At 47.8% G+C, this 142,378-nt stretch overlaps 8 protein-coding genes across 19 annotated transcripts in view; 4 read left to right on the top strand and 4 right to left on the bottom strand.

Moving 5' to 3' along the window:
• Positions 1-35,493, top strand: part of LOC121592898 — a 42,092-nt gene extending 6,599 nt beyond the window's left edge. The window contains exons 7-12 of one of the 2 annotated variants that reach the window (XM_041914797.1): positions 7,049-7,098; positions 8,667-8,760; positions 12,147-12,395; positions 13,062-13,734; positions 34,491-34,806; positions 34,896-35,493. In XM_041914797.1, the coding sequence (XP_041770731.1) occupies positions 7,049-7,098; positions 8,667-8,760; positions 12,147-12,395; positions 13,062-13,734; positions 34,491-34,705 (1,281 nt within the window). In that variant the 3' untranslated portion in view covers positions 34,706-34,806; positions 34,896-35,493. The remainder of the gene's footprint in view (positions 1-7,048; positions 7,099-8,666; positions 8,761-12,146; positions 12,396-13,061; positions 13,735-34,490; positions 34,807-34,895) is intronic. The other variant, XM_041914799.1, reaches the window with a different exon arrangement.
• Positions 1-67,524, bottom strand: part of LOC121592895 (glucose transporter type 1) — a 172,973-nt gene extending 105,449 nt beyond the window's left edge. Inside the window, exons 1-2 of one of the 9 annotated variants that reach the window (XM_041914767.1) lie at positions 67,138-67,524; positions 63,926-64,064 (exon numbers count right to left, since the gene is read on the bottom strand). The gene's annotated coding sequence lies outside the window, so the exon portion shown is untranslated. Of the gene's footprint in view, positions 1-63,846; positions 64,065-64,444; positions 64,529-64,551; positions 64,742-67,137 lie in introns of those variants that run through there. The other 8 variants (XM_041914769.1, XM_041914770.1, XM_041914772.1 and 5 more) reach the window with 8 other exon arrangements.
• Positions 67,525-77,196: 9,672 nt separating this feature from the next.
• Positions 77,197-82,832, top strand: LOC121591360 (troponin C). Its single transcript, XM_041911754.1, has 5 exons — positions 77,197-77,556; positions 78,290-78,317; positions 80,200-80,343; positions 80,431-80,682; positions 82,126-82,832. The coding sequence occupies exons 1-5, from the start codon at positions 77,554-77,556 to the stop codon at positions 82,149-82,151; spliced, it is 453 nt and encodes a 150-aa protein (XP_041767688.1). The 5' UTR covers positions 77,197-77,553; the 3' UTR covers positions 82,152-82,832.
• A 79-nt stretch (positions 82,833-82,911) lies between these two features.
• Positions 82,912-85,235, bottom strand: LOC121591359 (mitochondrial sodium/calcium exchanger protein-like). Its single transcript, XM_041911753.1, has 8 exons — positions 85,145-85,235; positions 84,947-85,061; positions 84,654-84,874; positions 84,173-84,588; positions 83,812-84,096; positions 83,392-83,745; positions 83,210-83,277; positions 82,912-83,136 (listed from the first exon to the last, which is right to left on the bottom strand). Exons 2-8 carry the CDS (start codon positions 85,019-85,021, stop codon positions 82,912-82,914), a joined length of 1,644 nt encoding a protein of 547 aa, XP_041767687.1. The 5' UTR covers positions 85,022-85,061; positions 85,145-85,235.
• LOC121591358 (mitochondrial sodium/calcium exchanger protein-like) lies at positions 85,165-87,138 on the top strand. The gene is made up of 4 exons (XM_041911752.1): positions 85,165-85,422; positions 85,485-86,268; positions 86,334-86,690; positions 86,750-87,138. The coding sequence occupies exons 1-4, from the start codon at positions 85,165-85,167 to the stop codon at positions 87,067-87,069; spliced, it is 1,719 nt and encodes a 572-aa protein (XP_041767686.1). The 3' UTR covers positions 87,070-87,138.
• A 382-nt stretch (positions 87,139-87,520) lies between these two features.
• Positions 87,521-131,106, bottom strand: LOC121591357 (myosin-4). 2 transcript variants are annotated; one of them, XM_041911751.1, is made up of 11 exons: positions 130,630-131,106; positions 130,330-130,502; positions 107,994-108,068; positions 93,673-96,214; positions 93,426-93,609; positions 91,507-91,852; positions 90,804-91,434; positions 90,573-90,744; positions 90,340-90,510; positions 90,111-90,269; positions 87,521-90,034 (listed from the first exon to the last, which is right to left on the bottom strand). In XM_041911751.1, exons 4-11 carry the CDS (start codon positions 96,027-96,029, stop codon positions 89,756-89,758), a joined length of 4,299 nt encoding a protein of 1,432 aa, XP_041767685.1. In that variant the 5' UTR covers positions 96,030-96,214; positions 107,994-108,068; positions 130,330-130,502; positions 130,630-131,106; the 3' UTR covers positions 87,521-89,755. The 2 variants fall into 2 exon arrangements, with proteins under 2 accessions (XP_041767685.1, XP_041767684.1); XM_041911750.1 differs by lacking the exon at positions 107,994-108,068 and having other exon boundaries at positions 130,330-131,106.
• An 878-nt stretch (positions 131,107-131,984) lies between these two features.
• Positions 131,985-138,868, top strand: LOC121594824 (E3 ubiquitin-protein ligase Bre1). The gene is made up of 5 exons (XM_041918525.1): positions 131,985-132,184; positions 132,550-133,032; positions 133,209-135,256; positions 135,416-135,607; positions 135,738-138,868. The coding sequence occupies exons 2-5, from the start codon at positions 132,630-132,632 to the stop codon at positions 136,308-136,310; spliced, it is 3,216 nt and encodes a 1,071-aa protein (XP_041774459.1). The 5' UTR covers positions 131,985-132,184; positions 132,550-132,629; the 3' UTR covers positions 136,311-138,868.
• A 383-nt stretch (positions 138,869-139,251) lies between these two features.
• Positions 139,252-142,086, bottom strand: LOC121594825 (tektin-1). 2 transcript variants are annotated; one of them, XM_041918527.1, is made up of 4 exons: positions 141,987-142,086; positions 140,534-140,694; positions 139,948-140,463; positions 139,252-139,877 (listed from the first exon to the last, which is right to left on the bottom strand). In XM_041918527.1, the coding sequence occupies exons 2-4, from the start codon at positions 140,677-140,679 to the stop codon at positions 139,298-139,300; spliced, it is 1,242 nt and encodes a 413-aa protein (XP_041774461.1). In that variant the 5' UTR covers positions 140,680-140,694; positions 141,987-142,086; the 3' UTR covers positions 139,252-139,297. The 2 variants fall into 2 exon arrangements, with proteins under 2 accessions (XP_041774461.1, XP_041774460.1); XM_041918526.1 differs by lacking the exon at positions 141,987-142,086 and having other exon boundaries at positions 140,534-140,856.
• Between the last annotated feature and the right edge of the window lie 292 nt (positions 142,087-142,378).

Raw genomic sequence — 142,378 nt, 5'->3', positions numbered from 1 at the left:
GTAGCTTGGCCTCGTTTTGCAGTATTCGGGATGACTGTGTATAGGTAACAGTTTAATAGCAAATCTCAGTGCCAGTGTGTGTGTGTGTGGCTTCATGCTAACCGGGGGCATGGTGATGCGTGTGCTTCCTCCCATTAAGTGGTGCCCGGGTTTTATCACCTTCATGTAATACGGTTACGAAAGTCATCAGGAGCAGTAGTAACAGGCAGCGCCATCTGGTTGAGTAGTTACTTTTAGCAGTACTTCGCTGTGGCGCTTGTTTTAGATGGTTTATGTACCGGATTCCTTTATTTTCTCATTTTGCCATCATTCTGCAATTGATTTCCCTTTTTGCTTGCTTTCGAAAACTTCATACAAACTATGGAAAAATATAATTACCCTTCCTGTTCTTTTTGCGCTCGCTAACGCGTTCCCTTTGGCGATTTAAAAGTATTTCCCTTTGCAATATCATTAAAAGAAGTAAAAAACACAAACCAACCCAGAACAAAAGAAAGAAACTATAAATTAAATGAGCAAAACTTATGCTCTGCTTTCTGTCTGTCTCTCTGTCTCTCTCTGTCTCTCACACGCAAACAAATAATGATGCAAAACGTAAACTCCGCCCTTGTGCGGTGAAGCGGCGCGTGACTCTAACGTTAAAGAAAGCGCCAAAGTCCAAAGCAAAAATACAATGAAATATTAATTATGTAAAGTAGCTTTCACAAGAATAAATTATTTGTACTTAATCAACGGCGGTACGGGACCGTTCCCAGTGGCAGGCGAGAAAAAGAAAGAAACTGACTGGCCAGTGGTCGTCGTTCCGGGAACAACACAAACGGAAAAGGAAACAACAGCGCGCGCACACACGCACAGAAAAAGCCAAACACCACATCCTGTCCTTTACGGACGTCCGACAGAAAAGAAAACGCCCACCACCCGACCAGCCGACCCATCGGGTGGGCGACCACTGACAAAAATGTATGACCGGTGAATCCCGATGGCACAAAAACGGACGAAGCGGAGGACGCGAAGGAAGCGATTTTTGTTTTTCAGCTGCCATTTTTCTGTATCTATTTCTTTTGGCCCCTTCCCCTCCCTTGCCAACCCATCCCGGGGCCCAGCGTGACCAAACACCGGTGCGATGATAATGAGTGAATGAATTATTAGCAGTTGATGCGCCCGCTGCTCGCATGTTTTTGTTATTTTTAAAGTCTCGCGTTTTACGCTCTTATTTTGCTCGATCGGGAAAGGGCGTGAGGCTCCATTAAACACAGGCCCTCGAATTTAAAGCTTGGAGGTTTCATTTGGCCTCCCCTTCCCCTTCTTCTGGCCCGTCCGGCCGTCCGGATGTCCGTGTCTTTTCCGCCGTCCGCCTGACCGATCTGACCTCGCGCACCGGACAGGCGGACAGTGTGCTGACGTTTGCGGCTATTAACGTGTCAGCGTAAAAATATGGCTCAGGGGCGTATCCGCACTCTTTCGCTCGTTGCCAGGGCCGCAATTGTGCACGGCGCACGAAGGCGTACTAAGGGCTCCCCCATGTTAAGGGGGCCAGAGCGCGAAGAGGACGCGACCGTTTCAAGTGGGCGGCATGGAACTTGATTTGGTAGTTAAAATATTTAAAAATAATTGATTTATCGATTTATCGGTTCACTGACGGTTCGACCCGGGTAGCATCATAATGCGTAGGAGAGAGAGATAGAGAGAGGGAGAGAGAGCGAGGCGCACCAAATGGGTGGAATCGCTTCAATAGGTTCGCTCAATGCTCAACCGTCCTGTGAAATGTCGGAAAAATGTAAAACTCTTTTTTTTTGTTATGTTTTGCAAACAACATAGCTCGTTGCGTTCATTTCACGTAAACTTCTACCGGAGCGGAACGATGCAACTTCATTCGGGAAGTGTGCGTTGGACAGCCAGTGGCCTTTGGCTGGTTGGAATACCATATATATTGGTCGTTACGGACAAGCTTTCCCCATCGGGCCCAAGTACCTGGGATAATATATTTGTAAAGTTTCACGTCAATGGGTAGAACACTCGTTGCTATTTATTGGAGCTTTCAGGCGTTTTACAAGAGCGTGAAATCTGTATGTAAACGCCTAGCATTATGCATTCCGCGTTACAGTAACTGCCGCTTAACGTCGTATGGGAGCGTTTTTTAAACCCAATCGAACGATCGAGTTCTTTTGCATACCCGATTGTTTATTTCCGGAATGGCGCAATCTCTGCGCCAATAGATTGTTTAGGCTTGCTCCCAGTGCAGTGCCAAGCGTACGGTTACTTTCACTTTAATGCAGCACCCATTGCTGTGCTGCCGAGGGGCTCAAGTGTATCCGGCATGCTCAACAGTCGATCGATCGATCGAAAACACGAGCCTACAAAAGAAAGGAGCGATTCTCCGCACTCACACACACACACACACAAACACGCACCCCGGGGGACGTTGTTTCATGTTGGTGCAGTTTTCACGGACCAATCGCCGTTATAGGAGCTGCTGTGTGTATACGTGTGTGTGTGTGTATGTACACCCTAGAGGTGTCCTACTGCGCAGAGCCTTGCGAAACTCCCCTGCACCATACATACCCCGGGGTACTAAATTATGTAAACGACTTCAGGAAAACTATTATCATTCCAAAATATGAAACATCCTACTTTTCGGGCGCCGGTTTCGTAGGCAAAGTAATGGGGCAAAAGCTCTCCCTTGAACCACACACACACGCACACACGCAAGGTTCGAGCGAAAATCCGGACCACGGCAAATGCCGAACTTGAAACACACCGTTGCCACACAAACCGAGCACTAAACGGGGGCTAAACATAGCCCTAAACCCGGGCAGCTAAGTTTGCTTTTGTACGGCCGGCAATCGATAAACATTTATCATCCCTTCGACCGGTGTTCCGGTGGCAAAGTTCGGTTGCTCCGGGACGGCACAACTTCGATACACGCACCCCAGTGCTGGGTGCCTGGTGAAACCGTACCGTACCGAACCCGCAAGGCCAGCCGGTGCCCGTGAGCTCTAAATCAGGCGCTGCTCTTCCGCACCGCTCCAAACCGGAAGCAAGCATCAGGCAGAGAGTGCCGCCAACGCCGCGCACCACACGCTTACTTGCTCCCGAGAGCACATCACTAGAAACGGATCAGCTCTGCTCGGATGGGACAGCATTCCGAAGCAGGGGGTATGGGGTCCCGTCGCCCCCCAAGGTCCCAAGATCTGTTGAGTTGTTTTCTGCGAAAAAGTTATCACTTTGTGTCAATACGGCGCTCGATCCCGTACCAGAACCGAAGGGATAAGAAGGCACACTACATACAGGAGAGGATGCGGCCGTGCACTGGCTACTACTCGTGATTGCACGTGTGTCTCGTGATGGCACTCGAGTAAGGAACTCCTTCTTCCACTTTGCCCTGCTAGCCTAATCTTCGTCGTTAGAGAGGACTCCTCGGAGAGCAAGCGCAGGCTGAGCATGTTTGAACAAAAACACACGACCTGGCTCACTCCCGGAAAGGGGTTGGGAGTCCTCTTCAAAACACGCCACGCCGTGTTGTAGCAGCGGGCAAGTAAAGTCTCCTGACAAGGTTGTTTACCAGCAAGGGCGCGCACCACCGCCAATGGGGCGTTGGAGTGCGGCACATCTTCACACACAGCGCGTGTAGAACAAGGGGGGCGCTAGTCGCGCAACGGATAATGGCATCGAGGGCGATTGGTGAAGTTAACAGCCTAAATAATGGCAGTAACAGCAAACACCATTTCGCAGCTACAAAACAATTGATCGATACAAACGTGTGTGTGTGTTTGCAGGAACTTTTATGTGTGTGCTCACCGGAGGGGGCATGCTTCAAGGACCCGTTCAGTACTCGAGCCGGTCTTTTTATAAGCCGTCGGATTGTTTGGTAAAGAGCTGCCACTGCTGCTGCTGCTGCTGCTGCGATGGAAAGCTGGTCCGTACTTGAGCAAGTACCGCCGACGTACATTCAACATGTCTCCATGGCTCGGTACAAAACCTGTAAAGTTTCGTAGAAGCACTTTCCACTGTCGAGCGACTCGAACCTATGCGATACAAGAGCCGTTCGTTTTACCAAGTTCTACCAAGTCATTTGCAACAAAATGTCCCCGTAACTTGGGGGTTTGCAAGGTGGGGAACCGTCGGATCGAACGGAATAGATTTTTGTGTGAACGTGGTACCGACGTGGTAGAGTTTTCAGCAAGTTTTCTGCAGGTAAATCGCTACCGCAAACCGCGTCGAACGGTAGCGCTTCCGAAAGTTGTTCCGAATGGTGCGCGGAACTTACGGCTTGAGAAGCGAACGAGTGGCTGTGTACGCATTGTAAGCGAAACTACGCGCGGAAGGCATCTGCCGGTGTGGGTTAGCTTCGAGTGGACTTGAAGCGCCCAACATCGATAGAGCGATGGCAAGTAATCGGTAAGCTGCGGGAGCTTTATAGTTCAACGTGTGTATGTAAAGGGGCCTCACTCTCTACAGCAAATCCTTCGTGGTGCCCTGGGGGAAAGAGGCACAGCGGTGTACTTCACGTGTATGGCTCCCGAGAGGATTCCGAACCCGAAACCGGGTGGTGAGCACGGTCGTCAATATATTAACGGAGGCATATTTTATCCTTTCCAAAGACGGAGCGAGAGCAAGAGGAAGGCGGAGTACATGTTCGTCGGCTTTGGCCTGCCACTGTACAAGTAGTATTACCATTCTTCACCCGGGACAGGGGCAAATGTGTCCATTTGAACTTTGAAGAAGCTGTGTACACTCGGGGTCTTAAACGATGCGGCACGAAAGGGACGCATAAATTCAATGCATGCCTTTTTTTTCACCGTTGTTAGTGTGCGTTAGTAGCAGAAAAGGGTCGACTCCTGGAGGGATATTCATGAGCATGTGAGAATATTCCATAATCTCTGCCAAACTACCCTTTTTTTTACACGACCATCGCCCGAACAGTGAGCGTCCGGAAGGGAACCCAGCTTCGATGATGAGTTTTTATTTTCAAAAGTAAAGTATGGCAGAGAGAGAGAGAGAGAGATAAGAAGAGTGTATTTCCAGTAAAATGGGGGAATCAGCGAGCTACAAAATGGTATTTACAGTCCGCCTTTTTGAAGTGCTAGACCACTTACGGCCTTATTTGCCGCGCCCCTCAAGTGATTTTCCAACAGCGCTTCGATAAGGATTCGAAAGCGGTACCCACAGCAAAACCATCCACCGCCGCTTTGCCGTGATGGATTTGGATCAACACATGGCACACCCAACCATTGGCACTCCTGTGCGCTAAGCATTGGATCCGGTCGATGCACGGATTAGGTCGTTCCTAACGAGCGCATGCCAGCTCGGTAACTGTACTTGAGTGGCCTGGGCGAGAGAAATATCTACTGCCATAAATCTTTCACTCATTTTGGCATCAATTTCCGACCAGTTTTGGGAGGGGGGGCAGTGCTTGGAGTTTGGCAGGCACCACACCTTCAGACTACGAATGCGACTTTGATACCGCAGCGCCCTCTACGTAAGAAAGCGCCCTCTACATGCAAACACACCCTCAACAGCAAACGGTAAGCCTCATTACCCTGTCATCCGGACACATCAATCAAACGTGAAATTGTTTGGAAATCAACTGTCGAACGAATTTTGATGTTCGTTCCCGTTGACTTCCCACGCCGAAAACACACACACACACACACACTGCTTTCTCCATACTCTGACGTCTTTGGTTGCGAGCAACAGCAGCCAGGGACGCCGTGTACCTGTGCTGTAATGCTTAAGCTCCGGAGACATATGAACCACATCCAGCGGGTGGCATTTTGCACACGGCACAAAGGGAGCAGGCCAAACCGCAACCAGAACCATCCGACCGGGGGGGTTGCGCTGTGTGTTCCAGAAGTTTTGTAGATTTATGGGCCTCGCACCGCTTGCGCTACTGCAGCACTCCTCGTATTTCCTGGCCGTTCCCAAAAGGGACTCATTATTTTCGGGCATAACAAAACAGCTCACTCTTTCGGGGCAGCCGGAACAGTTGAACAGGGATATTCGGTACTCCCCGCCCGGAACACGATGGGAAGAGGGAGCTCGTGAAGGACGCCCCAAAACACCGAAACCGATACCTGTCGTACTGCTCACCCCCTTGAACCGCTCGCACGTGTGTTTTCGTGAACGTGAGATATGAAAAGCTCCAACGCGCTCGTGCGTCCATCTGCACCGGGATATATTTCAAAGACGTGCCCCAATCTTTACTGCCATTCGGGCAGCCTCCTCTGACCCAGCTGCACGTGGTTCGTAAATGGTTAAAAATGGTACTGAAGCCTGGGCCTGGGCCTGGGCACAATGAAACCCCAAGAACCAACTCCCGAGCATCAAGAATCAAGATCTTCTTACAACGGCAGCAGCATCCCGGGCAAAAAAGGCATATATTATCGTATATATTTTGTCACGGGAATGATCGATGGGAATCCCTTTGCCTCTCACGAACAAGAGCGGTACACACACACACACACGCACTGAGAGGGAAAGGCAATCAAGTCGTTTTGCCGCGTAACGCCCAAACAGCAACCACGGAGCAACATTGGCTGCTTTTTCTCGAGCGCGCCCGTGCGTGTGTGTGTGTGTGTGTGGGGTGTGATTGTACAATAAATCATGCCAATCCTGGGGCGCCACCACCTGGGCGAGAAGAAGCTGTACACCTGCACACAAGGATCAAAGTGTGTGTAATGCCGGGGTGGCGGGTTGCCGTTGGAAATAAAGCCCTCATGCGATCGTTTCATCCGCAAAAAAGTCGCTTCGCGGGCCTACCTTTTTACGTTATTACCTGTTTTTGCAAGGCTGGGATAGGCTGACGAGAGAGAGAGAGAGCCTTTTCATGGCTGAGGGGTTTTTTTTCCTGTTTCGAAAAGCCTTTAACGTTTCGCACGAATAGAACGACACCCATCCCAAACTAGGATGGGGAAGCTTTTAATTGCCTACATTCAGGCGCCGCGCTCAAATCGACACCAGATTGTTTTCGACTGATCCAATCTATTCGTGCTAAATAAATAATTTACGCTTTCTTTTCTCTTCCTCTTTTTTTTCTTTTTGCAATGCTCGGACACACCCACAGGATGGCACGGACCGGACGCAAGACAAACCCGAATGCCCGTAAGTATAATTACCATCAGTTTTCCTTCGATTCTCTACCCACCACCATCGGGGGTCTTTCTTTTCGTTCCAGTTGTGCTACACCGTTGTAGTTTTTGTTCAGTTCATCCGCAAATGTACTTTTTTGTTATACTTTCTGGGTGGGCTACGCTGCCCCACCGCCGCTATGGCTCATTAGAGAAGGAGCGCACGGGGCCGGGCGCCATTATTATCTCGCAACCATATCGTCCTCCTTTCGCGCCGGCTCCCAACCGCCAGCGAGAAAGCGAAATTGTACCGATTGGTTCCGCCTTTGCCTTTGCCGAACAAAGCTGCTGGTTGCTCTCTCTATGTGTGTGTGTGTTTGTCTGATGGGGTGAAACAAATCGTGAAACACGAGAAAGAAGAAAGAAGCGCGCCGGACAGCCGGGACGAATATTAGCAACAATCCAGTGTCCATCGTTATTGTTCGAAACAGCAATGGTGGTGGTGGTTCGTTCCCTGGGATATTTCATCCGATCATTAAACGGTTCTGTTTGCCACCCACCCATCCCCTTCCCCCCGCACCACAATCCAGTGCGAAGCCATCGTTTAGATGATAGAATGAAAAATCTTTTCCTACGTCTTTTTTCCCTTTTCTTGCGAGCACAAATAAGACCGACTCTGGTCCGCTCGTTCTTGATGCTCGTTCCTTGCCCCGTTGTTTACTCCCCTCCCCTTTTCACCTTCACCCATCCGATGCCTTGCTCGCTCGGTGGAAGGACGCGTGAATGTGAAGGTTTCAAATTAATCGCCAGCATTAAATCATCGTCCATCGTTTTCGTTCGGCGAAGCGCGCAGCTAAATGAATCCTCATTAGATACATCGAAATATCTTATTTACGTTTGCCATTTTCTTTGCAAACCGTTTCCCTTCTACCCTTCAGGGGGTTCTTTTTTTTCTCTATCTCTTTCTCCCTTTTTGTCTCTGTGCTGCGTTTAACGATAACGGGGTGTATTTATAATATTCCCGCACCCGCGAGGGTCCACCAAGCACAACGAGAATGTGTATGTGGGGTTTTCGGACAGAAAGGATCAGGCAGACAGACAGACAGACAGAGCAGACCGTATTTGCCTTCTCCGCTTCCTCACCCAAACACACACACACTGGGAGCGCTGGCACTGGTCCCTCAGGTCCCATTTTGTCGTTTTTGCAATTCCCGCAATGGAGTTCCGCTTTCGTCGGCTGCTGACTTGACTGTGTTTGTACTATTTGTCAAAACTCGGCGCCTCCCCCCTCCCCCGGTCCCGCTGGAACCCCCGGGGCTGGCAGTATTTTGTCCATCCGTTCTGAGCCGCTGTCATACTTACCGGAGGACTAATTCTTAGTAGGAACTGGCGGCAGCCCGCCCGCCCTTCCCAGCTTAGGGTTTGTGGCGTTTCGGGGCGAGCGATTGTGCGGCGGGGTGTGGGATAAAACTTTTTCGTCACAATCATAATAATTATTTCTTCCGTACCGTTTCTGCCCGCTCTCCCCATCATTCTCATGCTTCATGCTTCTTCTACTGTCTGTTTTTTTCTCTCTCTCTTTTTCTCTCTCTCTGCCTTTAGGAACTGTCAGCTGCTGCAGCGAAACTGGCAGGACGATCGGGACCGGCACGCCCAGGAAAGCGCCCAGTTAACGGAGCAGATTAATTATCTGCAGGTAATTAGTTTCTTTTAAGGCTCATCGTTTCGCTGCTCTAGTTGCTCTCCCCCCTGTCCAACGGTTCGCTGTCCACGGAGCGACGGTATTTTTGTCCTGTGTTTATAGAACAGAAGACTTCTTTTTTGCTTCTACGTGTGTGTGTGTGTGGCTTTATCGTTGCCACCCAAGAGAGTACTGCCCGGTACGATTTTAGGTCGGGAAAATTTATCATTTTTCTTTCTTCGTCCAACACTGTTGACCACCGTGAGCTGCAGGATGACTCACCGTGAGCTGCGATAGCGCGCGCGTATGTGTGTGTGTGTTAAGCTGTGTGTTAGAAAGCGAAACGAAAGCGCTTAACCCCGGGATATGGAATCTTCGGGCGCTCTTTTCCCGAAGCTTTAGCAAGTCGCATGGAATGAACACGCTTTTCGGTACGCTTCACGATACTATAAAATTTTATTTCCCCATCCCCTGCTTGCGAAGCTGCTCTCCTCAGCTCTCGCACATAGCGGCAAAAGGTCAGGAACGACTTTCGCACCTTTTTTTTTGTTTGCTCACAGAGCGCCGCCAGATCGGGAAGGGCCGCCAACGAGCAAGGCGATACGCTTAAGTTAGCACAATTTATTCATTGTCCGATTATCTGCAACGGGGGGCGCGCGATGGCTTATCTAAAGCCGGCGTTGAACCGTGAGCATAGTTGCCCCCCTGGGTTGTTGCAAAAACCCGTGTACCGTGTAGATGCAATCACTGTCTCGCGGGCTCGCGCTCGGGGCAATCGTTATTGTACGAGGGAGATGGGGGCGGAGTATAGAGGGAGACGGTGCAAAACTATGGGCGCAACTTTCAGGCTCGATTTGTGGGTGCACGGGAGAGCGGGGATCGGCGCGGGGGAGGATCGGATGTTGCATTAAAATGGGGCACGGGGCTATAAATTAAACTAGCGGCCATTAATGAAGTTTTGTGCCGCGCTTTACCTTTTACACCTTTTTTTTTTGCCTGCTTGCTTGCTTGGTTGGTGTGCATCGTTATTGCGTTTACAGTGGAGTAAGTTCTAGCAGCAAGGATGAAGATGCATTCCTTTGCGAGGAGGTGGTAAAATGTTGATGCTTACCTGTAACGATACAAATTGCAAACAGGTAAAACCGCGTTAGTCTTTCGATCTATAAGATATTACATTTTTTGTAGACGTGTTTGGATTACAAGATGCTCAATTCTTTTACTTTGTTTATACGTTTAAGCAAAAATCATTTGAAATCATTCCAATGTATCGTTGTTTGAACTTTACCTAAAAGATAATCATAATATTATGCCGCCGAGTAGCGAAATTGTTTTAAAATGTAATTTTGTGCTGAAAATTGCATACATTTAGGCGTATTATTTGAACGAAACTTGATGCTCGTGGCATTCATTCAAATTGAAAGGTTTTTTTTTAATTATTTTCTATCTACATAGAATACACACATATTTTCAATTGAAGTATGATTTTTAACCCCCTTCCCAGCCATTTCCTGTAAACCGCAGCCATGCTACTTTACACGGAAGCAAGTTCATCATCCGGCGCGAGGAGCAGCACAACTTCACACACAACTTCGCCGTCAGAAACTCGCGAAGAAGGAAATTAATTAATCAATGTTTCAATGTTGTTGCCAAGCCGGGGCAGTTAGTCCCCGGGCAGAATAACCTTCCCGGGCGACGACCCTTTTCATGGCCCCGCTCGACACGGCGGCCCCGTGATGAATATGTGTTTTCATGGTGTGTTGTTGTTGTTGGGGGTTGCTTTTTTTGTACACTCTGTGTGAAAGAGTTGAGTGTTGATTTTTTCCCTCCCCATTGGCTCGCGGTGGGTACTTTTTATCGCGCCTTTCATAAGGAAATTGGAAAAGTTTTATCGAACGCGCTCCGGCCACCCCAGTGCGGTGCGCGGTTGATGAAATCGGGAACAAGGAACAAGCCCCACAAGGTGGTGGAGAGGGAGGAGGAGGAAAAAATATCCAAACATTTACGGTGTATTTTTAAAGGGGTGTTTGTGCTGTAATGGTTTTGTGAAAATACGGTCCTTTGCGCACTGTGATGTAGCACAACACCGAGAATGCTTTATGCAAAACCAATTGATGATTGTAGTCATTACACAGGGACAATAGAACCGCATAGAATACGCTGACCTCTCTGTTACCACGAGCGTCTGCACGCCTCCCATTGCCACCTCCTCTAAACAAAACCCCCATTTAAAGTACGGTGATCATTTGCAGTTGTGCAGCAATTGTCTTTGCGGTATGTTCTCTTCCGGACCATTTCTTCTCCCGTACTGGGGGGAAGGTGAAAGGTGTGGGTGGTCGTAACACACAATGGTCGTAAGAAAACAACAGCCCACAGACATCGTCCCATATGGCGCTTGTTAGGCGGCACCGCTCGTTGACATCGACCACATTTGCTACGGTAATGCGCACCGGCAACCGCAGGACACGTTCGACTGATAAAACACACATTGATTGATTGTAGTAATTACTCAGCCACACACACATACACACACGCGCACTCCTTCCCCGGTATGGACCATACAACCGAGGGACACGTGCCGAAAGGCCGACGGTCACGCAATTACGTTGTCAAATAAGAAAGATCAGCAACTGGACCGACCACCGATCTGAACATCCAAAACATTCCAGCACTCATCCAGCGCCCTCTAGCGCTCCCATTCTTCTGTGAGGCGAAAGGTGTGTTTGTGTGGATACATTTCCCACCGAGCCGTTCATCACGGACACTGGACTGGCTTGCTGGAGCCTTATCCAGGGTTCCAGGACCCGGGGTGCGACTGCTGAGATGCTGCGTCAGTAACGCACTACTCTACCCAGGGCGGTTCCTTCCCGATGCTGTGTTGTCAATAAGACGCCAGATGGCGATAAATTCCTTGTACACGATAGGCGTCTAGGCGCACTAATCTCCTTTTCGCTGCTGTCGTATGGGTGGGTGTCTGTGTGTATGTGGGTCTGGTAATGCGTACGTGCGAAATGAGCCTTCCCGGAACTGTTTCATTTCCACACGTTAATCACCCTATCAGACGCATGTCTCAAATCCCTTTTGGCACAGCAAAGCCTTATTTCAATTCCCCTCCCCTGCCCTGGGGGCCAACCAGCAGCAACCATGGCCCGGCTTCGTTATCGCCTTTTCGCTGTGGGTTTGTGTTTGTGTGGCCTGTGTGTCGATAAACAGGGCAAACGGAAACGCGCAGAATAATTATCACTTCCTTTTAATTACTAACCTATCGCTCGGTTGTCAAAGCTTGACGTTTCCCTTTCTCTCTTGGTGTGGCCTTGTGTGTGTATGTATATATTTTTATTTCTCACTGCTCCATGAAGCCGCACACGGTCTGAAATCGATTTTTTGTTCGCTTTTTTCCGCAGACACAGCTACGCACGGTCCCGCGGCCGCAGGACGTGGGCGAGCTGGTGCGCGAGCAGTACCGCCGCATGGAGAGCGATATTACGAAATTAAAGCTCGCGGTCGACGAGAAAAACGTCGAGCTGGTGTTGATTAACGATCTGAAACGGAACCTCAAGGAGGCGCTTGCGAGGGCGAAGCGGACCGAGCAGGAGCGGGCGGAGCTGGAAAAGCGCTTGCTGGAAGCGCAGATGGAAAACAAGCGGCTGGAGGTAGGTAGGAAGTAGGTTGCGAGCGAACCGTGCTTTATGTTAATTTTTAATAAGGTTTCCACATGACCAGGAATTGAGATGCTTTTGTTGTACAGATTGCGTACCTCTTGGCGCGTAGCGCTGAGAGACGAAGAAATACGCCTTAAAGTATGCAATTGGTCGACACAAAATCTCCTTTCAATCAGCTTTTCTTTTAAAAGCTCCTACAAAACATTGCACCCGAGGAGCAGGTGTACCGCATCATCATCAGCGTCATCAGAAGAGTAATGATGGATAGAACTTCCACGAAAGCTCGAGATTTTCATCCCCACCATTAAGTTGAGGGATCAAACTTTCCCAGAATGAGCCGAATATTTCAAGTGTCACGAGCTTCTCAGAAACGGTGACAATCAATTCTGTAAAAAAGCAGCGACTGTTGAACCTTTGCGAGCTCTACGCTGCTCAAGTGTCGTCGTGGAGTGTAGCTTTACACAGTGATGGTACACAGACAGCATCCGCGCCCGGTACACCTGAGACGATTAAAAGCAGCGATGAATAATGTGTTGTTGCGGTTGGGGTACCATCATTCTTTCCTTCACAGTACATTAACTCTCAGCCAACACATACACTCTCTCTCTTCCTCTCTCCCATTGTAACTTACCGATCGTTGCTCTTTTCCTTCCGCAGCTCTTCCTGGACACGCAGGCCATTAACTTTCGCAAGGTGAAAAGTGAGCTCAGCCACATCCACCAGCTCTCCAGCCGGCAGATCCAGTATCTGGACGAGCCGATCGATTCGCTGGTGCAGCTGGCGGTCAGTCCACGTCGGCACCATCGCGACCGTCAGCCATCAACGTTGCGTAATTATGCATCGACACAGTCGTCGGAGTGTGATACGACTTCCTCCCGTGCGCTTCAATCACCTCGCCCGGAGGAGGAGAAGGAGGAGAAGGAGCACAATCAGGCAGCGAAATCTTCACCAAACCGACCCGAGATGGACGTGGCACAGCGAAAAGCTCATTCCAATTGCCGGACCGCCACCACCAGCACGTCGGGCCTCACGCCCGGCGAATCAATGCCTTCGTTAGCGGCGTCGCAATCGGATCGGGATAATGCGACCGGGAGTACGCAGTCGTCTACGCCGAGCTGGATTGACCGACCGCGACGACCGGGCGATGACAATGGCAAAGATAACGAACGCCACCGCCAAGTACCGGGCATCAATCGTGGTGCCGATCACGATGACAACCGCATCCGTCACCGGGCGAGCGATTCGGATTACAGCGCCGGGAAGCTGACCGGACGCCCTCGACCGGACGATGGTGACGCCCAATGGCAGCAATTCGTCGTCGAGCTGGCCGGTGAGTAGTGTGTGCTTGTCTTTGTGTGCGATGCACATCGAAACGTTTTTGTGTTAACCCGGTGTGCCTTCAGTTTGTAAGCTTACTTCCGTGGCGATGCACACGGAAGTGGTTTTTAAGGAGTGATTTTTTTGCGTCGCTGCGTGCCCGTTTCATCGTGTCCATCAAAATTGCTCGCTGCTGTGGAAGAAGCTCACGCGGTAGCTCTCCGTTTTGTTGTTGTTGGTGCCATTCAGCAATGAATCATTCAGTAACGTCATCTGCTTTCGACGAGCGCTGCAATTGTATGCTTTCGCGTTTTGGTTTAGCCGTCTTTGTTGGATTGCGACTTTTTTCGTTTCTTTTCTTCAGTATTGATGTGCACGTCGGCGTGCAATCCCGTGATAGTTGCACAAATTAATGAACAGGATGGGGCCCGGGACAAATGATGAAATTATTTTTTTATGCACGAGAGAGCGCCACCGTTGCCGCATGGGCGTCGAGGTGAGAAAAGTAATTGGAACATGTTGATTTTAATAGTACAACGAGCTTACTATAATGAAGCGCTCGATGTTTGGCATTCACACCTACAGTGCAGTGCTCATTAAAACCAGCAGCTTCCACTCCCCACTCGCCACTGCAGGCACTTGCTTACACATTCCATGGGTGAACCCATGGGCGTCAGCTGCAACAAATCGTTTCCAACTACATACGGCAGCCACGCTGCAAGAGGTTTGTGTCAAACGAATTTATACTACATGTCGCCCGGCCTGTTGACGCATACGTCACCCCAGACTGACACGGTCTGCCCCACCCTCTGCTGCTCCTCAACATCAACAACAGCAGCAACATAAACAAAACCAATGCACATCAACCCATCAGCGACAACCGAACACTCGCGCGCGCCCTCAAAAACTCATCAAACAATTTACTTTATTTATGAAATTAGCTGCCAAACTCGTGCCGTCGCTACATCGGTGCAACAATTTGAACTCGCCTGTCTCCTGCCTTCCCTCTTTACCGCTCAGCCCTGGACTATGGAGGGCAGCTTCGGCTCGGATTCGCCAACAGCCGCCGCTCTAATGCGTGGGATCGTGAATAATTCCTTCGCTGTATCGAGGTCGATCGATTGCAGTCGTGTGTGTGTGTGTGCTTGAGCACGATAACAGCAATAACAGCAAACCGCCAGCAACCAGCAGTGGTGGGGAACAGGGTTTCAGCGGGTGATAGCGAGCAGCAGCAGTAACAGCAATGCAACTTTGTAGTTTGCAACCGGGCGCTTTTAATGGCATCAATAAATAATAGCACAAACGCACCCATGACATTCCATGGCAAGTTTTGTTTGGCTTTTAGTTAGGGTTCCCCGCCGGCCGCAGTTCCCTGACCCCCGGGGCGCTGCTGCTCGCATACATGCGCTCAGTGGAACGCCCTTTTGTGTTTGTACGTGCCTGGAAGGAATCATGACACACTCTGACCGCGGGACACAGACTGGTTGGCTGGTGCTCGCCCGCGTATAAATCATTGAACGTACACATACACACGCGTGCGTATGCACACAAATTTATCGTTTTTGAAACACTAATGTTTCATTAATTATGCTACTTTGGGCAGCTTTTCAGTGGTTTTGTTTGGTTTTGCATTTTGTACTGTTCGGTGCCTGTGCGCTTCACACGCATGTGCCGCGAGTGTTGTTGTTTGGGTGGGGCGGGGGGGGGTGGGGGCCTGTAAAATGAGTGCCGTGATTGAATGTATTTGTTTTACGGTGGCACGTGTGCTATCATCCTGGTCACGGCACCAAAACTGTGTTTCACTAAAACATGTTTTTGTTAATTAAATTTTTCTCAAAAATACAACATTCTTTCCGGGTAACGGAGTCACTTCCCCCAAACTGCGTAAACAATGTTCGCCTTCGCGTCTGGTACCGGTTTGATTTTTTTTCCGGAAAATGCTCTCACAAATTATGAAGCACCATGCGCCTCCATCGACGTCGACGAAACTTTGCGAAACACGAATAATTGAGCCACCTCATTTTCTGCCGCGCCTTCTTGCCGCAGTCAAAAGCCAGCTTGCCGGCAGCTTACAAGACATAGATGGATTATTTAATTTGCACACGAGCTGCTCTTGCCCTACGGCAACGATCTCAACGGGCTCGCTTTGCATCGCTGATCCCTCGGTCCCATCCGCGTTCGGCTTTCGCCTGTGGCTTATTATACGTGGAACAATGAACACCCAATGGGTGTGTGTGTGTCTATGTAGGGGAGTTTTTTTTTTTTGCTGCTACTCATAGCCCCGTTTCATCCCCTTGTGCATGTGAGCGTGCTTAATCGAAATGCTTCGCTAACCTTTTCAACGATCTACCACCGCCGCCGGGATATAGTTTCTTATTTATGCCAGTCGCTTTTTTCCCTCCTGCGTACACCATGTATGTGTGAGCTACAAGCTACACACGCGCCCACAGACACACAGAATAGCAACTTTGTACGTGCGAACATATTGTGTACGGAGTGAAGCAGAGAAAGCTTTCCATAGAGAGTTTTCGCCCGAGCGGAAGAACTTCAAAAAACCCCGGCCATTCGATTTGCCTCAAGGTGAACACAGCCACACACACACACACGCGCGTACGCCTCACAGTTTGTGCAAAAACCCATCGGCGCTTTGTTTGGTGCAAGTTTGACTACAACATAGTCTTCACACACACACAGACACAGGCACACACACATTTACACTTGGTCGGCAACGCACTGGAAAGCGACGGCGAAACAATGATCGATCAAATAATCTCCGTTCCGAATCGCTCATGAATATTCAGTACCGTCGCTTCCGATATGATTTCCTCCCATTTGCCCGCCGTACGCCCTACCTCTTTCCCTTTCCCTCTTGCCACAAGCAAGCAAAAAATGTAAGGATGAAGAAGGCAGGCCGGCACGGAGCCCACACAGCAACGCATCGATGAAATCGTCATCGATCGAAGAATGGCTTCCCGCGTCCGCTACATTACGAGCTTTTAACTTTGTTCGAGTCTTCCCTCTCGCTCTCTCTCTCTCTCTCTCTCTCTCTCTCTCTCTCTCTCTCTCTCTCTCTCTCTCTCTCTCTCTCTCTCTCTCTCTCTCTCTCTATTGTGCATTAAAGAGACACGAATCACGTGGTTTTGGGACCCCGCAAGGTACTCGCAAGCGATCCCAGCGGGTAATCGGAAATGACATGACATGGTCATGGATTCGTTTGCCTGCCGCCTAATTACCTGCTGCCGTACCAGGGCAATCGGGAGGAATGGACCAGCTGAATGTAAGAATGTGTTTGAAAAAAAAAAAGATTCCAAGAAACAAGCAACACATTAAAGGAATGGCTCGATTAGCTCGCCAAGCGCGTCCAACCCCTTCAATCGTACACACTTTCCCAGTGAAACACGCTTCGCAAGAGCGGACTCCTTTGTTGCGAATCGATTGTGCATTCGGACGGTTCTTTGTCCGACGTTTGAGAGTTTGTGCCGTTGTCTGTGTGTGTGTGTGTTGGCGCTTTTTTGTCCGTTTCTTTTTTTTGCCATTCTCTCGACTGCGAATTGTGCGAACCTTTGGTGAACAATGATGCGATGAAACTGCAAGCACAGAGCGCCCGGTCAAACCAGTGGAGGGGGGGGGGGCGAAGTGGGCGAATATTCGATAAATGGGTGGGTGGGGCGGTTTCGGATCGTTTGGAACCAGCATTTTGTTTTGGTGTACCGGGTTGGCAAGTTCAAACACTCCGAAGATACTCCATTCCGAGCATGTGTGTGTGTGTGTGTGTACGGCCATGCGAAACCTCCGATAATGGAGGTAATGTGCATCGGCCGGTTCGCTTTGCCGGGTTCGCAAAATGGCAAAAGCAACGATATCTACGTTTGAGCAACTCGAGGACAGCGTATACATTCCGACTTGGAGCGGTGAAGAAGTGGGGCGGACAGCGAGGGTGGAGCGGAACCGTTTGTTGGAAATTTTCTACCCAATGATAGATCCCGGTTTTTCTCGGAATATTTAACTTTCTATGAGTTGGGGAGGGGGGCGGTGCAGTGGCACACAAACACACACACACAAAGAGCCATAACTCGGCCTCGGTCTTTGTGTGTGCTGTTTGAGTATGTATGAAGCTATCGCGTTTATGCTTGCTTTCGCTCGCTTTTCATGCGTGTGCAAGTGTTACAGTGAGTGGCAAGAAAATGAGCTTGCTTATATGTTTTTGTACATTTATTATATTTTTAACACTTTTTAAACATTTTCTAACGAAGCCACTTTTCAACTTTAGCAGAGATTTTTGTATGTTTCTTTGTTTTAGAACATTATATTGTTATTTTTATTCAATATTTATATACATTTATTGCCCATTTGTCTTTTGCTAGTCCTTCCAATGCAATCAATTAGATGTAAACCAATTTAGCTATAATAATATCAGAGTGGAAATAGATTTCCCAATGTGAGCCTTTTCTGCCGAGACGCACTGTGTACGGATTCCTCGTGCAGCAAAGCGCACCAGTCCATTTTGCACAAAACTCGAATGCACACACACACACACCGCCCCGTCCGATTCAATGCATTCTTTGTCGGCAAACCGTGCGTGCAATTGCGCTTGTGAGTTGTGCCCGCTCGCCTATTTATGTGCTGGCGTATTTTTGTACAGCCCCCCAAAACAGGCTTGAAATATTTTCCATCCATCTGCTGGCAGCGCGCTGCTTTCTAGCTTTGTTTTCACCCGACCGAGCAATGTGATTACATTTTCCACCGTTGATTAGAAACGCCCGTTTCCCTTTGCCATCGTTATATGTGTGTGTGTATATGGGGGAAGAATTTAGCTTCCCAGCAAATACACCTATTGATTACAGGCATTCGATTTTGGTGGAGATTTTGAGCAAAGCGTCGGTTCACTTTTCGACCGATGTAACTGAGCCGCATGCGAATACCATTCCACCCGAGCCAATCTCTCGCTTTGAGGTCATCAAATTGGGCATTCTTTGGCTCGGTTTCGGAGCCACGGCAATTATGGACATTCCACACAGGCACACACGCGTCCGACCTGAAGGCTCGAACGTTAATCTCGCCCAGAAGCGCCAATCCTTCTCACGAAAATGCCTCAATCACTGCGAGCTTCCCGGGCCCGATGGCTATCGCACGCTCTAATCACCTGTCCTCTGGCGGTGATGGAAACACGATTTGGGAAAGGCCCATTTCCCGTGCCAACAGCGATGACGACGGTGACGGCCCCGTCCGATCGTATCAGTCGGCCCAGCGGAATCAAATTCCAATCCACGGAGGCGGCAATTTCTCTACGGCCGAGGCACACCCACACAAACACACACCCACATCCCGTTGTTCAGTCCTGTTTTTCCGGCCAGCGCGGAAACAGCGCCGAGAAGCACCGGGGGGAAAAGGCCGCAATAACCTCGGGGAACTTGGGAGAGACCACTCCACACACTAACCGAGTACGTCTTGGCAAGCCTTCAAACCGATAATAAAGCAATCTTGCCACCGAGTCGACAATCAGCGCCCGCCACCAACCCGACGGAAGAAGGTGAACACGACACTTTGACGGTGGCCAAGAGTAAGAGAGAGATCCGATCGGACACGCGCAACCAAACCAAACGGCGGCTGGGATGCCGAGGTGCCTTTTAATGGCCACATGCCGCTGGAGGTGCAGAGGTACGGTGTGTGTCGCGATGCTCTCTGATTGTGGTCGGGCTCCGGCGAAACTGCAACACGGGGCTCGGGGTTTATATGAGCGCGCGGGTTCATGATTTGCATACGAAACCCATTTGCCCCAGCCCAGGTCGTTTTTCGATGGACGATAATCATCCTTTCCAGCCGTACATCATGGGATGGGAAGGAGTAGAAGAAGAGGGCTTAGGATGGTTTGCAACGGTGTGAGTGAAACGACAAAATGATAGTGATAAAGATAAAGCGTACAGCGTTGAGAGTTGAAGACGGACACAAATGAGCCGGTGGGTGGAAAACACTCGATTTTGGGCTGGAAAATATGGGGCCTGGCAATGATTTTTCTGTCTCCAAACTCGTCCTCTCTTGCAATGGTTGAATCTGTTTTCAATTGCTTTATGTCAGATAAATGCATATATTTTGATATCTTATGTATCACTGCACAAATTGTGCTAAATCGTCGGCCTTCCTACGCTGAATGAGTTCAGTATCAGTTACAGGAATGGTATAGGTTCAGCATCAGATCCAGGACCAGCATGAGGTCATGGTCAGTTTCTGAACCAGTGTGGGTAGTACTGGCACACACGGGTTGGTTTTGGTTTTAGGTCTCTTCAGGGGTTGTCATCAACTCCTCAGTTAAATTTCATTTCGGCGTACACTTCAGAGCTCGATAAACCACATACTTAACGAAGATCCTTGAAATTTCGTTAAGTAGCCCTGAAGCTTGTCTCTATTCTGCAACGTGTTTGAAGGACTCACTTCATGCAAGATTTGATTCCACGGCGGGTGTGTTTTAAGCTGTGTTTTTAACAACCTTATCAATGGATTATCTCTGTTAAATACACTGAAATTAAGGGAAGTTCTTTTCCCATTTGGAGGCGATAAAAACTTTATGCAAAACCATAGCAATAGCTTAAGTTTCTGCGTGGGTTTGTGGTGCTTTTCAATTGAACTCAGAACAATAAATTATTTCTTTGTCGATCTTCTATTTAACTGTTGAAAAATGCTGAGCAATCGCTGATTCTTTTTACTGTTTCTGTTATTTTTGATCTTTCATAAATCTTAAACTTTTCCCCTTCTATCAATCCATCCAGCTTCCATTTGAATTCAATGGCCAACAACAGCAAAATAGATACAGATAACACTGCCGCTTACCGGAGAGAAGATAGAAAAATGCGTCCATCCCAACCCATCCAAACCTCAAAAAAACCACCAACAAAGAGAAGAAACAATTTGCACATTTTTACTATGAAACAACTTCCGGGCGGGGAGCGGGGGGGGGACCTTCTCATCCCCTTCCACTTCGATAAGCCACAGGAAACACACATACAGCGGTCTCATCCCGCCTAACCCCATCACATCCTCTTCACAAGGGCCCGCCCGGGCCGGCTATAAAAACGATCTTCCGCTTTCCACGTTTTGCCCCACTTTCCAGCGGCATTCATCCTGTTCGGCCCGGGCCAACCCTTCCCGGGGTAAACTTCGTGCCCGGGAAGATTTCGATTCGCCGAAAAGGTAATTTCCTCGATTGATGCCCGAAAGCTTCAAATCTTCATTTTTCAACACAAAGACACACACAACTCGGCCAACCCATCTGGAGCTCGCCGCCGTGCTGCGAAATAAACACAAGCACACACACACACACGCGCGCCCACGGAGAGGTAGTCCCACAACTCACCAGCATTCATCCGGCATCATTATCATTATCATCGGCGCGGGCAGGGCGAGGATGATGCTGCTTTGCGTCTCCTTTCTCCTAGCCGAAAACCTCTTTTTTCCGGTGGATGGGGCCAAATATCATCTGCATAAAATATGCTCAGTAATATCAGGTGGAGATGACTGGAGAGGCTGGAGCAGGGACGAGCACGGGCAGGGGAATCGTAAAGTAATGCTGAAAAATCCTACTTGTCGATGTAAAGCCACCGGCTTTCCCCGGGGTTTGTGGTGGAAGGAAGCTATTTTTCTTGCAAGTAAAACCCCGGCCCCGGCCCTTTTTTTTTTTTTGAAGGTGGTGGTGCTGCTGGTGAGGTGGCACAGGGGGCCGCGCACCAGCGGAAATGACGAACCAGTTTCCGTTTTTCAGTAACCCGCGCAGCATGGAAAGGGGTGAAAACTCCTCCGTGGGTTGGGTGGGCAGGGAGACAAGATATTCGTTACTCTAATTTATTCATCCGAACGTGTACTACACAGACAGTTTACAACGAGCTACTTTTTGCGGCAATTTACCTCTCGCACTCCCTTGCTGCGACACCCTGCCCCCGTCAAGAGTGCACGTGTGTGGGAGGAAAACGGTCCCTCCCCATCCATCGCATTCTCTGCCCCGTTAGTCTCTTTTCGATTTTGGAAAAACGTTCATTTGGAAAATGAAAGCAAAATGTGTGCGAAACGCTTCGTTTCGTCCTTATCACGCACCACTCTCGTGCGCGATCTGTCAATGAGGGATGGGATTTTCTCCCTGCAGTAAAGGATGGTCGCGGGGAAGGTTCTTCTTGTTCCTTTCAAAGATCGTAAAACGGCAGCATGGAGAAGAAAGCAAAAAAAAGCGCTCTTACATGTATAACACAGCGTAAGCGCACGAATCGGAACAAAGTTACAATCGAGTGATACAGCACTTTGAAACATACACGGCATGCGAGAGGGAAAGCAAGGGGAGGTTGGATGATGAGGAGGCCAATTCGTGCGTTTCGGGAGGAAAAGTGTATGCGCTTTCCACACACACATACCCACTGCTATGACGGGTTTTTGTTGCTGCCTTTTGCAGGCTGCTTCTCATTTGCCTGGGCCCGCAGATCGAAAGCGCCCACGGGGAAAACGCCAAAAGAAATAGCTTGCGACGGACTGCGGGCCGTCGATTGTGGGTGAACTTTTTCTTCAACATTTTATTGTCCCAGCGTTCCGTTCCAAAAGCAGGGCAAACGGTGTGGAATGAGTTTAATTTCACTTCACTTAAAGGTAATTGAGATAAATGGGTGCCATGTCGCGGACTTTCTTACTACGCGTGTGCAGTGGTGTGCAGGGGAGAGGCAGGAAATGGGAAATGCAGTTTGAGTGATAAAATGACGGCTGAGATTTTAAGATTGTGTTTGTAAGTGTGTGTGTGTGTGTTGCCATTGGTGGAATTTGGGGTCGTAAAACTGAAACTAACGCCATATTGACTGGCTTCAATTAACCGCAAAGTCGTTCGTTCCGCAAGCCGCGTTGTGTGAATGATGTAACGAGGCAGAAAGAGAGAGAGAGACATATATATAGACAGAAAGAATGTATTTTATTGAGTTTGCAACTACAGTGCGGGTCGTATCACTGTAACAATTTGTGTAATGAAGAAAATTCTGCTCACTAAGCGAGCGCAGAAACACCAAATTGGAAGTTATGCAACACGTTGAACAAAACGCCTAAAGGTATGCAAACTGTTTATTTGTATTTCGTTAGTGTTTTTTTTTGCTTTTTAGGCTTTTTTGTGTCACAGCATGCGTTCATACAACGAAAAAACACAATCATCCAATTTATTCTTCAAAGAAAAAAAACCTTCCCCCACCGACACGTTCTTTTGCCGACCTTCCCTCAGCCCTCAAGGTCGGGCCAAATTTTAATTTAAACCATAAACTTATGCAAACCAATACTAACACGAATGGGTGGGTGGGTGAAGGCGGCCTTATCTCGGGTCGTTCAGTGTTTTTCCTGCCGGCCCTCGAGCCGCCGCAGCCGAAAGGCGACCGGGGTAAGAGCATTGGACGAGAGCATTAACTAATCTTTTCCACTGGGCGGTACGGGTGTGTGTGTGTGTGTGTGGGCGTGTGCAAGCGGAAACCAAGATAACCGGATTCGACGGGGTGTGTGTGTGTGTGGGGTGTGTAGGGAAGTAATTGTGGTTTAATTTCGCTGCAACGATCAATTTTGGCGCTGCTTGTTGCCGGTGTGGGTGGTGGAGCTACTGTTGAATAATATTCAAACCTTCACTCGGTCTCGGTCAGACGATTGGAAATATTTAACCTCCACGGATATGGTGGAGATGGAAAGTGGGCGCAGGAGGGAAAATTCGTTTGAAATTATTTGTATGCCACTCGTTCTCTTTCGCTTTTGCCACAAATTTGCAGCCGGAAGAAATCGTTCTTTTGTGAAAAGCGCTGACTAGGTCCATGGAAATTTATTCTAACTCACACCCACTCACACACACAAGGACGAGTTAACGATTGGAGAACGGAGGTTGAAGGGAGGCGGCCCGGACAACAACAAAAAATCGACCCAGACTCGCTCTAAGCGGGCAACAGATGAAAATAAAACGTGCCGCGTAAAATACGCCCTCGCGGTGGAAAATCAATGTATCCCACAGGGTGTGCGGGACGGGAGGAGAACAGGGAAGGAGGGAAACGAGACAATGTCGAACGATGGTCGTTGGCGTCTTCGTCATCGTTGCCGTCGCCGTCATGGTTGGTCGTAGTGTGTGTGTGTGTGTGTGTGCGCGCTAGCACAAATTGAATTTTAAATATTCAATTGAAGGAACATTAATCGTAGCGTAGTGATGCGGATCCCCCCTTTTGCTTAGGAAAGGATGGATGAAGGTGGAGGTGTGGCGGGGTGAGGGGCTGATGATGATGATGGTACAACAATGGGATGGAATCGACTCACCCCGAAAGCTCCTCACGGCTACCGGAAGTGAGTTTTTGACTCTCCAGGAGTGTGTGTGTGTGTACCTGGTGAAAAACACGATCCCTTGCCCTTCTTACAGGGTTATGGTAGTGATGGGAGGTGGTGAAATTTACCTTTTCATGCAGTGCTGGAGCAGGGTAAAAGCAACAGGGGGACAGCGGGGATTACATTCAGCAAACGAGAAAATCACATTCACGTGCGCACACACCACCACCACTCCGCGGGGAGAAATTTGTATGCTTTTGTATGCAAAGTGTGGACAAAAAAAAATTCAGCTGGAAAGAATTGTTCCGCGCGATACACAGCGAGTCCACGGCGAGTTGGCAACTGTGTTGTGCGGGGGAAAGCGTGAATTTAAATCCACCGCTACGATATGAGCACAAAACACACACACACACACACACAAAAGAAATGTGAGGCTGTACAGTGAGCGGCATAAGTCTCGGTCGAATAATATAAATTTCAATAAATGAACCAAAACCAAACGCGGAAACGGCAAAAGCAAGCAGTGAAATTGAAAGAGCAAAGTGGTTTTGTGGAGCGGAGGAGTGAGTTTTTCCGCCTTTCAGGATGAAGGGAGAAGCACAGTGCGGCCACGATAACGCTCCTAGTCTTTCTACTACTCTTCTCATCTGACTGTCCTGCGGAATGGCAACAATTCTCGTCGGATCCTAACAAAACAAAACTGCCAAAGCAAAAATGTCCCATCCCCAAGGCAAAGCGTTCAGAAAGCAAACAGCAGAAATGGAATGACTGGTGTGGGAGGAGGGGAGGCTAAAGTCCTTTGTAGTGGTTTGATGCGCAAGGGAAAAATTCGATACGACGCTGCATGGAAAATGAGTGCGCATCTTGGCGTTTTCCACCACCTTTTGTGGGCATGGGATCAGATTTCCCTTTGCTGTTGCTTGCCCATTGAGTGATGCTATTAATAAGTATACTGCAGAAAGGCGAAGGAATGTGAAGGTGGGAGATTGAAAGAGAAAAAGGAAATAAAATGGGTAAATAAGCGAGGGGTCAATGGCTGAATTCTAGGGTGTTTCGTTTATCTCTTTAAGAAGATGGCAATGAACTTCTTTTTTATTGGCGAAGGTTTCTTGCTTTGAATCTCTTTGCTTTGCTAAGCGCCTGAAGGTATGCAAAGGGATGCTTGTATTTGCGATATGTTAGGAAATTTGGTAGTTTTAAGGTAAATTTCATTAAATAGTGTACGAATAAGAACTAAATGAACAGCTTTAGTTGACCTGATGTGATGAATTAATCCAAAAGTCCGCAAAATCTAGAATTTTCCTGATACTTAGGGTATGAAAAATAGTGCCCACTTTCGTATCATCTCATAAAGCAAATCCAATAAGCATTATAGCTCGACCGTTTCAATTCAACAGCAAACATTACAAAATAAGCAAAACTGACAACTGCCAAAAGGGGTTTTGGGGCTTATTAGAATTATGATTTTGTCACCAAACAAAAGAAATCGTGAAAGCAGTGTTTTACCTTCCCCCTTTTCGGGCAATCTGCTACCGGTCATACAACAAAGCGGTACACAGCGCGCACAGCTTAGGAAAATAAACTCACGATAATGCCGCGCGATAAGCAAAACCACACCCCTCTCTCTCTCTCTCTCTCTCTCTCTCTCTCTCTCTCTCTCTCTCTCTCTCTCTCTCTCTCTCTCTCTCTCTCTCTCTCTCTCTCTCTCTCTCTCTCTCTCTCCGCCACAGTTGCGAACCTTTTGTTTAAAAACTACGCTCCATGCGAGATGTGTGGGTGGGTGGGTAGGCCGGGGGGAGAGAAAAATTGAATCTGGCAGAAAAATTCCGTTCCTTCGTTCGGCGGATTAACCGTGTGTGTACAGTTTTAAAAACTGTGCTTTTTTTGCTGCCGATTCCAACCCACGGGTTCTTTCTTTCGCAAATTTTATCGCACAAAAGCGTTACCGGCGTGCGCGGTGCAAACGACGAACCCGTTTCGTCTCACCTTGTTCGGACCGCTGCGCTGTGGTGGTACTCCGTTCCGTACTTTGCACGGTACCAGCTCCAGTTCAGCGGCATTCGTTGGCTATAAATTAAATAATAAATCCTTTCGTTTCGTTCGTGTAATCCGCTGCTAGCGAAGAGGGGGGTGAATCTCTATGCTGAATTCTATAGATGCAACCAATTCGTGTGAGTTTTTTTTTGCTTTCTTTGTCCTGCGCTTCCAAACCGTTCCCCGTTTCGATAGTTAAAGCATCCTCGGGAGATTGAGAAAGAAGCGCTGTTTTTTGGCTCATTGCTACGCTTTTTTACTGCACAACAGGGTAAAAGGTGAAACAGTCTAACGGTATGAAACGGACAAAGAATGGAAAACGCTGGAGGAGCAGACCCAAAGACCACAAATAAATACTATCGCATACAAATACTTGCCAGCCGTTTGAGGTTGAGGGTAAAAATGCGACGAGAAAAAAAGGGGGGAGGGGGTGAACGGTCCCGAGCTTCATCGGTATTAAAGGATAAGAGGGATGCGAATTTATTGGTACAAAAAAAGTTCTCTCACGTTCTCCCGTCGTCTGATACTGACGGTTGAAAAATATGGAAAACGCGAGGTGCACTGTTGATTAATTTCTTTTGTTTCCATCCCCCCCAGCCCAATGTTTGCCGAACATTTTCCATCACCTGTCGATGGCATTGAGCGGTCGATGGAATGGAACGATCTCCATCGTGGCAGCAGAGCGTCATTTGCCCGGGCCAGTGCAATTCGTCATCAAAGAGCACAGGTGGCTTTGGCTTTGATTCCCTCCTGTCTTTTTTGCTTTTTTTTTGTTTTCCTCTGATAATCCCTGGAAGGCTGGAAATGATTTAAATACACCGAGCGAAAACGGTGCAAAACAAAACTGTAATTACCTTATTTTGTTTCGAGCATGATGATGATGGTGGTGGCCCGGTTACATTGAATGATTTCGATTTATCGCCTCGGGTGTGCCAAAAGCAGCAACAGTACAGAACTGGGTGGATCAAGCGTAAGCCTTTGAATGGGCTGTAAAGACAAAGAGAGAGAGAGAGAGTTAGTTGGAATGGTTTAATATTCGGTCTAAAGCATACATTTAAAGCAATCTAATAGGATTTTTAGCCTTACAAATCATCGATTGCATAAATTTAGGCGCATTGGTGCTTGATTCGAATTCTGCAAAAACGCACCATCGCTCTCTTATTTGTATCATAACAAAGCAAACTTATTCGGACGGTATCTTGGGTCGTTTGCTTATATCTTCCTCACACTTACATTGGTAGTGGCAAACTTCAATCGAATGAAAATTTAATCATGTGTTTTTTCCTTCTTCCAAAGAACGGTCACAAAATTAATCTTCTGCTTGGTAAACATGATTCGGCGTCTAGTTTTTGGCTCATTATTGCGTTCGCCAAATGGGACTTTTCTCCCGGCGCAGCACAAAAAGGTCCCGAAGCATTCCCCCCCCCCTCTTTTCCGAAAAGGATTCTTGAGAAATCCGTACCCTTAGCTGGGGGTGGGGTTCCTGTCCCCGGGAGTTAGTGAAGTCGAGGAGGCCTTTACCCGAAAATTGAGAGCCCCGGGAAGGTTAAAGCCTCGGCGCACAATTTGCTCGAGGCAGTGGAGTGGGCGAGCTTTTCGCCCTGAGTCAATCACGTTACGTCGGGAACAGTTTTTCACATACCCAGGCACCTACCTACCAAGCACACACACACACACACACATGCACACATATGCACAAGAGGTTGGGAGAAGATTTTAATTAAATTTACAACCATTATCACGATACTCTCGGGTCTGCCTGCTCGAGAATGCTCACCGGCGTTGGGGCTGTTTCGGAGGTCACCCTCGGGCGGTGTACGAACATACGAACACAAGGCCTCTGATGTGTTGTGGAGCGATGTAGTAGCATATCCGTTACAGCCGTGCCCCTCCAGCAGCTCTCCAGGAATGTTTTGCTCATTACAAGATGGGTGCAGAAAATTATGATGAAAATAATAACGCACCTTTTTTTTTTTTTTGGTTGAAACGGTAGACGGAAAGGTGACGTATCTTCATTACTCACACACACACACATGAAGCACAGATGTAATGAGCTCTTCCCTCCCGCTGTGCACGAGCCACAAGGGTATGGGAGTTATCTGCACGCGTACAGGATTGCCAAAAAGGTTCCACGATGGTTTTACGAAAAGATAAAATTCGATAGCAAAATATTGTCTCATCGAAGAATTTTAATTAAGTTTAAATTTGATGCTCTCGAGCGTGCGTGTGTGAAAACAAAGCACGTACGTGTGCGTTTCATGTTGTGCTTCCCCCATTTTTACCAAAACCTTAAATTCGCTCTAGAATCTCGCGCGCACGTTTGTACGTTTTACCACCGGCGGAGGAAGCTTAGCCCCAGCCAGTATTGCAACGGGCGAACACGATGTAACACGGTGCTGTCATTCGCTTCCGCATTGTAGACTGCGAGCGTTGCGATCTTGGTACAAACATCCCGGGACTGTGGATGGAAGTTTGTGTTACCGTACCCTCCCGCCAGCGTTGTAATGCTGCCGAGACGACCCAAGCACGAAACTGAAGCACCATCCTCCGTGCTTAATTCTAACCGGAAAAGTTTCATCCAACAGCAGCATCAGCAGCAGCAGCAGCAGAAAGCAAGGATTTACCTTCTCTACGAAAATTCAGGTAGCGCCAAGAGAGGATGCCCCCACACACACACACACTCTTATCGTAGCTTTCGCGGAAAGGGTTTTGCAACCCGGCGGTGGCTCATGGCAATCGCTCCTAATTACCTGCCTTCTCTTGTGGCTGAAACCCGAAAGACCCGAAATCCGCGTGCGAGAACGGCGGAAAGGTGTTGACGATACAGGAATTTTCTCGCAGAAACTATGTTTCGTCCCTGGCGCCGAGGGCATGGTTGTGTGGAACGTTACGGGACGCGACACTTCTTCATTCGCGACAAAACTATTTTCGGAACGCTCGGGCAGACTGGTTTGCTAGGGGAAGGCGGAGGTTCCGGTAGTGTGCTAAAATAAATACATTCGAGTTGAGTCAGCGTCTTCCAGAACCTGGCCAGGGTTCGAGAAAAGCTAATGTTCGATATGAATGCAAACAAGAAGCAAGATAGAATTGTACGCGGAAGCGCCCAAAACTATGCAATCTGTACTACCGAACTGCTCTATTTACATTCCTTCCTCTATTTACCAATTTCCCAGTTCTTATAAAGCTTATTAAGTGTTCGGGAAAGTTTACGAAAGACCCCCTTATTGCCAAACCCTGCCCTACGGAAGAGCGGCGTTCCATCATGTGTCCGCCTGACTCGCAGGATCGCGATTCGCCAAATTGGGTTCGCACGTTTGACGTGGTTTAAAAGTTTGCCCGCGAATCGTCGTTTTGTCACCACGCGCAAGACTTTCGGCGGAGATTCTTCTTCGCGCGGTGAAAAGTTGTGAGTGATTGCAGCGAGATAAAGTTGTGCGCAGGGATCGACCACAAAAAACAACAGGCGGGGAGCGGAATCCCTTGTGCATAGTGTGGCTTGTGTGGCACTGGGTGCGTCATTCTTCCCGGGACGAATGACAGTTGATTGTTAGCAAAGCTCATCCAACCACACACACACAAACACACATGTACACTGTATGGAGTTAGAAAGCGAATCTTAAACACGCTTGCACATGCACTTGTGGGCGCTGGAGTGCAAATGTTCCGCGGCAAACGGTGCCGCTGATAGGTTGATTATCGATTTTGGGTGCGAAAATATGTTTGCCAAAGGCATGCGAGAACACCGCAAGCCGCCGGAAGGCACTGGTATAAACTTTAAAATATTCCATTTCCACACACCAGTGTGAAGGGAATATTGAAATGCCTCACGTTGAATGCAATACACGACTGCTTGTTTTCGATCCTAGCAACGCTTTTGGGGAATTGGAAAATAAGCTCTTTTCCCCCCGCCGTAAAACCATTCCATTGCAATGCCAATCAAATTCACACCCCCACGACGTTACATTGTGCGGGCTGTGTAATTGGAGAAAGAATGTACATATACTTCTTCTTCTTTGGCTCAACAACCGATGCCGGTCAAGGCCTACCAACCCACTTGTGGGGTTGGCTTTCAGTGACTTATTGATTTCCCCCCACAGCAGGATAGTCAGTCCTACGTATGGCGGCACGGTCTATTTGGGGCTTGAACCCATGACGGGCATGTTATTAAGTCGTACGAGTTGACGACTGTACCATGAGACCGGCTCTAGTACAAATGTACATATACACTCAGTCAGAAAAGCTCAGCCCACCCGGTCGAAAAACGGGCTGTGCGAAATCTTTTTTAAATTAAAATCTCCACCCCAGGCTCCCGCCCGAAAATCCCGCTGGACGATGGGCAGCACCCAGTGACGCAACGCAACGCACAGGCCCGGATCACACGTGATCCACCCGTCCATCAGCTGCGTTCGAGTGGATAATGGCCAATCAGTGTTTAATTATTCCACTTAATACACTGCACGTGGCCACCCCTGTGTGCAGCAGCAGCAGCACGCAGTGTGCTTCATTTACCGGACGGCGAAACTACTGGACACCAGCCCAACGCAACGTAATGGCATTATTTTGGGGAAAGCGATGTCGTGTTTGCTTCTGCGGGGGATTTTTTTGTTGTTGCTCCACGCAGAGTGTCAAAAAGGGGTTTTATTTAAACCTTTGGGGGGTTTGCTGTCTTTCCCTCACTCTTTTTGCGCTTTGTTTGCGTTGAAACACAATGAAAGAAATTTAAATTACCGCTCGGGATTGAATTGCATTTTGCGACAATTAAGGCGATAGCTTTGTTCATCCAGGGCGGGTTTCCTCCTGTTTTGCAGCAATTTAATGTCGATGGATTGTTTCTGGAGTAGTCGCTTTATACACTACATGGTAAAAATAATCATAAAGTAATTTGTATTATATGTTCCGATGTAGAGTTGTATAATACGCCTAAAGGTATGCAATCTTCATTACAAACTAACGCTATTCTGGTTCTATTACACCCCAGTGCCGTTCGAGTGCTTTCCATTTCCTTTAAAAATGATAAAAATACACTCCAAATCCAATCGAAAGTGGCGCCCCGGGGTGCGACGCTAACTGAATTTAAATGTAATCACCTAAACTTGTTCAGCGAAACAACAACATTCATCGTAAAACTTCTTCCACTGCTTTGCCTGTTCCACCACTCGACCCGGGTGGTCGAGTGCGCCTTTTTTCCAAATTAAATCGGAACATCCAATCTATGCAAAAGCTTGCAGGTGGGTGAGTGAGTGAAGTGCATAAGAAGCCGTTCTCTCGCCAACCTAAAATAGGGATTGGGTGGGGGAGAAAAATGAACGCATCGCGCTGTGCATTGCAACACACAGTGATTTCATTTCATCGCGTGACACTCCGACCACATTCATCATACCCAGACCTCCGGACCGGAGGTTTACAGAGCATCCTATTCAGGTAATGGAAAACTCGGTCCACCCGCGTGACGGATTTGCGCACTCCAGAGCAGCCACGGTGAAGATCTAAACCCATTTTTCCTGCTGCCCTTTGCTCACTCATCCTCTCTCTCTCCTGGTGGGTCAAAACGCGATGTGTGTTCTGTGTGTCGCACCCTCCGTCCTGAAAGGTTTGCGACTTAATCTCCACCTTTAGCCATGTTGCTCTCTCTCTCTCTCACCCTTGCCAAAGGTCCACGCGAGCAAAGCATGCAAATGGCATTTGCTTGTCCTTCGCCTTTTCCAACTCCCTCGAAAAGGGTGTGTGTGTGTGGGGGGGGACACAGTTGGAGGTGGTGGGGAAAAAATCATCATAATTTTCCATATCTATCTTTCGCTTCCCTCCCAGCGGCTAACCTAATCTGACTAAGAAAGCGGGCACGCAAATGTTATGCTTCCGCGTCCCCGCTTCCTTCGTGCGCGTCTCGCGTGCATTCATAACGCCACTGTCGTACCTGTTTAAGGACACACACACACATACGGACACACGGTCACAGGAGACGCGCGAGATGATGGTGATGAAGCTCAAGCATAAAGCACTTTGGTTCCTGCTTCCCAGAAATGGAACGATGTGTATTCAAAGCTTTCTGTTGTACGTTCTAACGTGCGAGCGCACCGACAGCCGAGCAAAGTGAACTATTACTCGGGTAAAATGGGCCGCAGGATACGCATATACCGGTGAGGGAGGGGGGGGGGATTGTCGACCATCGTGACAGTGGAGGGCTTCATCCTTTCTTCCCCATACCGTCGGCGGATCCTTTCTGTCAGCTTCTTTATGCTGTCCTTTCTTTCCAACTCCGAGCACCGAGAGGGAACGGTGAATTGAATCTTTTCTCATTTTTATACCAACCCATACACACACACACGTACGTTCCCACGTGCCTCAATGTGAAGGGGAGGGACTAGAGTCTCGTTTGCCCCGCGGAGGCTATAGAGAAACCTCACGAACGCAACCTAAAACGCCCCCTTTGAACGCCTTCACCGTGGAGAGGATCTTTGCCTCGCACTAAAATAAAGTCATCAGAATTTTTATCTCCTTTGCCGCGCTTTCCCACCGTGTCCAGCAACCTATTACTGCGTTCCTTTGCCCTCCTTTCCCCTGTGTGTGTGTGTGGCGCGCTTTTTGTTCGTGACGATCCATCCCCCCCTCCCCTTCGCGCGTATGTGTTGGATGGAAAGGGCGCGCGCGAGTAACAAAAAATAATCCCGCGTTGATATCGTTACGTTTTCATTTTCATTTCCCCCTCACACCTCCACCAACAATCTTCAGCGCTTGCTCCTTCTTAAAAAAAAAAAGCTTGGCGCGCGCCATCTTCACACTATTTGCAGTTGACTTCGGGACCCTGACGCGATCCTGACAACGACAGCGCGCGTCCAGGAGAAGGTTGGCGTGAGGAATTATGTTTGCGCGAGCCTTTTGCCCAAAGGGAAGCACGGCAGAGAGAGAGAGAGAGAGAGAGAGAGAGGGAGAGAGGGTTTGGGGTGAAAAGAGGTGGATCATTTCATATCTAGTGTTGTCGCATGTGTTTCATCCCAAATCCCACCCGAGACGCTACCGCTACCGACGCTCCCCCAGCGCATCCTTACGCCCCCCCCTTCCCCCTACCGCAGCTGTTCGCAGCTGTTTTTCAATTTTAAATTGAATTTTCTTTAATTTAAAATATTTTGTGTGTGTGTGTCTGTCGTTCACTTTCGCATTTTGAACCCCTCCGGGAGTGGATGCGGCCTCGGTACGCGCGAAGAATGCGATGTGTGAGGGGCAGAGAGGGGGAGAAAAGGGAAAGGTGGGAAGGGGGGGGGGGAATAAAAACAGGACAAGAAAAGCCCGAACTTCGCGCAAATCCCTGTCTCCGGGGGGTGGTTTTCCCTGATTGGCCGTGGCTCGTTGCGGCGAAAGCTCCATCTGAACAACGTACCAAAACAACGCAGCAAAGAGGGCCTTGAGAGGAGGAGGGGTTGTGTGTGTGTGTGTGTGTGTGTGTCTGGGACCCGCTGCTGTTGCTGTTGCTTATGTGTTGCCCGTAACGCTGAGCAGCTTACACACAACGTCATCTGTCGGGGCAGGATTCTTCTATTTTGCCGTAAAGAGCGTCGTGGAGAAGCGCGCTGCAAGAGTCATGCAGGTCACGACGACGACGACGACAGCGACTTCGGTCCCATCCCGTCGCTGCAACGCTGCTGGAGGGTGCTTCGTGACACTTTCAACGGTTCCCAACTAGCTCCGGCTGCCTCTGGAGGGCAGGGCAAATTGTTTTAAAAGAAAACGCACCACCACTGCCCAGGCGTATGACTTGTGACTGGAATATTTAGTGGATTGGACGCTCTGAGGGGTTTTATCTGGGTGAAGTGGCTGTCTCCCATGCTCGCCGTAAGCCACCAACAACAAGGACTCCCTCCTCCCCCGGAGTGTAAGTAGTTCCAGTTGGTTTTTCACTTGATTGAAATTAAGTGAAAGCAACACATTCCATGTCACGGGCACTTGGCCGAGAGGGAGCGAGCGCGAAATATTAAACTGAAGCCATAATTCCGTCACGTCAAGCGCGCATCATGCAGCGTTTTTGGTACGTGCCGCTGCCCCTGAACGGTCCACTGCAGACTGTGAACGTCGCGCTAGTGAATAGAATAAAACCACTTATCTCTCTCTCTCCCTCTCTCTGCATGTGTGTGTGTGCGGAGCGGATGAAGTGGAAAAGAAGGGAAGGGAACACTGTCGCTCATCATGATATGCTGCATGTCATCAGGAGGAGTCTGTACGCGCTGATGGCTAAAATGAACAAGTAAAATGTAAATTACCTCTAAACCCGTAACACGCAGAGCAGGGAAAGGATGGAACAAGAGAGCACCCTCAGCTCATGTGTGCGTGTGTGTTTCTACTTCTTTTGTAAGCCCGCCAGAAGTTGTCAATACCCTTTTACCTCGGCCCTTGCAGTTATATTTTTGTATTCATTGCCCGATTCCTTTCATGCCTTTGCAGAAAACATCACGCTCCCGTCGTCACCGCGCCCGTTCCGGCACAACCTCTCCATTGCGCAGCTATCCGATCTGGACGACTCGTTGCTGTCGGATGCAGCAGCAGCCCTATCGAAATGCCGTGCCGGTGATGCTACACCATCCTCCCAGGGCAGCAACCTCAGCAACAGCAGCAGCAGCAGCAGCAGCAAATTTACCAAGCAATTACAAACCAAATAACGGAGTGTGCAGTGTGGAAGCGTTCCAGTGGAGCAGAGCAGCAGTTGCTTTGATGTTTGCTGCCCTCGGTCCCTGAGGGGGAGGGGGGTGTTGGGAGGGGGGTAAGTAGTAGAGACACTCGAGGGTTGGTGTAAGTCGTACATGGCACAAATTAAATTGTTCTCCTTCGTTTGACCGGTTTGCCTTCCAGGACGAGCTCTCACGAGGGCATCGAATCGTGCGCTGATGCTAATTAATTTCACATTTCTAACCAGGAGCGACGAGCGGAGAAGGGTGGCGAAAGTGCAGGGAAGGACAAATGTGCCAGTGTGACTTTCAATGCTTAAAGCTGAAATAGTTTTGCTAATTGATAAACGATCCAACGAACTTGTACGGTTGGCGTGTTATGTACGAGTTTAGCACAGGGCAGGATGGACTGATTCACAGTGGTGTGGCATGAGTGCTAGACTCTCACACGGGAGACGTGAGTTTGAATCTCTCAAAATGGGAACGAGTCAAAATGTTACGACGAGTGTGTTTATTTGTGTATCTTTGTTAAAATATTAATTGACTTTACAAAACTTTGTAACGAAGACATATTATTACACCATTTATTTGCACTTTAACGACACCCAAAATCAATCCATTTTAACCTCAAACAAGCAATCAATGCAGCATGAAAATCCCATTTGTTCTGACCACAACTTTCGGAAACCTATTGGAACCCTCTATTCGTACAATAAAACGATCAAAAAATCTCTTTTCCTCCATTACAAAACGAAAGCCAATCACGAATGGTTTAATCTTGAACGTTTAAACTCTTGGCCAAGCAGAGCGAGAGGGGGGGGGGAATGACCTCAAAACTAATCATCCTCCTGCCAGCTCCAACCAACCGGCAAACCGAAACTCGGTGCACTTTTACACCCTTTTTTTCTGGCGGCCGTAGAAAACACAGCGACAAAACTGTTTGCCGTAAGAAATCCCATCGCGCTTCGATCGTAAAATCTCGTTTTTACGATCGAAAAACTTTTCGCGCCTTGAAATCTACTTATCTGTCGGCTTTGCCTGCCTGCCTGGCTGGTCGGTGGTTAGTGCATTTGCGAGAGGGTTTTTTTCTCTGCCGGACCAATCTTATATTTTGTCCGATTTTTCTGATGATCCCCTCTTGATGGACCGTCCAGCACCATTGTCTGTCCAGCGCTGAAACAGCCGTAACCCCTAACACGAAAAAGCAATTAGAGTAAATTTTATCACTCACCAGTTTGGCCCGGCCCCGAACAAAAAACCCCGCTCTAGTATCAACCGTTGGGGAGTGGAAAGAATTGTGGAAACTTTTTTCACGTATGCGAAACAATTTTCTTTGTGAATCTGAACCCATTTCACCGGCACAATTCATTTTTCCGTAAGTACTTTCGGGCTGAAAGTTCTTGCTGCAAAGTTTTGTTTCTCTCAACGGCACACGAAAACAAAAAAACCCCCGCACCGGCAAAAGTTCCACAATGGCGCCGCTATTGTTGCGCTTGGCGTTGGCAGTGGGAATGAAAATGGAGTCAACCTACCGGAACCGAGGCGAGTCGTTAAATTTTTAATCGTCTAGTGGCCACAACAATCGCCAAACAACGGGACCGCGGGCTATCGATGTACACATGTCCGATCGCATCACACATCCTTGCGTCGCTGCAAAGAGCTTTGTCAGAGAGATGTATCAAGGGATTCACTTTACGGGTGAAGTGAAGCAGCAGCCGGGTGGGTTGCCATGATCTGCCGTGCTGAAAGCAATAATATTTTTCTCCATGTCAATTCCCATTAAAAAGTAATAAAGCTAGACAAAATGGCAGGCCCCTTCCCCCAGCGGTTGCTCATATCGTGCTCTGCTCGTGCTGCGCTTGTTTCGTGAAGATGGGTGGTGAAGTGAATCGAAGTTAAATTTAAAACTTTTCTGAGCGGAAATCCACGCAAACCCCCCCCCCCCCACACACACACACACACACACACACACATACGGATACGGACAGAACGATAGCGCACAGCGGGAGCAATAAAAAAGATGTCAGATATTGTTGATTTGTTTTGTCGATGCTTGTCAAGTGAGATTGTGCAGGAAATAAGTGCTGTGAGCTGTGTGGTTGAAAACAGAGCATGATGTCATGCGAATGGCATATCTTCAGGCGTTATTATATCGACTTTAAAAAGTTAGTACGAAGACGCCTAAAACTATGCAATTTTTTTCTACAAATTTCAAAATCTTGGATGTTTCGAGATGATCTGGCTATTTTTCGTACAAAAACTGTACGCGGTTATTATCTTTTCCTTCGCTGTTATGTTTTACAACTTCACCGAGCATCATGAACCAAGCTTGATGGATTCAGCAAGATATGAGTTCTGCTTGCTCTCCTGCTTCACGCTCACCCCGAGATAGGGGACAAACTTTTAAGTTAATTTGTCTTGATTTATATTAAAACTTGAACCATTCCATCTCCCGAAATGCGTTTCGTCGCGCATTTTGATACACTGGCTCGCTCACGAGCTTCAACCGCTCAACTCCATTATCAAACTTTATCCTTGCGGCAGCATGTCGCCGGCGCATTTTGTTTCTATTGCCCTGCAGACAAGACAAGTCTCTAATTCGCTCCGATCCTATTCCGAGTGCAGCTGATAAATATTGAAAAATGAAAACTTCGTTCACCATCCCGCGTCCCCCATTTGCGGGTGCATGCTTTCTGACAGCGTGCGCTATGTGGACGCTTTAGGAATATTGAAAACGTTTTTCCTTTTCGGTTCTGTCCACACGCGAGCGACGAGTCATCTAAACCATTGGGTACGGAATCAGTAGGATACTAGATGTCTAAACTATCTCGTCGTCGTGCACTCAATTTACTCAGCTCTGCCAGTACCGCGTCCCAGACGCGACTCCGGTCCGGGTGCGGTGCAGACCCAAACGGCGACGATACACCCAGTACGAAGCCAGTCTATGTGTGTGTGCAAAAGTGTTGCGATGGAAAAATATTGCCCTTGGCACACATTTATCTGTCTCTCGCGTATCCTTGTCGACGACGGAGTCAGCACGAGTTTTTGGACCCGTTTCAACTTTGTTTATTCGTGCTGCTGCTGCTGCTGCTGCTGTTATGGCTTCTTTCTGCCACTGCAAATGTTCGTTTGGGGCCATCCCTTGTGCTTTGGACGTATCTTTGGCGACTTGTAAGCAACCGTACGAAACAGTGCGCGAAGGAAAAAAGAAGTCACTCGTTCTACCCACCCAATTGCCCTGACCCAAGATAGTCAGCGAAAGATAGTCGTTTCATATTGTGAATGTCTTTTTCCCTATCGCAGCTGCATCTCGATTGGAGAGGATGGTTGTAATTTCGGGCACGGCAACTCCGGGGTACTTGGCCAACGGCACAAACCTGCACCTACTCTGTGTATGTGTGTGTGTGTGTGGTGTACTGTCCTGTGTTCGGTACGCTGTGGGTTTCCACGTAAGCTTCCATGTTCAAACTGCGCTCGACGAGCTGGCAATAACTGTCATCCCTTCTGTTTTCTTGTTGCGATGTGTTTGGGGGTGGCGCAAACCAAAAAGGAAAAGCGTCTTCGACATGCGGCAATATTCCAAGAAGGCAACATGTCCTAAACGGCTCTATTTACCAATTTTGGGCGAGGTTTCGAACGATGTTGACTCTTGCTTGCTTGCTCAACGAACGGTGAAATTAGGATAACGATATGTAACCTTTTCCCATCGCACTTATTTGACAACTTTTTGTGACTGGCTGTATTTATCCTTCTTTTGCAGACTTGCCAACACTTGGATGCTTGTTACGAATGCAAGCAGTGATTTAGTCGTTCAATTTAAATATGAGTCTCTACCACTTTAACAAAGCATCTTCACCGATTAATCACGGCAAAAATCAGCGTCCACTCCCTTAACGACAGGCGCACTGGAATCTGGATCGGATTCGTCATTAATTAACCTCACACAAATCGCACACAAATCTCTTTCGCGCGTCTCTGCCGTACATTGTTCACAATAAAAAGGTTTTTTTTCTGCAGTTCAAGCGATCCACCCCCAAGCGGCCATTGAAATCGCTTCGCCCTTAAATCGATTTGATTCCGCATTCCAAATGCCATTTATTCAAATTTGCTTTTGCCCCCCGTAAAATACTGTGCTCAGCATTCGAAAACGAATAACGAAAACAGGAAGGAACAGTTGCGTCCAACCATGGGAAGCAAATGGGGAGAAAGCACCAACAACAACAAAAAAAAGCATCATTGTGAACGAGATTTTCCACAAACGATATTTTCCCCCTACACTTCTTCCCTCAAAATGAGGCGATTTTTTGTTGTTGTTGTTGTTTGCCCCACGAAGGGGAAGAAAGTTTTTCCTCTCATTGGTGTTTAGCAATAGCAAAGGAATGATTTTTTTTTGTAAAGCTGTATCGTAAGTTTTTTCAGCCTCAGTCTCTTCCTGCTTTGCTTTTGAACCGAAAATTGCATCAAACAGAGGGCGCATCATTTCGCATATTTCCACCATAAATAGCAAGCATTCCGGCGGGTGTTGAGGGGCACAGGAAAAGGAACAGTGAGGGAGAGAGCAAATGGAGAGACAGAAATAGCTCGGACCAAATGCTTCAGCAAGAGGCAAATTACTCCTCCGCTGAGATACGCCAACGATCGCAAAGTGTCGATAAGCTGGCTTTTGTATGTTTGTGTGTGAGTCCGTTGGATATCGAAGACTCATCCGCAATTCACCCAAAGGCACAGGCTTGACCCTGTAGGTGACCTTTAAGAATTAAAATCAACAACAGCAAAACAAATGTTTGTTTTACATAATTTCAACGCTTAATCTTCTTTATGACAAAAGTTGTTGAGAGTTTCACATTGTTGCGTTTGACATTTGTTGTGCGCATTGCATACTGTTAGGCGTATAATGATCGGCAAAGTCCAGTTTCTATGCCACTGACGTATAAAAATCATCTAAAGCAGTGAAAAATCATTCTTACTCTCCGTCTTTTATTTTATGCCAAAAGCTCAAATCTCACAACAAGATAAATGCCAGCTAAAGCAGTACTTGACGCACCACGTCATCGCCGTTTCTTGCTTTGCCCTTTGGCTCTGAGAAGCAACAGCGCAAAACTAGCATCAATATTTTGACAGCTCTGTCCCACTAAAAAGAAGCCAAACAACATCTGCGATCAATATCTTCCCTCAAACACACAAAAAACGCGTCCAAACGTACTCCTCCTGCCCCCTGCTGCCCCTTTATTTCCCCTGTCTGCCAAATTTGGTCGCACGGGTTGACGCAAATTTAAGCAAAAAGTTTTGCTCACCCTTCGACGCAATTCGCGCATTTTGTTTGACTTTTCCTTTGCTTCTCTCCCTTCCGGCCTGCCCGGGCAACGAAATTGCTCGCCGCTTCTACGTACAAACGAAGTAATTTCCTTTCGGTTCGAAACTTTTCCCTTTTACGCCAATGAATACAACAACAACAACAACAACAACAAACACACATAGAGAAAGAAAGCGATCCAACCGATTGGGAAAGCATTTATCGCACAATCAGAATGGAAGCAAAGAGAGAGCGAGGAAGGCAAAATGGGGGCCAACCAGGCACTGTGGATGATGAGGAAAACGGGTCAACTTTTTCCTGCCAAGCTCGCTCATGTCGTCGTCGTCGCAGTGCCGGCGGGAAGACGGCGAGGAGGACGTCCGCACTCGGATAGATTTGTTTCAATTTATCTACTTTATCTACCCACTTTCGGCAACGGGGTTTGTTTTGCGAGATCGAATAAGTTTTGTTGTGTGTGTGTTTGTTTTCGTTTTCGTCCAACCGTCGGCGGCGGGGGGGTTGCTGAGACGAGTGACACAGGAAGGAAGAAGTTTTACCTTAAAAACTTTACTCCTTTCCAGCACAAGTTCTCATTACCAATTTTCGGTTGTTTCGGAGAGGAAAAACAACAACAACAACGCCAATGAGTTTCAAGACGATGGAAATCCTCTCCTCGATGGAAAAAAGCGGGAGCGATTAATTGATTTGATTACAAAATTGTTCCCATTTCCGGGTGGCGTTTCGTTCGGCTTTAAAACGAAACACCATGGCCAAGGAGACAAAAAATCATCCCACAAACAACAAAAACCAACTATTTCCGGAAAGCCCCAAACCTTCTATCCATCCCCAGGAACGGAACGCAGTTTTCCAGCTCACTTGCAACCAATGAAATCAGCGCAACAATCAGCTCTCCCCCACAACAGCACAAGACGGACGGCCGCGAAAAACCACAACACGCGAAGACGGGATTGATTGGTACACGTCCCTTTGGCCTGTTTGTCCTCTTTAGAGGTGTAATGAGTGGGAAAATTTACTCCCATTTTGTTCGTTGGTCCCACCAAACATCGGTTTCGGAGCGAATCCGATATGCATCGCGGCAATCAGAGACAGCGAGCGAGCGAAGCGCTCGATTCTTCAATTTGTGAAAAGGGAACACATTTACATTTGATTTCCCTTCTTTTTTTGCATTCGTTTGCGTGTGTTGTGAATGTGCACGAAACGGCTGCAATGGGACGAGGGGCGTTCTCTTCAAAGCGCGTTTCCTTATGCTTCTCATTATCATTTTTAATTTCCTTTCCATCCCACCGGTACCTTCCCGCTTTTTGTCTCCCTTTTTGAAACGCGACAAGTGTCAGCGAAAGCGCGGGTGTGAGGGGAAATGCAAAGCAGCTTAATTCGTTCCGCCAACGCACGGGGACAGCGCAAAGCAGAGATTGAACCTTTCCTGCGGGGCTTGCATGTTGTTGGTTGCGTACGGTACGCGTCAGCCTCTGGCCGCGTTGTGGCTGGCTGGCTGGCTGGCTGCGCTACCTGCTGTGCGTCGGCCAACCGGGGAAAGTTTGCCAAGGACACTTTCTTCCACATTATTTTCACTTTTGTCGCTTCCGGGACACTTTTTCCGCTTGTCTTTCCTGTGCTCGTGGTCGCTCTTTGCTTGTGCACCACCGAACTGGCAACGGCCAATGGGAAAAAAATTGGCACCACGCCGCTTGGGGGGGAAAAAGGGAGCAGCAGCAGGCGGCAGTGTAATTATTATTAAATACATCCCGTCGTTTTCATTTGCGCAGAAAGCAATCCGTCATTCCGTCGCCGGTCCGCAGTCGCACAACCGCAGGACGACCGCCACAGTTGGGTTTGATGCTTTTATGTATGAATATGCGACAGAGAGAGAGAGCGGAAAAAGGACCATAGGATATCATTGTGTCATTGGGAGAGAGTGACGCCAGGTGAAGCAAATTTAAATCCTTCGAAGCTGTGAATTCAGGTACGAGCAGCAGCAGCAGCAGCAGCAGGAAACGCCAATTCACACCACTTCGACTAATGGAAATGTGCTTAAGTTTGTGGTGGTGGTGGTGATGGTGATGGTGACGGCATACAAGAAATCATGCGACGAAGATCCCTAGAAAACAGGGAACAAACAAACCAACACACCGACACACACACAGAGCAAAAAAGGGCCCCATTTCGTCTTGCATCCATTTCATTTTCGTTCGTTCGCTTTTGTCATTTACCACGGCGGGGTGGCGCCACCAGAATTCTGTCCATCTCGTGTCCAAAAACCACCACCACCACCTCCCCCCAAGGCCATATTCGGGGCCATGGTTGTCCTTCGTTTGCTCCTTCTCTCTCTCTCTCTCTCTCTCTCTCTCTCGCCCTTGTTTGGAGCTGTCAAGCTGTTTGGTTGGGCGCGTTATCATGGGCTACTTCCGGTGCGACGACACAGAATCCAGCACAAATCCAACCCCCCCAACAGCGGGGGACTGTTTGTCGCCAGCCCCGGCCGTGCGTACCAGGTTTGCGTCATTCGTTTGATGAGATTTCTACCCTCCTCTGTGCCATTTGCCATTCATTTGTTTGCTTTGGATGAGCGAGCGAGCGAGCGAGCGAGAGAGGAAACGCCAAACAATAACTAACAGTCGCGTCGAATGCGGAATGCGGAGGAGCGCGAGTGCGTGGGTTGTGTGGGTCCATTATCATCCGGGTGGGGCGAGAGAAAGCAAATCATAATGGGTTCTAAGGCGGGAGAGAATGGTGTGCGCGGGAACACAATTGCTTCGAATATTACTGATATTAAAAAATTACCACCAAGCTTCCGAGAACGCTCGACAGAGGCAAAGTATTTGCTCGCAAAAAGGGGACCAAAATGGCTGTTCCAAATGATTGTTTGTTGGAGCAAACAGTGCAGAAAGCTGAGCACCCAGTCAGGTTGAGAAAAAAGCGCATTTGGACACGGTAAAAGGTCATTATGAATATTAAAAATCCTAAAGTGGAGTAAATATACGATTTCCTGCTAAACGGTTGCATTCGTGGTAAAAGCGATTGAACTTAAACATTAATTATTAATTTACTTTCATTTGTAGTCTCTTTTGAACAGATTGTGAGGTTAAAAACTGGTGATTAATTCTTCAATTCCAATGTTAACTATCATAAAAATAGCAAATTGGGTTTAAATACGATATTGTGTATGAATGTTGCATAACTTTAGGCGTTTATATTCCATTTACCATTCCTTTTTCTGCAAGCTGCAGAAAAAAGGAAGCTTTAAGATACAAGAATATCCACTTACAATTTAAAGACCTTCTACGTGCGATAAGTGAAGATTGCCATCTACCAGCCAAAAACCAAATCTCCCACCATAACGCGGCGGATACAAAATCCTGCAAATAGCGTGTAGCGATGTACAGTTCATTTCTTGTACCGCACCACACACACACACACACACTCAACCGACTCACTCCGAATCACTCTATCGCTCAACCAATGCGAAGGAATCTACCGGAACGGGGGGGAGATGAGCAGCCGCCCAACTATGGCTGCTCTCCAGCTGTTACTGCATTAACTATGGCTATATTACCCAAATATTGCCCGAGCAAATGTACTTCAGTCGCACTCGAGCGCGCAAGCGAGCCATCGGTACGGAATGCCGCATGAACCTGGCCCCGGCTGTGGACCAAGATGTGTGTGTGTGTGTGTGTGTGTGTCTGTGTGTTTGCCGCAGTTATTCGACCACAACTCACCCGGGCTGTAGATATTTCGACCGTAAAATACAACCGATGTTCGAGTCGAGTCCTTGTCGACGTCGTCGTCGTTGTCGTCGTCACCGGAACGAGCTGCGGTGGCGTTGCACGTATGCTGAGTTATGGCCCGAGCAAAACTAGGAAACAACCAGCAAACTACTAGCAAGGCCGCCCCACCCGCCATCGTCGTACTTCAGGTTTTTGTGCCGCGGGCCCCAGTTCTTGACGCTTGTGTACGCTTCGATACGCCCCACAAGCAGCTGTTGCCGGGAGAAACTTCATCCGAAATCTTGGCGAATCCGGCCGAGAAACAAACCGAACTAAAAAAAACAGCACACACACTCCACCGCCCGATCTAATGTGAACGTTCACGTGCGAGACCATGTTTTCCCGGCGACCGTGCGAAGCTGTGCCGTTCCGTGCACACACACACACACCACACGACGCCCCTTCGGTTGAAGGTCGTTCTGTGTGCGCGGCACTGTACGTTTCGGGCTGGGAGTTCCGATTCCGGGGGAGGTTTTTTTTGCCGGCAACCTGCTGTGTAGGTGACTATGTTGCTAAAAACCACACAGCGCACTATAGCACCACCCGGCACCATATGTCTCTCAACTCTCGGCATGTAGTTGATGAGCTGGTACGCACTAAAAACGGACCTTTTTACCATTCGCGAGTCATAATATCATAACGAACCGGACGGACGGTTGGGTCTTTTTGCACCAAAAAAGGATGGGAACATCCAGCAACCACCACACCGGGGAACACAAAATGGTTGCCATTATTTTTGGTTCGGCATTGTGTGCGTGTGTGTGTGTGTGTGGGTGATATTACGATAACTTTTTTCACACTCACTGAACAAATTCACTTCCATGCCGTGGGCTGTTTTCTCTCTTCTGTCTGCATGTGAGCCATGTTTTCGACAACTTCCGGTCGATATAGCTAGTCATACTGGGGGGGGGGGGGGGGGGGGGGGTGAGGATGGAATATACCAAAGGGAGACGGCATGTGGTAGTGTATGCTGCTATCAAGTTCCTGGATGGATTTCTTCATCCTTCCAACATCCTGCCCGCCTCAATCGCTCGACAGTCGCGTGGGTTTTTATTTGTGTGGTTTTTTCTCCAAGTTTCGGGATAAACGCACCGACCGGATCCTGCACTGGTGGGGGCTGCCAGCATTTGTCAGAATCGAACACTTATGTAATGTGGCTACGTGCGGAAAGGCGGTGGAAACCCATTCCGAGCCGTTTGTTTTTTTGTTGTGTCGCCCCGTGCGTTGTTGTTCTTCCAGTCTCTGTAGTTATGATATGGGAAGGAAATCAATATCATTATGTGTGTGTGTGTGTGCGGGGGCCGCTCATAACAAGCTTCCAAGGGAAGTGAATGTGCCAAGCAAGCACACACACACACACACACACACACAAAACACATATCATCGTCCGTTGTGCTGAGGCAAAAGATGGAAAACTTCAGTTTTATCATCAGTGTATTTATGTTTAATATTTAGACTGGGCTGGGGCAGGATGATGCATGGCTTTCTTTTTGTTGGTGCCATTTTTTTTTTTCATTCTCTTTATGGAAGTCATTGTCAGCGGGGGGAGGTGCGTCGGTACAATTCTTCATGCATTACGGAATGTGTGTTTCCAAGAAAACAAAATAAAACGATACCATGACAAACGTGTTTTAGTTTGTTTTGTTGCACTATCGCCATTATTAGTATTGACAATAAGTGACAGAAAAGAAAACAAAAACAATCATAGTAGTCGGGCTGAGCAGCACAATACAAAAATGTCGCCACCGTGCAGCCGCCTCGATTGAGGGTTTGCTGTGCGTGTTGCATACTTTAAGGCGTATATAGCCGTAAAGCACGGCGCAACACTGTATTACAATTGGCACAGCAAAGTTATGTTCTCATTGCTCTTTTCGGTTCACAATAATAATAGCACTGTAAGGTTTGAAAAAGAATCTTATATGACGTATATATCCCTTACTCGATTCCTGGTATTTTCCCAATTAAATTTTTATGTCGCTGTCGTGCCACAAAGCTGGGCATATCCTTTATTACCATTTTTTTTTCTATGCCAAATCCTGTACGGCATGAATCGAAACAATGCAGCGGGATGGTAGTGGGAGGAGTGCAGTGAAGCAAAAATATCCAAATCTCTACAGCCATGTACAGTAAGCTTTGTTTCATTATATCTCCATATTTGTGCGGTTGTCGGTTGAAGTTTTCGACATGGGAAATGAACATGCCGTCTATAGAACGTACAAAACATTCATGAAAAACGTCGGCTTCCCAGCATCCCATTTTTCCTGTCCAGCCCTTTGATGGTAACAATTTTTTCCCTGCCCAGAACCCATAATTAATTATTCCTTATGGAAACAACAACCCGTACAATGTTGGACGCTCCGAGACTGCCTGCTACTCCGAATCCGAATCAATGTCGTGACCGGCAAAGGGTACAATGTATGAACACGCTTTAGTCAGTCCTTCCAGACCCTTCCCTTCCCTTCCGGTAGGGGGAGGGGCTGGGAAACAAAAGGTGCCCGACTGTGACCTGGCAAATGGGGTATCTTTTGAATTTTATTAGCAGCAAACCTTTCCGCCCTGGTTGAGCGAGGGGGCAGTAAAGTTCAACCAGTTGGATTATGGTTTCTGTTTGATTTCACTCGTGCTCGGTCGTTTCACGTCTGTTTTTTTTTGTTTGCTTTTCGCTTCGCTCTATGCTAAGCAACCCCGTCCTGCTGGGTGAAGCTCGTGTTTTTATTTGACATGGGTAAATATCGAAAATAAACCCGAAGCATATGAGGCGAGCTACCGCGCGTTTGCTCCCGCCTGTTTGTGGCATGCGAAGCGTCTGCCGCTCGAAGTGTAATCATCATACACACAGCACACACACACACACAGCTGCAATTTAACCCTCTCGAGCGGACACCGTGATGAAGGTTCCCGTTCTTTTCCCGGCTTCCCATTTGCACAGTGGCCGGATATAAATGTCCGTTATTGCAAACACCGGAAACTGAACCCGGAACAGCGCCGATTCTCGCTATGGCTCCTGCACCCACCCGCAGCCTGTGTTGCAGGGCTGGAACGCATCGATACCGGATGCCCGCAGATTGGATATTGAGCCCCCGGTAAGACAGTGCAGTAATAAACTGTGAATAAGAGCGCATGGGCGAGAAAACCCCTTTTCGAGGGATTTCAAGCGAGGAATGAGCAAAACACATCCTGGAAACACACGCTGGAACTGGTTGAGGTTGCGGATGATAAATAAAAATTTATCTGCAAAACTGGGAATAAACACGCTCCTCTACTGTCTGCATCCTGGGAGCTTGCCGCTCCGATGCACAAAACGATGTTTAACCCACTTTTTTCACTCCTTCTTCTCCACATCATCTTCCACGAACTTCCTGCAGGGCAGCTTCTTGTGCTTATTGCTTCCGGCACCAGCCAGTGAGCTTCCTTTGTGCACAAATGTAAAACGATGCAAGCGGTCCGGCGGTCCTTTGCTTTTCATCTTACACCCTGACAAAACCCGGGTGTGTTGTGCTATCGGGAAAAGCGCAACTCCTCGGGCGGGGAGCGTTCGCCCCATTAAGCCTGCCTGCCACTGTGCGCGACTGTGCGCAACTATCCGATGCATGTGCTTAGGATGTGCACAAGGGCCCGGAAAGACACACCATTCGGCATAAACAATCCCCGGCACCGTCCCGCGGAGCGTGTGATTTATTAGACACGCGCGTTCGCGTCCAATCGGCAGCATCGTGGTAGCAAAATTCTCCGACCCAGACACAGGGCGTGAGTTATGTTTTGGACTGTAAAGTGCGCCTACTTCTGTCGGTACGGCTGCGTACGGCCGAGAAAGAACCGTTTTCCGGTGCCACACCACACAGTACACATTTTCGCATGCGGTTGCGCCGGACACGGTTGCCATATTAAACTATATCTTTTTATTACACATCCAGCTGCGTCGGTCGATGCTGCGTCGGTCGGTGCTGCACCCGGGCCCAGCGCCGAAACTGGGTTGCGTGTGCAGCACACCGTTAGGCTTTGACGTGTATCAAGTGACGAACCGAAGTCGTCCTCGTCGTTGGGTCGTGCCCTGTCCATCACGCGGCCGGCACACTGGAACAGCGCCGCGCGGCCGACATTGACAACGCCGTGTTGGTCGGCCGTGCGTGACGCGCTATTTGTGACAATCTGTCACTTTTGTTTTGCGGAACCCATCAAATGGGAATTTAATGTACATTTGATCAGTTTGACAGTGCGCGCTGAGTTCGGTTCGCTGGCCGGTCTGCCTGGCGGTCGGTCGGTCAGACTCTGTCCGTTTTGTTGCCGAGCCGGGCAGGATGGATGGATACACGCCAATGCTGTACCGCAACGCTCTTTGGTATCGGCGGGGGGGGGTGGCGTTTTTCGGGCGTTTTTGGTTTCATTTGATGGGTGATGGGTTTACGATTTTACGGCCGAAATGGCCAACCCAACGGAACGATGGCACCCCGGCATCAAAGGCAGTCCGGGTTTTCCGAGTATTTGCAGCGCTCATTTCAGCTGCCATTTCAGAGTGGAAGAATCGTACAGTTGGTGGGTTTTGTCCGAAACAGGTAAAGTGTACAACATCCACTTTAAGTTAAATTAATCAGCATGCTTGAAGAGGTTGCTTTTAAAGCATCGTTAAGGTAGTTTAATTGGCAGCGCTCTTGCATTGAAAGCTATTAAAAGCTCGTCGCCCTTTTTTTGCATTCCAAGTCCATACTCTTCATCGTATGATTTTTTTACGATTTTTTTGATTCACAAAACTGCTAAGCAATTAATGCCCATTCGCTGAAACGATCGTTTTATCTTGCAATTACGATTTTATCCTTTTCAAATTACCCTTTTATAACGTTTTAAGAGCGACAGAAGGTCATTTTGTAGTGCCGATTGCATACGGCACGGCGTGGAGTGGTATTTGTACGCTCCTAAGCGCCTTAAAGTATGCACAACACATAGCAACAGTGTAATCGGTTGGGGAAAAAACAATATCAATCTTAATGTACATTTGTTTCTCCTCCTCCGTCGGAACCGTACTCCTTTTACTGTTTATAATTCATTTTAAAATCCCTCTCGCCTTCCATCCCTCCCAACGCAAACATCGCCCATTGCGAAAACATCAATCAGCCAGCCTCCGCCACCGTTCCGATGTGTATAGCAAAACAAGGCAAAAACAAAACTGTCTAACTGCAGATATCGTAAAGTACGGAGCAAACCCCTTTTTCCCCATCCTTCGGGACAAACATTCGGGCTAATTGAACTCGTTCACTCGGTAATGGGGGGGGTCCCTTGGTTGCACGAGGGTCTGGTTTTGGCTTGCCTGGGTTGAAATAAATCGACCGTCGCTCGCTCGCTCGCTCTCGCTCTCTCTTTGATTGGATGGATCGGAACGCAGATCTAACAGACGCAGGATGAATTGATGATGTCGATTTCAGTTCAATCGCGCGCTCCTCGCACAAACCATCGACCTCGGAAGGGATGCAAACTTTGAACGGATCGAAAAAGAGCCATTACGCCAACACTTTGAAATTGGCTGTCCCGTCCCGCTTGCATTGCAACAACGCTGCGGGTGTAATTAATTGAAGAAACCCCGATCCCTGATGGATCGCTTGGCATTCTGCTGCTGCTGCTGCTGGTGGTGGTGGTTTTCCCTTATTTGACTAAAAAGCTAAAAAGCTTGGATGATATGCACCACCAAAACACCTCGTCGATGTGTAAACGAACGCTTTGCTGCGGGAATGGGACATCTGCAAAAACGGCGCTTGTTTATGGGACAGCGGTGGTAGATGGTCCCGTGAGGTTCGGGCTTAATTAAAGTGTTCCCCTTCTTTTCGGCTGTGAACTGCCGCGGCGCGAACTAAATTTATTTGCCCGGTTCCAATTTTTCACGCCACAAACGATGGATATAAATATTTCCCACCACTGTCCACTGTTCGCCAGTTTTTTTCTGTTTTGTTATGTCCTCGTGAGTGTAAGAACCAAAAAACGGGGGAAACGAAGCAGCGTTCCCCCTTTTCAAAAAACCACAACATTTTTGCTGACAGAAAACCAGGGTGACTGGGTGGCCCCGCCGGTCCTGGTGTCTTTTTTTGTATTAAGGGCGTTGCATCATACACGCCAAAACAAAAAGGAGCAACAAAAATCACCGCATTGTTCCGGCCTGCCCTCATATCTACATTGTCCACACCTCGGTGAGAAAGCGAATTGTCACACGAAAAAGGCTGCATCCATGCGAACCGCGCCATACCACCACCAACACCCTTATTTGGCTTTTCTGGACCGCTGCCAGAAATGGTCGATAACAACCGATAACTAATTGCTTGCGCTTCTTCGCCGGATGCGATGGCAAATGCAAATGTACCAATTTCCGTGTCCGGTGTTGCGGGTGGACTTTAGCTGGGAGGTGGTCGGGAGAATACGGGGTGGCCAAACCGTTGCCAACTTCATAACGCTAGCACCAGATCGCGACAAGATACAGGCGCCCAGCATCGAAAGACTTCTGGGGACCGTTTTCTGTTCCTTGCGCTGTGCGCTGTTGGAATGCTGCTGCTGCTCCTTGTATGCCCAGGCATCCAATATAAACCTTATCCTTTTATCGCAAACGCAAAAGAAACAGTGTGACAAAAGAAAAAGAAGAAGCAAAAACGAACTGCACTCGACGACGGTGGCAGCAGAATCCAAATAAACTCCAGATTCAATCACCGATCCGGTGGCAGAGGTCACGATAACTTCGTTCACTGATACCGGGCCCGTATTCGGTGAAGACGACGACGACGACGACGACGACGGTGACAACTAAAGCCAATTCGCAAACGAGATTCTATTCTATTTGGTTTCCTTCGGGACACACACACACACACACGCGCGCGGGTGAATTTTGGGATCCGTTCGCTTTCGGGATTTCGCTTTCGCTCGCTGCCGCAGCGGTTTGCATAGATTCAGGCGCGCACACACACTGCACAGCAAGCGGCGAACCGTGCCGCCGTAAAATTCCCTTACCCGAGCGAGTATCTCGGTGAAAAGATCTGTGCCCTGGTTTTGGGGCACATCGCTTTTTATTTGATTTTTCCTCCTCCGTCCGTTTTGTGTGTCCCGCCAACCCGAAAAAGAAAAGCCAGCCCCAAAAATGTATGCCAGGTCAGCCTGGTTCTTCTTTCCAGAAGCTGCTGCTAGAACGCTCCAGGGGAACGGCTAAAAGCCTTCCCAGCCAGCCACATTCGGTTGCGTTTGCGTTTGCTTGCATTTCATTTTATTTCTTTCACTCTCGCTCCTCCCCTTTTTTCTCTTTTGTGCAAGAAAAACGAAGTAAAGGCTTAACGCCGCATCCACCGTTGTCTTTGGCGTGTGGAGGTTTATCACGTAGAAACACACAAGAAAACCACAGAAGATGACGACTCCCGTCCCCAGCCAAGCGTATGGTTGACGATGTGGCCACCGAAGCTACCAAGCCGTGCAAAGAACAGAGAGGGGGATTTTCCGTGTGTACATTTGCCCAAAAAAAAAGGCCAAATAAAGCACATCGCTCAACCTCAATGCACATCGCACCTTCTTGATCGATTGCAGCAACGAACGACGAACACTGAAAACGACAAACAGCACAGACACATTACGCTCGTTCACGATCATTCGACGATTTGCATAAACGTCTTGGCTGTGTCCGACCCGGCCCCCCCCCCCCCCCCGAAATGTGCCATTTCGTTTGTGCTTGTTTTAAATTTGCCCATGACAAGCGCAAATCGATGTCTAACCTCTGTTTTCCCAAATCGGGAACAGCTTTTGCTTCCACTGCACTCCGTGCTCGCTGCGCTCCACTATGACATCATTTTGGGTCGTGTCGTGTGAAGAAATCAACCTGCGGCAACGACAACCACGCAGCGAGATTCTTGAATAAGATTCGAAACTAGTCCCCGCCTCTTCCCTTGTTGGCAGCAAAATAGTATAAAGAAACATCATAAAACTACGAATCATCACTTAGCCAAAGGGGGGGGGGGGGTGGTTGGGGAGCGATACGTTGCGCCCCAAAACGAGACACATCAGACGTGACAGATTGCACACCACAACACCCAACTCACCATAAATAAGATGCATTGCTTTATGACACGAATCTGCTGCCGCTTTGAGCGTCGCCTTTGCAACGACGCGGGGAAGAGTTTTAATTTACCTAATTGCAACACAAGCAGCAAATGGTGCAGTGCAATGGTGCAGCGCAAACGGGGGGGTGGGCAACTTTTTACGGCTTGTGTGATCTGCTTTGGTTCCCTTGTTATGATGCAGCAAACAGGCCTTGCATTTTGCAGACGCAAAGCATTGGCTGAACTGAGTAAAAGAAAAAGCTTTCCTGTGTGCTATGGTCGCTGCTTAAAGTTTGCGCCTGAAAGTATGCAATATGCACTGCACAGAGCGCCTAAAGCTATGCAACTAGCACAATGAAACTATTCTCTAGTGCGATGAATCTTGAATGAAAAAAGCCTTTAACAGGTACTCTTTACAAACGATGCTGTGCTATATTTTTCACCAGAAACCAGTTTGTGCTGAGTAATGTAAAATAAAATTATTAATATCACTCACTTATTTCTTATCAATCTCGAGAGAGAGCACACACATTCAATTCCGTACGCGAACTTCGAACCCAATCAGCGCTCTTTCACCTCCAATAAGCTCCACTCATCGCGAGCTACTTGAACCGTCAGCAAATACACATATATATCGTTACACAGCAACGACGAACACTCGGCCCTGAACGAGCAACTGGAAAATCATTTTCACCTTGCCACCTTGGTGTATGTGCTCGAGTGCTCCGGTGGCTTATAGTTCGCCGGAAACGAAGCTCTTCTTGGTACAATTCCCCATCGGTGAGCGGGTGACTCGCTTGCAAGAAGTGCACTCCAGCAGCTCGGTATTATCATCCACCGGTCCACTATCCACTCGCTTCCTTCGTGCCGTGGCGAGGTGTAGAAAGCGATCCGATTTGCTGTCATCCACGGGCACGGCTGTCTTTGCGGGCTGACCGATTACCAATAAGAGCTGACCATTCGCCGCACCTGAGCCTCAATGCCTTGCCCACTTGAGCTTGTAATCGTAGAATTGGTCTCGATAATGAACGCTGTCCGGGTCGGGTTGGAAAGGATTTTTATCCATTTTTTCTTTCCCGTTTGCCCCGGGAAAGGTAATCTTGAACCACTCAACGCTCAGGAGCGCCCTCAAGATCCAAAGAAGTTGAAAAAAAGGGAAGCTCATGAAGCACGAAGATGCATCCCATCGGAGACTCAGACAGTTGAATGAAATCTTGCCCCCATTGACAGAGCTTTGGCACAGAGTGCCACAGAGCATCAGGCCCGACGCTCTAGCAGGCTTATCTGCACAATTCACTACAACACTGCTTGCCCCAAGCCATCGCCCCTCGACAGCAGCAAAGCTCCAGGCAAATAGTTGCTGATAAAACGAAATTAATAATAGTTCAAAATGGATTTATGGTGCTTGCGTTTGAATTTATTGCACCGTCCGAGCGATTTTTGAAGGAAGGGGGGGGGGGTTTGGGCGCTCACAGCTGTCGACGTCAACGTTTATTACGGTCAACACTCCCGTGTCCTCCCGTGCCGAAAGTGTGCCCCGGAGCTGTTCAAATATTGGTCAAGCGAGTAAACTTTGAAGTAAGCTTACTTACACTCACACTGTGCCGCTCCGGTGCCAGCCAAGTTGGGTGTAACCACTCGGAACGGGCGGGCGTAAAGGTTTGCCGTTCGCGTTTACTGCCCAATTAATGTGTCAGAAAACGGGTTCCACTCTTAACCTCCGCTGCCACCCCTACATTCTGCTGGTGTAATAGACTTTTTGCTGTGTGTGAATGCCGAAAAAGGGCAAGCGCTATTTTATATCGTTCCCGCAAGCATACACCAGACAAAAAAGCACACAAAGTGTGTCCTGCTGCACGTGAAGTTGAATAAAAACTGAAGACCATCATCATCAGCAAGTGGGGAAGGGGAGGTAGTAGTGAGTGGGCAGTGATTTGCCAGTTCAACTCACCCCATCCGTGGACCGAGCACATAAATCCCCACCTACGCTACTGGTTGCTGTGCTATTGCCACCAGTTTTCCAATGGTCGACGGTGGTGAAGCTGTTGGTTGGTCCCGCATTCAAAGAGGTCCCGTTCACCCAAACACACACACACACCGAGGAAAAAACACACGTTGTAGCAATTAAGGAGTTTCTTTGCCACTTTTGAAAGGGTGGCCCTAATTCCCATTGCCCAGCCAAACCCCACATCACCACACCGTTCGCTTTGTGGTGACAGCAGATTCGGTCAGGGTTTGTCACACCGAGCTGGTGTTGGTGGGCGCAATCGCGCAAAGATGGTCCGTAATAAAATTTACACTTTTACGACCAACCGGGACAGGGAAGGAGTATTTTCGGGACAATCGGGCTCGATGTGCTCCACGGTACACATCTTTTCCTATCATTTTCATACGGGTCAGTTGCCGTGTCAGGGGCTAGATTGATCCTTCCGAAAAAATGGTTTCTAACACTCCGGTCGAAAAGTGTTACCCTAGCAACTGTCCTTACTGTGCAAAAAAGCGTTGATTTTTGTGACAGTTTTGAAGAGTACAAAAAATGTAAAAGGCATTTGCGTCACTACTAGCCAGTCATTAGGTGGGCTCAAAGCAGTCCCTTTGACCTGTTCCTCCATCACAAGTGCACCCAACAACGTCCAACACGATGAATGCATATGGATGGATGAATAACGAGCAGTAGATTTATGCTCCGGGACTCTCTGTCACACACGCATACATTCCAGAGTGAGCGAGGAAAAAATCCCTCCCAGGCATAATAAAACCCAGGCCTGGCGGCTATCGCTACCGGTAATCGCCGACCACCGAGCACTGTGTGTGTGTGTGTGTGTGTGTGTGTGTGTGTGTGTGTGTGTGTGTGTGTGTGTGTGTGACACACCAGTCACAGTCCAATCGTCCCAGGGAATGGCTGGAAAGCTAAGCTACATGGCCACTGTGGGACACGGATCCGAAATCTTTCAGTTCGTTACCCATCAAACCGGACAAACGGTCGGCCGGCACTACAAACTAACCCCTAAACCAACAGCCCCACCCCACCGAGCGATGCGGGAACAACGGCTAACAGGCTATTGTAACCCGATGCGAGGCACCCCCGCCGGTCGCCCCGGGCGAACGATGATGGCGGGATAACATGGGTTTTATACTATTTCTATCTCCCTTCTCCTTTCGCCCACACCAACCCAAGTTCTGGGAAGAAGCGTTAGTGGATGATCTAAATGGAAATGGGACAAAGGTCCACACACACACACACATACATACACACACACACATTGCTCCGTTGTCAGGTTGGCCTTGGTTGCATTAGTGCGAACGTGTGGAGCGTTGGGTTGGATGAAGGCTAAAAATGTACAATTATTTCACAGCATCCAGCATCCATCCATGGCTATGTCCTCTGCAGAAACTTTAATAATTCAAACCTACTACTACTGCAGAATGGGATGTGTTCCCATTTCTGTTTCCCGAGCATTACTGTGCTTGTGTGTATGTGAGGGAAGAGCTGTTCTGTCAGCTCATATATACACTCGCTGAACCCTTGGAATGGTCAAGTAGGCTCAATCATTCGCTGTATCTAAGCAGCAACCCTTGCGTTGGCAGGGCGCTCTGCATGCGCTGTACGGTGTGTGAGTGTGTGTGAGACATGACATGTGCATGAACATTTCTCTCATACACCCAGCCACACACACACACACACACAGATGGTGTGGGGAGTTAAATGATGAGAAAATGTAACCTGCCTTTCCCTTCAAAACACTCCCTACACATTCCTTGGAGAGTGGCTTTTTTTGTTCAGTGTTTCATTTCAGTTCCATTTAAAAAAAATTCCTCATTCTGGGACTGGACCAAAGCGGACGCAGTTGTGTCACGTGGCCTGGTGGCTCCTAACTCCATCGTTTGCATATTTTTTTTACCACTGCCTGCTCTATTTTAGAACGCAAACAGGCTACGAATGTAATGCAGCTTGCCTAACCAAGGGCGTAAAAGAAATTCGAACGACACAACGCAAGATCTTTCTTCTACGGTGATGTTCACCGAAAACGTTTCAACAGTACGTTTTGCTGCCACATCTACAGTCACACGTGTACGGTAAATAATTTTTTGGTACGGCAAAGTACTACGGGAACTTGGGTGTTGCACCTGAGCACATATGTGGGGCGGAATTAATGGCCTCTGGGAGACGAATTTTATTGCACTACCCCGGAATAAACTTCAGGCTAAAAAAAAGCGGAGATAACGGAGAGCTTTTTTTGTTGGGAGACTAATGCAGTGTAGCAGGTGGTACCAAAAGATGATACGATAAGCATGAAAATATCATAGCCGAATGCTTAAAACCACAGCCCACATGAAACAATGCTTGTCTATAGCTTAGGAAAAATACATTCACTTTATAACATTTTTAAAAACAAAAGCACCATGTCCAAGTACTGGAATTATCTTCGATAGATCTACATAGACCGCACGCCTAGACAAAGGATTTCGGTTCGTTTGTAGCAAACATTCTAAAGTTCATAAACCGAATCAAATCCAGAGTTGCTCCATGAACGCTTATCTTACAAGTATCCTCGAGGTACACTTTTCATCGATTAGGAGCTTATACCTTTTCTTTGCTTTTTTTGGTCCAGCAGTCTTCTTCATCAATTCCAGTTAAACGAACCCGGGTACCTTTTGTACGGACTGATGAGTACGCATCCGTTAGTAGCCTACAGGTAGCAACGATATCAGCATAACATATCTTCCATCATCCCTCACTCTCGTTCGTTGACCAAATCGGATGGTTAATATTTCGTACGAATCCCCCTTAATCGCCCACCGAGGGAAGGATGCGTGATGTTTCCAGCGTGCCTGATACGCTTCAATGAATGGGTGAGATTTCGCTGCTTGGGTGTAATACAGCATGAAAACAGAATAAAGCAGTTGCCTGGTGGGATCTGTTTCATTCGAAAGGAAAACGTCGACGGGAGAAAGTAAGCCTGTATTCGCCTGTGTACCCTTTTGAACTTGGAAGAGTTTCACGGTGGGGATATTGAAGATTATGCTTGTAATAATCATAAGAAGGATGTTTATCAGTGATGTGAATCTGGTGTAGAAGTCATAAAACGCGTTGGCGTTTGAAACTCAACGAAACAACTCCGCGTTGTATTATGAATTGCATAACTTTAGGCGCACTAGTTTACCATTGCATTCCTTCAGGGGTAAAACGATTTGATTTCACCGTGTTTGATGGTCGCAGGCAGCCGTAGAATTCACCACATGTAACTGCCACCCCAACCCCGAGTACCGCACACCGATGGACATGTGTTTCTCATTTCCCGATAGATAGTTGGTGTTATCTCGCATCCCTTCCCGGTCCTCCGCGCGCGCACCAACTGCTCCACCTGCCGCAATTTCTGCGGTCACTCGATAATGGCGTAAAATTGTCATGCTTTTTAGGATTATCGCGCTTAGATAAACGGTCTAATCGAGCGACTAACACGCACCGAACTGCTGCCCGGGCTTTATCGAAACGGAAGAACGCCCAACGCGCCACAAAAACCCACCGGACGCGCGGGCAGGAAGGATGGCAGGACTGGACGACCCTTCGAACGAATGTCACTTTATCCGCTCAATTTGTGGTGAGCGCTGCCTCCCTCACTCACTTCCCATATGTGTGTGTGTGTGTGTGTGTGTGTGTGTGTGTGTGTGTGTGTGTGTGTGTGTGTGTGTGTGTGTGTGTGTGTGTGTCTCGGTAATTTTGGATTTGGTCAATTTGGTGGAAAATCTTCGTCCAAATGGACTAGTGTCGTCATGTTGGCCTCACCCTCGCAGTGAAATGCTCAGCCTTTTTCGGGTCAGCACGCGTGTGTGTGTGTGTGAAACAACAAGTTACAACAAGTTCCGCATCGCTAAACACGAACATGTGCACACACACACACACACACACACACACACACACACACACACACACACACACACACACACACACACACACACACACACACACACACACTCACACACACATTCAAAAGCCCGGTTGATGGGACGCAAGTGAACGGAACCACATCACAAGCGATAGCCAGGCGTTTAGGTCAACCTATCAATCAGGATTAGGAACCTTTCCTGGCGCCTCTCGTTTCTCCCATTTCTCCTACATCCCCCACCCCGGAAATGGGTAACCCTTCTTTCCCTTCCCATTGCTATTGCCCACGGTAAAGGTCTAATTGCAAAGGTGTGAAGTTTACTGGCTCATACTGGCTTTTATTTGTGCTGGCCGAGCGGGAAGGTCCACAACAAGAAAACACCACCATTCAACACCAAAACCCCGCTTCCCAAAACAGGGAGGGCTTTTGAAGTTATTTATCGCCCTCAAGCTCCTCTAAGCTCGTTTGGGTAAGGTTTGAGTGGAAAAGAGCCGGGATTAAGGCCGGGGAAAGTATGGGCATGGTCCCGACCGGCACCGGATCGATGCCGAACAAATGTGACCCATTAGAAGGAACGGCAAAAAGAACAACAACAGCTGGCAGGCAAAAAAAAATGGTCACTCATAAATGTGACCACAAGACAGGTGACTAATTTGAACCATTTACGGATCTGTGCGTAATTCTTTTTTTTTTTTGGTTGTTGTCTGGATTAATCGTAATGCACTCAATGGCAAGCGGGGACGAAGGGTGAACGTTTTGGTTAATGAGTAAGATTGAAAGCTGGGCTTAAAGGAGGACACACACAAAGCTCTTAAGGCTGTAGTAAACGAACCATTTCCGTACGGTGCACAGAAAACCAGCCTAAAAGTATGCAATAAGCATGACAAGCGTCGGCTATTCAACCCGCAAACGCGCTCTTTAGCACGTTTTTACATTGCAAACACGCGCTTAATGCTGCATTGCATACGGAAACATACCGTTTGTGCCAGCGAAAGCTGTATGCCATTGTCATTGTGGAGACCCTCACATCTACTACGTCATTCATGGTGACGATCCGTCATTTAATTTCCTTCGTTTCGTTTGGTTGTTTGTGCGGTGCACGACGGTTTTCGGCAGGGCAGTTAGCGACTCATCGCGGCAGCACCGTACCACGGGACACACTGACCACCATATTACTGTGTCATACAAACACACAAAACCTTCTAGTCTCACCGACCCCTTGCTGTGAAAGGGCCCACCAAATTCCAACTTTCACGTGACCGAACCCGGGGTGTCGTGACCGAGGGCAACACACACACAGAAGAGAGAAAAAACGAACGAAACAAATGGCAAAATGTAACAGCACAAGCAGCACAAGCAGCACCAGCAGCAGCAGCGGGTTGCCCGACCGTGTCCCGTGGTAACTGGGACACGCTAATTCGTGCACCACAGCGTGAGGTTTGTTAATTTTCCAGCTCGCTCGGGACGGTTCGCTTTGCTGTTTTGCAGGGGCTTTTTTCGTTTCACTCCCATTCTGTGTCCTTTCAATTTTTGGGCAGCCCAACCAACCAAAAAAAAAACCGTTGGTACCACTGAACGACGGATCGTCCCGACCGACCCTAGAACGTAGCTAGGGTCTTATTTGGGAGTCTCATAATCGTGACCGAAATTGCTCAACCGTTCTCAAAACTCTCCTCCTGCTGCTCCAAGCATGCAAAGGGGAAGGGGGTGGGGAGGGGGAAAGGGTCAGTATGAGTTTATAAAAATATATTTGCCTTTCTTTTGTACAACTCGTCACGGACACGCTGTGGATGGATGGGAAGCGACACACACACACACGCAAAAAAAAACACGCTCCAAACTGAAATAAAAACCCCCCAACTGTGACTGGGAGGAGAGAAAAAAATGCTCCCGGTGGGTGGTTTAATAAATAGGAACAGCGCACAGCACACATAATCAGTCCCGCATACACACACACACACACATCATCAGTTGGGTATAAAACACATTAAAAATCCTCCAAAAAGCTTGGATTCGCGCAGCAGCAGCAAGTCACCCGTCAGCAAGTTGTCAGTTTTTGGGGTTCGGAAAAATCTTTTAAAAATGATACCCAGTAGAGTGGGCCGCCAAACACACACGTCCACACGTTATAATGAATGCGATGTTAACTCGCGATTTCAGCACAAAATCACAGCCCCACTGACACTGAGGAACGTGTTGCGTAAATTGTCACATTATCGTCGGCGAACCGTGTGAACATCATCATCATGATCATCGTCATTGGGCGTTATCATCGTTCGTCACCTCATCGAGTGGACAAATGAAAGTCCTAAGCTGGATGAGGGGGGATAAGAGGGAGTGGGCCATATCACTCACACAAACTGCGAGCACGTGAATGGGAAATCGGAACCGGAAAACGGGGTGACGCCGACGTCATCAACGCTCTCCCCCCATCGGAAGCCGTTTCAGGCGAGGTCAGCCTCGAGTTGTGTGTGTGTGTGTGTGTGTGTGTGTGTATGCTCTAGCAAAAACAGTTTGTCCTTTTTATATCATTCCTCTTGCCTTTATTCCTTTTGCATTTTATATTTGCATGTCCGTGCCGTTTGTGTGTAAGTCAGTGAGCAAAAAAAAAACAGCCACGCAAAACAGGACTCTAGTTTTATATAAATATTACTTTCCATTTCTGAACACGAGCAGACGAGCAGTCCTGGGAAGCCTTTTTTTTTTGTTGTATTTTACACTCCCTCCGCGGGGTGTTGTTACATGTTTCACTCACACTTACATCCATGCAATGCTTGCCATGTGCGGACGTCATCAGTGTAATAAAAATAAAATACACCAAAAAGAAAACGGGAAACACAAACCTTCCGCTTTGTATGAGCCACCAGCACACACACGTGGAATGGGGAAGGATGTGCACGTGCTTTCCATTGGTTTTGTGTGGCACACACCGTTTTCCCTGTGCGAAAAGCACAGCCAGAGTTCCGGGAAAAAGGGGCAAAGCGTCCCATCGCATGGTCATAGTCAAACTGGACACGGTATGCACACACAGCTCAGTTTTCTTTTTGTGGGGATGTTTTTTTTTACCTTCCCCTTTAACCTAAACCTGCAGCTATACTATTTCACCAACTCGGAAGCAGTTTTCCGTACGGTGCGCATCTCCGGGAATGATACGGAACACCAACCGGGAGGCGGACGTGAGAATGTTAAATTAAACTCTTTTGCTTGTTTGCTGTTTTGTCGGTGCTGTTACGATCTTTTGCACTGCACTGTGTAGCGTACAGTAGTCAAGGCTTACTTATATGCACTCTTATTCATCTTTATTAAAGTTTAATATGTTGCACCACTTAACAAACGTCCTTTGAAAACTGCATACTAAAGAGTTCTTCGAAATTAAGTGAGCTTTCAATTTAATTTTACAAGATTCCATGTAATTATGTGTTTTTCCCCGGTTGTGCTCATTGCGTTAACTAAACCCAGCCAGGAAAAAAAAAGAATCGCACACACACTCTGTACGAAGCTTAATTATAAAACCCTCCCTCCCTCTCCGCTCATTAGTTTCGTATCATTAATTATTTTTCTTCCTCCCCCGGGGTCCCGATAAGCGCCCAAACCCTGTCCGTCGGAACTTTCGATCATTAAAGCACATGTCCAGTGCACATTAATGGCCGCCACCGCCGGTTCCATCAAAGAAAAGGGTCACGCGTGCTGCCCCAAAACTCAGCCAGAGCTTTGCAAAGCTTGCATTCCTGAACCCCGGGCGAGCGAGCGGGGGCGGAAAAGGGGAGTTTTGCGGGTGACGGTCCGGCGACAAGCGTTGCATTCTAATTATTATAATTAGCGTCGGTGAAAAAGATGGACCCACGCAGCAGCAGCACCGCCTCGCCAAACTGATGCTAATGCCACCGGGTGGACACCGGGCATAGCTGTGGAGGGTCAGGCGAGCAGGCGAGCGAGCTAATAAATCCTAACGAGCTCGGCGTACAAAGCAGCGTCCGTTCGCGCTTGCGATGCACTGAATATTGAACCAATTCCACCATGCGTCCCGCATTCTCCCAGCGCACCGGAACAGCCACTCCCTTCGGTCGGGTTCGGGACAAGAGAAACGAACGGTGTACGTGTGTTTAGTATTCGATTAAAACTGGCGCGGCGTGGTTGCTCCCAGAAACGCTTGCTCACGCCACGCCACGCAGCGCCTCCACGTGCTCCACGTTCTGCTATCCCTTTCATTTTTTTGTTTTATATCTCCCCCCCTTTTCCATTATTGTTATTCGATTCGAGTTTGAAGGTACGATATTCCAAAATGGCACCATCAGCACATTCCGGAGCCACATTTACAGTCCAGCCAGGCTCGTCGTTTGGCTCGTTAGATACGAAATGCACCGCGCCCGAAATGGAGCGTTTCGGTTGTGGGTCGGCCCAGGAATGTAGTGACCAAGGCTGGCCGTTTGTGGCGGGGTTGGAAGCGATGCTTTGGTGTGCGCACTCGATTAATCCACAAACCACGACGAGCACTCTCTGTCTCCCTTTGTAGAGCTTTCCAGTGAAGCGTTTATTAGACTTTATTGGAATGATACACATTTTGATCAAAACTGCGTTAAGTCAATAATTCCCCCCACAAAGCTCCATTATCATTCTATAGAAAGGGTTTGAATTGGTACGTTTTGCTCGCTAAAAGCTAGTTATAGCTCGATCGGTTATTTGTGGAACACTTTTCCGTTTTGTAGCGCTGCTGAAAATCATTTTGGATATTATTTTCATCGCAATTTAGTGAGAAAAGACTGATTAGTTCCTTTGAAAGCATAAATGGAGCAGATTTAAATTTGCTCATAAAGCCAGCATTCAAGGCGAACTGTAAAATATGCAATCATTAGTTATGGATGTGGAACAACGAGCAAATATTTGTTGTGCCATGTAAATTGCATACCTTTAGGCGTATTTTGTTTGCTGAGTGTACCTTTCTAGCTGAGTATACGCTCAACCGTAAATAAACAAGTATTATTCTCAGTAGAATAGTGTTTTTCGCTAAATATGTTCTAATGCTTAATTGAAACACAATTTATATATTAAATAATATCGCTAAAAATTGTTAAAATAAATATAAAGCTCTCCACGAACAAGGACTGACGTGCGAGACGACGAACTCGGTTTGTTACTGGATCATTTTCTAATCATGTCCATTTGCTGCTTGCATTGATTGCAACAGAAAAGAGCTCCATTTATCATTCCCTTGGTATAAAACCAGCCTGCACGAAAAAAAAAACCCTCCCAACCATTGTAAAAATTCCTCCAAACCTCGATTTCAAACACAAACACGCTTTCCAAACCCAAACCCTCTTGCAGCAAGTTTTTCAAAGTTTTTGCCCGCCACCAAACGCAAGATCGTCCCCGCAATTCGCTCAACCCCAAATGGGAGGGAGAAGGAGAGAGAAAAAATACGTTCACAGTGCTTCAGGCATCATTTTCTATCCCCCTGCCCCGTGGTGTGTCCAAGCCGCCGTAACAATCGCCCATTTCGGGCCGGGATGGCGCAAACTTTCCAAGAAACCTGCAAAAGGCACCAAAATAAAACACCTGCAAAACTTACCGCGTTTTTTTTCTGCGTTGCGTTGCGTTGTTTGGTCACTGGCAGTCGGATCATGCTGTGCTGGCGAACGAACTGGGTGTACGGTTTTCTTCACATTTCTGTACATTAACACAGCCTTGCGGAGCACACAAACACCTGAGCAGAAGGCACACACATCGACGCCACACGCTGTTCACGCTTTGGTGCTTTGGGGGTGGTCCACCCAGTACACTTACCGCTGTCCGCTCCCTCTGTTGCCGTGGGAGTCTGTAGAGAAGTTTCTAACACGTCCTGCACACACACACACACCGAGTCACTGCCAGACGCATACACTGTGCTTGAAGTTAAGATGGTCTTGTGATTTTTTCCCTCCACTCTCTGTACTCCTACAGAGTGGTCTGCAATTTTTCATGCAGACTTTTTATTTACACTCACCGTTTGCAAGTGGCAAGTTTTCTTGATTTCCACCCCAAATAGGAAGAGTCTGAAACTGTATTACAACGTCCAACTGTAGTCCCTGAGTGTCCCTCCGACAGTCCATTATGTAAGGGTAAGATCTTTCTAACTCACATCAGATGGGCAGCTTTTTAACACACCACGAAGAGGCTTTAAAGTTGTTATCATTTCCTTAACTCACACGATGACTCACACTTGTGCTGTCGTTTAAATGCTTTGCATTACTAAACTCGTTCCCAACACTCACATCGTACGATTTGGACCATTTTCACCATAACACTCGAACGGAAAAACTCATCACCAATCAATAAACTACCGTTTTTTCACAAACTCTAAACGAGGACGGAGGACAGAAAAAAAAATGGGGGGAACTCCCCAATAAGACGAATGAAAAATAAATACTCCCAACCCAATCACCGCCACCGTTACTGGCCTGCACCCGTCCCCTCGCGCTCCGTTAGTGGTATTGTTTTAGCTCAAATTAAATCGATTCGGGCCTGCCGCCTTGTGTGCCGCCCTACCACCATCGCCCAACAACCCCGTTCAGTAATGTTTAAATATTCAACGTTTGCTTCTCGCTGCTGCCGTACTTTCTGCCGCGTCTCCCGCGCCTTTCGCACGATAAACCTTCCGTCCACGTATGTGTGTGTACGTTGGTCTACACATCTGCAGTCCGCAGAGTGTGTGCGAACCGTTTGCGTTGACCGCTCACCCGCTCCGCACACTGCACGCCGCGGAAATCCCGACCCAATCGGTAGTAGTAGTAGTAGCTGGCCCCGGTGGCCTTCTAACCGAGCAACCGAACGGCAGAACACTAACCACGCCAACTGCCAGCCCAGCCAGCCAAAGTTAGTCGCTGGCTACCGCCTCCCCCCTCGCTGGTTCCTTCGCTGCCACCGTCCGGAAGGTTGCGCCGTGGAGTGAGTGTGTGTTTTGTTGGTCCTGGCAGCGCTAGCACTGACCAACGGGGCTGTTGGCTCCCACGGCACGGTTCGAATGTGCTGTGTCCTGGCGCGGGAATCGTGTCTCCCCGAACGACGCGTCACTCACGGGTGAGCCCTCGGCTGAATGAGTGCTCGGTTCGGAGTCCTTTCGGGGCACGAAGTTTTCCCTGCAACGAATCGGGTTGGAACCGAGCCACTCACACACACACACACACACGGTCGAACGAAAACGTCACACGCAAAAGTACGAACAGTCACGTTCGGGCGCTGTATGTAACGGTTTTGCGGATTCGCTTGTTTTGCTACTCCAATCTCAGCAGGCTTTTACTCTCGCTCTCTCTCTCTCGTTCTTCCTCTCGCAAAACAATGCTCTCACCATTCTCCACCGTGCTCAGCGTGCATCCTTTCCTGGACGGGCAAGCGCCAGTAAGTCTCTCGCACCGAATTCGCTCGACTCAGCTCCGTACTCTCCCCTGTCCCTGCTGCTGCAAGTGGCCAGATCTGCCAACCACGCATACGTCACTCTTACCGGGGATACCGCTGTCAGTACGGAACCACCAACACCACCACAACCAACAACAACATCAACAGCAGCACCAGGCACTTTGTCGATAATTTCGGGGCTGCGTCAAGGATCAAACGGAATGCCAAACAAGTGCCAAACGGCAGCACATGGGACCATCCTCCCGTAATGTGGGAGGGAGGGGGGGGGAGGAAACAAATTCTTAGAAGCTCGCACACTCGCGTGCGATTGCGAGGGATATTGCGGATCACTGCAGATGATGACCGACCCGACCCGTCCTGGCGCTGTGTCACACAGTTCCAACACGGTGTGACACCCAACCCTCTGCTCCATCTCCGGGGCAGCTTTTCCTTCTGTTGTTTTGCAGATTTACTGTTTTTGGTGTCACACACAAACACACACACACACCCGCAACACGCGGTACTAAACTCTCCTGCTTCCAATGAACTCCACTGGGAATGGGGATTGGAGAAATGGTATTCCCTTCGGCGAAAAGGCAAAACAAGCACACGCGAGGCCCTACGCCATGGCGCACACACAGGCCACACAACCGGAGGATGTAAAACCACGTACACACAGCCCCGTCCTACACACACACACCCGCTCGCGCGTACGCCCGGAACAACGTCCCTCGTAACGAACGGTGCTTACGGTGCTTTCGCGTTGCTTGCTGGTTTGGTGCGGAACCGCCCTAAAACCATCACTGCTCTGGGCTCATCCGCTTGGCGCTCCCAGCAACTTCACTCAATTGCTCTGCGAGTGGGTATGAGTGACTGAGAGTCCGCCTTTTGTGCATGCAAGAGCGGCAGGATGTGAAGCTTTCCGATCAGGAAGCAAAGCAACCATTGCTGCGGGGGGGGGATGTGAGTTAAGGGGGTGAAGTAAAATAGAGAGAGAGACATAGAGAGAGAGAGAGAGAGAGAGAGAGAGAGAGAGAGAGAGAGAGAGAGAGAGAAATGAGTTGAGGAGGATACAAGTAAGAGAAAAAGGTTTATTTAACGAAATTCAAAGAGGAAATGAATGAGCATTGGAGACCACTCAGCGGACCAAACCGTATGTTTGTCAGTTCTCTCCTCCAAGAAATGAAGGGAATGGAGCGACTGTGGTGGAGTGGATGCAAGGGGAGCTCGTGTGTGATGCTTTGCTATTATTATTTTTTGCTGATGTAAAAGGGAAAAGAGGGCAAAAATAGGCTCAAGGAACAGTATTTGTAACAAATGTGCCTAAAAATGCATACTTTTGTTAACAAAAATACTGCTTTTAGTGTAAAAAATCATCATTTTCGTGAAGCAATCACAAGCATAGGACGGTTTAGAATGCTAAACACACTCCCTTTCCAGCAGCAGTGCGCTAGTGCACATACCAAAACACGCCCGTTTCGCCAGGCCAATCGATATGCCCATTGCTTCGCTCGTCATCCACCCGAAAAATGTCGAAAGGCGAAAAGAGCTGCTTTGGCTTACATTTTTAATCCTCGCACACAAACAATCCCTCGCTTTTCTTGTTTCAAGATCAAGAGTTTTGGCCACGACTTGAGCCCCACTTTACTCTTCCGTAGCTTGGCGTAATAATTTGCCACATTGGATGCGCGCCACCAACACAGGCGCCACTGCAGCAACCAGCAGCAGGGTGGCTCCACCGCAGCACACTCACACACACACACACACACCCAACGCACGCAGACTCACACACACACACGGACACGGGTACGGAAACGGTGTAGCAGGGCAGCAGTAGAGATCAATATCGTCCTGCAGAGGCCTCTCGGGGTTGGCCGAGCAGCGCGTACACACCGCGAGAACCGTGCACGGAGATGACCGGACGAAGGTTGCTGGTGGGTTGGTGGGGGAAGCGCATAGAGGACGGGGCAAAGGTGTGTTCGGTTTTTTTTTTTGTTGCGATTGTTTTCCACCGCTCGCTTATGATTTCAGGCCTTACACTTTGCGCTTGTTTTCGGGCTCGCACAATTAAACATTCAGCACAGGTTCGCAGCTCTCCCCGCCTTGTCGACACTCACTAGAGGGCAGTAGGGCAGCCGCCCCGCCCTGCCGCGTTTTGTGGCCAACGTCCACGCCGTGCTCCGTGGTTTGGCTCCAATCCCGCCACACACATACACACACACACACGTTCCACAAAATCGCGTTTTTTTTAAAGGATTATGTGAAAGGTGAAGCACACACGAGACACACAAACACACAGAGACGGAGTGAGAGAGAGAACGACGGGGGAGGAGGTGCACACGCACGCACACACACTCCTGAGCGCGGGGGAGCGTGATGTCCTGGCGGGTACGACGTCACGTCCTTCACGTGCGAGATGGCAAAATACAACTGAAGCCAGCAGCACCGACTGGGGCGGCTGGATGATGTTGGGTTCGGTTTTGTCTGCAGGAGAAGAGATCTTGGGCTCTTTTCAAGGGAGAGAGAGAGAGTGAGAGAATGAGAGAGAGTTTGGTGAGAATGGTGGCTGAGTGGCCCTCGACGGATGGAGGCGCCTGGTGAGTGTGGAAAATGAGTGTTTCCTTCCAGCGGAGGCTGAGGCGATGTCATGTCACAGAGGCTGTTAGTGTTTTGAGTGGTATTGGTAGCATCGTACCTTCCATCAGTGTGTGGGTAAATGTGGTGAATGTCAGATGGTTTGACGGACTGGGCGAAAAAGGCTTGCAAGGCTGTCAAGTGTTCGCCCGTTAAGACACGATGCAGATGTGTGTTATTGTAGCGTTTGATTTAACTTTATCGTTTGAGAACGTTTGTTGGGATAACAATGGCTTGTTTACAATCTTTTCAAAAAGTTAAATCGGTTTTTATGGGTACAATTAGCTCTTTCTCAAGTAATAATATATTCTATTGGAACAAGAATGAGATAAACCCATTACATATTCTAATTAGAGAAGACGGACATTTTGCATAACTTTAGGCGTTTTACACTCAAAACACAGTTGAGGATAGGAATAATTAGTAAATTTGTAAAAGCTAATTACGTTCTTAAAATAAATGTCATTAATTTTTTAAAATATAAGACTTAAACAGACTTAACGATTAACTTAGCACAATCATCATTTGAATCATTTGGCCCTAGAAAATCAACCGCTTACATAAAAATAGTATAAAACTAGGAGTTCATCAAGTCATATAAAAAGAACAGCTTATCACTCGAAGCAGTCATATTAACTCCCAAATTAACCAATCAACGCATATACTTGGACCCCCTCCCACAGCAAAGAAGAAGAAGAAGACTTGGCCCCCTCGTTCTACCAATGCCCGAAAGCCATTTATCTTTATTGTTCGGTATTCTTTAATCACACCGCATTAACCGATAATTAGATTAGAAGTTCAAATCCACTACTTAACACACCCGCCCGACATAAGCAGCCCGAAATTGTACAAATAATAGGTTTCCTGCTCATACCCCTGCGGGTGGTACCGGCCCACTTCATACTCTTTAAATAGTCAACCCACGTCAAGTCACACAATCCTCACTGTATGCTCTGGTACTTTCCCACTTTCCGTACAATTTCCACACGCAATTTGATCCCAAAATCCAGGACCCCAGCATCCCGATGGCTCCCTGCTTCTGCTGCATCAACTGCTTGCTATCTCTTTCTCTCTCCTTCTCTCTCTGTTAGACAAATATAAGCAGATCCCCTCGCGTAGGAAAGCCCGACAACCGTCACCAGTGTACCGGCCGTCGGGAAAAGTTAAAGTTCACATAACATAATCCTATTAATAGCTTCCCATGGTGCTTTCCGAGGAAGAAACAACAGCTCCAAACTACCGCTACACTCACACGCACACACACACATCAATGCTGGCCTCCCTCTAGAGTACGTACGGAGCTGCGGCCCAGCAGCTGGGGCAGCATTAAATGAAAAGTTTGGCATAGAAAAGCACAAACCGTTTGAGAATTGGTCGTTCGTACGAATTTCCTACCGCTCGACCGAATCCCAGCTGTCCCGGGGGAATACGCTTTGATTGTCTCGAGCCGCAAAGTTTGGGAGGAAAGCTCAACTACTTCGTTCCTCGTCCAACCGATTGAAGGCAGGGAAGTTTGTGTGTACCTTCCTTGTGCTTCCCTTCCCCTTTGGTTGCCTTTGGTGTGTTCTGGGAAACAAAGTCACTCTCAATGTTTGCTACAAATTTTCGGTTTTTTCCCTCCGTCTCTCTTCTTCTGGCGCTTCAAACGCCGTTCCCTTGCTCGTTCCCTATAGGTCACAGGATATGCAACCCGTTCGCAAGGACTTTGTCCAAAAACTTTGCCTAATAATACCAGACGAAGCTTAACCGCTCGGCCCATTTGCTTACGAGTTGACACATAGTGAGGAGTTTTCCTAGAGAACCACACTGTGGAAGTTGCGGAAATGTGTGGTGAGAAGGCTTACGCATCGGACGATGCTATTCACGGTCAAATGTAGTGTAGTTAGAGGAAATCGACAATTGCAGATGTCAACTGCACTGAAAAATTTAAACCGATTGTGGTGAATGCGAAAAACAAGCCGCTAACAAGATGATTGTGTAGTATCGATTGTATACTTTCAGGCGATTTGTCGCATTAGCTTCCTTCCCCAACATTTGCCTAAAAGTATGCTATCACTTGTTTTCATTCCATCACCTTTAAACTTGTTGCTATCATTCCGATTTTTATTGACGTCTCCATTTGACCTGCAATAGTTGCCATAATGAATAACACCATCACACAAAAGGTTTCCCTCTTGTGGTGGGAGCCCCGAACGCCCCATCCCACCGGCCACCGGGTCCGCTAGTCCATGTCAATACCGATAAGAAAAGCGTTCCCGGAATAACCCGGAATGTTCAATAAATCACTCATAGAGCTGGGTTTCCCCCGGTTTTTGCACCTCCAGCCCCGCCAGCTTTGGCTTCCACTCGAAAACGGAAAAACGATGTCCGTTTGTGTGTGGGTGTGTCTGTACCGCGCTGAAAGCAGCAAAGCTTACAACCACCCCGAACCCCCGGGTCTGACGTAAAAACACGCATCCATTTGGATTAAATTTTATAGCTTTACGATTATTAACCAAAGCCGAGCCGTTCCACATCGGCCCCCTGGTTGTCCATTTACCCCTCCATGCGAGAGAGAGAAAGAGAGAGAGAGTGCCGATGCTGATCAGCAGCAGAGGCTGCGAAAGTGGATGCAGTCGTAAATATCGCTCGATAGCGGTGGCTTTCGGTGCGCAAATCTTACGCTCGCTGTCCCTTGCTCGGATGCTCGGAAGGCTGTTGCCTGGATGGTGAAGCTCAAGTCTCGTTTCGAGCTCGTAAAACCCTTAGATACGCTTGCTAACACGGGCCGCTCCATCCGCTACGTCTTCCGTAGAGTGTTTTTGTGTTGGTGGAAGTAAAGTTGGGAAAAAACGAAGACGGGGGTATTCATTGGGTATTTTATGAGATATCGTATCATCCGCTACCAGTCACTCGATAACGACGTGCCAATGCTGAGAAGGTTTTAATCTCTCTTCATCCCACACAATTTGTTGTGTGCCTGTGTCTGCTTGTGTTTTGCGCGTCGTACAGAGACATGGTTTGCCAATTGCATACCTTTGGGCGTTTTTACAGTACTGTATCGAATTTCACCACAGGTTGGATTAAATGTTCAAAGGAAAACAGTTTACGGGGAAAAAACTCTTCATCTCTCAATGTGACGTCAAATGAGCGGTCAGCAGCACTCCTTTCCCTGTATTGCGCCCATAAAAAATCATCCACGCCTTCAGCAGTGCCCCCCATTTCTGTGCACTCAAACTGCGTGAAAAAGAAACGCTCGTCTTCTTCCATAGCTCCTTCATTTTTTCTTCCTTTTTTTCTTTCACCTCATGCGCACATCAAGATCCAAGATCAAGAACAACTTGTTGGATGTCATAAATTTAGCGTGGAATTATCGCTTTTCGCTTTCACCGGTGCACGCACACTACCAACCCACAGCACCACCAACAGGAGGGGGAGTGAGGGAGAAATATCATCATCGTTTTGCGCGTCTAAATTAACCCGGCCCGAAGGAGGATGCATTCCCGATGAATATGCACTCCACCAGCCACTCTGCAGTGGCAGGGACACAGTCGTGTCAGCTTCGCGGGATTTTACCGTCCCTAACCGTGCTAATCGCTAATTACCCAAAATGAGTTTTCAAGCATATTTTGTACGACATTGCGGCGTTGTCACACACGCAAGAACCGCTTTACGCTTTTGGTTTTGAACAGCAGTTTGCAGAAAAATGAGCAGCGCAGCTGGGAACAATTAAGCGTGATTGCTCTGTCCATATGGCAGCACGAGGAGAGAGTTTACGATCTGCTAATTGTAATACGCCACAGTACGAGACGAGGCGATCTCTATTTATTAGTTGAAGGAAAGTAAATTGCTCCCCTTGATGATGGAGATCCATGGAGTCGTTGTGATTGCCTTTTTGCAGCCAACAGTCGGAAGACGCCGGGTCCGCCTTTGTACAGGTCTCCACTTGAACTTGTAAAAACAAAGAAACGCTCGAATGGTTGTTGTTTTTGGCACGTTGCCCCCCAACGTGGGACGCGAGCCGCACGTTATGTACAACTTTTCCCCGTGCCGTATCATATCGCATTGATTGATTGCCGTGTGCTGTACACCGACAAAAGTGGGGTCTTAAAATTGAATTTTTCGCTTTTTTTGAGCACGAAGAGCAAGGTAATACTTCGCTACTGTCAATTAACAGCTTCCTCTTTCTCGCTTTTTCTCAAAAAAAAGTGTGTTTAAAGCGGGAAAAGATCCCCTGCAGCGACGTCTAAATACGATCTAGTGAACTAGTGAAACAGCCAGATGCAAAGCCGGACGTGTGACAACACTCGGTGCTGCCCTGTTGAAAGGTGATTCACATCACCACACGATCACGCCAGCTCTCAAGCGAAGTCACCACGGCCACGCTCGCCTCATCTGCACCTCTGACTAAACATCAAGTTCACCGACTTCTGCCCAATCTGAAAGGGGGAGGGGGGGGGAGAAAAATGGGGGAACTAAGAACCAGGTACCAGCGTCAGAAAGTCTCACCCGACAATTATGGTCGCGAAAGAAAATTAAAAAAAAAGAAGAAAAATCAACAAGAGACACGGTGTCGGTGTTCCACTTGGTCGGCGCGGTACAAAAATTATGACTTTTCTCCTACTTCTTTCCTTTTCCTTCGTCATCGTTGTTGCTGCGGGGGCAGCACCACAGCGGGATGTCGTCTGATGATCGTGCGTGTGTGTGTGTGTGTCTGTGTGTGTTACAGTGTGTTATAAATAGCCAGCCCACTTCCAACTCTTTCTGATTTATGCGTCCCGAACCGTTTCCGAGAAGCGATCAACGTTCACGTCACACATCGTTCCCAGCTGGTGGGGGTGGGTTTTGGGGGGGAGTAAGATTTGTCCCCGATTTTGGAGCTGGATGAGGGGCTTCTTCTTCTTCTTCTTCTTCTTCTTCTTCTTCTTCTTCTTGATTCTACAACCAATTGCAATAGCAAATGCACGATCAAACGGAGCGTTTGCTGGAAGACTTTAGAAGACTTAAGAAAGAAAAAGCGAATGATCTACGCTGGTGGTTCAATTCCCAATGCTGAGGAGGTGGATTTTCAAGTGGATGAACCCATGGAAAACGGAAAACTCTCTCCCTCCCAGGAGGATGGTTTTGGATGGCAGCAAGTGTGCAGGTGAAGACAACACAACAGTTGTTGATTTATACCAGACAGCACAATAACAGGGGCGAGCGATATTCTTGTTGACCTATCCGTACCTATCTCTCAGCTCAGCCTAGCTAGGATTAAATCCGACCCAGGAGACGTTTTCTTGTTGAGCTAATTTCTAAAGACAGTTATTAAGGCTGTTCTGGTAAGCATTGTGCATACTTTTGGGCGCTTTCAAGTAACAATACTTTTGTTAAGGCGTTCCAACACTTTAGACAGCCAGCTGGGCCAACGACCACACTGTCCGAACGGTCCCCAACCTGTCGATTGTTTGGGCAATAGATTACAGCGCTTAATTGCGCGTGCTCCCCAACGACCGCGTATTCCCCAACGACCAATAGAAGATCACGATGCTCACCATTCCACCCGCGATGTCCGAGTGGGGGAGTTCTACAGGCCAGCCAGTAGAATAACCAATAAATATTATGATTAACCGTAATGTACACAATGTAAATAAACGATTCCGTCGCCTTTGTTAGGGCTGGTGGTGTGTATTTTGGAGCTTCTGCTTGGTTGTTACAGTCGGTTTCGAGACACAAAAAACTCCCCGCAACGACTGTGTAGTGTTTTTGGTTTGGATTATTTTAGAACACACAATGGTGCGCAGCCACCCAAAGCGACTGTAAAGCCGTCCAGTGTTTGTGCTTCGAAAAACGCACGTAGGTGGGTGGGTGGTAACATGAGCTACGAGCTCAAAAGGTGCAAAGCAAAGCGGTAATAAACACGGCTTGCGCGCTGGCTAATTGTACCACTGGCGTATCTCATTTCCAGCGTGGGTTTTCCTGTGCGCCGCGCACACCTGCTATCAATGTCACTCTAATGGTGGATTTTCTCTTGGAAGAAATTCAGCCCCCTTGGATGGAGTACAATGGATCCCTTTCATGCCGGACATTTGGCGCCTGTACGCTTCACATTGACCCATATCGTCCGGGCTGCAGTGGGAAAGTAAGCAACCATACACACACACACATATGCACACATATGCACACTGCACACGACTGCATTGGAAGCTATTTTTGTACACGACACTTTCTCCAACCCCCCCCAAAGGGAAACTACACATTAAAAGACCAAGTGCACGTTGCCTGCAAAATTCTTTGAGTCTTTGTTTCCCATTGGCCCTGCTGCTCCAGTCCCCTACACACGTTCCAATTAGTCAAGCGGAGCCGAATGGAGCGAGCGGCCCTGAACAAGCCAAACCACAGCCACAGCAAACCCGAGGAAGTGCACTGGACACTGGACGGTGTTTGCACTTGCAACTGTCACCTGTCAATCTGTGCCGGCGTTGGCGCAGCAACGTGAAGCGCGATCCTTGCTTCGCCGGTGCTGCTTGAAAACCCCTTTACGGTGATCGTAAAACGGAAGGAATGTTGAGAAACGATCGTCGCGCGTGTGGCAGGAACATTCATGGAAATGGATTGGTTTTTTTGGTACGATATGTGCGGAAAATAGTTTGGAAATGGGTTTTTAGGAATTTTTGCGAACTAATGGCGAACATATTTTGATCAAAATTCAATCATATTTGCTTCTAAAATTGCCTAGCGTATCCCACAAGCGCTTTTAGCTGTTATGAAGACCGATCGATGACGTACGATCGTGTGCTGTGTGAAATTATTCGTTGGTTAACCGATTTTTGATTCATTTTTGTTAAATTATTTCACATGGGAAGACATTTTCATTAATAAATGTTAATTTTTGAGTCATTTTGATCGATCATCGTTTAGCTCATGTTCATTTTCAGCTTTTTTATGTATCTTAAGCAATACAAGATATTCATCCACTTGTTGTAGATCAAATTAATGGTGAATTGTCGCTCTTGATGCACAGGAAATACCTCAAAAGTGCTTTTGGAGGAAATTTAATGGACAAATGGAGACATTAAATGATAATTTTATTCCAAATTCGTTCATTTTTGTATCTAAAATTTGCCTCAAGTACCCTATAAAAGCCTTAAGTTATGCTATTTTCTCTACAAAATACACTTTTTAAGAACGACAATCTAACAACTCACTGTATTTTGGCTTTTTTTCAATCTCACCGACTACAACTTGTCTACGATCTCAAACAAGCTTCCCTGCCCTGATTCATTGTGCGATTTCTATCCCACTTTCTTCGCCGAAGGAGACAGATCACGCGGGGAAAATGCTCATTACCGTACATCATCCCGGGGACGTAACGAACACGACAAACACGTCTGCCCCAGCCAAGCAGCCAAGACGGCCAACAAGTACCGCTAACTACATTCGCGCAATTTTGTTGCAGCTCACCCCAGGGACCCCCCCACCAGACAGGGGTTCGCGTTCGTTTCATTGAGCATTTCGTCTTCGTCTTGCCGTTTTTCTTTTCCTGTTCTTTCAAAAAAAAATGGGAAATTAATTTGCTTCACGCTTCACGTTTTTGTAAGTTGCTGGGCGTCCGGTGATCCGGGAAGGACGTACGATGGGTATGCATGAGTAGCCGAATGGGGTCCGCCCCATCTGTCACGGCAGTGCATCGCGATTAATCGTACTGTTTTGTGGGGCTCGACCCGATCTTCACGTCCTGATGGGAGGTGTTTTTTTGTAAACGTAATTGTTATTGTTTTGCACGAAAATATTCATGCCACGATGGGTGTGAAATGGCGAAGTCTCCCAGTGACGATCTCATTATCATGCGAGCAAAGTCGACGTGCGTTTTATTCTCTTCTTTACTTTCTTTACAGCTGAATCAAGCAATAAAACGACCACTTTCTAGCCGATTTTATGCCGATCGTTTGCTGCTGAACCACGCACGCTGTGGGTTTGTCGTGTTGATCAACACGCTCGCCGTAGCTCACTAGAAATGAACTTTGACAACAAAACAACAAGTCGTTGTTTCGCTGGTGCCACGATCTCCCTGCTCTGCGTAGTCAATAATGCTTCTAGAACCATTCGAAACTGCGTATTGCATCGAGCCGTTTTGTTCGGTGTGTTGTTTTCCATTGATAGTGTGTTTTTCGTGACTTGCCGCCAAACGGTCGACAAACAATGCGCCCGCGGGGTCAGGGAAAAAAGGGAAATAAACCTAACAAAACAACAGCTCTCTTAACATCTCGATAATTGCGCTCTGGCACTCTGGCGGGGAACAAAAACATGCACGGAATTCTGTAGCCCGTTTTGTGAGCGTTTGTTTGTGGGAAATGGGAAACGTGTCGTGGTCGTAAAGCATTAAAGCAGATGAATTTATGAATGCACTCAAAAATAGCCGACATTAGGGCTACAGGGGTGCTTTCCCTTTGGGCGAGAAATGCTTGAAGCGAAAGGTTGGCGTCAAAACTTGTCACCAGTTTTTAAACAAAATGAAAAAAGCATTCCGTTTTTGTTTGACAAAATGTAAGATCATCTAGCAAAATGAGCCTCTTTTCATACAGTTTTTAAACCCTTTTCTCCGGTTGCCTTGAATCTGTCATCAATTTCAAGCACGATCAATCACTCACATCCCTGTTACATTCGCTCCAAACGCAATAAAAACAATCCATCCTGGGCGGCCTTCTGGAAGGAATCGACGACCACCGGGGAGCGACAGCACGGTGAGCCGCGCCACCCCGATCAACGATCATCAATCTTCCCTTTAAGCCTCTGTGTCCCTGTCTCAACCTGCCCGGGGGAGAAAGGAAACCCACCACTCACCACCACTCACCACCATGTTTACAATCGTTTGACCCTAACCCAGCTTCTCTCGCTCTGTGCATTCTTCCTTTTTTTTCCTCGGCGACGACGACGACGACGGCGACAACTGCAACACACGCACACAAACTGTGGCACAGGTCAAACGAACTGCACACGAACGAGAGCCAAGCACAGGCCGTTGCAGTGCTAATGATCGCGTACGAGCATGACCCACGATCCGCTTCCATGATCCGCAACCGGTTGGTGCACGGTCCGATCGTGCCCGTGTCCGTCCACGTCGTACGGGTTCGACGAGAGTTTCCACGACCGCGGTGGCAAACAGCTATAACGCTGAGCAGACAGAACCGCTGAGGTGGTTGTGTTTACCATCTGAGGGGGGAAAGACGCACACACAAACACCAAACGCACCACAAATACAAATACGCAGTTCGCGCAAATACAAGCGTGTGTTGACTGGCCCAATTTTCCCGTTCCCGCGCAGGGGCGAACATCACACACTAGAAAATTGCTGCTGCTTTCGAGCGTTCTAAAGCTGCTGCAGTTCTACGCTCTTCGTCGTTTGCCTTCGTATTGCACGCACACTCACACACACATACACGGGGAAAAGGGATTGGAAGGGGTTTGGGAAGCGCCCAGAGCTAATAAAACCGAGCCGTACGCTCGTGGGCAGCAGTTAGTTTGTTGGGAAGTTTTGCAGCACCAGAAAGGGGGAAAGCGATTTTTTGGAACGAAGTGTGTTCCATCCTAGTGAAATCAACTACACACCACTACAGGGAAAGGCAAACAGCGTTGTGATTCTGTATCCGTGTCTGTGAGTGTGTGTGGGACGAGAAAGTGAATTAAGATCCAGTTCGGCTCGGTGCAGACGATCAGTCGATAGTGAACGATCGTGTCGGCAGCAGCAGCTCGACCTCCAAGTGAAGTAAAAGTGTGGAGCAACAAGTGAAGAAAACTTCGACTCGAAGCGTTATTTTTTTGTGGAAGTGATTTTTAACCAAGAACCACCAATTTAACCATGGTTAGTAGGGCAGAAGGTGTTCATTAGTGGATAAGTTTTGTGTAGAAAAATGTGATTTATTTGGAGGAAAAAGACAATTTTGAGCAGTTTGAATACAAATTTGTTATAAAGTGACCGTAAAGTTGTGCATAATTAGAGTGTTGTGTGTATATATTCCTTTAAAGATCTTTGTTTTGTATTAAAATTGTTTTAAAAATGTTGGCACAGTATTAGAAGACTTTTTTGCCAATTTTCTTAAATAAACCGATAATTAAATAATTATTGCTCTAATTTAGTTGAAGTAGAAAAAGCAGTATTATTTTATAAGATCATTTGCTTTCTTGCGTTGTTATATTTAAATGGATCATAAAAATCTTCAAAAAAAAACATACAAAAAAGCGATTTTTATTTAAAATTCCTCTTTGGATGAAAAATACCATGCGCCTCCATGGACAAGCACAGCACACCGTCGTGCCGCTTTCTTTTTTAATTCGACATAAATTCCATGCGTCGTGTTGAACAGACTGGCCGTACATGACACGAGAAAAATGGCTACATGGAAATTGTAAAAATTCAGGTCAAACGAAAGATGTGTTTCTCTAATTTTACGAATCGGAGCGAACGATCGGCAAAAGGACGGCAACAAACGCAACAACGCAACTAAAACCCACTCCTCCCCTCTTGGGACACATTTCTAGCATAGCGATAGAATGCGTGTTTTAATTCTGTGTTTTCCGCCTCTTTCCTTTTCCAGGATGATCTCACCCCAGAGCAGATTGCGAGTAAGTATCGTGACCCGATGGGTGGTTTTTTTTTTCTTCAAATCAATTAATTCGCGCGATCGAAAGATGTTAATTTAAGCTGGAAAAGAGGGGAAAATGTGGTGATGGCAGGACGTCTGACACTGTATGACGTCGGTGCACGCGCTTGAGGCGCCATCTGGGTTGACATCATGTGCGCCCATCACTTCCCACGCCCGGGCGACACCACGCGACACCCAAATGGCCCGGCACGGCACGGCTTAGCTTGCTCAAGGCCAGCGAAATGGATAATTTCAGACGCAAACGCGCGTGACTAATTGCCTGTATCCGGTCAATCGTTTTTTTTTTTCTGAAGGAGGACTTGGGGCGAAAAACAACAACAAAAAACACCTTTGTTTTGACTCATGTCGAAGACTCCTTCGCTTCGATTTGTTTACCTTTTCTTCCGCGGAAGGTTTCGGGGGAAGATCCAAGTTGGCGTCTGCCCTTGTGTTGTGAGCTGCACGTGAGTGTGTTGTTGACCGGTTTTCGGATGTTAAGTAAGCCATGTTTTGACAGCCATCCGTCATCGCTTAGCAACGATCGGCGGCGGTCTGTATCGATCGGGCTGGCTGCCGCCAACCTGTCGGAGCGTATCCAGCCGATGGTTGCGCTGCGCGCATGAATCATGCGCGCAAAGGCATCGTTATTTGCTTCCGCTTTCTTCCTTCTTGTGTTTGTGTTTTTTGGGGGGAGGAAGTTTTCCACCCACGCGAACGCGTGCCGTTTAATGAGCAACCGATGAAAACGCATCCCATTGCGAGAGCGGTCTGGGTTTTTTTTTATGTTTCTGTGTCGATTTTTCATCATTTTCCTTTCACTGTGCCGAAAGCCACTCTCTTCCCCTCCGGTTTTCCACAAACAGATTCAAAATTTGTAACCGTTCCAAAAATAAGCATGGCTTTTCTTTTTATTATTATTATTATTCTTATGCACCATCGACTTTACCCGGCCGCCGCCACTCTCGGTGGGTGATAAAGCGTACGGAGGAGCGTTTTCGTGTACGGTTTTTTTCGTTTTTTACACCTTCTGTGGAAGTGTATTTTTCCACTCCATTTTCCACGGTGCTTTTTGGAGCAGGAAAGAAAAACGTGCTAAATGTATTTATCGATATCGCACCGATGGGGTGTTGGGAAATATTAATAATGAATTATTTGGCCGCCGCTCACTTTTCCGATGGCGCGATGATGCGTTGATGAATTTCTTATCCGGGGCCTGTTTTAATGCTTGATTTGATGATTATGGTTTGCGTGGTTTTCAAGCAAATGTGAATCAAAGTTCATTAACCTTAATCAAACGCACACCTTTTGGCTGCAACAACCGGGTCCGGGTCTTTCACGGTCCAATTAAACGCTTTGCGCTTGATAGCGACCATTTATTTCGTCACGGCCGTGCGGACAAGAGACAAGCGGGCATCCTTTCCTACAACAAAACCCACCTCGTTCTTTTTCTCGTCCTTCTGTGGCACAACTCCTCTCTTCGTACACAATAAAGTGATTCAGCTGATCTTCTCGACCGCCACCACGACGGCGACGGTGACGATCAGACACGACCATTTTCACTTTCACGGACTGTTGGCCGCGGGCCAACGCCAATCTATCTAATGAGTTGCGCACGTAAAATGATGATTTGCCACCCCACACAACCCCTCCAACCGATCCCGGAAGAATCCCACGGGAGAGGGAGGGGGGGGGAACAGATTTATCCGATCGCTGGCGACGACGACCATGTTTTCGACGCCGTTTGCATGTCACGCTCGATTGACGACGCTAATTGGGCGGAATTTATTGTTGGCAATGGCTACAAAACCTGTGATGGAAAGCAAGGATGCGAACTATATCTCCATCGCTCTCCCTTTTTCCAGTCCTGCAGAAGGCGTTCAACAGCTTCGATCGCGAGAAGACGGGCAGCATTTCGTCCGACATGGTGGCGGAAATCCTGCGCCTGATGGGACAGCCCTTCAACAGCAAGATCCTCGAGGAGATGATCGAGGAGGTGGACGAGGACAGTAAGTATCCTGTAGGGTGGGGCGATGAAATGAATGTTATTTTCATCCACAATAAAACACACACTCACACACACTGATTGCGCGCAGAGTCGGGCCAGATCGAGTTCGCCGAGTTCGTGACCCTTGCCGCCAAGTTCATCGTGGAGGAGGACGAGGAGGCGCTGCAGAAGGAGCTGCGTGAAGCGTTCCGCCTGTACGACAAGGAGGGCAACGGGTTCATCCCGACCACCTGCCTGCGGGAGATCCTGCGCGAGCTGGACGATCAGCTCACGGACGACGATCTCGACATGATGATCGAGGAGATCGATTCCGACGGTTCCGGCACGGTTGACTTTGATGGTAAGTGAACGTTCAAACGGACACACACATTTTCCATACACACACTCACACAGGCACACATATACACACACACACACACACACACACACACACACACACACACACACACACACACACACACACACACACACACACACACACAGGCACACATATAAACCCAACATCGAAACCGGTTTTTGGAACGGAGGAGGAGAACAAGCCGTTGCGTTGATGTTTACCGAAATCGAACAAATAAACGCGCTGCGTGCTACGCGATTTTCCCTTCCAATCCAGGCAGGCTTTGGATGGGTTTCGCCGTTCCCCACCGCTCCCATTTGCCTCCCAGTTTGCTATAAACATCTCATAAATGCTAATAATAACACGCAAACCACACGGTTGAGTCGCGTGCGTTAGCCGGGTTGTGCAAACTTCCGACAAAAACCACCGGAATGGCTCGGAATTGATTTTCCAAACGGGGCTGGGGGGGAATTTTCTCCCCAAGCACTGCCCCTAATGGATCGTGATGGATAAATTTCTTCCCTTTTTCTCCCTTGCTTAATTGTTTGAAATGGGGGTTTTGCGCCACAAAACTTCCAAGTCCAACGGCTTCTTGTTTTTTGGTTGGCAAATAGCAAAAATGACATCATTTCTCCGTCACAAAATCGCCACAAAATGATCATAAAAACATGAATTCAGGTCCACCGAATTGCATGGTCCACCTTGCTAAAGGCAGAGAGAGAGAGAGAGAGATGCACAGTTTACACACCTTTTATATGCCCGTAAATCATGCCCGATCTCGCCCAGAAGCTGTACAGAATTATGACGCGCAGCTTTTTAGCGTTTTCTCTTGTTGCGTGTTCCGTGTTGCGATCATAAATCAACGTCCTGCTTTGGCTGCTGTCGAAAGCGCCGGCATCTCTACATCAACAGCATCAAGAAAGAAGAGTTGGAAAAGGCGGTTCGTGCTCAATTATTGTAAAACATGTTTCATGTTTTACCACCGTCTGTGAATGTGGCATCCATAAAGGTGGTATCGCAAGCAGCGCACGAAGATAGATCGGTGCGATGCTGTGCGATGGGGAAGAACCCGGGACACCAACACCATACACCGATCTATGCTTCGTTTGAGCAGTGTGGTTAGCCGGCTAAAAATAGGGTCGTGACTTTTGAGAGCATTCCCCCAGTCCAGTGCTATTGTCCAGTGGAAAAGATGTTTGCGAGCAAATCTAATCCAGATGTTGAGATTTTGCCGTGGACATTAACATGTCTTCTACTGCACTGCACGATGCAGCTGTTGGGCTCATTTCGTTGTCACCTCATCACTTCACAACTGTAAATCTCAACTGCAAACTGCATCATCATCATCATCATTGGCTGGAAATAGTTTTAAAACACGATCACTCTGGACGATCTTCATAATGCTACCACTTCTCACCTTTCTTCGGCGTTTTGTTCTATTTGCAGAGTTTATGGAGATGATGACTGGTTAAGGATGACGCTCTGTTAAAGTCATCAGCAACGCAGTGCGCCTATTTATTGTATCTTCCTTTTCCCCCCGGTTGTGTCATTCATCCTTCCATCAAGCTCCGGAGCAAACCCCAACTTCATCTTCAACACCATCAACAAACCCGCAGTTTCATCGTAGTTGTTCCCCCGAGTAAAGCTCCCCGTTTGTTTTTTCATCGTTAGTTTTTCCCCTCCCCAAACAACGTGCATTGACTGTGTTTGTTTCCAACATTTTTTAGCGTGCCCAATGGGAGCACGCGTAAAGTGTAGTGCATATTCTTAAATTAAGAATGAATCTCTGGTCTGTGTACTGGGTGTAATGGTGTGGTATTATCACACACACATCGTGAGCAAGTATTTTGATCGTTTCCTTTTTTTACACACAAAAAAACAAAGCACCTTTAACGAGTCTTTACAACAAAAAAGAACAAATTTTTAGACCGAGCAGTAAAGCAGTCGATATTTGAAGCGATTTGTCCTAAGTTTACTCGAAATGATTGTATGTTCCCATACATTCGGCTCAGCAGTAGCAGACTGTTTTTCTTTCTTAAGCCCTTAAAAAAACGTCGGCTCATTTGCGACGAAACCGTTACACTGATTTGAGCACTGTTTCTTTCTGTACTGTATTATTAATATTTAATAAAGCTACAAGTTTAATAAAGTGATCGTTGTGTACATATTATGTATAAGAGGTGGGAGTGTCTTTGTGGCTGAATTGGCTTCGCACGACATCCGAAACTACCGTTAGCCATTACCGTTCGGATCAGGATGATGGTCCGTGCCGTAGGGATGGATGAGCTCAAACTCACCCAAGAAAGAAAAGGCCAAAAACATCAGATACGTCACTATCATCGAGAGACCAACGCTTCTTCGGCCCTGAAAGTTGGTAAACAGCAGGCACAGCCAGGTGGTGGTGAGGATTTGAAACAGATACGCTTCGCAGTTCTCGCCCATAACACCTTTGCGTACCTGCAATAGAAACAAATCCGTTTAGATAGGGATAACGTTGATGCTGACCTTGTGCAAATTGGACGACATTTACTTCTGCGACAAGATTCGGAACACTGAATGCTTTTGTGATGAAGGTGAGACCCAATCCAAGGCAAAGATCTGAAAGAAATGACGTCATTTTAAGTTATTTCCCATTTCAGCCTAAATGTATGCAACACGCACATCAAAACTAGTCTAATAGCGCTTTTAGTACAGTTTAGTACAGATACTTACTGAGCAGTGGGCCTCCAAAGCAGGCAGCAAAGGCCATTTTACCATAGCCCTGGCGTGCTAGGGCAACATTCGAAAACAGATCTCCAACACTGTTGCCCCAGGCGAGCAGTGAAAGCCCCAGCACAGACTTTGAGAGCTTCAACACAATGCCCACCGTCTCGAGCACACTCACCACCTCCTGGGCCACAATGTAGATGACCTGTATGCATCCCAGAAAGCTCAGAATCGTGAAGGACTTGTGATAGGTAGGGCATCGATCAGTTCGTGATGTGTAGAACACGACAACCATTACGGGGACAGTGAACAAGACTACCCAAAGGAAGATGTACACATTCGCTATCTTTATAAGCGCAACTAGAGTTGAAGAATTAAGGTGTTATGAATTCTTCAAACTGCAAGCCAAATTGTATGGATGCTTACCGCCATTTAAGAACACAACCATTAACGGCAGTGTTAGGCAGTGACAGATGTTGAGTAGCTTAGTCCATCCATCACGTTCGGCGGTAGTGTCGACGATTGGAATGGTGAGAAGAAGTAGTAAAACGAAGGGTGCCTTTAGGAGACAAAACGTTTTCGTCATCCATCCTCCTTCATTCCACTCTTCAGGATCAAGAGGGTTCACATGATCACAGAAATCGGTTAGAAGACCTTCGTTTGTTGGAACATTAGTTTCAGGATTCTGTCCGCGAATGTGATTGCTTGACCCTGTTTGCATAAGTATATAAGGTATTTCTGGTGATTATAGGTGATCAGAAGAAACGCGTCATCTTTAAATGCTTACTTGTGGAGATGCTTGAGCCTTCCTCCTGTCTAGTCTGGATAAACTCCCATATAACCAGCGCCAGAAAGAGCAGATACATTCCAATCAAAACTGAACTGTCCAACAGGCTGAACCGTTCGTCCGCTGCCTTCAGCGTGATCCAAACGATCGCAGCTATGAAAAAGGCCAAGTCCCTTTGGATTCCCCACGGAGGAAAGTCAAACGGTTGTATCAACAGCACAGTTCCTCCAATCACTCCTATCACAAAGGCAGCCGAACCGAGCAGCTCGGAAAACATCAACTCTGTGTCGGCGTCTGGATTGGCGACGGCAGTGAACAGATCCGGCGATCCATTGCCGAACGCTAGGATCGTGACTCCAGCCAACGCTTCACTGATGTTGAGTGTCTTGGCAATGGCGGCCAGTGTTGGACAGAAGCTACAAGAGCAGAAGAGATATCACGCTAACATCGTTGATAACAGTGGATGGTGTAAAGTACTTACAACTGATCAGCTGTCGTCCCTAAAACAACAAAGTAGTAAACACAAACACAAAGCAGTAGCACAAATCCCAACTGAAACAGATAGTCCCGTTCCGAACCGATAGTACAGTACAGAAAGCCGACGTAGTTGAAGTAGAATTGACTTTCCGCGCACGCTTCTGTGGCCTGTACAAACTCACACTGCTCGTTCGCTGGCAATCGGTGGAGATAGGAACAATCATCCTGGAAGTTGGAAAAAAAACATTATGAACTTCAATTTTACTTCAGCATACTCAGGAAATAATTCAAACTTACAGGACGCGGGAAGTTCACGTACGTCGCGTGCCTCACAGAGCGTTGAAAATCGGAACTGTTTTGGAAGAGTGACATCTTGGAACAACACCAACAGTTCCTCAGCCTGCTTGGATCACTGTAATGACAAGTTACGGCAAGCGGATCCCTTGAAGATATGTTGACAGATATCATCGTAGTAGCCCGGGTTCTTTACAATACCATCGTCCAAAAAGTCCACGATGGATCCAGCTGTGACTTTGCTCGACCTAGCCCAGAACTCAACGCCCCACTATGAAGCACACCAGAACATCTTCGTATCGCTCCGTGCGCAACCGTGCAGTAACGTGCACTCTGTCCTCGCGGATGAGCGATGTCTCTTCGTGCGGGAAACGGAGGAGTGCCGTGAGTCGATGCACTACCTCGACTACATGCACTTTGTCTACTGCTTCGTCGACAGTTCCAATGTGCTTCTGTTCACGTCGGCCATTGTTGCTTTGGTAAGAGATGATACTGCTTTAATGAAATACAGAAACTGATTTCACTCCTTCACACCTAACAGCTCCTCTTCGTGCTGCTACTCGGAACGCTCATCTACCATCTCTGCGTAACGCGCTACGTCGACAGCGTACTGTACGTGGCTAAATCATGGCGGCTGAACGAATACATTGCCGGTGTCACCCTGCTTACCTACGGCAATGGTTTAGCTCAGGTACTTTCCGAGCTGAAGCACCACACATCCGGTGATACAGAACTGATTTACAACCAATATCTTGGCACTGCCGTCTATCAAGTTTCCTTCCTGGCCGCACTCGTCATTTGGACGGGTTCGTTTGCCATCTATCAGGAGGTGATCGTGCCCAATCTCATCAGTCTCATGATCGTGTCGCTTCTTGTGGAAGAGTTTATGTACGATGAGCAGGTAGGAATCGTGCAGACCACTGCCTTGGGTGTGCTTTATCTTGTGTTTCTTGGAGCACTCTACACAACCGCTCGTGTGATGGATCGTCAGGGAATCCGCTCGCGCAGTCAGATAGACATACGAGATGCTGATGGGAAGGTGTTTGACACTAACTTGACTGCAACGGTGGAAAACGTGGATCAAGAGCAAAGTGCCAGTTGGTTAGGACATGTCTGGCAGGGGTTGAGGACATTTCGCGAAGAAGATTTTCGTGCAGCACCATGGTACAGGCAGGTGTATCTCCTCTGCAGCATTCCTGTGGAGGTTGTAGCGGTTCTGCTTTTACCTAAGGTGAACTTTGCACTATCCTTACACGGTTGGAATAAGTGTCTGTTCATCGTGAATCTGATCCTATTTCCTCTGTTTCTTATTGGCACGGCACTCGGTAAGGCTCATCTCAACACATACTTGTTGTCCTTTTCTCATCTATTCTATGCATCCTTCTTTCAGTGGACATGATTTCCGGTGAGAATCTGGGCTGGATTTGCCTCGGAAGTCTTATAGGATCTGCCTGCTTCTGTGTGATCGTCTGTTCCACATCCTGTTACGATCGCAAGCCACCATTCTTCACCTGCATTGGATTGTTTGCCATTTTCGGTACCTCGTACGTGATCATGCTTCTGTCTTATGAGCTGATTGCCATCCTGGAGGCATTGTCCATCATCGCGAACGTATCCTCAGCTTCCTTTGCCATAACGATACTCGCCTGGGGCAGCTGTTGGATCGATTTGATAACATTACGTACGCTAGCTGTGCGTGGGTACTCCCGGATAGGCTTTGCCGCCTGTTTAGGTGCACCCGTTTTCAGTAAGTGTGCCCCCTTTTAGCTCTCCTTTACGCTCTCATTTAACCACAGCTTATTGCAGATATTTTAATCGGACTCTGTACCGTGTTTTGTGTGCAAATGATACGATCCGGCACGACCCAGATTCACGTGCGCGATGGAACTTCCGGTCCGACCTGTGCAATCTATCTGTTCGTCACTTCGATGACAACCTTGCTATCGGTGCTGTTCACACGCTTCGAGGCACGGAAAAGCATCGCCTTCTGCTTAACGACGCTCTACGTCACGTTCCTCGTTTACGTCGCGTTCTGTGAGTTTGAGGTTACGCATGGCTACGGTACGGATCACAACGACGATGGGGAATACTTCCTGGACCGAGTCCCTGGACGCCGTGAGCACTAGAAGCAAAGATGTTGTTAGTATGTACGGATGTAATAAACAACATATATAACGATCAATTTGCGCTTTATTTTACTTTTATTCACAAAATAGTTGGATAAAGTTGCTGTCCGTAGTATTTTTTTTTTGTTTAACCGTCCCGAAGACCTTACGAAGTTTGACTAATGTCGAACATAGTTTTTTTTATCAACTATTCGCAGCAGTACAGCGCTATTGGTTTAAAACTAAGTATAGCTTCGACTTACATCACACTTACCAACAACATACTAACTCGCCTGACCCTGCTCCTCCTCTCTTCTTCACGCCTTCTCGCATTCCTCTTATGCAAATGGCCTTTTTTGATTACTGATCGGTTACTTTCTTTTGTTCGTTCATTCGCAACGGTAGGTAAATTTATGTCTAGTCTGTTTCGTTACGTTACGGACAGATTGGGAACATCCATTTAAAGGATATAACATTTAGCTTAATACATGCACACCACGTTGCCGCCGCTGTCACGTTTGCTTTAAAGGCTCCTTCTTTAATCAATTGGCTCGATTAGGTTTTTTTGTTGTTCCTTGTTTTGCTTAGTTTAGTTAAATTCGAACGAATTGTGTGTTTCCACCGCGCGTGGATTGGAGTATCCGTTTTAGCTAAGAGAGTTTAAAAACCGAAATTACATTACCGCTAGCCAGTCCTAATGCGGGTTTTGAGTGTTGTGACTCAGTGTGACTTTAGCTGTAACGACTTGCCAGTATCAGTATCAGTTCGGAAACAAACTATTCAAATGTGTTATTTTTCCACCCCTCTATACATTTTCCCTTTCCTTTGCGCTTGTCTATACCATCGCATTGATTGTGTGTGCGTGTGAGTGTCTGCCGCGCTTGTGCGACACTGGTTTTCACTATTTTCTCTTCCTATTGCTTGCTCTTTGTTTTCTGTAAAGTTTGATACATCGTGCAAACTGTGTGAAAGCTAGAGCAGTTCGTTTTTCTTTTTTCTTTAGTTTGTGTACGTGTATACAGTATAAAATGCCCAGTAGTGCCAAAACGAACGCATTATCCCGGAGCAGTGAAAGATGGTGAGAAACAGGCAAAGAAAATAGACACGTTTCTTTACAAGTCCAAATTAATGTATAAAACGCTAACTAAAATACAGTGAGACTACACACAGATGTTAAAAGAAAGGTGAAGAGAAGAAGAAGACAAAAAACAAAAATAACCGTAACATAAAAGCATATCATACAAATTTACACGTTTACAACATAAATAAACCACCATATTTACCGCCAGAAAATATTTACAAAGCAAAAACAAGAAATAGAGCGCTCCCGGGAGCAGTTAAATTTTGGGATTAATTTTGAACCACAAAGAAAAAAAAACCGAACACAAACTTTGAAATCATATACAGGGAAAGGACCGACCGCGTCCGCCGTTCGTAGGGAAACGAAATCATCTCTCCGCAGTCAAAAGCTTATTATATATAGATGCGTTTTCTCCTACACCGAGAAAAGACTATAATAAATGCTAGAGAAAAGGAAACAAATGGAACAATTAAAATCGGAAGTATCGGTGACTTGCTGGGGGGGAAGAATGGGGGGACCAGTTCCACTCCAGTTCGTCACATTTGTCACACGCTGCGTACCATGCGATGGTGTAGACAAGCACAAGCAAAAGGGAAAACCACTAACCAATAAAGGCATTGTTCAGGCAAGCCCTGTCACTTCATATCGTGCTTAACTTAACTGCTGGTTTAGTCGTTACTTCTCATCGCACTCAATTCCAGCATTTTAAAATCCAGCATTTCAATCGTTTCTCAAACGCTACATTTGCCAACTGAGGGAGTGTTCGTGTCTACCTATCTTATGGAAGGAATACTAGAAGTAATCAATATTCTCTACAGCTATATCGTACGGCATGGAACTATCAACGGAGTATAAAGGGAAATATACTGTCGTACGCTTCCCGTGTGGAACGTGCACATGGCTAGCGAACACAGTAGTCGATCGAGGTGCTGTTGTGGGACACTGGATAAATGGACCGTTTTGTTTAATTCCCACCCTTTTTATTCTACAACGTAACGCCTTATCTACCCTACCAGCGGAACAGGAAGTAGCTGTATGCTGTGTTCTATTGCGAAATGCGATTAGGAAATAAATTATTATCTTTACACTTATTTGTCTCGAGTAACAACACCTTCCTATTGGCTCTAATCTTGCATCTCCCGCCCAATAATCGTTTCAATCAAGTCTGTATAGTATCAAGAACAGCAAATCACAATCATACCTCTACGATTAATGCTAACTATCGAACTAGAGAAGGGGACATTGTTACCTTGTTTGCCACTTGCTGCTACGCTTGCTAACGTTTCTAATCTCGGTTCAACATGGTTCACTATTCATGACGGTCGCCACTTACGTGCTGCCCCAGAGTTGAGAGTAGCAAAACGAAATGCAATCAGTTACTATGGACCATGCGCTCGAAAATGAATGATGAATAATATCATGCTTGTTTTGATCAACGAAAAAACACTAACACAAAAACAAAAAATGGAAAAACCCCCTCCATCACATCCTCGACCCAAAAGTCCCACGAGTGGAAACAATTAAAGTAAAATGAATGCTTCCGCCTGTCTGCCTAAAGAGAGAGAGGGAGAAAGTAGTAATAAATAAAGCGTTCTATCTACCCCAGCTGATGATATCCGTTAAGTTTTAAGCAGTCGAGTCAATGTAGCAGCTCGGATCGGCCCCCACACTTGCCGCCTCGTTGCCGAGCGTCGTTTCGTTGGCATTCAGATCAATAATACCGTTGCCGTTTACGCCGGCCCCGTTGCCGTTCGTACCGACCTGGCCACAGTTGAGCTGGTTGAGCTGGGCCGCCGTTACCAGCGGAAAGCTGGACGCGGAAGCAAAGTTCGTCTCCTCCAGGTCGCGCTGCAGCTCCATCAGGGCCGGTGTTTGCTGTACGATCGCTTTGACGCTGTCCAGAGTCTACAGAGGAGCGGGATTGGTTTAGTAAATTGATTACAGCATAAAGGTCTACAAGAAAAAAAAAACAGCAAATTACCTCCAAAGCGCGGTCGATCGCCTCGTACTGTCGTTTCGCTTCGCTCAGCGCTTGGTGCCAGCTGGCCGTCATCACGAAATTGGACCCACTCGTGGCATTGCTTGCCATCGTCGCCAGCTGTTGCTCCTTTTCGAACAGCTTGGCCTTCAGTTTGGGAATCTAATGGACCAAACGAGTACGAAGAGTTAATACGCACTAAGAATTCAATTCGTTTAAGCTACACAATTACCTCAGTGCATGCCTGAACGATAAACTGGGACAGTTCCTGCTCCGGCACGACACCATCCTCGTTGCAGAGCTTAAATGCGTTCAAGATCTCCTCCCGATCGATCACAATCTTCTTGGCCTGCTTGCTATCACTGCACAGTGTGCTTAACTGACAAATATCTTCGTTTAATTTCTACAATAAAAGACAGGTCATGTATTCTTGCATACACCAATGCATTTGTTCTGCAAACTTACATCGATTTCTTGTCGGTGTTTCAGCAACTCCACCTTGTTGCTGCTCAGTTCGCTGCCCCGCACCTGCAGCTGATGGTAGGCGTCCTTCAGATCATCCTGCAGCTTGTAGTTCAGCTCCTCGTACTCCTTCACACGGTCCTGAATCTCTTCGTTTGAGATCGCTAGTTTGTTCCTGTGAGTATATCATCGAATTATTAAATGCTCTCCATATCGCTACCCTTTCCAACATACTTATGATTGATCAGCTCCTGTATGCAGTGATCATTATCCATCTGGACGATCCGCAACACCTTCAGCAGCTTGGTGATCAGATTGTCCACATCGATCACCTGGTCCACCAGCGACTGCGCGTTGCAGTACTCGCAAATCGACGGCATTTCGGCCATCGACGCCTCCGCGCAGCAGCTGTTCTCCTCGTCGTCCAGCGACGAAGAGTGGCTTGCGGTCGTGTGGTCCGGAGCGGTCGTCATAGCTGCCGCCGCCGACGTTACCACGGACGGTGTGTTGCGAGACGGTTGCTGTTGGTGCTGCTGCTGCTGCTGATCGTTGTTGCTACCGACCGAATGGTGGAACCGTGACGACCGACCACTAGCGATCATGTTCGACTGCAGCTCGATCTGCTGCCGGTTAGCGATGGCTTGCGAAAGATTATCGAGCGATTCGTCGTGCGCCATCGTCATCGCGTTGCTGGTCGCTCCAACGCCACTCTCGAGCGACGATGGCATTTCGATCTGCGAGATGCGGGTCGACGACGAAACCATGTTATGGGAATGCGAGTCCGGCATCGTTACGTCCTCCAGCACGTTGTCCATCATGAGGCACGGTTCCGTCTCCGAGTCGAGCATCTCCGTCGAGTCCGATTCTGGAAAAAAAGAAAAAAGTTGGTGTTAAAATCATTCCATTCATACCGGGAATGACATGCATTTCAACTCACCGTGACCATTTGTTTCACGGCACTCCTTGTTTGCAGCGTTTGCTCCATTCGTGGCAGCTCCCGCTGACTTGGTGGTGGCCGTCTTACTCGTCGCGTTCTTGATAGCACTGATGACGGCCGCTATGAACGATTGGCCACGCTGCGGTGACAGTGGTACGGTAGCCTTCGCGCCTCCCTTCGCCGATGCCGAGTGGGATTCCGGGGACTGTTGCTGCTGGTACTGATGCTGCTGCTGCGAATGGTGATGCTGTTTGCCCGAGTACGCATCGGAAGATTGCTCATACTCCGGGCTGCCATCGCCACTGCTCGCACTATTCGTGTACGCCTCGTTGTGGTAGATTACGTCCTGCAAAAAAAGGCAAAATAAGGGGAAAGGTTGTTAATCGTTTTGAATGTGAGGGTATGCAGGCATTTCACTCGTCTCACAAAATCAAACAACCAAAAAGGCATGTTTCATGCAGAAAGGTATGACATTCTTGTATCTAGATGAAAGTAATATGCTAATATACTAAATAGGATTAATTTACTTGATATTAGCTAATTATCTAAACAATATAACACATCATTTTAATACATTTAGAAGATGTTTTGTTGGACAAGTAGAGCACAGAAAGAGGAACAAGGAAAGCTAGCATGAAGAGCTTTCAGCAAGGCAAGCTTTCACTTACAACGCTGACGTATAGAGGGCGCTGGTGTATAGCTGTTACAATTTAACGGGTGGATTTAATTTACAATACGAATTTTGCTCATTTTATTATAATTTTGATTACTTATGTTTGGAATTGGAAAACAAAACATGGTCAATAAAACTATTTACACTTCAAATAATGGAGATTTCGTAGCGGTGAACTCAAATTAGACATTCATTGTGGGTGTTATGGTGGGTTTGTCATGCTGCCAACAAATGAATTATCCGCTATAACGATACACCCCCTACAGCATGCGGCAACAGTTTTCCGATCGGGCCAACACACCTCTCATCCCACCACTTCCACCATCAAACAGGGCATAAAGCCAGGTTTATGAGTAAGCTAATTGATCCAACCACCCTTGGGGTTGCTTAATGAGTTTTATGGATTAAGCTAAGCAGCGAACGGACAACAAATCTTGGGGTCAAGGACTCACAGCAACATGTTTGGATATGGGGCTAACCGGGCGTTGAACTCGCCCAGCAAATTGGCAACAAACTCTACGGGGCAAAACCTTTTCAAGAAGTACAAAACCACACACACGCACACACACAAACCGGGAAACATGCAGCACACACTGGCTCAACTTACCGTATGGCTCGCAATCGCTACAACGCGGTGATGTAGGTGATGTACCACCCAGCAATGAAACGCATTGCCATTTGCACACACACAAAAAAGAACGGCATGGACATTGGAAGTGCAGTTCCGGATGCAATCGGTGCATCACGGTGGGGGAAGTGAGGGGGATACAGTTAAGATAAACAAAGCACCACAACGCCACGGGGGATGAGGGAAACCCCGTCCGATTTTGTGTAAACACAATTAGTTCCACCAAAAACCATACATACACATACAAACACACACGTATAAGAAGAGCGAGCGATATTGCGTATAATTGAAACGGGAACAATCAACACAACACGAGCGATCGTTTTTTGGTCCGGTTATTAAAAACAGAATTACAAGAAAAAAAAAGAGAAGAGACAAAGAGAGAGAGAGAGAAAGAGAGTAGCATGATGAAGATGGAAAGATGTTAGTGATGTGTGAATGGTGTGAATTGTGTTACATGAGATGATAGATCATGGCAGTAGCGGTTAGTGTTATGTGTTTAAATTTGCATTAAACGTACAATAGATCTACAACCATCTAGGAGACACTACACGCAAGATACTATCAATTTAAACAATAACCATGTACAGGATGATCGAACACGACCGCCAGACTCACCTCGAGATCCTGCTCTGAGATGTTGTAGGAAGCGATCAGCTGTTCAACGAGGTTGTCCAGCCGAGATCCGAGTCCTGACAATGCGACGGACGCTCCCGACACGGCCGCTCCCTGCTGCAGCAGAATGTCCTTCGAGCGACTCTCCAGAGCATTGTACTTGGCCTGCATACCCAGGTATTCTTGTCTAAAATTGCAAACAACAAATCGTATTAGTACACCGATCACTTGATTTAGTACAATCGCTTACCTCCTCTGCTCGGCTATTCGGACTAGATGGCGACACTCTTCCTGCTGCCGCTCGATGTTGCCCTCCTTCATCAGCAGACTCTGCCGCAGCATGCTCACCTCCTGCTCCGCCTCCTTCAGCGCGTCCATGCACGATTGCTTCTCCACCTGCAGGAAGTCCTGCATCTCGCTCGACTCCTCCTCCAGCTCAGTCTTCTGGCGCAGCAGCTCCTCCTGGTTCTTGAGCGACCGCTCCATGTCCATCTGCAGCGCCCGGCAGATCGTCTGCAGCCGCACGATCTCTTCCTGCTTCTTCTCCAGCACATTGCCCGACAGCTGGAGCTGTGATTCGAGCATCAGCAAACTGTCGCACTCCCCACCATCGCCACTGTCCGCCGGGATGGCTTGCATCGACTCGAGCATGCCCAGCACACGGTCGGTGTTGTTCTGGAGCTCGCGCTGCGCCGCCAGCTTCTCTTCCCGCTCGACCAGCAACTTCTGCTCGAGCGACGTTACCAGCTGCGACTTCTCCGACAGCTTCGACATGAGCGACGTGTACTCGCCCGTCACCTTCTTCAGCTTTTCCTCCAACCGTTCCAGCTCCTTGTCGCGTATGTCGGACTGTGTTTGCTTGCTGACCATCTCGGCTGCATCGATGCGCACCGTGCGTGCGTTACCGCCGAATGCGTCCTCCACGTCCTTGCCGGTGATGGCCGTCTGGACGCTCGTCTCGTGGTAGATCTTCGTCTTGTGGATGAGCTTTTTCGTGGCCGCAGCGAGCCGTGGATGCGACGAGGCTGATATTTTGTTCCCAGGGCTTGCTTGCTCCGTTGATTTGCTGCTCGCGGGAAGCTTCTTGAACAGTGACACTGCCATGCGATTGATGGACTGGTCGCGCGTCACCGAGTTTGAGCGCGAACCGGATCCGGCACCGCCGACGCCAGCCTTCAGATCCTCCGCCGAGCGTTCCTTGCGTCGCCGGGGCAGGGTGGCAAATTTATCCACTCCGCTGGGCAGACTCATGGGTGATCCGCTTGCTGTCCCACCCTTGCCACCGTCCAGCGATAGTGGTCCGATGCGTGTTTTGATGGACATGGTGCCGCCGTCCGGTGCGACGGAGCTTGCTCGCATGGAACGAGGTGTCGTATTGCCACCGCTGCAGCTCACGCCACCCTTTCCGCCGACCGACGGCCATCGCCCATCGTCCGTCGGCGTTCCCAGTGGCGTTCGACCACGGGTAATGGACGGAGTGCGCGACACGGTCACTCGCTGGCCGGACGGTGAGTCTTTAATGCCGGTCGGAAGCGAGTCCGGTTTCAGCGGGCGTCTCGGCGGTGGCATCGGTTTGGTGGGCGTTTGCAGAGCACGATTCAAGCTGGTAGACATGACGCTGGGAGGCCCTGCAGCCCCCACCGCCGATGAGGCTGATTTATCACGCGAACGAGCCCGCTCCCTGGCAGCTGCCGCCGCCGCCACATTAGCCGCCGACGCCGGTATCGTCTTCAGATTCAGCGACACCGACCGGCCCAGCGAAGAGCCGCGCGAACGGGAACTGCTCCGACCGCTGCTCGACACGCTCTCGGTCGATTTGCGCGGCGACCGGTTCGAGGGCGGTTCCTTCACCGCCACCTTCTTCTTGATCGTGCTGCCCGCCTTGCGCAGGGCCGAGCTGACGGGCCCACCCGTCACCGAGGAGCTTTCGCTGCCGCCCTCGCTCGCGCAGTAGTCGGTGCTCAGCCGCCCGCACAGCACCACCGTATTGCCCGTCTTGTCGTAGATATCCGAGCTGTAGCTTATCATGCTCGAGTTGCACGACATGCTCATCCCGGTCGGCTCACCGTCCAAACCGCAGCAGCTGCTTGCGTAACCGGCACTGTTGTTGCTGAGCGCTCGCTGCAGCACGCCCGTGTCGGTAAGCGAACCGGATCCGGCCCCGAATTCTACCCCACTGTCGCTACCATCGCCGGCTCCCTTGCCCGCGATGACGCCGCTCTCCTCCGCCTCGTCGGCGATCGTGAGAACTTTAAACTTTTCCTCACAGCCGGCCGGTCCGTTCGGCCCGGTGGTGGTCGGCGGCTTGATCAGATCCTCAATCAGTTCGGTCACCTTCGCGTCGAGCTGCAGCTCGTTCGCGTCCAGCTGGTCCGTGCGTTCGATCAGCGACGAGCAGTTGCAGTCGGTCACGGTGAAGGAGCTTTCCATCGACGATTTGGTCGAGTCTACGTCCTGCCCGGCGAGTTTCTCCAGTTCCGTCTCATTCTCGCCAGTCTCACCGGTGTCGTCGCCGTTCGGTGCTTGCGTTTCATCGGTGGTGGTGCTGGTGGTGGTGGTGGCCAGCGGTACCTCCGGTATGGTAGATTCTTGATTTACGTCCTCCATCGTGGGAAAGACCAAAATGGGGAGGTTTGGGAGGAAGGTATGTAGTTACGACTGCGTCATGCAGCTGTGGGGTGGTCGGAGGCGTTTGTATCTTTTCCACGCTTCACCTACCACGCAGTATCATTTCAATCGTTCCGGCCGGAATTTTGCCCACTAGCAGTCACGACCAGCTGGGGGGAAGCATTCTGTAAACAAGCAAAAGAGGGAAAAGCGATAACGAATTATTAAATTGGTAGGGCTTGTTTTGGGGGGGATTGCGTAGTAAAATTGAGGCATAAATAGTACGAGTGAATTTGCAAACACTTTTGGACACTTTTGGGGCTTTTGTTTCCGTTCGTATCTCTTTCGGCGCCGCCTATCTTATCGCAAGACAGTCCAAAGCGTGTAAGCTGCTGATAAAAGCCGGACACATTGCGATGAGAGTGCACTGATAATGCGCCCCTTTTTTATGCTCTCTTTTTGTTGAGGAAAAGCAAGAGAGTATTGATCGATTTGGGGGAGCAAGCGAATATTTAGATTAAAGCAAAGATATCTTTAACGTATGGGATTACAGATTTGTTTTACGGCTTATAGATGTATTACGATGAGCTGATCTTTGTTTCGACCTTCCCTGCCCTACACTGACGTCTTCCAATAATCCATTGCCATTGCATCGTTTGCAGAAAACTTCCATAAAGCACCTCCACACCAACCGAAGCTCATTCCCATGCCTGGTTCGAGTTGGTCCGAACTTACACTCGCGTGCAGTACACAGTTTCGTGAGAAAAAGGCGCTACGATGACGACGACCCCTGGGTGCACTTTCCGGTTTGGTAGGGGGGGTAATGTGCAACATGATGCTCCATAATGCTCGAAAATGATTGCTTCGCTCACGATTTGCTCATCAATCGTCGTTGTCGTTGCTGCTTCTTCAACCATTCTGCGTTGTGCAGGGGTTTTTGTTTGTGCAGTGAGTGCCTTACTTATTGCATACATTAGCGTTAACGAAGCAAAAAGAACACAGTCGAGCGATATGGCGGCTTTTAAAGATAATTTACTTTTCCATACTGAAGCGCACACGAACGCCAAATCTTCCTCATTACACAGCGCCTTTTAAAAGCGATGTGCTAAATTATTGAATTATTCTGATTGGTTGTTCGCAACACTACAGGCTTTGCGCCTTCAACATTAAGATAAGCCCTGGATGTAGGACGGATGCAGCCAAACCAAACGAAACCCGAAAGGCTGCCGCTTTCTAAAACACAACCAATAAAACACAAAGACTTCCTCCCATTTCCGATACAACACTCCGGCTATATACAACCGTGCAAATAAATGAGAAAAATCTTTTCATTTACCGCACACAACAATCATTTGAATAATCGTATGCGAATTGGCTGGATTGTGTGTGTGCACCAAGCTTTAGAGTTTGCTAAAACCGAGGAAATAAACTTCACACAACCAACCGACCAGCACACAGCAGGAAGCAATTCGTTTTCGATTTCTGCCATAACCTAAAGGCCTTCCGGTTGCCTTCAGTCCGGGTGGACAGAGTCGGACAGTGTCGGACAGACAAGGGGGCCGTTTTACATACGGCGCCCTCTGATACATCGAGCGGAAATCGCAAGTGAATGGCATTTGGATCACTTTTTGCGCAAGGAAATGGAGGTATTGGAGATCATTTTTTTGTTTTCGAAAAATCATAAAAATACTGCTCTGCGAGAGAAAAACTGCAAACATTCCATGGAAAAAGTCCCCATTTACCGATTCGACAGACTGCTTGAACGACATCACCCTTGAAAGCAACCGAACGCCTTCCATTCTGATGAGCCGGTGATTATGTTACAGCCCACGTTTCCTCGATGAAATAATTTCAATCTAAATCCTCATCCTCCCCCTTGGGTAGTCCAATACCTTTTACTTCAACTAACACGAACGAATGGCCGTCGATACACAGCACAATACGAAACACCCTCCTCTTGACTATCATTTTGGGGCGTTATTTTGGCAATATCTCTCGAGGGCGAATGAGCTTCGTGCTCGGTCGGTGTCGTGTTGAATATGAAAAATGTTATATTCTCCAACAGGCAGTCAAAGGCACGTGCACAACACGTTAGAATGAATGTTTCCAGAACCGCAACGCAACGTTGAGGGTGTCATTTGCCAAAGCATGAGAGGGGCAGACGACGTGCGTCACTAAATACTGCTGCTGCACGGATAACTCAATTATTGAGACAAAAATCTACCCATCCTGAGCTGAACCACACTGGCAAAGTATCTCATTTCGACATTTCGGAAAGCAAACACAAAAGGGACAACACGGAGAAGTAGCAGAAACGAATTTTCTTTGGACATCAAATATTTAGCACGAATAAGTTGGAAGCCTTTGGAGGAAGTGGGTAGAGGATGTAGAATTTGTCCAAAAGTATCGAACAAAAATCAATGCTTTTGATAGAAATTGTGAGTTGCAATCAGAAGGTCATGATTTTAACTTCATCACAGTGAGATCTCGGTGTTAACTGTTGCTTTACAATTTGGATACCTTTTATTCCATTTCACAAGCATACAATGGCATTGGGCAACCGAGCAGCAATGTAAAACAGCACGTACAAGCCACTTGTGTGCCACTTTATGGGAGTTAGAGCTTTAGCTTTGGAACACATTTTCACCCTAAAAAAACACACAAATAAACCGTTCCGGTCAACAGCAGCATTGGTGCAAAAAAAAACATCATGACCCGCTCCCCCCCCAAAAACCATGAACCGTGCAGCAAAAAAGCAAAAACCCGTTAAAGATTTAGACACACAGACATCACACACGTCCGCCTCTCTCCCCCCCCCAGGCGCAAACATTAGCAAAAATGCATAAAAATGTTTATTTTCAAAGTTGCATTCAACCGCTTCAGCCGCTGCTTCCCAACCGGTCAAAAGGTTGAGTTCGCGTACCGGTCACTTTCACTGCACATGGAGGAGTCCCCGTCAAGCGCACCAGCGCGACTACACAGCAACGCCCAAAACCGAAAACACGATCGATCGATCTTATTGCGCTGCTGCTGTTGAACCCCTCTGCCGTCTCCTGGTTTGTTTCGAGATACGCCCTCCCGTTTTTTCGTTTTGCGTCCAACCATGTGCAATCGATTTCGACACGTGGAGACGACGAACTTCACCGTTGTTCGGCCGCTGCGTTACACATACACACACAATGCTGCGCTTTATTTTGCGCTAAACCCCTGTGTGCCTTGGTTCGTTCGGCTATTGCTACTTGCTCCCAGCGGAACCATAATGGACATACGGCAAGCTCCGCTTTTGTTGTACCGGCATATGCACATTATTACGGTGCGTGTATTGATTCGAAATTCCAACCGTCACACCATCCTGCGAAGGAAGGAAGCGCCTTGGGGTGGAAAAGGATTTATATAATGAGGGGAATATGTACACACAAGGGAATGAACAGGGGTTGTTTTATTCTGAACATGAAGGTAGAAGAAAGAGAGAGAAAAGGATTTGTTTGTTCATCCGTAAAATCTTTCACATGGACCATTGGCAATATGGATTGAAGTACAAAGAGATAAGTCTTCACAGACTAATTGGTTCAATATACAAACATCTGTGGTTGTCTTATTGGTTGTGTAGTATTATTGAAGCACCATTATTTTTTCGATTTAGATGTTAAGATGATTTAAAGTGAGTCAGTCACGCTATTCCCAACAACGCCTGTTTATCATACGAAAGTCAAATTACATCAATTAAGACACCATATTCCAGTGACCGTATTTTGCCACAACAGGTTCTTCCCGATGCAAAACGACAAAACAAATTACAATCCACCAACGAACAACTGTGCCATAAAGTATCTCTTCATTGTGTAATTATTGAACGTTGACGACACTATTTCATCCGTTGGCGCGTGTAGCGCTATCGTTTTCCAGCTGACAAGGTAGTAAACAAACGCCCAGGCAAGGAGGAGCAGCGGTAGCCATATTTCACTGCATTAATTAAGAAAAGGTGGTTGGAAATAAATATCCAACAGGAGGTTGGAGGTTGCAAAGCGAAGCGACAACCGGCCTCCATTCCAGCAAAACGCATCCCATGGCATGAGAGCGAGGCATGAAAAGGTGTGGTTGGTTTAGTTTATTGCATGACGACTCTTCTTCTCGTGCTCCCCACCAGCCTTCGTTTGACGCCGCAAAAACAAAACTTCACTGAAAGAAAATCTGATCGTTCCCTGATAGATGCGACTCGGTCCGTTCGTTCGTTCGTTGCGTGGAATGCTGGCTGGCGTATCGGGGAAAAATTACTATAACTACCCGGCGACACGCGAGCGCGATGAAATGGTGCAGATATTGGATCCAACCACACGCCACAAACAAACCTAATAGCCATTTGCGGAATCTGCATACTTTCACACGTGTCCGGCGGGGGGTGACAGGGGTGACACACTGAAGAATCGGTAATATGGCTCAATCACGAAATAAGATTTCCGCTGGTCGGAGAGAGAGAGAGAGTTATCGATTTAAACTTTACAGCTGACACGACGACGGCGACGACGGATTTTGCGCGCACGAAGGCAATCGAATTTGCTTCACTTAATTCGGTACATTAAGATGGTTTATTAAATCATTCAATCTAAGGTCGATACACCCGCAATTTTAAATTACAAACATTAATCTCCATGCTTTCGGGTGTGGACGACGACAATGTTTGCTACCTACACAACACGCGGAACTGCGTGGAACGGAAGAGCGTTTCGCAGTGCTTCGAAAAGCTGCCATGCTTTCCAAATTACCCGCCCAACATCAAAACATCACTGCTGCTGCTGCTGATGCTGATGTCGGACCACATTAAAGGCAGCGATAATTATTTCATTTGCCTCAGACGCGCGTCTCTCTTCGCTATGTCCATACATGAGCTCTTCTCGCGGGCTTGAATTAATTAGCCTTCGTTCGATCCGTAGATGATGCGTCGGTTATGGTAACGAAATATGGTCCACCACGGTGCCGTGTCGAAACTTTGGCTCCATGTTTGGTGAACTACGACCGATCGACAGTCATCGTCCTTAATTGCTAACGCACGCCGGCCCTAATAACTTGCCCGCTCTCTTTTTTTGCGGACAACCCTCTACTGCGGACACTTACTGCTCGTGAAGAAGAAACGCATTCTTCCAAACCCCCCCCCAGGAAAGGTAATAAGTGAACTCACGTTGGAACCATTTCTGACACCCACCACACAGGCATTCGCATGGAGAGCACAATGCTACTAGCCCCAAACATGGTCAACGGATAGATTAACTGCGATCGGCAACGGCAACAGCAACGAGCACCACGAAGTAAATTAACTTCTGCTACAAAGTTCGGGTTCAAGGTACTTGCAAGTCTTGAAGAGAGTATCGGTAAGCCAAGACCTGAGAAGTAAATGGTAACGGATTAACAACACATTTTGGGTAGGCGGATTTGGATGCCAAATACAACTGACTTTCGGGGGAGCATCGTGATCTTGAGAGGAAGGCAATTTCTGGAATGACTCACATTGGCTGGAGGATAACAACTACAAACTCTGTTTTACATTAAAACACTTTCTGCAACACAAACAGTTTCTGTAAAGATGTTCCTCATTTATCTTTCATACGAGCTCCATCTCATCCATAAAAGTAAAGGGGCAGAGGAAAGTAGGAATGCCGAGCAAAAGGAAAAGGGAAACAGCGCAATAAGCAATAACTTCCAACCGTAACATGACACCCTTTTCGGCAAATCGAAAGAAAAGGCCTCCAAACAATCGAACGGCCCCTTGTTGCTTCTTCTTCACATCTCTGTCCAAACACACCTCTCCCAGGGACGCCCAGACACCGGAGCTTTTTTTGCCGATAGAGAGATGACCTTCACAAGGCTGCCTTCGCAACACACCAGAGCAAGAAGCATTGCGGGTCCGAGTTTTCTGCTTCTCTTCTCGGGCTTTTTCGCAGCCGCCAAGATGCTGTATCTTCGGTTGGCCTCATTTTATCGAACACACACGCACACACACACACCTTGGCATGCCTTCCTTCCGACTGCCCTTATTTATGGTGTCGCCCAGTCGTCCGCTTTGTGCTTCTTTCTCGATCGACAACACGTAAAAGGAAAGCAAAGAGAGCCCACAGTGAGTAATAAACGGCGCTCGAACTGCCTGCCGGCGGTGCTGACCGATTAAATTTGTCGGAGGCTGCTAATTATCTTCTGAGCTGAGCCACATCACCATTCGAACAGCAAAACTCACTTTATAGATCCGGTTTAGCTGCGTGTTTTTACTTCCAAAAAAGCGGAGCGCAGCTGCCTGATGTTTATAAACCCTCTATTAAGGCAACACGCGCGTTCGCTGCGTATTGGGAGTCAGAATGAGCGCTTGCGCGTACTGGCGTCACTGTAGCAGGAAGTCTAATGAAACACGCGACTCCCGCGACGCACGAAGCGGCTCTTCCTGGGCACACAACAATAGAACAATCTATCCGCCTCGAAAGCGTTCTCAGACATCACACGCTGGCAATTTAGTTATCAAAACAGGCAATAAACCTAGAAATGATGATGCACCCGGCTTTTGAATAGAATAGAACATAAAAAAACGTGATTCTGAGGTTCTGAAATCTCTGGCCCCTCGTTAGAAGTCGTTAGAATCACAAATCTCGTTCCCAAACAAGTACGATAACTCAAGTCTCTTCCCACCCAACGCTGCCTAACGATCTGCTGGTCAACGGTTTAGCATGCGGCGACAACTTGCCTTCGTTTTCCCCATTGCACTTCAACCTCAAAACTTCGGAAGTGGTTAGCGGACGTCGTCGTCGTCGTCATCACCTCGCACTAGAAATGATTGGTGTTGCGAAACGAGTCCCACACACCACGGTAGGGAACAGCCCGCTTTCCTATCAAATCCACGGCCTCACTTTGAAGTGCTTGACATGAAAGGGTTTTAAATTGGAGCCCGTTTTATTACGTCCGGTACATTCCACATCTCAGCACCAAAGGCAAAAGGGAACTGGCATTTATCTCGATGTGTGTGCGTGTGTGTGTGTGATCCCGACACCGGAAAGTATCAATCAAACAGTCCAAATGCCGAAAAAAGGGTAACACCTTCGACGCGAGCCATGATTCAACAATCAAATTAAAGCTAAAATTACTAAGCACCCAAGGACGCGTTGCTGTGCGGTTGGAATGTTGTGAGACACCTGCTGTCTGGCTGTTATGCGCGATAGTGTGCTTAGATAACAACGAAGGAAAAATCGCTCTCTCGGATCGTGCATCCCCTCGGGGTGCAATTTTTGGTCCATTTCACAAGAGAAAGAAACCACAGAAGAAACAGAAGAGAAATAAACGCACGCTTGAAAGTGTCTCTCGCTCTGTCTTCTCTGTGGTGCTCCAGCCATTGATTGATACCGTTTTTGGCCCACTTTGTGGAGATCGCGTTTTACACACACACACACACACACACACACCTGGCCACAAATGAGTTACTGATTAAATGCGTTTGCAACTCGGCTGCATCCCACCTGCCGCTGCTGCAAGACATCAGCCGTAAGATGTTGCATAAAATTTGACAACACACAGCCCGTGAGTTACATCATGACGTTCGTCGGGTTGATGACGGTTGATGCGAGATCATTACCCGAAATCTCGAACCAATTCAAAAGCACAGACGCACAATGCGAACAAAAAAGAGATACAAAAACTAAGGGTGGTTTGTTTTCGGGTGCACCACTATTAGCTACGCCGTGCTATGGTGCCCGATCGTCATACGAGTTTTGTTGTAGTTCATCCCCCCCAAGGGATGAAACGTCAATCAGAAGAAAATGGTCGTGTAATTTGTGGTACGTTTGGAGATCGCTACCGGGGCAAATTAATGCATCAACGACCATCACCATCCCGAGCTCCCGTTCGAAAAATCAAAGAGCTGTCACAAACCTGGGAACCATAAGCCCAGGCGCCTCCCATTCGCCGGTGTGCGTACGGACCAGTAGCAGTGCGACGGTTGATCGTGACTAGCGATACATTTTCCCCATCGCCATCCCCAAACAAATGGTGGGAAAATTCTGACATCATCATGTACGCACGTGTCTGCCCCACCGGTTGGAAACATAAACGAAGACGTACCGTCGCCCCCGCCCTGAGTCGCCGTGCGAGTGGCACACTGACACTAGTTTAGCATACAATGGTCGCATTAAAGCAGCTCATCAAGAAGTCAACCGCACAAGACCGCGCATCTCGCATCTGCCCGATCGCTGGGAGCCATTCGTTATGTTGTTCAGAGGTGAGAGAGGCAGAGAGAGAGAGGCAGAGAGAAAGAGAGAGAGAGAGAGAGAGTGCGGTGTAAAAGGTGGGCTGAGCTCACATCCGGAGCAGGGCGACCGCAACTACCGGTGCATCTGTTTGATAACTATTTTAAAGTGTACGATACGATCTAGGGGCGGTGTGTGTGTGTGTAACGATGTTTGCGGTTGCGGTTTGCAGCCGAAAGACAGTTTGTCACTTTGAAATGTGACGACAGAAGCTGGATGAGGGGGAGGACAGAAAGGAGAGAAGAGGGTTAATTTACATTATTCTTGAGCCCCTTCGACGGACAAATTATCGATTAAACCGGTAAGCCGAGGCTTTACAGAAAGAATTGTTTTCGTTCGCTTCTTATAACATCATCAGATTTGTTTTGAATTTGTAATCTTTTCTTCCCACAACGCTTTTCTATTCTTAGCATAGCATCTGCTTCGTAAACGCAATTTATCGCAACAATAGTTCACAATTTCACCTCCAACAGAAGGCTTCCCACTTTGCCAATGACTCTCAACAAACCATTTCAAGACCTCCGAGCAGACGTGCTTCAAACATGCGCACGTAAATAACTTTCAGCTTCTCCAACCTCTCAACCACAAAGCCCTTGAAAGATGGAATAATATTTATGCATGCCCCCGGTGTTTTCAAAAACAACTTCTATTTAATGAGCCGCCAAACACGTCTCCCACTCTTTTGACATCTTAACTCATTACGAATGTGTCAACAGTGCTTCTTATGCTTGCACTTGGATGCACTTTTACAGCCCTCTTCAGCGGTAACTTCTTGCTGGTTCGGCGCTTCCACAAGCGTAACTGTGCAACGGAAATGGACAGAGAAAGCAAAAATAAAAAAAGGATGTTGCTTCGTTACAACGAACATTCATCATCATCGACGGCCCTGAACGAGATAAGATTCTTGCGCTGCTACACACGACCGCGATAATGCATTATAATGACCTGCTTTTTCGCCGTTTCGCCTTCTACAAGACACGGGGCGTGTTCCAGAGCCTGAAGGAGACCCCAACTGTCGCTCGTGTGTGTGTGTACCAGCACACATTATGCACTAGAACTGCTCAATTATGTCTTCTCGATGATGGTTCTCACTTGTTTCACGTTTCATCAGCAGGAAGAGAGACATGCGCGAAGGTTGTCTGTGCCAAATTGACGCCCTAGTTGCTCTCTCTATCTCTCATCTCGCCTTACACTCTTCAAGGAAGAAATGTGGCCTCGGTGGATAACTTCGTGCAAAAAGGAGTTAATGCCCGGAGGCGGGCCCCACCGGTATCATGTAACGTCCAGCAGTTCGCGTAATCATTAAACAAACGACAGGTGGTTAGCGCACAGGGCTATGCATTTGGCACCGATTGGGCAGCTCTTGGGGTTTGTGCGAAACCAAACCACGGGCGCAGGGATATTCGCCACCAGCGAATCACTTCCGAAGAAGGCTATAAAGCAGCCTGCCCAATTATAGGTGCTGCGCGTGCTCGATAACTTCATTCAAGAGCTGCAAGCGATGCTTGCCGCGCCAGTTGTACCCAAAACGATCGCTTAATCGATGATCGTTGGTGCGCACCCGCCGTGCGATCACCTGACGGAAGGTAACAGCGAGTCTGTAGCGTAAGAGCGGTGTGTCCTTCACCTACCGTTACCATCACCACCCGCGGTCCGGTTCCGAACGGTGGAGAGTCGCATTCGTCTAGCAGGCCTACCCACTTGTACACGATTGAATCATTCCATAAATGGCATTAAGTTCACCTTCGCACCGGTGAACACCGGGTGACGGAATCGACACCAGCCCGACCGGCCATTGACGAAGTAGTCGCCTTCCATCCTTTTGTACGAGTACACGGACAACACATGGCGGAGCCGTTCTAAGGTGAGCAAGCACCACCGAGAGTAGTTCCATGAACTTGCCTCGACGGGCGACGGATGTTAAGGAACAGTATCGAGGACACGCCGCATACAAAAGGTGCTGTGTGTCCACCTACTTGCTCCCGGGCAGGGAACATTCGACGAGCTATTCGGGAGAGCGTTTACACTTCCGGGAGAGCATGCGTACATTGCAACCTGTTGGACAATCGAACAGGAGAACCGTGTTAATTGGCACAATTGGACGACCTTAACATTTATCATATTTGCTAGAGCGTAGGATTTCATTCAATGCAGACCGTAGATGGGCGAAATATTAATGAATTCCTTTCAGTGTGAGACTTTTACTTCAAAATTACGATGTAAGTTACATTCAAAGTATTAGCAAATCTTTTGAAGTTCATAATAACTCCGTTTTGACAAGCAAATTGCATACTTTTAGGCGCTTTTTGCGTGATATTGGTTGTATAGGCATGAAAATGCGCTAATGGCATAGGGAGTGCTTCTTCAATATACTTCTTTTAAGGAATTATATCATAAATAATGGTGAATAAACCTGAAAAATTGAACACAGTAATGAGACAACTGAGAGAAGATATATTTTCCAAACTTTGTCATATTGTAATCACAAGAACCTCGTGATCATCACGAGGCAACCAAGATTTTCATACGGCCTGCATTCAAACGAGCACAACAAATAAACATGCATCGCACGGTACCCCTCAGCTGTCTGTGCAACTGCACCGACACACCGGATCTCTGCTCTGTTTTGGAGGGCGGCAAAACGAAATGAGCCAGAAGGAAATCGAACAGCACACGACACGAGCAAGATGGATTATGTTTGCCCCATTTATCTTCCCGTTGACACAATTTAACAACCAGCCGAACACTCCAAGCCCCCGAAAAAGAAATCTAGCCAATAGCATACAACAAATCACGTGCGGTCGAGTGTACGCCGCACGTCTTATTCCTTCGTTTGCCTTCTTTGCATTCTGGAGAAACAAATATTGTTTGATTCTAGCCCGTCGACGTGTGATTTACACGATGCACGCGGGCAAAGCGTTGTTCCCGAACCATCATCCGTGTGCCCTCAATCTCAACCTCGTTCCTTCCTCTTTTCGACTCCTTCCTCCTATCCTCTACATCCAACCCAAATGGTGTCGTGTTGTCGTGTTGTACAGAAACTAAGTCACACTTTCTAAAAGTACGCTCGCGCCCAATCACGCACAAAATCCTGCCCAAGACCTGCAAACGACTCACGCGGTGCATCATCATCCCGGAGAGTGCAGCAGGAGGCGGTGGGTGCAGACAGATAGACGCCGGCTGCAACGACGTGTAGGAGGAGGGCGTCCTGGCCTCGACCGCTTGTTTTCCAATCGAAAGCCAAATAAAAGTCGCGCGAGCTCCGTCCTTTCACGCAGAATGGAATTGATTTATTGACGCTTCGTGCCCGGCGTGTGTGAGTCTCGTGTGGTTTTTGCGAGCGAAAGCTTCACGTGGGATGTGGCAAGAGAAGTGGCAGCAGTAATAGGAAGTGCATAGTACTAAGTTCCAGCTACCACGCCAGTGCCTCCACCACCACTCGGCATGTGCCAAACGCTCTGTCGGATTGATAAGATAAAAATAAACACACTTCAGTACTCAAGTGCAGTTGAAAGTTTGCGCCAGTTTTGATCGCTTTCGCTTCTCTGTCGACTACTCTTATTCGTTTTGTTCTAGTGAAACAGTTTTGAAAGTCAATTTAATTTCACCTTTCATTCGAGATGACGATTTATGAGGATTCAACCATTATTTTAAAGAGCAATGGTGTTATTTTTAAATAGACACTTACATTGTTTCACCCGGAAGATCAGCTTCAATTATTCATCTATAGCTTTTCATGCACGATCAATGTTGAATGCTGATTCTGAAAAAGAAATGCAAATACTTTGATTAAGTGATTGTTCCATAAAACATAGTCTCAATAATGATCCCAAGAAGTTCAATGACAATTCAAAGTGAAGACTCAAATTCAAATCAGCACACAGAAACGGAGGCAACGCGCGTTTCGGAGGAAACAATTCAACACACCAACCGCAACCAAAGTTCATTCATCTTCGTCCCCGTCATCCGGCCCCATAAAAGCGAGAGTTCAAGACCGCAGCCCCGACAGGTCAGGGCCTTAAGTGGGGACAATTTGCAGCATAACGTTCATTAATAGCCTCCCCCCATTCATTCAGCATTATCAATAACATGCATATAAAAATCGCCATCGTCCATAAACTTATCATCGACACTGCGAGAGCATTCGCTGTGCTTCGCTTTTTACGACCATCAAAACAACCAGCAGAGAATGGAAGAGGCTTCCCAACCGTTTCTCTCCTGCCAGCCAGTATATCTCGCCCAGATGATGTCCGGCTGTGGTTTCTGTGAGTGAGTGGTTTTTTTTTGTGTGCCTCCTCGTTTGTGCTATCTCTTTATGGATGATGCAGCATGCTCGCCGTATACTTTGGCTTCGTGCAATTTCCGCACGAACCGTTAGCACACATGGTTTGCACATGCAAAACCCCTTTCGCTCGACGCGCTTCCGTGTGATCCTTCAACCGCACGCAAAAGGGAAGAGATGGGCAGAAAAATAGAGGGAAGGAGAGAGAGACAGTCCAGACCAAAGCCACACAATTTGCATACGCCAAGCGTGCGCGCACGCAATCGATCGGTCAGCCGGGTGAATTATAATTTCACGGTTCGATGGATCAAATTGAATATTTATCTAGCAAGTAGTAGCAGCAGCAGCTTGTTCGGTAGGTGAAAGATGGGACACACAGCGCATAAACCGGTATGCTTCCGTCCCATAACGCTTTTGGGGGGGACAAAACAGCACTTTTGTTGGTCGGCTTTCCACCACAGTAAACCACCACTAGCGAATGGATCATCGGGTTTTACTTCCGCTCGCCGAACAACTGGTTTTAATCCGAACCTTTTGTGGAAAAAACTAACAGCAGCAGCAAACAAGAAACACTCTCATACAAGCCTTTCTAAACATGCCGCACGCGATTTACATCATGCAAAACGATGTTGAGAGCGTAGCAGAATATTTAATGTACGCGTGTCCATCATATGTTTGGGGAGCGTAGTAGTTGTACAGTAGCAGTGTTCGGCGTGTCCATCCATTGCTTCATTTAGGCAACAATGTTGCTTAACCGAAAGATCAATGAAGCCGAGAGGTGCGTTCCAATTCATCGACCATTAAAATGGTAACACACAGCACACTTGACAGCGCCACGCGGCTTGGTTTATTGGATTTGCTGCAAATAAAAGTAATCCATCGGGGGTTGGTGGTTTGCTTTTCCAGCTGGTGCTGGTTCGTCGTATTTGCCGCGTTTGTTGCCTTTCGAATAAAACAGCGGAGGTTAGTGACCGTGTCTGGCTTTTGTGACTACTATGTACTTCCGGTAGTTAGCCGCCGAGAGATGGCTTTCGTTGGTTGAGATGAAAAAGGTTCTACATGGCTGTGGGATGGGCAGTGCGATTTTAATTCGGTTCCATCAGATTAAACCGTTCTCAGTGGAGCAGACTGTCGAACTCTTGGTTGTACAGGGTGATCCTAAGGTATTAATAAAATAAATACACTTCATTACACTAAACCTGCACAATCCAGTCTAGAAAAGCTATAAGAAACTCACATTCAAACACTAAGCGAGATGATATGGCATCGTCGTGTGCTCTAAATCGCTTTACCTATCCGATAGGAACAGAGACACACAAAGAGTGACAACACAAACACTTTCACATGACGTTTCAGAGTCGTGTTTTGCCATATTTGGCGTCGTTATACAACCGAGACAACCTGAGTAGTCTTTAAGCCACTTTAGGCATTTCTTCTACGATGTTACAACGAAATGGCGTGTTTTGCGTGAAATTTAGTCTCTTCATCTGCAAGTTCTACTGTAACACTTGAAAAGATGTACCCAAATAAGCTCTCCAGCTCGTTTTCCATCCCCAAACGCCAATCGTTTTGCACATACCACACTGCACGTACCACAAGTAGATGTAAAACAACGACCACGTAGTGAGTTCACAACATTCACAAGAGCACACTTAAAACCCACACCCTTCGGTAGGGAGCTCGAACAAAAAAAAAAACGAACAACGAGACAACACTTGCCGCTCACAAAAGACCGAACCGAATGACAATCGCAACAGCAACAGCGATTCAAATCGTGCACTAATTGTAGTCACGTTTTTCGCCGCTTTCCATGTGCCGCTTCCACCGGTGTCGCTTTATGCTTTATGCTACACCAACCAACCAACAGCCGCAACCGACAACCGCGTTGGAGCTGCACACTGCCCAACATTTAAAAACTTGTTCTTCCTCCTTTCTCGTCCACAACGACCACACACACACGATACACAAGAGTATCTGCTGCACTATTCATTGCAAGCTAAATGCCAAATCCACCGGTTTTGGTCGCGCATGCAGCGAGCAGGGTTGAGTGGGGAGCGGGGAGAAAAAAAATGTATTTATGGAAAATGGTATCCAATTTTAGTATACATTGCCTTTCTACTGCGCTGGAAAGCGAGAAAACTTGGCAAAACATGCAGAACAGTGTCACCACACCACAACAGCCAAACAAAAAAACGACACTCCATGTGCAACAGAAGTGGATTAAAATGCGCATTGTTGTCGAATGCAGGCCGCATTCGCTAGTGGACAATACTACTGCTTTCCTCTATGCTTCCGGTGGTGGAGAAAATTCCCGCGCGTTTGGACTAAAGTGACGATAAAAAACAAATTGTAGATGACAACAGCTTTTTATTTCGAGCACATGAATATGCAAGACTAGCAAATATGCGGGAAAGTGGGAAAACAATAAAAACGTAACACACACAAAAAATAGAATTCTTTCCTTAGAGCTCTTGCTACTTGCGGTAAAACTTCTTTTAACTAATTTTCTTCTACAGCTAAAAATGTCTATATAAAAAAAACACTTCAAACACCGACCAAACGGTTGTGTCGTGTCATTATGCAAAACCACCAACGGGAAGATCTACAGGAAGAGAAAGAGAGAGACTCTTCTTCAGGAAAAGTCTTTCTTGATTGTCGCCCTTAAGTAGACAGTGTTTCCTTCCGGTTTTAAATAAATGAATGCAAGATGCAACGCAGTACAGTTGCATTCGTACTCAACCACCACCACCACCACCACCACCACCACCTTCTCACACCCTGCTGAGAGTGTCAATGTCCCTCTTTGCCGACACAATTGGCGTTTAGGCGGCTCTTGTTGCTGTAGTAAATCGCTGGACGGTACGCTTCACCTCCCTTTTGCCGACCAGGCACATGGAAGCATAAACAGGAAAGGCAGTCTCTTTAGCTGATTAATTTTCGACGCATGATCCGCGGCATGAGCGGAGGCAGTACACCAACCACCAACCGTACTTTCCTTTCGGTGAGGGGAAGGCACATGTGAACAGTACCAGTAAAGCTCTGTGAATGTATAAACAAAAGCTGAAGATCCGGTAAACGTAGTAAGAAATAAATGCAGCACATTTGAAGTGTCTGTTAGAAGGGAAGGAGTGTGTGCGTGTGTGTGTACACTGAAGAATTCTTGCTTCTTTTGATGGGAAGTCTTTGCTCCAAGCACATACACAGAAACAGTCTTGGAAAGTCCATCAGCAGTACCACCACCATCGGATGCTTTGTGGAGGATTTGGCAAAAAGTAGAAGTGGCGCCATGAGGTCTGACGTCTCTTACAATGGAAAGGATGTCATGCTGAGAAGCTGTTTGTTGTCTACTACTTCGGTTGGTATTTTTAGAAGCTTCTCGCTAACGATCGTGAGTATTATGATTCCTTTTTTTCTGATTTTGATAGAATTGTTTACCTTCAAAAACGCTTTCTAACACCTAAATATATAGCAAAAAAAGTGTACAGGAATCAAAACAAACCACAACAAAGGTGCGAACAATTAAAAGCATCCATTACTGCCCCGGTTCGATTCCATCACGCCATCGTAAAACCGCCAACAGCAAGTTACACACATGTTGCCGGAAATACGTGTCGTTTAAATTATCAACAGCAACATAATGTACACACACCGCCAACCTAATGCCAAACCTCCACCACCAAGGAATGTCTCAAAATCATCACCAACATTCTAGAACTCCAGACAACCGAAACCGTTCCAACCGAGTAACACCACACCGAGCGTCGATTGTGACGCATGTGCTGCAGCTGAGCTGAGGCTTCTTACCGTCCACGAAGCACTGCACTTAATCTATTCTTGCACAAATCTTTAAAACACGCACACAACGGTGCCTTTTTTTTGCTTAACACAAAAACTACTGTTAGCAAATTCGTACCACCCTCCCCCCGAAAAATCGTTGTGAAAACGCTGCGCTGGGCCTGTCTCGGTTGTGTAGTGGTTTCGCTTTAAAAAGGCTCCAAAATCAAACCAAATCATTCAAGCGTTTAAGCACGAACGGCTCCGCTGCTGCTGCTGCTGCGAAAAGAAAACGAAAAGCACAGGTAACAAACAGAAGAGGGCAGAAAAAAACAATATTAACGCAAAAAACCACCCTCCTCAGCAGCAGCAGCAGCAGCGGCAACAAATTAATCGCACTTAATTTACCACATTTTTCATTCAAACAAAAACACACACATTCACTCACAAAAACGTCTAATATTGATGAAAAGCTCCATTTCCGCTGAAGTTTTTTTTTTGCGTGTTTTTTAGGTTGAGCTGCAGCTTACGTTGTCCAACCGGTACGTAAAAGTCAGACGACGGACAGGTGTGCGCTTTGACGGAGAGGAAAATTATTACCGGCAACCTTACTTACACTAAACAACAACAAAAAAACACCCCACACCAAACGCAGATAACCGGAATCAAGCGGAAGCGGCAGGGTAAAAAAGGCAACCCAACAATTAAAGCCGTGCGCCGCCGCAGCACGGTTACGCTGGCCGTCTTGGTCGGTGGTGGGTGATCGCGTTCGGGTGGAAAGGTAGCGAAGTAAAATGGTTTGGTCAGCCATAGGGCCCGAAACCCCGATAATGGCCAATGGGAGTAGTTGCTGCTGCTGCTGCTGCTGCTACTGCACCAAATCTTGCCACCAAATGCACTGTTGTCTGCAGCTTGTGGAGACTTTCCCCTGCCGTGCCAAGAAGGAAGCCCCTGCTGCACGTGAAACCGGTGAGATGGAACGTCATTAAAGCGCTGGAAAGGAAAACGATATGGAGTGGACCATTTCCCGGTAAGCCCACCAAAAACAATCCCCACTCACACCAATATGGACTAAAGATCTGAGTTTTCCTTCCAATGTAAAATGCGTTTTAACTATTATAAGTACTAAAGTGGCCTTTTTCCTCTCTACAGTTCTGTTTGTCTTCGCCAAAACCTCCCCCCCATTGAGCAAACATAATTGAATTAACACGCGTATCATATCCGTGTTTACGGTGGCACATAATTTAATGCACACCACTTTCCTTATTATAAAACCATAAAGCACCCCCAACAAACGCATCCCCCTTCCTTCGAAGCTGACCGACATTCACCGAAAAAACGCAAAATAACGGGGGGTGGGTGATATAATTAGCATAAACTCTACTTCATTCATTGCACAGTGTGTGTGTGTGCACTGTTGTGCAATTTAAAAGTGCCTCCCGCTGGCATATTTTTATTGCCCATTTGTGTGTACACTCTCTCTTCTCTTATTGGACCTTCTGCCATGCGGTGTTGTTAAGTGATAGGACGCCTTGTTCCTGCTTGCTCACAAGCATGCACACACTTGTGCTCACACTTGTTTGACAAATTGAAAACAGTGTGTCTCGTCCGGCCGTGAAACTCCGAAATTTTTGCGACTAATCAGAATTGAAATCGCGCCGCCCCGCACCGATGTGGTGTTTGTGGTACAATTTAATGGCAATAAAACCGACATAAACTTTCATCAGCATCAGTGGCACGGGGGGACAGCACAAGGCAGCAGGCAGGGGCAAACAACCATAGCTGATGGGCTTGAATTGATGATGATCTTTGAGATGCGTTCAAGTTGAGTTGGGGAACGTGAAATGACGCAAAAAAAAACATGCAAACACCATTACATGCATAATCCTTTAATTGCCCATGCAATGTGCGAGAAGAATGTGATGATTGCGGGTTGATTGAAAATTACCAAATTACGTTGATTGTTTGGATTGAAATTGTCAAAAGAAACACAGATCACAGATACACCCATCAGGATTAGCAAACAATCACCCGGGCAACGCACTAAATCTCGTTCACGTTAAAAAAAATACGTCCAACTTCACAAAAACCAGGCTGCTTGGTGGTGCCGTGACCAGGATATTTCTACATCCATCATTGAATGTGACCATTTGCGCGTGTTTGGTCTCTGTTTCGGCACACAGAAAACGGTGTAATAAATAGGATTCCCACCGCCACACAAAGGCCGGAAGAAAGTGGTTCATAATTTTTCAGGCAACCAGATTTTTCGGTGTCATCCAACATTCTTTCGCTCGATGTCGGGGATGGCAAGAGACACCATCAGATGGAACGCTGCCAGCAGCGGCAGTGTCTCCACTCCGCTCAACATAACGAAAATGCTTCTAACGCTACACGGTTACGACGGCAGCACGTTCCACGCGACCACAACACACGTCCCGACTGAAAAATCCACCGCCACAGCATAAATCTGTGTGTGCCTGTTGGGTGTGCATGCATTTCGATGGTGCAAGTTGTTCTTTTTTCGACCGAACTAACTCACACACACCTAAACTGCGTGGCGTTAGGTGATGATGGGGGTCCCGCGGTGTGTTTGTGCATTAAAAATATATGCTCTGCACAGGGAGGAGAGCGATGGTGTGTTTTTTTGGGACGCCACAAGAGCTGCAAGCACAGACACACACACACACACACACACAAATAGACAAACAGCGTTAGGGGGGTTGTAGCAGCGTGCGGTTTATTTTGGCTCTTTTGCAACTTTGGCTCTGGAATGCGAACGGAATGCCGAAATGGAGCGGAAAGAGTTTCGCGAGTGCAATAACTTGTAGCAGATACTGTTGTGGTTGCTGCTGAAGAAAATGGCATTCAGTGGGGAGTTTGCAAAGGTCACTTAGCAGAGCAGTAGCCTAGAAGTAGCTCTTCTATACATCTTTGGTGCCGTGACTAGGATAAAACTCAAACAACTATCATTTCGTACCTTTAAAACCCATTTTTCAAATCCCAATTTCAATCCGAAACCAACGATCGGCGTTTACATTCTCGCGCTGCCTCTCCCTCGAGCAGTTAATTTCATTGATTTAAATCAATCGATTCAATCAAACCCAATCCAATATTGGAGCCCAACTATAACTTCGTTTGCGTTTCAATCCCCGCTCGTTCGTAGTAAGTTGTGCAAAAGTTGCGCCGCAGAAGCGAAGCGTCGGATAAAACTTTTCTGACCTACCTATTGCCATTGCGCCTCGTGTCTTCTTGCTATTGCAGATCTTAATCAGATTGCCACACTGGAAAGGCCAAGGGGGAAGGCAAGCAAACCTACAGTCACCTGCGTCACTGGCGCCAATGGCAGCAAAGCGCCGAACAAAAAAATCGAAAAGTTTTCGATTCGTCCCTAAAAATTTGTACTAAAAGCACGCTTCTACCGATTGCAGCTGTGTGCAGTTGCAGCCAGCAGCTTAGTTTGTTGCTTGAATTTGTATTCCCTGCATTGCTTTTTGATATTGTACGGTGAAAAGAAAAATCGTTCCGAACGCATGCCCCACTCGGTCGGGCGGAACCTTCACCGAGCAGTGTGTACCTTCTTGCTTCGCCGGAGGTTGAGACATTGACCAGACATTGCTGCAATTGCGCATCGGCCTGGGAACTGGGGAGGGTAAGGCTAGGAAAGACAGCCCAAATACCGAAAGGAAAATAAAAGAAAACTATCTCACTGGCGACAGCAAGACTGAAAACTCCGCTTCTAATCGGATTTTGCCGCGCACCGTACAAAGACACAGAAGGAGGAAGGATGAAATTCTTGCACTCATTTAGTCTTGCACTAACGACGGGCTTGGTGAACTATTTTCGTCCAACTTTTGACTCGCTGTCCCGTGCGTAATCAATCCTATCCGTTCACCTTTTCCTCGCAAAGGAACGATCGCTCGACGCCGGCAGAGCTGAGTCATGAAAACACCAAAAAATAAACACAAACCACAAGACGGCCACTCTGTTCCTGCTTCAGGTGTGGCCTTCAGTAGGTAAGTAAATGCCATCGGTGGTTGCTCCACATGGCTGCTGCTGACCTGTGCCGAGGAAATGGGGTCCGGGTGGAAAGAAGCACCACAGTTTACAACATCTCTCTGGGGGTCGAAAGTATTCCAATCACGATTCGCGCTTGTGATAATTGATTTCACACCCTTCACTGACATACACGCGCACACACGGGCGCGTTTACTCTCACTGACCCAACTGTTTCTTTCTTTATGTGTTTCTGTAGCAACTGTAGCAGCGGCGAGGCGATGAAGAAAGTACACCGCACGCTGCGCCGTCGTTGCCGGACATCTCCCGGACATTGAGGTTAGGGTAGGTCCAGCTGCCCAACAGAGCGAGTGAGCACGCGAGAGAGGAGCGCGTGGAAGACGTCTGACCTACTTGAGAGCCCGCCTGTGTCACGTACAGCAGCCCCGTAAATCGATACCTTTTCACAACTAGCCCCCGTTTTCCGTAAACAACATCCCGTACACACACAGAAACGGACCAGATCTGCATGCGAATCAGGCAGTTGCGAACGAAAAGGGTACCAGGCTTTAGTTAGGAAGACAACTCTCCAATAAAAACAACACAAGAAGCATTTTAGCAACCACTCGCTCCCTTCTACCGCTGTCGGGTCTCTCTTCAGGCGTCCTTCAACCCGGGGTGGAATCGAAAAGAAGGCTTCCGAAAATAGTGACTCAAGGCGAATCGTTAAGCGTACTGCGGCGCGAGGCACTTTGCACCCTCCTATCGAACGTACCAATCAGCTTTGGGGTTTGTTTTGCACTCCCTTTAGGCAGGGTTGATTGACGGGGCAGCAATGATGAAGGTCAGTGGTCCGTCAGAGAAGTCCGCAGCCAAACGCGCTTCCTAATGTGCGAGCATCTATTAACCTTTTTCGGGCCACGAGCGGGCAGCATTAATTTATGGTCTGTTGATTATAGCAAGTGCCTCTACTACACTACTCTATAGACCCACAGCCCGATGTGAGATCACGTATCGTGTAACAGAGAGACTGACATGGGGAGCTTTCGTACACCAGAGCCCATATGTTCACATAAGTAATCGAACATTATAAAAACAACATGTCTCCACCAGCCTGTGCCTTTCCCACCTTACATCCTCCAGCAACACGTGGACAAAAGTGAAACTGATACCAATAAACCACACACCGCGGGTGCACATACGAAGTCAACACACACACAATAACTAACAAGAAAACAGAGCGTGAAAGGAAGCTGAAGGAAGGATTTGAGCAGCTTAATTTTTCTGCCCTGTCTCATTTGCTTTACTTTCCCGTGGTTTAGCTCTACCGTGTAGTTACTGTTTTAACTTCCCCCAACGTCGGCTTCCCGTCGTTAAAAGAGAGGGGCACGTGTGGATTGCAGCCATATAGGAGTTGTATTTTTATTATTATTATTTTGGGCGTACGTAAAACCCATTGCCGAATTATTGTAAAGGTGAACAACACACATGGGCAAGCACATGGTAGACCTTTCCCTCCTGCAAGAGGGGTGGTTATTAAAAATGCAAGTGTGACTTTCACTGGCAATAAAAGCATTATTTTATTGACGTATCGAATGGTGGTTGTGTGAGCAATCGAACTAATTGGAGTTTCCGGACGACGAGGAGGATAATGAGCGAAGCCTTTTAACCCCTTCACGGTTTGGTTGATTTATCATTGGTTGGTGGTTTCAATTTTCGTTGTGCAGTTGGAACACTAATTGGAAGTGTTTTCCCAAAAATGTTCGCTAACCACAAGCGATATGAATCCTGTGGAGTTTGTACACAATCTCATCTCAAAATCTTCATCCAGCCTCTGTTTCTCTCAACACCTCATAATTTGTGACACAAAAACTACCGTTTATTCCAAATTAGCCTTTAAAATGGTAATTAATTCTTGGTCGTATCTTCTTCCGTACAAAACCCATTCCCCCCCCAACAACAAAAAATGACCACAAATCACACCTAAACAAGAGAGTTCCAACAAATAAATCCTGCAGCTCTCACGGAGTCATTTCAAATCTTAACCGATTAGCTCCACAACTGCGCGTGTCTCCCGCGTGTGTTCTTCTACGCCATTTTTATGCCTTTCGTTTTACGAGCTCCAACAGTAGATTAGGAAATAAAACCCTCTACTATTCTGCTACTACCGCATATTCACATTATCAAAACGGTTCGCTCCCATTCAAACGATAAATCATCACACACACCTTCACTAAGCCAAAAAGTTGTATTCGGAGGAGTCAGTATTCGAAAGCACTTAAGATTTGGAGTGCAGCTGTATAAGAGGAGGACGTTGTTATGCTATTCTCCACCAAAAAACCCCCACACACACACACACACACAAGAGGCTGTAAACTGTACTTCTCCCCCAACAACTAGGGCGGTGAGAAATCTCTCAAAAGGCCACCGCAATAACGTAAAGGGGGCTTTCCCGGGTCCAATGGCTTCCGAAAAGTTCAAACCAATTACCTTCGGAACTGCACTCGAAACTATCATAACTCATATCAATTATGGCTCCCCTGCTTCTCCATGAATCTTCCCGAAAATGTGGCCCGCTTCGGGAGGAAAGGGAACAACCAGTGCACAACATCAAACACACTCTCTGTCGCTCGATTTAAGAGGGCTTTAAACGTCGACTATACGCTCTCTGTACGGGGTCCACTCATTTGCGCCGCGGCCTAATAATAGCACCAACTTCGCGGGGCGACTTCGTAGCTTGAAACAATCCGCGAAATGGACCCGCCGCCGAAGTCTCCATCGTTTTGGAAGCGGGAGGATTCGGTGGATCGGCGTTTGACGCGTACTCCCACCGCGTGTGCGTATCCGCGTGGTGCTGCGTCCGTCTTGTGCAGCTAATTAAATTAAACATTCATTTATAGCAAACGCACCGCACGAACCTTCGCGTTAGTGTTATTGCTTGCCCCATTTGACATGGTTTAGAACGCACTGTGGAGCTATTGTGGTAGAGCCTCCTCTACCAGTCCACCCATTAAGTAATCCAGGACAAACAAGAATCATATCTAGCATAAAAATGCACCATCATTACCGCGCGCATTATGACCGGCACACGATCTCTCTGCTCCGCACGATCTCGTGCGCGTACTGTCGTGTAGCTTAAGCCAACGGATTGGAACAACGCCAATGTTAACCGCCGCCGAGTGGCAAAGAATGTTTTCCACACGCACCAGCAGACACAGACACGCATGCCAGAAGGCTTTCTGCTCCTATCATCCAGTAGCTCGCACCCTTACTCGATCATGTGTGTGCCTGTGCGCGGATGCGTTCTTTATCTCCAGATGAACGTTCAGCGCATAAACCATACAACCGAACATACGCACGAACTCTATGCTTCAATGGCTGACCATATGCGGCTTTGCGTGAGGGAAAAGCGGGAAGCGTCTAACATATCTGCCACAAGAAACCGGCATCGCAGACAGTAAACACAAACATGAATATTTATAAATAACGTGGTTCCCTCGTCCGTCCCGGGGCAGCCGGCCGCGTCGCGTCCCGTGATCTGTGCGCACAGTGTCAAGAGGCGTGATGCGAGATAGTGCATAAAACATATTAACCCTCTCGCCCCGGTCTCCACGTTGTGCAGCTAAGCTACCAGGCGCGATCTTACTCTCTCATCTTCTGCTCTTTTTGTGTCGTTTATTTTAGAAAAAGGAATTCCCTTTTGCCATTCGCTCTGATGCTTCTGGTGTTATAAAATCTAATTACATTATATTGCTTTAAAATCTGCCTATCTCTCTTATTGGATTATTCTCCCTTTCATACTTAATAAAACCAGCCAATTCAATCAGATGCATCCAGAAGTACGGCAACGTTGCAACGAAACGCTCGCAGCAGTCCAAAATCAGTCAGCCACGAACCAGCAGCATAAACCTTCTCCACACACGAAAACATGAGCGAACACACACACTTGGAACGCAAAATAATGCTCCACACAGCATGAAAAAAGGGATCTCGCGGAAATATGGTGGCAGATGCTGGTATTGGTGCGTATTGCAAAATGGTTCGCCCGGCGGCTGTATTGGCGGCTACTTTTAAGTGGATAATAAGACCACTCACTTAAGGCCGGCCCGATCTGCGGGTACTAGATTCACCGAAAACTACACACGAACACAAACACTCTACTGCTGCTCTGCGTCTGGCCGGGGGTTATTGGGTGTGCGACACGAGGTCAGAATGGAATTATGGATTGCGTAGATTGATGTTGTTGTGGTTGTTTGTGCGGGGGTTTGGCGTCAACAGAGAACGTGTTGTTGTGATGTTTAGCAATGTACTTTTCACAGTTCAAACTTCAAAACTTCATTAGAGCCGGCTCCATTTCCCACACAACTGTTGGGCGCAGCATTGGCTGGTGATGGTTTCCTCCACCTACACACCCCGCCATCATCGCCTTGGTTGGTGCAATATTGTTTTCAGTTTGTGCACCATGACCAGTTGTGAAATGGATGGATGCTCTAATTAAAAGCCACACCTCTGTGTTAGTTCGTGCCTCTTATTAACAATCAAACACTCCAGCCAAAACTCCATAATCACATCGGACGAACAAACGAAACTAACATTAGAGAAAACCCGCGCTAGACTTCGCGTAATGATTCCATCACTTAAACGTAATGAATCGCTTTATGAACTGTGGCGCTTTGTTTGGGGCTTAAGAGGTTTTTTTTGTGTTCCAAAACGTGTTTCCACACACCCCTCTTTTTTGCTCAACCCCATCTGAAGGCGAAAGTTTACAACCTCCAACCTTCATGTTTCCTGCTCGCGCCGAAGAATGGAGTAAATGGAGCATAATGAAGCATCATAATCAACCGTTCGTCCGCAGCAAACCAGGTCGGGGCAGGAAAGGAAAGAAAATAAATAAACATATACACTCTGTTAGGGGCTGGTTGCTGTGGACAAAATGCACCAACACCAAGCGGAACAAAGCGTAGCAAACGACAGGGAGTTGGACACCCGAATCTTCACACCTCGCGGGAGAAAGGTCTCCATTAAAATTGCATCACCGCCTGTTCGACCCCGCAAAGAAAGCCAGCGCAAGCAACAACCGTTTGCCGGTTGTCGAAATTTGTGAAAATTAAAGGAAAATAACTACCGCCCCCCAAAACACTCCTAGTGGGCAACTGAGCACCATCACGGATGCGCTGCCGAGGTGAGGGAGTCGCCGGTCACTTTGGTCCCGCGCGAAAGAGGGCCAAATCGTTACGCCCGGTTGCACACGCCCGGTTTGCAGCCAAAGGATGGCGGCAATTTTCCACGACAAAACAACCCACCAACCCACCCGAAAAGTCATCAACGGGGTTGGGCAATGGTGATGTTGCCCCGCGTACTGCTGCAATCGGGCGGGTGGCTGTCGTTAAAATTGGGGCCATCTTGTAACCGCAAGCAGCTGCGCAAAGAGAGCGCGGTGTCGAGTTCACAGGTTTAACCCGAACGCTTCTGCCTGCACTCCGAGCGGAAGCAACAAACAGAAAGAAAAGCCCAACACACACGCGCGCGCGCTGGGGTGGTCCATCAGTGCTGATCATCAATTTTGCTGTTTTCCATTTCCGTAACTGTTACATCCGAGCGCTGGCCCGCCTGTGCATTTCAATTCAATCGTTTCCTTCCAATAAAAAAAGCTTCCTTCTACGCTCGGTGTCGTTCATAATCTTCTCGTAAATGGATCCTCGAATGCAGCACACCACACGGCCGATTGCATAATCCCAGCATCGCACACAGCTTTATGCGGAGGGCAAGGATTTAAATCCACACAATCCACAGCTCCTCCATTAGCGATTATTTCCTACAATGATACAACCGAAGCAAACGACTGATAATGGCGAGTGTGAGTGATAAAAGCACAAGTAGCAAAGTAACCGACATTCAGCCGCCGCGGAAATGCGGCCATTGCATTAGTAAAAATTACCAATATTCACTGTTTCAATGATCCGTTGATGGATCGTACCGGGGGCGCCGTTGTTGTGCCGTCTTTATGATGCAACGATGATTTTGTATGTGTGTGTGTGGCGCGCACAAAACGGAAAGTATCCTGTGGTGAAGATGAGGCAATTTCGGTCGTGGAAACAGCTTCTTAAATAAACAGAACGTCCGGATTGATGGGCACCAATGAGAGCCGGCTCTAGTCCTCTAGTTGCTTAACACCACTCGATCGCAGTCGATACACCTTCGAGCTCCCCATCAAACCGTCAGAGCTCGTCGTAATTAGATTCCACAAACAATTGCCCCACGTTCTCTTACCTGTAAGTGAGATGAAAAGAGAAAACAGGCTTAATATTACCAAATAGAACGAAGATCGTTGTTGCGCTGTATAAACATTAATTAACTTCAATTGCAACATCGGCTCGGCACGGACGTATATCAAATCATTCAAACCGTCAACTGGAGCTCACTTTCTAACCGCTATGACCGCGCAATGAGCGAGCCCCAAAAGTGCCCACTATATCAACCACTTTCCCTAATTGCGATTGATGATACATTAATTGGATCGAGCGGGCACTCATTCCGCTGTTTACGCTGCGCGTCTTTGAAGACCAGACAGCGACCTCAGTGAGCCTCATGGTTATAGATCGTAAATTGTTGGTAAAAGTATCACCCAAAGCCCTCTTCCATCGATCGGCGGCACCACCAACCAAAGCCAAAGCCGAGGACGAAACCGGGGAAGCTAATGCGAAGCGACATCGAACCCATCCCTACGGTCGGCGGCGTGTCAGTCAGGCAGCAGCATAACTGAAATGATAATTGATTTACAGTTCTCTGTTGCGATGTCAATCAGCAAAGAACAGAGCGAAAGAGAGCGAGCAAGAGAGCTTCGTTAGCGCTCCGGGAAGTCGGAACAAAATAGCTACTAATACTAGGTCAGGACAAGTAGCTAAGCCCTCCCGAAGGATGCTTCACATTCAAAAGCCCACTCAGTGGATGCATTCGGGCGACATCATGGGTAGCATAATGAACGGTCAAGTACTGTGTGTGCAACGACCTGAAGAGGCTCCAGCTCCAGCTTGCAAAAAAAGCTAATTTGTTTTCGCAATGTCCTCTCAATGTACGGATGACATCGATCAATTCCGTATGGGGCGACAGACGCAGAACAGCGCTGAACATGGTACAGTTTTTATGTATCATTAAAAAGTAGCGGATTTCCTAGCAAACTATCCCCTTGAAGGCGTCCCATCTGCTGAAGAAGCTGAAGCACCCGCAGTTATGCGCAGAAGCCCCTGATCTGATGGCTTTATTCTTTTTCCGCCACGGGGCACCGAAGCCGAAGCCGAGCAAAACCTGTCATCATTCATTTTGTGCTAAACCTCTTCTTCCCGACACTCCGGACGTTTGGGGGATGCAACGTTAGACAAATTAATGGTGAACGAGCCAGCCCGGCTACCGTCGCTCTACAAGCGGACACTCAACAAATAACTATCCCTTCCGCTTGCCCTACTCCTCCAATCTGGGCCTCGTGTGGCCTGGCCTTTTGTTTTGCTGGGAAGTGGTGAGATTTAAACTTCCGAAAAATCGACTTCCTTTCTCGAACAAGACCAGTTGACTGGGGGAGCAGGGAAAAACACGGGCGCGCGATGCACTACTACTATATCTAGCCCGAAATTTGTTGATTTATGTTTGCCGCTTGTTTCATAAACTTGAGAATGTTCTGTTTTTTTGGGGGGAAAAATCGACAACACAAACGCTACGCTTCTGGTTTACGCGAACGGTAATAGCACGCGGAAGTGAAGAGTAAAGTGAAGATGGAAGAAGAAGGAATTCAAGAATCGAACGCTTCCGACGGCATGGGAAGTTTTATGGTCCGTTGTTTAGTTTTAAAGGCCGGGCTACATTGATCGTACTTCGTAGTGTAATTTTTGTGAACGCGTACGCCATCTAGCGGCGGCGGGTCGAAGCTAGATGCTGGTATAATTTATCTGTCAAAAAACGTTTTGGGTCGAGGAGGCTATAATTTTACCCAATGATGGATAGAGATTGGAAGATGTGGAAAAAATTTGCCCAACGCTTTGTATGAATGACGATTTGTCCAACAACAACAATTAACGGCCTACTTTGTTACAATTTATGGACGTTTATCAACATTTCCTACGGCAAACAGGTAGGCTGGTCGAAACTTGATGAGACACCAAGCATGAATAATTTTGGCACTTAAATTATACCCACATCTAGCTTGCGCTGGTCGCCGCCAGATGCGCTAGTGAATATAAAAATAACGCTTGCGAGTACGATCAATGTAGCCCGGCCTTAAGAATTCATTAATAGCATAACTGCTGTCAACGGTGACTTTATGGGTTTATTTATATGTTCTAGTTTTGACTTCTGGCGAAGCTACTTTCGATTTCTCTTTCGGAACCAGATGGAAACCAGTTTTTAATCTATAATGTAGCGTTTGGACGAACAAAACCTACAAAATAAGCACAGGAGTTACGTTAGCCAGCATAGTCGTAATGGAAAATCGACGTGCTCTATTTCATCGACTCCAAGCTGTCATGGGTTCAATTCTCAGTACCTAACGTGATGACGTGCAAGCGCTTCCGTCAAATCCTTCTCCAATAAAACACACTTCAGCTTTTTACAAGGATCAACTTACTTCACAGAAGGTTATAAAGAATCACTTGCATATGAGATTTGTATGGTGGTGGTGTAACAACAATTTGATAACACTCCTCAACCCACTGATAAAGGATGATTAGCTCATAATTCGACTGCAGAGAGGAGGACTACCTTCTACATCTCTCATCGCGCCTTCCTTCATCGCAAACCAACAAATGACTCATTAAATGTTATTTTCTGTTCAAATGCACACATCCGTTATGCTAACCGTTTTTCCTTCACGCTCCTTCCTACACGGACTGATTACACCGAGACGTCGTCATGCTGATAGCAACAAAAACACTCATTTTGTTACGCATGCATGGGAGATCTAGTAAGAAAAAAAGCAACAAAACTGAAGCAATGATGATAAGGCACTGACGCGCTTTTCAATGGAGTTTAATGTTTGAGTCCCCATCTGGTAACCTTGTGAACATGACGTCGGACCTTTAGATGACCTATAAGAGAGGGTTTAAAATGGCTTTCAAAGTAGTAGTTTGCTCAATGGTCAATGGTAAGTCACACAGCACTTTCCTAGCCACAGCGATTAAGAACACAGCCACAAGAAGGGTAACAAATATACACCATTAAAATGACAAAACGCTACCTTTGCCAGGCACGCCGAATGTTACGAATGTCCAGCGGATGGAGTCGTAAAGCAGACACACCACCACCACCGTCCAAAAGCAACATTGTCTACGGGTTGGCACGATCACACAAATCACCGGATATAAGACGAACCGGCCTGCTGTAGCAATCGTAAATTGTCCGAGCCAACCCCAGACGGCCCAGAAACCGATTTGCCTTTTATGGAAGATCGCAACCATGCTGCGTTTTCCCTCAGACAAACTGGGCGCCTTATGATGATTTTGTTTTTTGCGTGTCATGCCATGTTGGGAACTCCACCGACTGTAGAGTGAGAAACGGAGGATTTAAATGCAGGTGACATCGATTTGATTATGCTCCGTACATTGTTGATACTTTGTATCCGTGTGATCCGTACCGGTTTTGAGAGTAAGATGATGGCCGTACTATATTCAAAGTTCCGTTTACTTTTTTTCTACACTACAGTCGTTAAAACAAAGGTTGAAAGGGACGCTCACATGAGAGGGACGGTGAGACACGGGTCAATTAGAAGACGCTTAACACTTCCTAAAATGCTGCTACGTGAACGTTATGTTGGCGAGAAACGAGGGCATCGAACCAGCAAGGCTACAGTGGCGACTCTCTGACGTTGGTGTTACATTGGTTTCAGAGACGTATTTGGAGTTAATTTAGCATGTTTTTTTTATAGGAAATGACAAGCCGATATGCAAGTCATCTACTTAAATATGGAATAGGAAGTAGCATTAAAGCAGAAAGCGATTATATTTGTTCACACAACTGTTAAGCTAAATCCTCTTCTTAAACTTCACTTTCCAATAAGTGCTCCAGACAACCAATTTTGCAGATTCAAACCAAAAGCTTCTTATGAATGATTCATCCACCAGAGTTCTAGCTGCCATAGCTGCAAAAGCATCTCAATCTCGTCCAGAAATAGCAGACATATGCTTGCAGTAACATTGCCATTGTATGAATATTCCATAAGATGACGTCTGAGCAGCACATAACGAAGAATGGTTATCTCTCTCTTCAGGAGGTTTCTCCGCTTCCAAGTAGGTGCTGTCTTTGGCTTCCGTGTTCACAATGGTCAGGATATCTTTTCTCATAAAGTGTCAGAGGCTTTTATAAGGGGAAGTTATGATATCAACCAGTCGACCATTCTGAATAGATATCGACCAACAACAAACACTAAGCACAAAAGCTTTTAATCCTTTTAAAGCCACAATTCCGAAATCATGTCTTGGGTTTGGGATCCAATTGCCTGCGAAGCGTTCGCACTCGTGCGCTTACCGATTACTCCATTGTGTATTGATCCTTTCAACAGGCAAAAAAGCTATCTAAACTGAGCAGCCAAGCGTAACACAACACATACATTAGCAGCAATGGCGACATCAAATGAGCAACTTCAAAAACAAACACAGTTCTGGCATACTGATTATTTCTTCCTTTAAACAATGCTAGCCCATTTATCTAACAACAACGACTGCAAACATTACCTAACCTTGGCTACTATTATTATTATCATTATTATCGGCCCTGTCCGGAAAGGGGCGATTCTCTGCGGCATGCAGAATGCAACCTAAAGAAAGGCGCAAAAATAGCCTCATTGTGGCAACCTTCTGTTGCTCATTTGCATGGGCAATGCAACGCGAACGAAACGCGTTCTAGTGCCACTGCAGACACCAAGTGTATCTTCTTTACCGTGCTGCAGTGCTTTACCGGCTGACGACAGCACACCATCATCGTCGCCATCATATCGCAAAAGCCTAACAAGAGTTATGGATCCATGGTTTAAGGGCACACTTACACAACCCACACAAGAACGCACACACACACACAAACACCTCTCTCTCTCTCTCTCTAAACATGTCATACTGTTGTGACTCTGTCGCAAGCACCCGTTATTGTTGTCGGTCGTATTTATTGTCACGCAGAATGGAGGCGAAATAGAAAGGATAACGAAAGAGAAAAGGCATGCAAAGGGACACCACCGGGCGCACAGGGCAAATTGGATTTTCAACTCAATCAAACCGTGGGCGACGGTAGTAGACGGAAATGTAAGGTAAAAGGTGTCCTGTGTGTATGTGCCAGTGACGACAATGCGGAGGGAAAACTACGTCGCATATTGGAAAACTTATGACAGATAAAACGGAGCATTAAACAGAGAGAAAGTTTTATGACGAACACTTTCAACCGTCGTATAAAAGAAACGAAATTATGTGTTCTAATCTAACAGAACGACTTGCAAGGGCAAAAAACCTTCAAACAAATGTTGGAAGGTGTCATTCTCGAAGCCACAAGCGCCAAGAAACCATCATCAGCCCTTTTTTTTATTTTCTTTGAAATGCAACCCACGCAAAGTGGCACCCGGCAGGGCAGAGTATCAGGTTTTCCAGTGAAGGTCAGAAGGAAAGTCCTTTCAAGTGGCGTCATCACACTTGCCATCCCTAATAAGAAGGGAGCGCGCTACGGTAAGGTGAAATATGAAACCTCTCTCTCACTTGTCGCCCTTTAGCCCAGGTGTAATGGAAAACTATCGAGGACGGTGAGCTCCCCCGTCAATCTTCTTTACCCTCAATCCCCCTCAAAACCTTATCAATGCACCCGCGAGGGATCGTAGACGAAGGAATGCACACAAAACAAACACCAAAACTAGCGGTTCGGTCCGCCGGTCTAACGGTCGCGGGGGGGAGTTGCTTTGCAGAATCATAGAACTCACCCACCCGAAGCCCGCTGCAAAACCCCAATACAGCGCAATCAATAGGAACCCGATCGATCGATTGAAATTAACTCCCGCAGAACATCTTTTTTTCCCCTTCGGGAGCCCGTCGGCCACAACACAACGAACGATGACGGACGCCTGCCAGCTGGTTGTGTGCTTTTAGCTGCTGCTGTTGCTGCTGCTGCTCGCTTCCGGGCGCCTAATCCGGAAACGTGCAAACCCCTGCCGCCCCTCTATTACCGGCGCTTGTAACGGTCGGTTCCGGACAGAGGAAAGATGAAACCGTTCGATTTTTAAGGTGTGTTTTTGTAGTGTTTGTGCCTTCGTTCCATTGCACACAGCTTCTACCTGCGGCGTGGTTATCGATTGATCAGAGCCACAACCCCGCCAAACAAACGCTTTAATCCGCTCCGATTCCATTAAGCGCGACTAAGGCCGGGCGCGCATCCGTGAATGGGGTTTTTTTTTTGTATGTTGCTGTGACCCCATTTCCCACCCTAATACTGCTACAAACCCGGGGACACTGCAAATCCGTAGCACTGCGATGAAGCTGTCATTTTGGAGCAGAGAAAAGCAAAACACGAAACCCGAGGACCGGAAATACATACATGGAAACAGATTTGTTTCGGGTGAGAAAATTCCAAGGTAAAAAAGCATTATTTTTACCTTTCAATATAATGAAATTACATTTACTTCCTTTCTTTAAAGGTCAAATGCTAAGAATTGTTGTAACTGTACCACTAACATGTTCTGAGTATTCAATGATCCGATATCAATTGGAAATAACAGAGCCCTGCCCAGGGGAGTCCAATGGTCTAGTGGTGAACGTGCCCAACTCTGTTGTAGTCGACCGTGGTTCGATATTCACCTAGAGCATAGCAACCATAGGTAATGCTTTTCTAACGAAGAATTTACGTCATTCAATCGGTTAATGGTGAACAAGGAAAAGAAGTTTGATTCTCCAATAAATAGCTACGTAATTTCACTAAATTATGCAACTTCTTCCAAGCTCACAACTTCCTTTAGAACACAATGTTATGCAATACCACACACTTTCTTCTTGGAAAGGAATATTCCATTTCGTCGCTTTTTGTTTTGCGCACATGTCCCATTAATTTCACGCTTTAATTGCTTGCTATCAAAGTTTGGAGCTAACGACGGTGACACAGCAAGAACAGTAACTAACTAGCTCCGGCTGTCCTCCACTCCCCTTTAGCTCAACGTCCGATGTCTTGGACAATTATCGACCCAGCAAGGGAGACACCCACCTATGTTGTAGCGTGAAGGGCAGTTTTATTTTTTGTAAAAGGTACCAAACGACATGAAATGGAAATGACATTCTCGAAAGTGAAGGAAAATGAGCAGCAGAAAGAAGACTCTCGCTCAACACATGAAGCCCATTTTCGCGTTGCTAGCGACAATCAAACATTTGTTAGGACATGTCGCTTGTTAGCCCACGAGAGGGAGACAGAGAGTGAAAGGCAAAATAAATCATTCTTCTTTGTTTCTGCTTCTATTTTCTAATTTTTTTTTTAAACTTTTTAATAAAAGTATTTTAGAAATGTTCCTATCTACCATGGAGTTGGAGTAAATGCTCTCTTTCGCTCACACACTCTCTGCGTAGGCCTTGCACAGTTGCTCGAACGTCCTTCAAAGGGAACTTCGTCCTTGCTTGCGCCGCGCTGCTTCGGACCCCTCCCAAACCGGCCTTATTTGAACAAGGATTTCACAGCTGGCCGACAGCGAGTATGGCCAGAGGGAGAATATCTTTCCAATTTGTGCGAGTTTGCTTTGCACAAGGGAGAGAGAGCGAAAACTCCCTTTTCGGCAAAGGAAAACTCGCCCAACGCACACACACGCACACAGAGGCAGATCCTTCTTTAGTCTTCATTTTTGTTCCTACTTTCCTTCCTTTCTTTCGTCTTTGTATTGTAGCCATGGTAACGACGAAGGGAGCCACAGCCAAAGCGAACGGTTCGATCTGAAGACATGACAGGACGACGACGACCATCACCACCACTATCACAGACTTACCTTGTACGACGACTGTGGCCCGGAACAGGAACGAACAGGAACCGTTTCGAAATCTGCAAGACCTTGAACTCTCACAGCTGCACCACCACGCACGCAACGTTATCCTTTTTCGCTCTGTGTATCCTTCTGTGGTTGCCGCCTTTCTTCATGCAATCCTCTCTTTGCGATTGTGCCTAGTTTTGCATCACACCGAATCGAACACACAGAAAAGCAACAAACAAGAAAAAAATAAACCTTCAGCCACCCCGCAAAGGCCAGCTGTGTGTACGCGCCACCGACACACGCACGCGATTTCCACACCTTTTTTCCGCCGATTTCCAAGGCTCTTTTGCCACGGTACGAGGCGTCGGCCAATTTCCCAACTTGGAAGCACGTTTAGCTCGCTACGAGTAGAGCTCTGGTTCCCGCACACACGCGCACACACGCTCCAAGATCATATCACACTATCAAAACAAATTTAGCTCCACACCAAACAACAAAAAAAACACACACACACATTCACTCACTCAGCACCACACATGCCGCATTTCCACTGGGAAAGGTCGCTTTCCGACCACGACAGGGAGGGCAATTTCTAGCCGCTTCTAGTATCACCCGCAACGACTTGCTGTTTGATTTTGTTTGATAATTTTCACTAAAAGTTTGGACCAGCGTGTGTGTGTGTGGAAGTAACGAAAAATGAGAAAACGAAACAACGACGCGCGGACGACGCGCACGCACCACCGTTCGCTTTGAAAGGCTACGAAGTTGTGTGTGAGTGTGTGTTGAAGGATGCAGCGAGTCGTCACGCGCGAGTGCCAAAAGTGCATCGGGCTCGGCACAATGGGCACGGCAAGCGTGTGGGTGAGTAAATATGAAACCGGATATAAGGTATCTTTTCTTGCCAGAAGAATCTATAATACTGATATGAGCAGACAAAAATCAGTCCAGCATACAAATGTTAACGTTTTTTTGAGTAAACATAACTAGAAATACTCTCATTTGATGCTCAACAATGATAAATGTTCCACCAAATAGTTTGGTTTCATTTTTACACGCTTTGAAGACATTTGTCCATTCCAACTATCCATAGTATAAAGTGAGAAGGGACAACGCAAAAGAAAGAGACGGAAACAGTTACATTTGCTGCTAGTTCTGTCATCAAATTAGCGTCAAAATAAAAACCGGTGGCGAAAATATTTCTTTTCAAAATATGATGAAATTTGCAGAGCAAAATAAACCAGCAATTCCTTTATGAGACTGGCTTGTAATTAGAACTTCTTTATTGAGTTGTAATGCTCAGGTTTGGTAAACGTCTTCCACATTTCGTTTTCATATTTACGCACCTGTGAAATGTTTCGCAAACGTTTGCTTGAAAACTTAAAACGTCAACACATTTTCTTTTATGTATACAATTCACCGTTTTGGCCAAGATTTTCAGCATTCGATTTGTATTTAATCTAAGACTAGTAAAAATATATTATTTTAACAAACGATCAGTTTTTGTTTTCTTTTTCATCATCTGAAATTAAAAAATAACGTTTTAATCTAAAATATTTCACAATTCACTTCAGTGCGGTGAAACTTTTCCATCTTCGAAACCTTCGTTCAGTTGCCCCCTCCTTTGCAACACACTTTGACAGCTAGATGTGGCTGTCGGTGGCTGTCACGGACGCCTGTCGCATGCGTTGTGTGCGTGTGTGGGTAGGAAAACGAGGAGCTGTACCAACCTGCCCTGATTAAACATTGATTATTGCTATTATTATTCAATCGGGACTGGCTGGCTTGGCTTTGTTGATGTGATCCGTTTTCCATTTTTCTTAACTTAATTGTTGAAAGAAAGAGTAATACGTGCTTGATTTATGCTTCCGCTAAGGTAAGTGTGTAGCTAACGCTCTAGAGATAGTCCATTTGCCGCCCAGCTGACGCCTAGGCTCGGCTAGAAAAAACACATCCCTGCTCAGCCCAAGCGCGACAGGATGATGTTAGATGTGCTGTTAGATGGTTTTTTCCCTGCCATCATTGATGGGCAAAGCACATTTGCTGCCCGCAAACCATCGGCTGGCCGGTGGGCACCATCGTGCCCCCGCGGGTACCAGCGAAAAAGGGCCATTTTTCTAACTAAATCCACTTCCGTTTTCTCTTCTCCCGTTGCCTTCCGACCGGGGTCTCTGCCACTTGGAACTTGTGCCAATTCCGCACACCCCTACCCCAAAATCGGCTGCACCCTGGGGTTGACAGGTCGCACGGTACGGTTTGCTAGGTTTACCCACTGTTTCCGGTCAGCTGGATACGGAGGTGCATCATCCCCCCGGGCAACGATGTCGAAGCGTTCGGCAGAGGAGGCGGCCGGCGGCGGAGGTGGTGGCGGTGCCAGCGGTACAGGTGGTGGCGCTGCTGGCACGGGCGGTGCCGGCGGCGGTTTGCAACCACCGATCAAGAAGGTACACTTCGAGCCACACCTTATCGGACCGATCTCGACGCTGGAGGAGCTGGACATCAAGGTGCTGAAGTTCCAAAACAAAAAGCTGGCCCAGCGCATCGAGCAGCGGATACGATGCGAGTCGGAACTGCGCACCCGGATCGAGCAGCTGGAGAAGCGCCAAACGCAGGACGACGCCGTGCTGAACGTGGTCAACCGGTACTGGAACCAGCTGAACGAAGACATCCGCGTGCTGCTGCAGCGCTTCGACGCGGAAACGGCGGACGAATCGGAAAACAAAAGTAGGCTGAGATGACAGTGAACGGCGGGCGGGAGCGATTCTTTCCTTGCTGTTGGCAAATCAAAGCAGCTCACCACTAATCCCTCTCTTTTTGTTTGCTTCTTCTCCCTCCCTCTCTCTCTCTCTCTCTCTCTCTCTCTCTCTCTCTCTGTTTATCTCTGCTCCCATCCCCTTTAGATGAAAACGAAGTGACAACCTCCTTCCTGATGCAGCTATCGACCTGGGACAAGGAAGAGCTGGACGACAAGCTGGCGAACCGGGTGCAGGTGTCGAAGCGGGCCGTGGCCAAAATCGTCCAAGTGTTCGACCGGCTAATGCAGCGCAACGAGAAGCTGATGCTGGCGCTGAAGGGCGAATCGGAGGACGGCAAATCGCCGGCCCTGGCGCCGCCCGATCTGGACGAGTCCCTGCGCCAAACGTACATCGACGTGATGGCGGAGAACCGCAACCTGCAGACGCAGAACACGCTGCTGCACGAAAAGTTCCACACGATATCGCTCAAGCTGAGCGAGTACCAGGACATGCTGAACGGCAAGGAGACGGAGGCGGCCGAGCTGCGCAACCAGATCGACGACCTGCAGTACGAGCTGGAGAAGGTACGGTGTCGGAACGACAAGCTCGAGAACCATCTCGCCGAGGCGATCGAAAAGCTGAAAGCGTACCATCAGCTGCACGGCGGCGATCCGCTCAGCGGCGGCGGCAGCGGGACCGACTCCGGCCGGCACGCGTCGTCGGCGGGCGGCGGGTCGCGCGGCTCCGGCTCGATGACGAGCGTGGCCGCCCAGCACCTGGAGGATCTGCAGAAGGAGCTGGAGGAGTACAAGGAACTATCGAACAACCGGTTGCAGGAGCTGGACAAGCTGCACCTGCAGCACCGGGAGGCGCTGAAGGAGGTGGAGAAGCTGAAGATGGACATCCGGCAGCTGCCCGAGTCGGTGATCGTCGAGACGACCGAGTACAAGTGCTTGCAGTCGCAGTTCTCCGTGCTGTACAACGAGTCGATGCAGATCAAGACGCTGCTGGACGAGAGCCGGAATCAGCTGCAGTCGAGCAAAAACCAGCACCTGCGCCAGATCGAGATGATGGAGAGCGAGGAGCTGATCGCGCAGAAGCGCGTCCGCAGCGACATGATCCAGATGGAGGACGTGATGTCGCAGATCCGGAAGGAGTACGAGATGCTGCGGATCGAGTTCGAGCAGAACATGGCGGCGAACGAGCAGACGGCGCCGATCAATCACGAGATGCGGCATCTCATCCTCTCGCTGCAGAACCACAACGGCCAGCTGAAGGGCGAGGTGCAGCGGTATAAGAAAAAGTACAAAGACGTGTCCGCGGACAACACGAAGCTGCGGAAGGACCTGGAGGAGCAGACGGGCAAGGTGACGGCGCTGCAGGAGGCCCAGCAGCAGCAGCAGCAGCAACAGCAGCAGCAACAGCAACAGCAACAGCAGCAGCACGCCGAATCGATCAAGATGGAAAACTGCCACTCGATGCGGGACGCAGGCGGTGGTGGTGGTGGTGGTGGTGGAGGTGGTGGCGGTGGCGGTATGTCCGTGAAGGAAGAGTCGGGCGGTATGCTGCACGACCGGGACGGCCGGGAGTGTGGTGCGATCAAGGAGGAGGACCCGAACGGAACGCTCAACTCGTGCGGCGGGCACGGCGGCACCGGCACCGGCTCGCTGACGAGGTCGGATTCGGGCGAGGAGGGCGAAATGGACGCGAACGGCATCAAGCGGGAGGAGATGATCGGCCCGGACGGGATGGTCGTGATGGTGGTGAAAAGGGAAGGATCGTCCGGCGGCTCGAATGCAACGGGCGGCGGCGGCATGGACGGGAAGGCGAACGGGCCGACGGACCACCATCGGGGCGTGAAGTGTGCCGAGTCGGACCTGGTGCGCGATCTGCGCAACCAGCTGAAGAAAGCTTTAAACGATCAGAAAGAGATGAAGCTACTGCTGGACATGTACAAGGGCGTGCCGAAGGAGCAGCGGGACAAGGTACAGCTGATGGCGTCCGAGAAGAAGAAGTGCGCCGAAATCGAGGACCTCAAGTGTCAGATGAAGAAGCTGCAGGAGAGCAAACGGGAGGACCGGAAGAAGCTGGCGGACGAGGAGGCGCTCCGGAAGATCAAGCAGCTGGAGGAGCAGAAGTACGAGCTGCAGAAGCAGGTCCAGAACCAGAAGCAGCCACCGGACAGTAGCTGGAGCAGCGGCTATCGACCATTTGTACGGAAACCATCACTTTTGACCCATTTATGCTCCCTCTCTTTGTTTTGATATCCCGGCCAATTTGGTTTAGTTCCACCCTTGCTAACCATTCTCACCAACCTATCTTTCGGTAGGCAAGTATGCAGCATTCTAAACAGGTTTCTCTTTCACTTGCAGGAAGAAGAGGCTCTCCTAAACGAGATGGAAGTGACGGGACAAGCGTTCGAGGACATGCAGGAGCAAAACTCAAGACTGATACAGCAGTTGCGCGAGAAGGACGATGCAAACTTTAAGCTCATGTCCGATCGAATCAAGGCCAATCAGATGCACAAGCTGCTCAGGGAGGAAAAGCAACTGCTGGAAGATCAGGTAAGCCGAACGGTTTCGATGGCCTACTGCGCTTTGTTTCAGCTGTCACACGGAGCCCCGGAGCTTGGTAGAAAGTTATGCGTAAATGTGGTTTCCACTGTACTAATGTCATCCCCACTCCCTCCCCCAGGTAACGACGCGCGACAGTCAAATCGAGGCGATGCACGTCGTGTTACGAAAGCTCGAGGAGAAGGAGCGCATCCTGCAAAACACGGTGACGACGATCGAGAAGGAGCTGGTCGCCCGCCAGCAGGCGATGGAGATGCACAAGCGCAAAGCAATCGAGTCGGCCCAGTCGGCGGCCGATCTGAAGCTGCACCTCGAAAAGTACCACGCCCAGATGAAGGAGGCCCAGCAGGTGGTGGCGGAAAAGACGAGCTCGCTCGAGGCGGAAGCGTACAAGACGAAGCGGCTGCAGGAGGAGCTCGCCCAGTTCCGGCGCAAGGCGGACCGGATGAAGAAGATCGAAATGTCCGGCACGACGATCGACGAGGTGATGCTGGAGGAGATCCGCGAGTACAAGGAAACGCTCACCTGCCCGTCCTGCAAGGTGAAACGAAAGGACGCGGTACTGTCCAAGTGTTTCCACGTGTTTTGCTACGACTGTCTGCGGACGCGGTACGAGACGCGCCAGCGAAAGTGCCCCAAGTGCAACTGTGCGTTCGGGGCGAACGACTACCACCGGCTCTACCTGTCGACGTAAGGCGCTGCAAGGGCCCGACCGGTGTTCGGCCGCCGTGTGTGTGTGTGTGTGTCTCCCTCCGCCCCGCCTCACTGTCTGTGTGTAAGTGTATGTGTGAGTGAGTGGGCACGTACAGGGTGGTGCGTTTGACGGTGGTTGCGACAGCACACGCACGCACACTCGCCACTACTGCTGGTGCGGCTGGTTCTCTTCTCCTTCCTGTCTTTTTCCCCGCAAAACACAATCTCGGCTCACGGTTCACGGCCGTTTCTCCCTAGTCTTTACCCTTGCCCTGAAGTTGGACGGGAATCCTTAACTTGCCTGACCTGCGCAAGTGTCCGGGACCGGTCAGACATTAACTCCATCCGTTGTAATGTAAAGTAATGTTGTACAGTTTGAATCGGTGCCCGGGGACGCGAAAAGAGTAAACCTAAACCGACCGTTGTCGCACTGTTATTATTGCGCTATTACGCGCATGTTTAGTAGCCTCAAGCATAGAATGTAGTCCGCTCCCGACAGGCCGGAACAATCGAATCTATTTCACACGAGAATCGGCAATCGAGGTCAACTTCCCGAACGCAAATGGTGCATCATCCGAGCACCGGCCGAGTAGGGGGAAAGATAGGGCAATTTTCGAAGCAATTTGCTAGTCTCGTTTTCATATGCCGCTCCTGCAGATGGATTGCATTCAAGGGGGCGCCCCTAATCCGGGAATGTTAGATAGATTTTCCTAAACTAGTTTTATACGATTTTTTTTTTACGAAACTGTTTCACTCGTAAAGCCTCTCCCCAAAACACTGCAGAGTAAACTACTAAGCTAATCTTTAAACACAAAAAGCCCTCCCCGTTTTTAGTGTCCATCCTCCCCCGTGTAGAAAGACGTGCCCCAAATAAGGAACTGTTGTTTTATCTGTCCTTCCCCTTTCCCTTCCGCCAACCGCAACCCGCCCTGTACCAGCCCCTGTGCGCCGCGGATACACGCTTCGTTCACGGATTCGTGCGACGAATCACTAACCTCATTCAGGCCACCAAGCTAGGCAAGGGCACAGTTTCTGCGGACAGAAGAGCGCGTGAAAGAGTAATGCGGGGGGAAAACAAAACAAAACAATGGCTCTCTACCTCCACGAGTGGGTGTGTGCGTGTGTGTACGGCATTCCGGTATTTCCCGGAGAGGAAGAAGAGACTGTGAATGCATCGTGTTCCGGTGTTCGGAGTAAGCGACAGCGCCCCGAAGAAAAAAAGCCCTAAAATCCCCTTGGCAGTGGTGCACAACAAGCTCGAACCTGAGAGAGGGGGAAAAGATGCAATAGTGCTCGAGCGATTGTTTTTTTGTGGAAGTTGTAGATGATAAGGCTTAGGAAGAGGAAGACGAAGCATCATCATATTAACAAAAGGAAAAAAAAACCCTTCCTCCTTTAATCTAGTATGTAAATTTCCAAAATAGAAATTAGCGAGTAGTGGGTGTGCGTGTGTGTGTGTGTGAAGGCAGATTATATATAGTATATATTAATTCAGAGGACAAGTAAACAAGTAAAAACAAAAAAACACGCAAAACTACCGAATTCGAATCGAAGCTCATCTGTCTTCACGCAAAGGGTGAGAGAGAGAGAGGGGTGGTATATGGTATAGGACAATTTTAGAACGCCTCTAACACTCACCTCCTCCCGTGTTCTCGTGGTCGTCGGATTCGATCCGGATTCGATCGCGCACCCGGGAGAAGAAAGAAGAATGCTCCACTTTTATAAAACCGTTGTTGTAGCCCGTGCAAACGGTTACCTCTTCTTCTTCAGCCGGTCCAGTGAAGGTTAGTGAAGGTGGGCAACTGTTTGCTAACCAGCACTAGCAAACATATAGCTACCCACCTCCCCCTTCACTGGGCTTGATGCAAATGATTTCTGTTTTAGTAGCGCGTTTTCTAACCGTTTTAATACTAATCAACCTGCTGCTTGCTCGGCTTGCCCCAAAGGCATGTGGCGGAGGGACACAATCCATTGTAACAATGGGAGAAAGGAGAGAGAGAGTGGGGAGAGCGATATGAGACAGAGCACACCCAGGACGGACGGACGGGCTAGACTATGCGTTGCTAGGCGACACACACACACGGGTTTCTATGTTTCCCTGTTTTCGCCGGAAACACACACACACACACACGATGCATTCACAGTAACCACCGCTGTCGGTGCATTTTTAGGGGGGTCCGACACTCACTCAGCACACAGCAGTTCAACTGCTGGACCCCTGCCCTCGTTGGAAGAGCGAGCGAGAGAGAGAGAGAACCACAAAGGGACGAGAGGAGAGAACGTAAGAAAATGTAAAATCTAAATTAAAGCAAACAAAAAAGAAACCTAAATTAATGTGGACATACTGTAAAACACACTGACACACTTACACGCTGCAGCAAAACAAACACATTTGCAGCCAACCAGCAGAAGAATGTAGAGTTAAACCGCGGGACTTGCTGTATCGTTGGCGCACGATTCGTTAGTTAGTAGCAGCAGTGCAGTGGCTCCGCGAGAGGTTAATCCAACCGAGCAGAACCAACAAGTAAAACCGAAACTAATAGCAATTTCAAAATACAACAAAAACAACAACAACAACAATTCCACCAACCAACTCCTAACTTGTATTGCATGTTAAAGAAGAAGAAAAAGAAGAAGGATCGCAAGGACACATAAGAGAGAGCAAAACAGTACACACTCACACAAGAAAAACACACGCGCTAGAAGGAAGAAGATAGTGATACTATAATCTAAAACAAACAAAAAAGAGCGAGGAAAAACTCAAAGAAAGTAAGAAAAAACAAAGCAGCAAAAGAAGGTAACAAAACAACGCGACAAACACTCTCACACACACAAACAAAACCAACAAAAATAATAAAAGCAAATCATTATTATCTAGCGTTAAACTTGTAGCGATTTCCCCCCCCCCCCCCGGAAAAGGAAAAAGCAAAAGGAATCTTTGGGGTCGCGCAGGGGTTTATAATTTATTTCGGTTCTCGTTGGGTTGATTTAAAACGATTGAAATTTGAAACTTTCGCGCATCGTGATGCAGTCCACCTCGTCGATGCGTAGCGATTCCGTTTTGAGGTTGATTTCCTCCTCCTGCATCACCTGCGTGTTGAGCAGGTAGCGCAGGGTCGCCTTCGACCGGACCAAACTACCGTCCAGCTTGGCGATCGTGCCGCGCAGGGCGGCCAGCTCCTTCTTCAACCCTTCGTACACATTGTCCCGGCAGAGCTCAATGCCAGGGCGCTGGGAACGGTTCGCTAGGCGTGTTTGGGCCAACGCTACGTAGCCCTCCTTCTCGGCAATCTCACGCTCCAGCCGGGTAACGGTGCGCGTCAGCTCGTTCACCTGGCGTACCGTTTCCTTGTGCACGTTCTCGAGCTTCGTTTTGGTGTAGCGCATTTCGGCCACCCGCTCCCGGAACGCGGCGTTGGTGCGCTCGACCTGTGTGCGAATGTCCTCGGCCACCTGGCGCAGCAGCTGGTCGACGTAGGAGCGCAGCGGTTGGGCGGAACTGATCTCCTTGGCCGTTGCCTCAATGTTTCGATTCGTTACCATGATCCATTCCTCGTCCGTGGAGTTGCTGGCACAGGGGAAAAGAGAACGTTTAGTACGTTTTGATGGAAGAAGTCAAAGATGCCCCCCCCCCTTACTAAGGATCCAACGGCACTCGACCGGCGTAGATCTTCATCTCCATCTGGTTCGGGCGCAGCTCCAGATTCTTCGCATCGATCTTAATCGACCGATCCTTGTCCGCCAGATCGCGGTCGATCAGATAGATGGTCGCCCGCAGCCGCCGGATCTGCTCCACCGTCTCCTCCAGCACCTTCTCCAGCAAAGCGATCCCACCCTCCGTCACGTCCAGCTCCTTCCGCAGCTCCCGATCGACCGCATCGTTCACCAGGTCCGAGCGCGTGCGCTTTTCCCGCAGCGCAATGCACTTCTGGCACAGGGGCACCGCAATTTCCCGCAGCGTGTTGATCGCATCGATCGTGCGCCGCTTGTACACCTTCAGCGCTTCCTCCTCGATGTGGGCGTCCTTCTTCTGCTGCTGCAGCTCGTCCCGCCGGAACTGGATGTCCTCGATGCGCTCGCGAAGCCGAAAGTCGACCTCACTTTTGCTCTCCTCCGTCGTGTGCTTCGTCTCGTCGATGATTCGATCGCTTTCGCTGCAAGAAGAGATGAAAGAGGAGCGTGTTGTTAATGCAAATAAAAATTGGGCTAAAGAGGCACTCTCACCTTATCACACGGTCCGCCAGTGCTTGCTGCTCGAGCGAGAACAGATTCTGGCGCCGATTGTTCGCATTCCAGTCGCGCGTCGTGTACTTCGGTTGCTCCGGCGGAAGCAGCACCAGATTCTGCTGGCGAAGATACTTTTCGGACATTTTGAAGGAGATTTGCTGCTGCAGTCAGGAAAAATGGCACTCAGGTGTTGTTAAACGATTTGTTGCTCGAAAGGGAATAACCAGCCTACTGAGCGAGCGGCCACAAAACGGGGCCGGTTGCTAGGGTAGCGCTGTTTACTGGCCTACTAAGAGCACGAAGCTGGAAACAACCAGAACATTTACCGTGCGGTGGGTGCGTGCGCATACAAACAAACACACTTTTTTTTTAAATAATCGAAACAAATTGTTCCAAAAACCACACACACTAACTACACAACAATTCGTTCTATGCCATTGTTTTTCAACGTATATTTTCCCAAATCAAATACCACACACATCGTTACCATCGTTTGAGGCTTGTTGTGTTTCATCCATCCATCCGTCCATTGCTTTGCTCCATCCGCCACTACTACCCGGTCCTTTTTCTCCGTTGGACACAGGGTTTTGCACTACTGTTTTCCTTTCCTTCTCTTTTGTTGCATTATCTAAATCCGTTCCAATTCGTTCCTCTTTAAACACGATTTGTCTTGTTGATTTTTTTGTTTGTGTCTTCTTACCCATCTGCATTTGCTAGAGTTGAAAGAAACAGCTACAGCTTCACATTAGTTTACATTACATTTCTAAATGCTTCTCGCCGCCTACTTTGCTCTTTACTGTTACCATTTGCTAGCCGTTCCTTGTTATTCTTTTTTTGTTTAAGAAGAAAAAAAAATTAGCAAATGTATTTTAAAACTAAAAAACACTCAAAAATTGAAGCACATTCCCAAAAAAAAAAAACAAGTTATGATTGTTTCATTTTACACCACCTTTTCCATCTGCCTGAGAGAAGCAATGTATGTAAAAATACTAGATATTAAGGTTTCACGTTTCTATTCATTCGTTTGTTACCCACATCCCCTTTTATATACCTTTACAAGATTTTTGAACACTGAGAAGTGATGTAAACAATTGTTTTTACTATTGATTGTTTGAACATGAGCAAACTAAAACCACACCCCACTCACTGTGTATGGAAACGGAATGAACTTAGTCTTAGTAGCAGCAAGTATGTAATTTTAATTTAAAAAAAAACTGAAAGCTTTTCACCATAGCAACACGCTTTAGCTTCTTTGCTTCGTCTACCATCTCTTCTACCGAACGCCGCTTCACAATCTCCTCTTTATTGTGAATCCCCATTCGGAATCGGAACTTTGTAAGTAAGGCAAAATTTATGCTTCATAAATGTGAGCTGCTGCAGTTAAATGTCACTGTTTTAATTCAAGGCTCATCTTTATTAGAACGGTATTTCACATAAAATTCTTCCCTACGTTGTGTTGCTAAAACCACTTCGTTTTACGATCCAGCAGAGAGAGAGCGATGCCGGAAAAACGGGAGCTGTCAAAAGCCACATGCTACATTGACAGCTGTCAGTTGCCTGCAGTCACCCAATGAACAAAATTCAAAATATATGACGCCAAACATCACGGCCACCTAAATTTTCCAAAAAATTTACATTTCTTTACACTTCTCCTATCTTTCAAATGGCAATAAACATATACGCGACACTGGTCTTTTAAACAATCCTTGTGACGTACGAAGAGTCACCACACGAACTACCCCATCCAACCCCGGATGGACTTCAACGATCCTAGCTAGCGGCCACTCACACGGGGTAACGTTGTCCTCCTTCAGAATAACCATCTGCCCAACAGCTACGCGT

The sequence above is a fragment of the Anopheles merus genome, chromosome 2L (genome assembly GCF_017562075.2).
Source record: "Anopheles merus strain MAF chromosome 2L, AmerM5.1, whole genome shotgun sequence".
Taxonomy (NCBI): domain Eukaryota; kingdom Metazoa; phylum Arthropoda; class Insecta; order Diptera; family Culicidae; genus Anopheles; species Anopheles merus.
This window is presented reverse-complemented; position numbering and strand designations above follow the sequence as displayed.

Excerpts from the sequence above, each read along its gene's own strand:
- LOC121594825 (XM_041918527.1), bottom strand. The coding sequence starts at position 140,679 with ATGTCCGAAAAGTATCTTCGCCAGCAGAATCTGGTGCTGCTTCCGCCG. Across the intron at positions 140,464-140,533 it reads CTGGCGGACCGTGTGATAAG|CGAAAGCGATCGAATCATCG; the intron begins GTGAGAGTGCCT and ends CTCTTCTTGCAG. Across the intron at positions 139,878-139,947 it reads CGAGTGCCGTTGGATCCTTA|CAACTCCACGGACGAGGAAT; the intron begins GTAAGGGGGGGG and ends CCCCTGTGCCAG.
- LOC121591357 (XM_041911750.1), bottom strand. The coding sequence starts at position 96,029 with ATGGAGGACGTAAATCAAGAATCTACCATACCGGAGGTACCGCTGGCC. Across the intron at positions 90,511-90,572 it reads AACACCGACAAGAAATCGAT|AAATTAAACGAAGATATTTG; the intron begins GTAAGTTTGCAG and ends CTTTTATTGTAG. Across the intron at positions 90,270-90,339 it reads TCGTTCAGGCATGCACTGAG|ATTCCCAAACTGAAGGCCAA; the intron begins GTAATTGTGTAG and ends TTGGTCCATTAG.
- LOC121591358 (XM_041911752.1), top strand. The coding sequence starts at position 85,165 with ATGGATCCAGCTGTGACTTTGCTCGACCTAGCCCAGAACTCAACGCCC. Across the intron at positions 85,423-85,484 it reads CGTCGGCCATTGTTGCTTTG|CTCCTCTTCGTGCTGCTACT; the intron begins GTAAGAGATGAT and ends CACACCTAACAG. Across the intron at positions 86,269-86,333 it reads TCTTATTGGCACGGCACTCG|TGGACATGATTTCCGGTGAG; the intron begins GTAAGGCTCATC and ends TCCTTCTTTCAG.
- LOC121591360 (XM_041911754.1), top strand. Across the intron at positions 78,318-80,199 it reads CACCCCAGAGCAGATTGCGA|TCCTGCAGAAGGCGTTCAAC; the intron begins GTAAGTATCGTG and ends CCCTTTTTCCAG. Across the intron at positions 80,344-80,430 it reads CGAGGAGGTGGACGAGGACA|AGTCGGGCCAGATCGAGTTC; the intron begins GTAAGTATCCTG and ends GATTGCGCGCAG.
- LOC121591359 (XM_041911753.1), bottom strand. The coding sequence starts at position 85,021 with ATGTCACTCTTCCAAAACAGTTCCGATTTTCAACGCTCTGTGAGGCAC. Across the intron at positions 84,875-84,946 it reads ACGTGAACTTCCCGCGTCCT|GATGATTGTTCCTATCTCCA; the intron begins GTAAGTTTGAAT and ends TCCAACTTCCAG. Across the intron at positions 83,278-83,391 it reads CTTTGGAGGCCCACTGCTCA|ATCTTTGCCTTGGATTGGGT; the intron begins GTAAGTATCTGT and ends CATTTCTTTCAG.
- LOC121594824 (XM_041918525.1), top strand. The coding sequence starts at position 132,630 with ATGTCGAAGCGTTCGGCAGAGGAGGCGGCCGGCGGCGGAGGTGGTGGC. Across the intron at positions 133,033-133,208 it reads GGACGAATCGGAAAACAAAA|ATGAAAACGAAGTGACAACC; the intron begins GTAGGCTGAGAT and ends CATCCCCTTTAG. Across the intron at positions 135,257-135,415 it reads GCAGCGGCTATCGACCATTT|GAAGAAGAGGCTCTCCTAAA; the intron begins GTACGGAAACCA and ends TTTCACTTGCAG.